Source organism: Puma concolor, chromosome B4 (genome assembly GCF_028749965.1).
Source record: "Puma concolor isolate L17-30 chromosome B4, mPumCon1.1.hap2, whole genome shotgun sequence".
Lineage (NCBI taxonomy): Eukaryota > Metazoa > Chordata > Mammalia > Carnivora > Felidae > Puma > Puma concolor.
In genome coordinates, this window is record NC_141673.1 from 23,733,339 (window position 1) to 23,877,517 (window position 144,179).

At 38.5% G+C, this 144,179-nt stretch overlaps 1 protein-coding gene across 9 annotated transcripts; it reads right to left on the reverse strand.

The window, feature by feature from the left end:
- Window positions 1-12,445: 12,445 nt before the first annotated feature.
- Window positions 12,446-110,699, reverse strand: LOC147578968 (uncharacterized). Of its 9 annotated transcripts, XR_015253408.1 has the most exons (13): window positions 109,579-110,655; window positions 109,120-109,266; window positions 95,811-106,685; window positions 80,582-80,718; window positions 79,882-80,024; window positions 79,232-79,344; window positions 78,510-78,698; window positions 77,327-77,453; window positions 41,864-42,068; window positions 22,971-23,178; window positions 19,161-19,251; window positions 14,231-14,393; window positions 12,449-14,130 (listed from the first exon to the last, which is right to left on the reverse strand). XR_015253408.1 is itself a non-coding variant. In XM_086712583.1 (11 exons), exons 8-11 carry the CDS (start codon window positions 23,029-23,031, stop codon window positions 14,095-14,097), a joined length of 351 nt encoding a protein of 116 aa, XP_086568709.1. In that variant the 5' UTR covers window positions 23,032-23,178; window positions 41,864-42,068; window positions 77,327-77,453; window positions 78,510-78,698; window positions 79,232-79,428; window positions 79,882-79,990; window positions 80,582-80,718; window positions 95,811-99,132; the 3' UTR covers window positions 12,446-14,094. The 9 variants fall into 9 exon arrangements, 2 of the variants coding, with proteins under 2 accessions (XP_086568709.1, XP_086568708.1); XR_015253414.1 differs by having other exon boundaries at window positions 12,446-14,130; window positions 79,882-79,986; window positions 95,811-109,266; window positions 109,579-110,699; XR_015253413.1 differs by having other exon boundaries at window positions 12,446-14,130; window positions 79,232-79,428; window positions 79,882-79,986; window positions 95,811-109,266; window positions 109,579-110,699.
- Between the last annotated feature and the right edge of the window lie 33,480 nt (window positions 110,700-144,179).

A 144,179-nucleotide genomic window follows, 5' to 3' on the forward strand; every position in this document is an offset into this window, starting at 1 on the left:
ATTTGCATTAGGCTCAGAGAGAGCAAATAATGAGGAATGAAAGGAGTCTTTGTTATTCAGCAATTTCTATGATCTGCCAAAATGTCAAATAATCCATTTAATCAATCAGAAAATTAAAGAATGTGGCAAACCTCAAGGTGGTTTGAGATTACAGCTGTGCAAAGTATTTCAACTATAGCATGAATCTATGTCACAATAGCAATTACTTAATGACTCATTTTTCTATAACTTTGTTGATGTAAAAATGCAATTTAGGTTTCCAATTCATTGCAGCTGCGATCCTATTTGAATCTTGTATACTTGATTTGAGGATGTTTACACAAATTCTTTCAACTTCTGCTTTAATGAACCTCACTTTTATAGGAAAATCACATCTATTAAAAAGGAACTCTCACTACGTTTTAGCCAAAAATTGAATTATAATCTTCAAGTCTTTCTTGGAATGTGGTAAGATCAAGCTTTGGAGAGGATCTGAGAGTTTTGAAAAGAAACATGAAATGGTTTGATAGGCCAGGATGTGGAAATCATTCATTCAATTGTTCAACAAATGCTAAGTTCCTTCTATGTGATAGGCCCTCTGGTAAGTACTGGGGAAAACAGGGGCAAGACCAGAAACAGTCCTTTCTATCATGGAACCTAAATTATCTTTGGGAATAAGAGCATTTAATTAATGCACCTAATACATAATTACAAGCTGAATCAAATCGTGTTAAAAAAAAGACACACACTTTGTTGGGAACATGTAACAGATGAAACTGATCTAGACTGGGAAGCCAGGGGGTGTGGGTGGCACACAGGAGGAGGAGAATCTGAAGGTGGCATAGAAGTCCCTCCCTAGAAACAGGGAGGTGAAGTAGCAAGCTTGAAGAAACTTCCAGATGGAAACAGGCATGAGTGTAAAGAGGTGGGAAAGTACTAACACGTTTGAAAGACCAATGGATACTAAAATGAACACTGTGCACAGGGCAATGGGGAGAGAGAGGTGGGAGAGGAAGACAGGGTCCAGATCCCACAGTACCTTAGAAGGTATGGTGATGACTTTGGCCTTTATTCTAACAGCAAGTAGGAAACCCTTAAAAGGTTTTCAGAAGGAGACGAAGCTGACATGTCAGACTTGAATTTGAAGGACTATGGTTGGCTGCCCTGAGGCTGGAGACCCAGAGAGAGTGCAGACCAGATTGGAAATGCCAAGCTGCAGGCTGCTGTAGTCATTCTGCATACTGACCTTGAGTAATGGCAGTGGGACAAAAACAAGTGGATGGATTCAAGAAATACATATGAGAGATAACTTGAAATTAGATAAAAAATGGGAAAAGAACTGAATCAAGGATTATTCCTTGATTTCTACTTTGTGCAATGGATACAATTTGCTGAGATAGGAATTTAGAGGAGTCCCAGGTTTGCAGCAGAAGATAATTAATTGTTTTGAACGTATTGCCAGTGGTGTACCTTTGTAACGTCCTAGTGGGGATATCTAGAAGGTAGTTACATATATGAATTGATACTCAGAAAAGAGATCGGGGAAGAAGTTATTGAAGCCACAAGCTTGAAAAGACTTACCTAAGGCAAGGAGGAGGAAAGACCCAAGCCCAAATCTTGAGTAATTTCATATTAAGTGTCTAGGCAGAGATGGAAAAGTCAGCAAAGCAAATTAAACCATAACCAGAGACATCTAAGGAAAAACAGGAAATTGTTGTGTCATCACATCAATAGAAGAGAATATACATTTTCAAAAGGCACTGATCAACAGGGTAGATTGCTATGGAGAAGTTAGTAAAATGAGAACTGAAATAGTTCCTCAGATCCAGCTACATAGAAGCTATTGGTGGCCTTAACAAGAGCTGTTTATGGCTATGAGTCATGGGGTATAAGCAAATTGGAGTAAACCGGGAGTAAGTAGGAGGTAACACAAAGGAAACAGTGATTGTAATCATAGTAACATTAGCATCCACTTGTATAACATTTACTATGTATGTTTCAGGCTCTATTTTAAGTCATAACTCATTCAGCCCTTACAACAACCCTCCAAGAAACACCCTGTGGTTTTACTCTTCCTCTATAGAGAGGTTCAATACCTTGTCTGAGGTCATGCACAATAACACCTCTCTGAAAAAGTTTTGTGCATAGAGAGGAGAGATTTATTTAGGAAAGTAGCTGGATGGGAAGCCCTTGATTTGCTTATGCAGTGATAGGAAAATGTATTTTTATCCTCCAGAGAAGTGGAGACATGGCCCCTGTTTATACCCACCATGAGAAATGGAGTTGCATCTCGTATCATGGTTCCAGAGGTGCTGAATCCCTGTTCAGCTGGCCAAAGAGGGTCCGAAAGGGATATGCATTGTGTAAACAGCTATCTTTAGCCTAAGAATTCCTTTTAATTTGTATGTGTATGTGAGAGTAAAAGGAATGACTTTGACTCTTTAGGTAAGATGTGGCAATCGAAGGATAGGAGAGTATCAGCTTTGTGCACTCTAGTTTATGATATTCAGGAACTTGTGGCCTCCCACCTCTGAAACCAGGATTAAATATCACTTCTCTAGGAGGCCTTCTCTGATTCCCCCAAGGAAACTGCCATGTATCCATTGAGTCATGGTCACCCCCTTTCATGACGCTCATCCTACTGTGACCACCTGTTCAGTCCGTGTCTTCCCCCCATGCCATTAGGCCCCACTGAGGACTGTGACTGCCTTGTTCTTGGCACTATCCCCAGCCCCTGACACAGGGCTCAGCGTGTGAACCAGTGAATGAATTTAAAATCTCCACATTAAGTTTCAAGTGAAATTATATTTTTGCCATTTTGTGTCAGTTTCCAACCTAACAACCTTGGAGATGCTACGTTTCCAAAGTGGTAGTTTACCAAAATATTTCTGCTTATGCAGAGCTTGAGCTGGGCTTCAAAACAACCTGAAATGGGAAGGATGAATTCCTCAGGTGAGGAATTTCAGCTTCAGGAGAGGAAGTGAACGTCTTGTGGTCATGCATCTAGCCAGGGGCAGCATTGGGCACTTGACTGTAATTCTACCGTCACGTTCACCAGCCATCATTGGACAATGTGCTCTGTATTCTAGTATCGAAAGCTTGTGTGGATTGCAAAAGGATGGCTCAGTCACTTTGAAATACATACTCCTTCATTCTCCTTTATTCTAGATGCCATCTGCCCTAGGATACAGACCTCCCACAACTGCAGTATTTACACAAGGAAGTGGGTATGGTCTAGAAAGTGTCCCCACAGGGGCTCAGTAATCCTTGATACTTTGTTTCCCTCATGGGAAGCAGGAAGCTTGCCACTCAGGTACTCAGAGGATATTTTGTCTTGATAGGACCATCCCTGCTTTTTTCTAGCATCATTCTGAACTTTAGCAAGAATTATGGGGAAATGCTGGCAACAATGAACAGAAAGAACCAGCTGTGGGGGCAGTGATTGAGAGTCCCAAGTCCTCCCTTTCCTGGGCAGGTTAGCCATTACAGGAAACAAGGAAAGGTGTGTGTGTGTGTACGCGCGCGTGTGTAGGGGTGGTGTGGTGGTGGTGTTGGGCACTCCCTCTGATCTCAAACCTCTGAAGAGAAGTAGGAAAGACTCATATTGTATCACTGTATACAAAGCACTGAAGGTAGATTTGGAGCTGAGAGACAATATCTTAATAACCGGCACACCTACTATGAGTCATGCCCTGGGTCTGAGGACGGACATTGGGGGTATAATGAGAATCTTGTGAAAAGCAGCCTAGTGACTCACAATTTCTCACTCAGTTCTCAAACCTGGAAAAAAAAATAAGGATAAAATCCTCCTGGTAAGGTTGTTGAGAGGATGAACCAAGATGAAGTATGTAAAAGATATGGTCTGAGACAGGTTGTGAGTGGATTATTGTTTTCTTAGCTCCTCTGCACCTTGTCGGGGGAGAGAGTATGGAAATGAAGTGAGAAGGGAAGAGGCCATGAATGTCTTAAGAGAAGGTTATTTCTAGATGTGAGAGGGTATAGCTTCTGACAGATGTTGGGGGTCCAGCTGGCTTTAAGGATCTGGATTTGATAAAAATGAGAAAAGTATTTAGTGAAATTATTTTCTATAATCTAGGAATATGGATCAAGAAATACATATTTAAAATGAAAAAATTGCAAAACCATATATATTATTTGTGTATAGTCTGGTTTCTTTCAGCTGAGCCTACTCTCTGCCCTTTAATCTAAAATAAATTTGTTCTTGGGGCGCCTGGGTGGCGCAGTCGGTTAAGCGTCCGACTTCAGCCAGGTCACGATCTCACGGTCCGTGAGTTCGAGCCCCGCGTCGGGCTCTGGGCTGATGGCTCAGAGCCTGGAGCCTGTTTCCGATTCTGTGTCTCCCTCTCTCTCTGCCCCTCCCCCATTCATGCTCTGTCTCTCTCTGTCCCAAAAAATGAATAAACGTTGAAAAAAAAAATTTAAAAAAAAAATAAAATAAATAAAATAAAATAAATTTGTTCTCCTGAACAATGGGAGTGGGATTCACCCACATGTACACATCTACACCATGCAACTATGGTGAACAACTATTAAATTCATTCATTCTGGTTCCCTTGAGAGGTCTCCTGTCAATTGAGTTATTTATTTCACCTGGGCTCTTACATTTTCTATAGAGCCATTAATGCCTATCAGTAAATAATAGTGTATTCTCCATAAACAGTTTGGAATTTCCGACTTCTTGAATTTAGAGTAGGCACCAGGATAAGACATATATTTGTATACTAATGCTTTTTATGAGGACACAGTGTCCTATTTAAGTTGTCAATTGATTCATCCCTCGAGATGTGTCTGGAATTAAAGAGGGCTCTGTTAATTGTTCTTGTTTACCATGGATGTTAGCCACGGTTTGATCTTTAGCTATGGCATTCTCATAACAATTCAATTCATGAATAAAGTATGAACACCTTATCTGAAAGGAGATCTTATGAAGGGATATACACATGAGAAAAAAAATGTATAGGGCCAGTTTTGAGGATCTCAAAGGAAAGGCAACGTATACTTCCAAATTTTCATTAGTGTACATTTTTCTACAAAGAAATGGGAGATTATGTGTGTTTGTCTGTGTAGATAGATGTCTCCAGAGCTTTTTAGAAATGTATATGCTGATTTGAATAGTCATTCCCACGAAGTCTCTCAGTGACAGTTTTGTGTCAGTTCCAGAGAAGCACAAGATCTTATTTTTTGGTAAACAGACCAACAATCTAATTGTTTTACCTGTATTTAAAGAAATGCAATGAATGCTGCTGGTTTCTTGGTTGCCTTGTAATTTTATGAAATTCAGAAAGAAGATAAATGTGAAGGAGCCAGATTGTGCAAGAGAGACTAAAATAAAAGATTCTAGAACAAGTTAACACAGCCAAGTAGAACAGGTAGTTCAACTTAAAAGTTACATCCTACACACCGTAAATATAGCTAATCTCTCAACATCAAGAGATACTCTTGTGGACATTCTGACATTCATTTTAATAAGGAACAGGTAGCTCTGATGGTTAAGAGTTAGCATGGGGTACTCTGATGCCTATTAGTTGACTCATGGTTTTTAAATATTTTCAGGTGCTGACTCGAGAGCAATCCTGGGTCCCTCACTTGTAGCCTTGCTTACAACCACTGGAATGATCTTGGGACTTCACTTCCTCATATGTAGAATAAGGGAATTGAAAAGGATGATTTTTTACTTCTCTTTCTAAAATAATTTATTTCAGGGGCACCTGGGTGGCTCGGTCAGTTAAGTGTCCAATTCCTGATTTCTGCTCAGGTCATGATTTTAGGGGCATGAGATCAAGCCCCATGTCAGGGTCCATGCTGACAGTGCAAAGACTGCTTAGGAGTCTCTCCCTTTTTCTCTGCCCCTCCCTCTCTCTCTTTCAAAATAAATAAATACAATTTAAAATAATTTATTTCATCCTAGAAATCCAGAACCAAAATTGAAAAAGTAAACATAGTACAATTTGAGACTCTCGGAAGAATAAGGCAAAAGAACCAAGGGAGCAAGGGAATATGTCTAACCTGATAGAAATGGCATAATAGTGATTTTTAAGAAGTCCAACAAAAATTTTCTGACATCTATGTTCTGCCAGGAGTGTGGACTGACACAGCGTGCCTGGAAAGGAATTTGGTAATGTATGTGATGAACAATAAAAATGTCCATAAACTTCTGATACTGTCATTCCATGATTAAGAATTTATCCTAGGGCACCTGGGTGGCTCAGTCGGTTGAAAATTGACTCGATTTTGGCTCAGGTCCTAGGGTCGTGGGATTGAGCCCCATGTCGGGCTCCATGCTGAATGTGGAGCCTGCTTAAGATTCTCTCTTTCTCTCTCTCCACCTCTCTCTCCTACTTGTGCTCTCTCTCTCTCAAAACAAAGAAAAATTATTCTAACCAAGAACTGGCATAAAAGTCAAGGGCAGAGACGCACATAACATTATTATAAGGGAGGAAACTGGAAAAACAAAGCTACACATCTTATGAGAATACAATGCTTAAAGCATGGTTAATTCAGATGGTGAGAAATAGAAGCGATTCTTTGTTATTATGATACATAATGCCTGTCTCTTAACACATAGATGCCTGGGGGTGCCAGATAAGTCTTACCTCACTCAACAAATATTTGAGTGTCTACTATGCGCAGATACAATTCTAGGCTTTGGGGATAAGGCTGTCAACAAGAGACACAAATCAATCCCCTGGCCTCCTGGAGCTTCTGTTCTAGTGAGGAAAGATGATCAATCACTATTTTAAAAGCAGGGAAATATGTTGTATATCAGATGATGAAAAGTATCTTCTGTGAAGAAAGATGGATAAGAGTAAAATGGTCAGTGTCTGGAGGAGGAGGGGACTTATTTTATAGAGGACGGTCCTTGCAGGTCTCACTGATAAGGAGACTTTAAAGCACAGACCTGAGGCGGTGAGAAGTGAGATATGTAAATATCCAAGAAGAGTGTTCTGAATAGAGGGAACAGCAATTCCAAAGGCTCTGAAGTAGGAGCACATTTGGTACATTCATGAAATGCCACAAGTCAGTGGGGCTGGACTGGATGAATGACGGACAGGTGATGAGGTTGGAGAGGGGGAGGGAATACAGGCATGTGGGGCCCTGTGGTTGATTGCAGACCTTGAATTTAATTAAGCAAGCCATTAAGTCATCAGCGTATTTTGAGCCTTTATTTTGTAACCTAATTTGGGGTGATGAGTAAGTTGCTTATATATTCTCTACTCCAACATACTCCCAGAATATTTGTGTATCTCTTTCATGTGTTTAATGTTTCTTGGTTAGAAACGTGGCTAATGTTATTAACTTAAACCAAGTAATTTATTTTATATTCTTGACAAGGACTGATGGTGGAAAGAAAGGTAAGGAGGCCTGGCATCAGTGGCCTGAATCTCTGGATCATATGTCTTGGTGCCTGCTTTATGAAAGGCTGTGTGGGGAGAGCCATTCAGTAAAATCATGAGAGATCCGCTTAGACCCCATTCCACTCCACCCTTTTACCATCCTCGTTTCAAACTCAAGGACAGTCTAATCTAGAAGAACAGGGTCTGGGGCATCCCTTTCTGGAGATCTGATTCCAAGAATGGGTTTGGAGATGGGACACCTGAAGGCCATGACCGAGAGGGTCATGTTATGTGGTGCTCACTGAGTTCTGGGCTCTGCTCTCCTGTACAGACACCACTGTGATCAAGAGCTGCTGGGTAGACCTCCCCCTTCGTCACGCCTTGCACATAGATGGGGGTGACTCTGGTGACAAAGGCAGGTGAGCGAGTGTGTGGGCCAGGGCCAGCCCGAGCCCATCCCCACTCTGGCAAAAACACCTCAGAAGACATGCCTACTTGGTGAGGTTCGAATTGTGACTAGAAAGATTGGGCTTTGCTATTTGAACCACGGTTTCAGAGTACCAGGGACCATTGGAAAAATGAAAGCATCATTCTGAGCTCTCTATCTCGCCTTGTAAGGAGGCCTCACAATTCCAACAATTGCAACATTTTGTGATTTGAATGTGTAAGACCATCTGGTTTTTCTTAAAGTGCCCAAACCCAGATCCCACGAATGGTATCTTCCGTTGATTAGGGTGATGTTGTTGGTGAAGGCTCTGACCAAGTGGAACTTCAGATGAGAACATGGAGGAAGAGGAAAGGAGAAGGACTGTTTGTCCCCTAATCACAATCTCACTCTTTGCTGGTGCTCCTATCTCCTGCTTATCCATGACCACTGGCAAGACAGAGATGGGCTCGTTCACTTGCTGAGTGAGTGCAGCATCCTGTTCCACTGGTCAACATATTTATATGCACTTTACACAGGCATCACTGTGAGATTTATTGCCAACCAATAACCCTGAAAAGGCCCATGTCTAGTGGCAGACTCAATATCCAGAGCTGTTGGGGGAGGCTGAGTCCTTCTCGAAGGCTACTACTACTGCACAAGTGGCCTCGAAGTTCCATCAAGTGCCAGAGTTTAAATACAACCATACAAGGAAAGGAGGGGAGAAACTGAGCCAATACATGTCCACCCTTGAAATCATGGGCATGCTGGCAACTTAGACTTATGGCAACTTAGACTACCCCACATGGATAATAGCTGATTGCAGCCCACGGAGACTCTGCAGTAATTAACTAATCTAAGCAAGTGGGTCCATTAAAATCCACTATCTGCTTTTAATGGTACTTGTGAAGATATTTAGAAGTAAATATATTCTCCAGGATAGAATACTTTGTACGTTGGAAAATTTTCCAAGAACCACTCACTTGAGCTTTTCATAAATTCCTTGATAAATTAATGTTTAAATCCTTGACTCTTGCCTATGGAAATCTGGCTGATGTTTTAAATCCTAACATGGATCTTACCCTGAATCTAGGGAACTTTCCTGCTCTGGATCCCTATGGTAATTCTGTTCATTACATTTTGTTCATTACATTCACCGTTCATTACATTTTATCTTGAATGACTTAGGAATATTTACTCTGCTACAGAATTAAACTCTCCTTCTTGCAGTTCACCCTTAACTATGTATGTGTGTTTACTCTATTTCCCCAACCATTCAATATATTTATTAGGGTGATATGACTATCTATTTCTTTATTTCCTTCCATCTTTCTCCTTCCCTCTTTCCCCATTCATTTATTCACAAATATTTGAATACCTACCTAATGTCCTTAAGCATCAGAGACATTACTAAGTTCTGGATAGATATATAGAGGTAAGCATGGGGTTTAAAGAACAAAGTTTGGGGCACCTGAGTGGCTCAGCCAGTTAAGCATCTAACTCTTGGTTTAGGCTCAGGTCATGATCTTATGGTTCATGGGTTTGAGCACTGTGTCAGGCTCTGTGTTGACAGTGGGGAACCTGCTTGGGATTCTCTCTTTCCCTCTCTCTCTGCCCTTCCCCTCCCCTGCTTGCATCCTCAATCTCTCTCTTTCTCTCTCAAAAATAAACTTAAGAGAATAAAGAAATATTCAGTTATAATAAAATAATTCTAGATACACACATGGTGTCACTGATTTGCACTATATTCTATTTTTTACAGCATGTAATACACTTACATCATTCTACAATTTTTTTTTTAAAGTTTTGGCATTTGTGTACTTGTGAAGTCCTTTTCTTTATTCACAAGTATTCTATAGACTTTCATGATAAAGTCAAATGATAACTTCTATATGTTTAAAAGTTAAACCAGCACCAAAGTTACAACTAAACTGACAAATTTCCCCAAGTCCATTGATATGCAAATGCAGGGAGAATAAGGTTCTCTCTGCCTTGCCCTGGGCAGTTTCCAAGGAAAAGGCAGCATTTATCTTACTGGGGCAGCCCAGACATTTTCAGAGCACAAGCTAAAATCCCATTGTGTGGAGGAAATGGAGAGGCAAAAGATAACACAAATAATCTTTATTAGAATTCTCATTGAAAAAAAATACAGAAAACCAGTAAAAAAGAGTATAGGTCAATAGTCAATATTAAAACAGGTCAAGGAAAAATGTATGTACAGAAAAAAAGAAAAGTGAAATAGGTCAATCATCAACATTAAAATAGTTCATTTAGAAAAAAAATGAAACTATGAACCCAACCAAGGCATTTAAGCCACATATGGAAAGGAGGTGCAACTAGACATTCTAGAAGAACTCTTTGCTCTCTCAAAGGTTCTGTTTTTGGACCAATGTCTAAAGGGGGGGGTGGGGGGTGGGGAGGAGAGGGCAGGGAAAGGGGAGGGGGAGGAGAGTGGGAAGAAAGGGAAGAAAATAGAAAAACAAATCTCACGGGCTTTTTTTTTTGTTCCGACATGCTCAATAATTTGCTAGGTCCTGTATACATTTCTTCATTTAATCCTTACAACAACCTTGCCAGCCGTGTTACTTCTCCCAATCTTAAAGATATAGAGTGAAAAGACTTGCCCCGGGCTCCAAGTGGCAGAGAGGAGAACCTGACTCCACCCTGAAGCCCTCCCTCCTCCTTCTCCGACAGTGGATGTTTCCCTACCGGAACTACACCTGTACATGGAACTGGCCTGGTGGATTTACGGATCTGAGGAGGCGTTGATCTAGCCCATGCAATGTACACCTTTTTGGAGCTTGGGAGTAGAGCAATCTGGACCACATTTCCAAGAGGTCAAGTCTGACTTGACAATTCCTTCTTTGTGTCAGAATAAAGACTGCCACAGGAGAAAGAAGCCATGGGAGGACTGATCGCTGCCTACCAGACTGGTGGGCTATTAACAGTTCTCCTAGAGCGCATTGGATAATAGGACACGGAGAAAAATGTATGATAAACAGAAATGTGCAAACCCGAATGTGCATGTAAATCGATGATTACGAAGATGAATCAACTCTTGTAACCTAGATTCCTTAGCTGTCAAAAACCTAAGGATAAAGAAACTCAAAGAGACACCAAACATGTAGCAGAGCTATGCACTAAGTCATTTCTCCATCATGTTCACAGCTGCACAGGCTACCGTTTTCTATACTGATGGCCCCTTCTTAGTTGATGATTTTTCACAATGTATTTCATGGCTTCCATCCCTACATGAGACTTTATTACTATCACATAGGAATAAAAAGCCATAAAGCACTAGAGTGAATTTATCTTGGTCGGATGCAAAACTTATTTTCTTCACATGACTTCACAACCATTTCAAAGCTAACCAATCATTTCATGCTACATTAAGGAACATTTTAAACTACACATAAGTGACAGGAAGCACACTTAAATTGTGACATCACAAATTAACAAGAGTTTATCCTTCAACGACATTCTTAGCTACAAGGACCAGGAAACAAGACCAGAGACACTCAGCGACACTCAACCATTGAATTCACCAAAAACAAAGGACACTGGGAAGAATTCCTGCAGAAAAGCTCATCACTTTGACATCAGACTCGGAAACACATGAGGAAAGACAGAAGACAGACAAATCAATGATACGAACTGAAACCAGGGGATTTATTTTAAGCCGCTTGCTTCACCTTCTTCCCCAGGAAGCTCTCTTCCATGCCCACTGCCAGCTTTCAGACTTTTCATTCTGGGGCAGGTGGAGAGGGGGAAACTTAGCACCTGCTCACTCTAAGTCAGCATTAAGCCTTCTACACCTAAATAACAAAACAGAAAGAAAAAAAAAAAAAAACCCTACAACATACTAAGAGACCACAAGTGCTAACTGCCCATCTACAGACCTTCATGGAGGCTGACACCATCCCCCCACCCACATCTATAGAAGCCAGGGTCTATGCCAGAAACAATCCGGTGCACTAAATCTCCCAGGGATCTAAATACCTCAGGCCCAGAGCCTAAGAACGTTCTTTATGCTGCATTAAAGTGACATTGCTCTCAGAGTTATTAATATATTGATAAGTGACCACACTGAAACCCAGTTCTCTGTGACCACTGATAAGCCAATGCCATAAGTTCACATGGATTTTCCGGCCTTCCAAAAATAAACTCAGAATGCCTATTTACCACCTCCTAAAAGAGTGTCCCAGACTAATAAGAACTTCCCCCTGCTTTTTAAAAAAATATCGTATGATTCAAATTCAAATAAAAGAAACAAGAACTTGAGTTCCTCATTAGGAGTAAGGTGTAGGCAAGTTATTTCCACTTGGAGGTTACTGTAATGAAATCTTGGTTTGTGTGAATCACAGGGAGGAGACTGGAAATAGTTAAATGATAGGAAGTGCATACATAAATTCAATTATCATGCATGAAACATGCAAATGATTTAAGCACTGCATCTGAAACTCTACTTTATATTCATTAATCTCAGGTTGCACTTTTGAAGGAGAAAGACATGCTAATTGGGTCCAGATTAATGCACTCCCAAACCTCTCCAATTTGTTTTTAGGTGAGGGTTAAATGATATGTATTAAAATAAACACAGCTGCTCATCTGCCTCCACCTTCCACCTCCCCCACTCCACCTCTACCTCTGCCCCCAGCTGCCTCCCCTCCCCTACCTCACCCACCCAGCTGCTTCCCCTCCCCCACCACACCTCTCTTCCTGTAGGAAAGGGATTACAAATACCTAGCATCTTCTTTTTGAAAAGACATGGAAGAACGAGCCTGTCTCTTGGCCTTTTCTATACTTGTCCTTTCTCTACAAGCCACCAAATTCCAGAAAGAGCATCAATGGAACATCAAATCCTGATGACGCCTAACTGTGGCATCCAGAATGTGCACAGATGGGCAAGCGGCCCAGCGTTTCCATGGACAGTGGGTTCTTTCTACAAGCTTGGGCCTGAGTCTCTGGTAGGTACTGAAGGGTAGTTTCAGACTGTCCCGGCATATGCTTGCTTGAAGCCAGAGCTGCTGCAGGTTGACATGGCGATCCTGTGACTCGGTTACGTGGGGAACTAGAGAACTGAGGGAAAGCTTGGGGTTTGGGGTTGCTGTTCTCCAATGTGGCTCACTCGGCTAGCAGAAACTGGCATAAAGCAGAGGGCACTCAAAGGTCTTTGGAAAGGATCCCTCGCTTTCCCTTTTCCTCCTCCCTGGCAAAATTATCCTCAAAAGAAGAACATTATTTACATATTTACTTATTTGTTTATTTATTTTTCTCTTTTGGAAACATAAGTGGGACACAAAGAAATAACATGTTTTGGGGAAAATCTTATCTTGTGAATAATGATGCTTTTATAGTAAAATATTCTTTTTTTTTTTTTTTTTTTTTTTTTTGGTTTCTTGGACCTGGTCTTTAGAAAAATAAAACAAAAGAAGAGGAACTATGGCCTACTGGGAACAGATTCGGGCACAGAGGCTGGATGGAAGGGTCCTCTCCGCAGGAGCAGCCACCATGGAGTTAAACCAGGCACAGGGGGAGAAAAAAAAAGAAGCCTTCAAACTAATTTCACACTGAAAGTGATGTTTAATTTGAATCATGCTCTTCCCAAAGGGAAAAGGTTAGTCTCATCACTGGGCTCATATCCTCCTCCCCCTTCTCCTTTCATATGAATTGAAAATTCAGATTGACCATTAATCATGATGTGACACATTCTTTTTTTCCTGGTCCAAAAATCAAATGAAAGCCTCAGACCACATCTGAGAAGGCATTGGCCGGCCAAACCTCCCGACCTATGGCACAACGGAGAGAAGACAAGAACAAGGGCACGTACACACACAGAGACAGAAATTACTGGACATCCACTCGCAAGCGAGACACACACACATACAGCGATTAACAGTCGTTGGCTCCGGAGCGCCTCCCCGCCTAAATTGATTTTTGCATATTTGCACATGTAAAATTAGTCATAGTAAATAACAACAAGGACGAGACTGATATTAAATCTGTCAACATCCTGACGAATGCTCTGAGCACTCTTTAGTGAGGAAAGACACTGAGGATAGTCAACGCTCCTAAAAGAGAAAATGATTATACGCTAACCAAACCCTAAGTACAAGCTAAAGATATTCACTTCATGAAGCCATTCCTCAACTAGCCCCTTGGCACTTGCTGGAATTATTCGCAGCACGAGCTCTACTTTCTCATTTTCTGCTGACTCCATGTGGGTAATTTCTTTCTCATGATTAAAAGTGAGCTTGGCAGATCCTTCAAAGCGTGGCTCTAGGTGTGGTGGGGCTCCCGTGCGTCCTTTGTCTAAGGCACGTTGCTAATAATTCATCAGTGGATGGGCAGGCCAGGGGAACAGTCACGCACCTAAAATGATTTTTTTTTAAAGGCAAACTTTATAGATATCTTTACATAAACATATTTTTACATCGAAACATGCAGCCTACAGATGAAATGAACTGTTTACCTTGGAAAAGAATAGGCAGGCTTTTCTCTCCCAAATAATCACTCCGGCCTTTCTGAATGTCATCCAAAAGCGATTCTGCTTCCTTCGACTTATCCAGCATCTGAGGCAGTGAGATAACCCTCCTAGCACTGGCCTCCTTCCCCGGCCCTTCATTATTAGCCTCCTGGTGGGTGAGATAGAATACAGTGAATGTAATAACCGTACTTCACACAACAGGCTCGCTCTCTCTTTTAAATTGAAAATCCCCTTATTACAAAACAAGGGGTGTTCTTTTTCTTCTACCTTTAAGTAGGACTGCCACATTCATTGCTTTTTACAAAAACGCAGCTGCTTTTTAAGCTACAGATAAATAGAATCTGCTAGGCGGTAATTCGACTCAGTCTGAATGCATTATTTTCTAAGACACTTTGGCGAGGGGCTTTTTATTATAAACTGGAATGAACAAGGAAAGTCCTTTTCTCTTCTAATTATGAATGTGTTTTGTTCCCTACTATTAACCTACAATGTCAGATTGATCTTCTTCATCTTCGTCTTCCTCTTCTTTTTCGGCAGTCAGTTCAATAAATCAACATTTTTTTTTTTTTTCTGGAAAATTAGAGGGCTGATGATTAAGACTTCATGAACTCCAATGACAAAAATAAAAATAGCACAAGGGATAAGCAAATGCAAATGCAGGAAGCACAAATAAAGACAATGAAGGGGCCCTCTGATGTCCCAGGTGATGAATCCTGTTTTGACACTAAGTTAACATAAAGGGGATTTACTTGTTAATTTCATCGTAATTAATGTAATTTTAAGAAAATTGAGCTTTCAAAGCATTTGTGTAAAGCTGATCTTAACATATTCATTCACTTAAAAAGGAAGAAGATATAATAAAAGGGTAACATTTTCACATAGTGTGCCCAAACCTCTTGTGTTTCTTGTTTACTTGTCCGTTACGTGGGGTACTTGGTAATTTTATCAGTCATCCCTCACCTCTGGAAGCAACCCGATGAAGAATTAAACAGAAGAGGAAACATTGTGATAAAGCATATTCAATTTGAATTTCTGCTGACATTGCTTTAACTCCAAAGATAAACACTGAGAAAAATGGTGTCTTCTTAATAATATCAAAAGCCAGTCTAGAAACTCCATTAGCCCAGGTGTTGGTTTAATTTTGATCCCCATGTTGATATTTCTGACTATAATATTACAATAGGCCACGGTGGCTATGCTCTATGTCTATATGGATATACTGTCTAGCCAAAGGGAGGAAATCCCATGGGGTATCCGCGGGGTTCCAATTAAGGAAACATAAATACTGCTGCAACCCCAACAATAAGTGGAGATCGCCAGTATATCACAGAGGCACAGGCAGGTGCCCGCTACTAAATCTATAGATTTAAAGCTGATGCCATCATTTCCCTTCCTTCAGCAGTAATGGAATGCAAAGTGTGGGAGATGAACTGTGTGTGGCAGATAGTTTCGGAACAATTTATCCTTGTTTAGATTATTTTGATTTATTTAGATTTATTTCCAATAAGGATGATAGTGGGAATCGAAGGAGACCTGTGCAAACATAAAGATTTTCCTGGAAGAACTCTGGGCTGGGATCACATGCATATTCAAGAGACCTCAGAGAAAGAGAGAGAGAGAGAGCTTGAAATCATCTTTCCATCTAAAGCCATGCTGCTTTTCCTGCGGGGTTCTGTTTGAAATTTCTAAAGGGGGCTATTTATTGCAAGTGAGATGCAGTCTGAATTTCCAGAACACCCACTCTAGGAAGAGATATATTTGCAGTGAACGGTGGTGACTGAGCTTTTGAGATTCTACCACTCTGCTGAAGATTTGAGTCCTTTCTGTCTTCTGATATGCCTGGGAACAAAGGAGGCCCCATCAGGTGGCCAGCCTCAGTTTCAGGGACTACTCGATGCTGTGGCAACAGAAGCAGCCCGGTTTACCTGGAATAAATAACCAAGCTCCTTCCCTGAGAAACAAATTGGAGCGTATTAGTTATCACTGTAAGAGCGAAATTGAATCCTCGGGCATCGACATCTCCATCGAGCCAAGGCCACAATAACAAGCCTGCTTCGGCAATCATACATGTTTACTTTTGTAATATTGATATGTAAGGCAAATAGAAGAAGAAAAGAGACCTTAATTGAAGGAGTTCAATCCTGATTTAGAAACATAATATTTGGAGAAACAGGTTTTGCTGGGCTACTCACAAAAATACCTTTGCGTCTCTGCCTCCCTCAATCCATTCTTTCACCCTGATAAATCATTAACTCGGACGAAGGAAGGGCAGATTAGGCGGGGCAGAATGTGAACTTGTGAGGACAGCCTGTAATCGCCATCTTCTGCCGTCTGTAGTACTATTTTAAGGTAATAAAAATTACCTTATGTGAAAATGATAGAAGCCACTAGAGGCAGAACTCGGCGCCCTTTATCAAACTTTCAAAACAAGTAAGTAGCTGAACAGCAAGCACGAAAAGAAGAATGCGCTGTCGCAGGAGGCACAGTGGGATGGCGTTTCAGCAGCTGGGTCTCCTTTGATTCTCTCTTTGAGAAAAGAAAAAGGAGGAGAAGCCCTGCGAGAGGAGGAAGGAGGTGACAGAGGAGGGGGAAAGAGGAAGAGGAAAGGTCAAAGCCCACTGGGTACGAGTTATTTCCTTCCTTTCCGTGTAAAAATAACTCTCTTCACACAAAGGCCCTGCTGCTCAGAAACAAACTCCGTTTCAACGGTCTCACGCCTCACTTTGCGCTCCCCCCCACCCCGGTAAACCGAGTAGTTAACCCGTCTTCCTGGGGGGCCTCGGAAGAGCGAGGGTGGTTTTGAGCGATGCAGGCCACACCCAGGAAATAGCAGTTACCCAATAAGGAAGGACTAGTAATTAGTCTCCACCGCACTGCTAATCAGGCCTCTCATCCCCCTTACCCTCTCCACCTGGCAATTCCCCCTTCGTTCCCCAATCGCGCTCCAAATCTAAGACTACCCAGCAAAACAAAACAAGCCATGGCAAATGGAGCCCCGCGCTGCCTCATGCCTTTGTCCCACCACATTCAAGTCACTTTACACTTGCAGTGGAAGGGCTGGACACCGATTTTGTTCTACCTCCAGGTCCCGATGGTAGTAAAGATCTTAATTTTTTTTTTTCTTCAACGTTTTTATTTTTTGGGGGGGACAGAGAGAGACAGAGCATGAACGGGGGAGGGGCAGAGAGAGAGGGAGACACAGAATCGGAAACAGGCTCCAGGCTCTGAGCCATCAGCCCAGAGCCCGACGCGGGGCTCGAACTCACGGACCGCGAGATCGTGACCTGGCTGAAGTCGGACGCTCAACCGACTGAGCCACCCAGGCGCCCCAGTAGGAAAGATCTTAGAAACGGGAAACAGGAGGTGCCAACTGTACAATAATCTGAGCCCGCAGGCCGAGCCCCCTCTGTTCTGGGAGGGTTCCTGGGCAGAGCAAAGTCTGCAATCCACTGAGACCCTGAGGTCCCCAGGCAGAGCTGAGAGGCCACTTGGTTTTGGAGCTGCTTGGTGTCTTCCGATGCCACACTCAAGTTCGTGTGCACACCTTGCGCACCTCACACGCGCTTGCACGCGTGCACACAGGCGTATGCGCACCTACATGAACCACCGTCAGGAGCACCACACAGTTCCATTCAAGCGACTGTCACCCGGGAAGCCCTCACTCTGCCCCGGCTGGTGGTAAAAACGCTGCCCTGCACGGCAAACAGTGGGTAAGTCTGACTTTGCAAAACTGCCCGAATACCTCGTCTTAACTGAACAAAATACCAGCTACCCACACCCAGGCTGTAAAGGGATAACATGAGGACTGTTGTCCCTTTCCAGGTCAACATCTAGTAGCAAGATGGATTGAATTTCATATGACAAAATAGCAACTTCAAAAAACACCCATTCTTAAACATACTTTGTATCTTTTCTTTTAACTGTCACCAACTCCATTATTTTTGTTTTGTCAAATGAAAAAAAAAATAGGCTATATTATGAAGATGAGCTTTTGCATAAGTCTACTCACTTTCTTTTAAGAAAAAAAAAAATACATTGCTGCACGTGAGTGAAAAAAACCAGCCTGTTCTTCATCCTCTACCCTCTAAACTTATTTTTTTTTAAACTTTTTTTCTGAATAGAGATGTTTGAAATGATCTCATTTCTATAAAGCCAATTATCTTATGATGATCAAACTTGACAATTAGTGTACAAGCAAACACAGACTCTTAGAAGGGCAACTTCAAAAAGATTTCTTCCTCCTGGTGGCTATTTGCCCATGAACAGAGAGAGGCTCCAGAAAGAGGCTCCAAGCCCCACTGACTACAGGACCTTCCGGCCAAGATTCTAATCACCGCTGCAGAAGGCAGGGCGCAGGCGATGGGTGGGAACAACAGTGTGTGTTGAATCTGGAGGAACGAGGAAACTCTGGTAGCTCCCCAGAATCACAGCACGGAGATGCTCTAACTATGAAAAGTAAGACAAGATTTCTGAACTCCTTGTCAAGGCTTCCTGACATCCAACACTTTTGTGAGGTCAAGAAATGTGTCCCCAGCTTCTGTTTTCTGTTCTCCGTCAGGGAACATGGTGACGAATGGGGCGGCCCAGCTGCCTTTTAGCGCGTCACACTTGGATGACTCCTGTCCTTACTGGGGGCGGGTGCAGGTTGCTGGTGAAGAGTATGCCCATTGCGTTTGGACTCGCAGAAAAAAAAAAAAAATCAAAATCAATTTAACACAAAAGAAATGCGCATAGATTTGCCCCTTTAATATTCTACAGAGTGCCTGTGATATAGTTAAGTTGGAAAAGTTTCACACAATGAAGATTACTGAGGCATAAATCACGTAGGTAAAAACTGTGGTGTAGGACAGGGATGAAATCTACAAGCTAATTACATTCAACAAGGGCTTCCGAAAAAGACAACATGCCCACTAACCTTCCCATGCCAATATTTTGTTTTTCAAGGGGCAGTAAGTGCAGAAGTTTGTCACGGTTGTAGATTCCACAGTGTGATCCTTTAGCAAAACCTGAGAAGAGGGAGAAAAGATTAGATGCATGGATTTCTGTGCTGAATGGATGCCAGAGCCAAGATGCAAAGAATAGATAAGTTAGAGATGTGGAGGAACTAAATTTGAAGCCAGCCAGTAAAACGGATTGAACCTTATTACCTCTAGTCACTGAGAAATTCCCGAGACAGTTGGATGCAATTTGAAAAGGTCAGAAAAATATTTCCTGCACAGCATTACTGCTTCATGGTTTAAGGGTGTACATTTGTGAGATGCCAGCTCTAATCATTTTTATTGACTTTGCTTTCCAGAGACAGACAGACAGTCTGGGAGGCAAGACCAATAGATAAGAGAAAGGCAATCTTACAAATGAAAATCTCTTATTTTGTTCTCTCACTTGTGACTGTGAACAATCCCAAATCTTGCCCATTTGAGGACAAATTACACGAACTTCACAGAAGAATGACAGAATGATAAGAAAATCTAGGGAAATATTGCTGTAACTTTAGAGAGCCTGTCTCTTTTAATTGCTATTTATTTAGCCTCTACTATATGCTGAGCAAAGGTAAAGGATGCTGCACTTGAATCCAAGTGTGAATACTTAAAATGAAACACCATAAAATATACCAAGGTATGGACATTAATTTATTGTCAGCATTTCCTTTGAGGGATGGCTTCATGAAGAAGGAAATCCACAGGAAATGGTAAAAAGTAAATGGAACATACAAATATAGACTCAATGAAGGCTCTGTTGGGCTTCGAACCATTCCAAATACAAAGAAAAAAAGATTTGTCTTTTTACTTTAAATGCGACTTGTGTGCAATAAGAACCTTTGTTAGCAAATACGTTTGCAGGTTGGTTGGTTGGTTGGTTTGTTTTGGCATGCAATTAGAAGTCAAAACTGACTTTTTGATATGGAATGGCATGATCCACTCTAACCCTTCAAAGGCTTAATTAACATCTGACTTTTCTGTTTGTGAGGGGCGTGTGTTTTTGAGGCAAACGCAAGACTCTTTTGTTTAGTAGTGAGGCTGAAACTTTTTAATGGCCTACAGACCCAACCGCAGGCTTTCTTACGATGTTCCGGCTCCACAAAGATGGCCTGGCAGCTCACTAGGGCTTTTCAACCAGCAAGATGGCTTTTCTTACAGGAAGCCTTCGTCCTGATCCATGCCATGCCTCACAACCTTCAGGAGTTTCAAATTGTATCCTGTAATCAACGACCACCGCTACCAGCAACGGAAAAAGCCACTCACAAAATGGCTTTTCATACTCCCAGGTACCCCAAAGACAAGTGAAAAGGCCAGTTTTATTAGCTGGACATTTGAATTCTTGGCAGGGAGGATAAAAATATCTATCTTCCAAGTGACTTGTTTTCCTATATTACCTGAATGTCTGGCATTGGTTAGATACAAGCAGTACCGTTTGTTTGGATTTAAAATTATTTTTACCTTGTGCAACATGGTAGATTTAACCACAAAAAGTGTTTACGGACACTTTGTGATGGTACAGAGGCTTCCGGTGAATCACCCTTAAAACTCGAGGTTTCCACCTCTTCATTTCATAGCAAAAACACTATCTCACGTGTGTATCTCCTGATCCCCACTACCTAAGTTCTCTATGAGGAAAAATTCTGGACATTTCACCCAAACATTAATGTCATTAATAATAAGAAGAACAATCCTAAAAGTAGTATTACTAGTAAAAATGATAATGATAATAGAAGTAGTGACCATTAGCTGAGCATTTACTAATCTGCACAGCTTAACTTAATCTGCACAGCTAACTTAAAATTTTTTCCCCTTCCATATTACCCATGAGGAGCACGAGGCTCAAGGAGATCAAGAAACTCATCTGGGTCAGAAAACTAGAAGGTATTGATGTGGAACCCAACTCCAGGCTTATGTGATGCTAGTCCCTATTATTCGAAGCCTTGTGCTTTGAAGCATGCCCCATGAGCATTACAGGACCCAGGGATGCGACTCCTCGCAGGTCACACAGCATTTCTGGGGCGTTGTTGAACCAAGTTTCATTGCTAATACAGACTGAGTCATGCCCACCAAGTATTTGCTGACAGTCCACAAAATGCAGCCACCTTCCAGAGCTACAGGCTAACAGTTGTTGATAGATCTCTTTCCTGTCCTTATGGAATTTAGTACATGAAGGGAATAATATACTCACAGCAGCCTCCTTAATCGCATTGCATGGTTCACCTACACCTAATAAATTTTGGAGCCTAATTGCACACAAATTGCTTTTCTATTTGAGTTGTCTTTGAATTATGCTCAGAGAAGAGCGAGAAGAGAAAGTTTCTTCTTAGCTGGGGCTGCACTGAGGTCGAATCCTTCTTTGCACACAATCTTAGAAGGGGAGATGCGTGGCTATTTTGTTATAGTCACGGGCAAATAAGTGGCACGAGAAGAAAAGAATGAGGGGTCGCATAGGCTTATTAGCACATCAACTACGGCAGGTCTTTTATCTCATCAGAATGTACCGAACATAGCCAGGTTTCAACAAACTGTTGTTGTACCTTTAACTGACGATCATTTTTTCTAACCAGTTCACCAAATGTATCCCCAGCCCTGGTTCTCCCTGTTCACGGAGACGTGATGACTGTACATGGTGAAATGCTGGCTGCAGTCCTAGCACACGCTGCCCAGGTACCTGTCTACATCTGTCTTTAGTCGGGGTGCTCTGAGCACACCCCTGTCTGGAGGAGAGCCACGTTTGCTTGTCCGGCACCCTTGCAGAAGGAGACCTTTCTTCCCACCCTCAAAGGAAACTCTCTTCCTGACACAGCTGTCTTGGAGCTCAAGAGGTATTCGCATGAGCCGAGAGGCGAAAGAGCAGCAGCTGAGGTGCCAGAATGAAGTCATTGTGGAGGCCTCCAAGTGAAAGCATTTAGAAAATAGAAATGAAATTAGGCGCAGCAACCGAGAGGTGGAGAGAGGAGCAGGTGAAGAGGGGGCTGGGGCACAAAATGAACTTAAGTCTGGAGTATGAAGCCCCCCCCCCCCCCCCCCGGGGCTTGATTCTTTGGTTTTCTTAAGTGCTGAGCAGGACAGAGCACAATTCAGAGGTTGGGGAAACGGGGGGGGGGGGGGGGGGGGGGGGGGGGGGGGGGGGGCTTTTCCTTGTGCCTCTGACAGTGCTTGTGGACAAGAGGGGCCTAATTCTTAACCAAGGGAGACATGTAAACTACCCTCCAAAGTGATCTAAGTTTTAGTATCTCATGTTGAGAAATCATTTCTTTAGGCCTTGCTTATCTTCCAAAGAAGATGCCTGAAAAAATATTTTTAAGACAGGTTAATTGGCTAATTTCCTTTTTTTTTTTTTTTTAACAAAATTGCAACCTATTTTCAAAACAAAGTACAACAAAATACAAAAACAAAATGCTGTAAAGAAAAAGCTGGAAGAAAACATCAAACTGGCTAATTATATGAAATTCCTTTTTTACCGGATTCTTTCTTTCAGCAGAAACTCAGCTTCAGGCATTAATATTATTAGAATGAACTTTCCAGCAATGATGCTAAGAAGTGATGACACACAATCAAAATATGGTATTTATAGCAGTAAAGCAGTTACACCTCAGATGCCAAGAGAATGAAAACAGCTTTTCCCTTTCTCGTCCCTGGATCAAACATAGTCGTTTAGCAATTTCTAAAAAGACCATTATTAGATTTTTATTTTAATTATTCTTCCAACACTTCAATGTCACAATGTTAAATGCTTTGTGTACCTGGATGTCCTTCTCGAGAGGATTTTGGTGGCATGCAAACCCAAATGCTATCCCAGTCCATTTTCTTTGAATTATAGGAACCTCCAGAGTATATTCTTTCCTACAGTGGGAGATAGCGTGGCTTAAATTTTTCTGAATAATTTTCAAAATCAAATTTGGAAGTTTTCATGAGAGATGATCCTCCCCGGTGGGTGATATGAAGCATAACCTAAGGGGAAAACATGAAAATAATTAGCATAAGATATATTAGCATATAGATGCCTTTGAAATAATAAACAGCAGAAAACCAAAACGCTTATCCTCAAAAGAAAGTTATGAGAAAATGTGAAATTAATATACACTTCTTGCATGACAACCTCAGCCTGAAAGCCAAACAGAATATTCTCTCATTCAGTGAAGGATGTGATGATCAGGGAGATGGAGAAATTACGCCCAAGCCAATTCTCCTGTGCTGTTTGGTTCATTGTCACGACATCACTATTCTCTATTTACCTTTACCCCATGCTACCCTTTCCCTTTTAGACAGGAAAAAAAAAAAAAAAAAAAGAAAGAAAAAAGAAAAGAGAAGAAAAGAAAAGTGTCTTCCTTTTACTTCCTCTAAGAGAAACCACCAAGCAGACAGATCCAATATTCTTTCTCTTGTTTTTTTCCCCTCCTTTGGCTACCTTTCTATCTTTCCCTAGATGGCATAAGAAATGCCAGGCCTGGTAATTCAATTATCAAGAGGACCCAAGGAGCTTTGTGAAAAGGGGGTCAGGACTTTGCGTTTGTTAACCATGGACCAAAACCACCACTGATTATTTTTATTTATTTATTTTTTGAGAGAGTGGGGGAGGGGCGGGCAGGGGAGAATCTTAAGTAGGCTCCACACCCAGCTCAATTTCACAACCGTGAGATCATGACCTGAGCTGAAATCAAGAGTTCGATGCTTAACAGACTGAGCCACCAGGTGACCTGATTAAATTTCAAGTTGGGACAGCCTCTCAAGGTGGTAAGCTTGCACGTTTGGTGTCAGTGGAAGAATACGGTCTTTGAAAGCAACTCTCACTTAAAAATCTGATCTGAGTAACCTTGGAAAAGTTCCTTAAACACAACAAGCTTCATATTTCTCTTTCTACAAAATAGTGATAGTGTTATCTATATTTCTAGATAGTTGTGACAAGTAGAGGTTAATAATAAATACCTGGAATACAGCAGAGACTCAGTAAAGGTAGCCCTATTCCCTCCTCGATGACTTTAGTGAAAACTCCATAAATTTTAAATTCTGGGATTTGGTAAGCCTACTTCCCCACCCCCACTTTGCACATATGCAGATGAATGTATGGTCTAAAGAGATTTATTAAGGAGAGATGCCACAAAATATGATGTTTTGTTCTGGATCTACGGGATCCAACCACACCTTAAAGTATCTGATCCGGGTGAATTCCCTGAAGAAGCCCCTTTCTGGACTGTCATAACACAGTCAATGTCCCTACATCTGCACCCCCATCTACATTATTTCAGTTCTTATAATATTTAGTTATTTTTGAAGGCTTCAGTAAAGCATTTAGGACACTAAGAAAGGGTCCTTTGCCAATCATACCATTCGATTTTCTCGATTTGTTTTCAACTTTGAACTTTTGATTGAAGCTAATTACTTAAACATTGTGTGGGTTGGTCTCTTGGCATTTAAAAGGGGAAGGACTCATTCTTTACAAAATATGGAATTCTGTAGAGATTTGAAACTCCAAACTTGGTTTAAGTCACTTCATTCTCTTTCTGTAGAACACAGATCTTGAACTTACCCTTCATTTTCTAATACCTGCTTCTATGTCAACAGCTACATGTCCAGCAAAAAAATACCACTCGATTTCTTGAATGTTTATATTTCCTCATCAATACCTAATGCACTGCTGACACATAGTAATGAGATTGGGATGGAGAAAAACCCTCATGTAAGTTTTTTTTGACAAATATGCTACCTGGTTGAGTTTGTGATAAGCATGTTGCCGAGACCATTTAGCTGCTTTGTGAGAGCACAGATTGTCCTAGACTGTTCTTCTGTTTAGACTTATCTCACTGACCATACATCTTGAGGCAGACATCATTTGCAGGACATTCCTGCTGAATGTCCTTTAATCTTTATCTTTTTTTTTCTCCTCTCAGGCCTACTAGGGACTCAGTTTATTGCCCTTTTAGGGCCAGTTTAAAAAAGAAAATGTTTAGAAAGACAAAGCCCGGTAAATAAACCAAAAGCTAGTTTCCTTTGGCTTTTGGGATTTGAAAATGTTTTGACTGCCTGCACGCTTTCTGGGAATGGCTCCTCTGGCTATGAAGGAAAAGGGCCTGTTTTACAAATCAAATAAATACATATGTATACACAAGGTATTCTCAAGGCTCTACCAGTCACAGGATGGGAAGGTAAAACATGTTCTCTTCTGCAATTTGAAAAGGATTTGAGACTCTACCAATTTGTTCCCAAAGGATATTCTGACTTCTTACAGGACCTTATTTTAATGCTAATGATGTGCAGATGTGTTTGTTCTATGTTGTTTTCAGAGTTTAAAACCTTTCCAGGTGAGTAGCAGGGAATGGGCAGGCCTGTCTTCCAGCAAACTCTGTACCCTTTTTCTGTTTTGTCGACCCACCCAAATCATTCTCCCCAAAGTTTCTGCTTTCAGAACTTAGAGTTCTGTTAGGGCTTGATAAAATAAAAATAAACCTTCCAAATCAGCCCTTCGATGGTTATTTTTAAAATTCAGTTGGTAAGCTTTTCTTCATTTGTTTCATATGTGGTCAAAATATTTTCTCTTCATTTCCACCACAGCAAAATAGTCAAAATCTCCAAAATTTACTTTGACGCTAACATTTCCTCAATTAAAAACATAGATGTGAAACATTAAATCTCCCACCAACCCTCAAGTATGTTCTTCAAATATTCTCAATGACTAGGAAAACAAGTCAAAAATAGCACCGCTCGTGTACCCCAGATATAAGCCCTTCGAGGATGAAGACGGCACCCACATGTGGGGTATATCGTGGAAACACAGCAATAATTAGTGGATAATAATAATAATGGCTGAGGCATTATCTCCTTTAGCTCTATTTAATCATCTGCTTCCATTTCCTGTCTTACCTGGCAGTGACTAAGCACTCACACTGCACCCACAGACAGTCCTTCCTGTTATCTGGAATGTTTTGTCAACTGCTGAACTGTTGTTTCAATAGGAAACTGGCATATTCCCATTTCTCATCCCATCCAACGACACAAATAATTTGTAAACATCCATGCCTCATTTATCTCTCGCTGTAAAGCTGTTAGACATATTTATGTGGAGTCCTGGTAACATTGCAGTATTAGACATGTTAATGAACAGACTTGCTCATCCCTAGAATTTTTTCTTCATCGAAATCCATGACCCAAGCTACTGAGATGGCCTTAAGCAGGTAAGTGGAAAAATAAACTGTGGCACATCCAGATAATGGAATATTATTCAGTGCTAAAAAGAAATGAGCTACCAAGCCACGAAAAGACATGGAGGGACCTCAAATGCATATTATTAAATGAAAAAAGCCAATCTGAAAGGCTACATACTGTTTGATTCCAACTATATGATGCTTTGGAAAAGGCGAAACTATGGACATGGAAAGAAAATCAGTGTTTGCCAAAGGTAGGGTGAGGAAAGAGGTGAAGAGGCAGAGCACAGAGGATTTATAGGGTGACAAAACACTCTGCATGATATTACAATGATGGATAGATGTCATTATGCTGTTTGTACAAACCCACAGAATGTACACCACCAAGAGTGAACCCTAAGGTAAACTATGGATTTGGGTGATTATGATGTGTCAATGTAGGTTCATCCTTGGTTAAAAAAAGAAAACAAGTACCTTTCTAGCAAGTGATGATAACGGGGGAGGCTGTGCATGTGTGGAGCAGGGGGTATATGGGAAGTCTCTGTACCCTCCTTTCAATATTGTTGTAAACCTAAAGCTGCTCTAAAACTGTTAAGTCTTTAAAAAAATGCCATAACCCGTCATATTTCTGGCCTTGTCACATTACAGTCCTGATAAGAAAGCAGATGTTCTTAACTCTATACCCTGATTACCTGCTTGCTTTTCTGTCTGCTGCAAGAGCTTTGGGGGCAGCTGGAAACCAAGGTCTCAGAACCCTTTCCACAGTCACCACCTGGAGACATACAAGAGAGAATGTCTACATTCCTTAAGGTCAGGCTCAATCACTGATTAGTTCAAAAATATTATTTCCAAAATTTGTTCTCTGAAGGTGAGATATGCCTGCAGGTGTTATTAAAAATTGTCTGCAGTACAATTTTTGCACAGATCTCCCATTCATCATTGTGATATGCAATCTGAGAATCAGACTCTGAATCTTAGATCTGTCCTACACTAGCAACGTGATTTGTTTCCTCTGTACTTGCAGTGTCAACCACAGAGAGTTGTGGGAAGAAGAAAACACAAAGGGAAGTACCTTATAAAGTGTAAAGTACTCTGTAAATATTGTTAAGTGTTTTTTGGAGAAATGGTTATCATGGTGATGATGATAACGATGATGATGATTGTTACATGAGGACCGGTTGATTTCATAATGTATGAAACGGAAGGTATAAGGAAGCATTCTAGAGAGAGTATGGAGATAAAGTCCTGGAGTGTAATTTAAGAGAAACCTATGATTTTGTTTATCTGACCCTGAACGGAAAAAATCATGAGTTCATCCCAAAGTCCTTGTTTAAAATGGATTTCTCCAAGTTTCTTCCAATGTATTTGAGTATGTTTACAGGTAATGGTTGCCATTATTGGGGTTTGTTACCATGTACTTAATTTGCTAAACATTTTGCATGAATTATCTCATTCAGTCAGTAGGGGCAAGGAATTGATATTCTACCAAATTAGGTAATATCACGAATGTATAACATATAAATGCATATTATATAAAAGGAATCAATAGAATTATGTAAGCCCCAAATAAGGCTATTTCATTTTTGAGTGGGATTTCATGGAACTGATAAATTTAAGAGAAGGAATGTAGGAAGACTGACTTGGGTATCTGGACTGACTGAAAGAAGTATCAGAAAAATGAATTGGTAAAATAATGTGGCCGTGTGGATGGACAATAGGAAAGGTTTCAGGGACATGCACAGGTCATGAACAAAATTCCCAATTCTTACGAGGATATGGTCCCTCTTCCTATGGAACACTGTTCCCCCACTACACAAATTATCCCTAAAAACTGCCATTCTTCTGAAGATTTATTAGTCATTGAATGCTATACACTGTCCACTTCCTGATGACCTATGTGTCTGGAGGTGATTTCACCAATTTGTAGGGGATTTACAATTCTATTTTGTCTTCTCCGTTTCTTCTGGCACTCACCGGGGACAACGCATACAACACCATGGGAGGTCTGTGCTGAGGTACAGAAACCAATCTTTAATCTTAATTTAACCACCCCCAATTGGGCAGACACATTTGTTGCTGAAAGTTCTTTAATATATTTGGAATTCAGATCTAAATTTGAATATTCGATCCCCATTTGTGTCAGTAAGAATGAAACTTGAGTAACCATGAGTAAGCCAAGGTAGAATCCCCAGTACCAATTTTTCCGTTTAGCTTGACAATATGCTTTGGGATTGTTAACACAATATCCTAACTGGCATAGAAACCCAGAGTATTTATTTACAGCATTTATCATCATTTTTTTTCCCCTTCCACAGAAGAGCCAAGTAGGTGGGCAAATCAATGGAGAGAGTAATATAAAATAAGAGAAGTGACTGCCTTTACACATTTCTACTTCTTAGAGTACAAGGGGAATACTTGCACGAAATAGCATATTTAAGAACAGCACGGAACTAATAGATCATAGTTGCAGGATGATTTTTGCTAAATGAAAGGATGCATAAATTCCTGAGATAACTTATTTTCCAACCCTAAAAGTAGCCTTTGACAACACACGGGGTGTAGAAGAGCAGGCCCAAGGGTTTGAATCTTGGCTCTGGCATGTCAGAGTATTTGTGCTTCAGATTCCCCATCCATAAGCTAGGGAGACAAACAGGCTCCACACAAAAGGTCTGTGAGCACTTGGACCAGTACCTAGCACGTAGCAAGTGACAGGCATGATCATGCCCATCATCACCATTGCTCACGATTACATGTTCATCATTTCAGAGACAAAAGAAAACCTCCACGTTCTGCTGGCTTTTAGCACAAGGGGAGATTAAATACCATTTCATTATCTCAGCAATAGCCAATTTATTCATTATCATATGTAGAGTGCTTACTATGTGGCAAGCACTACAAGTATTAGACAAAGCAGAAGAATTTCCTCTCCTTGAATCTGGGGGGAGGGTAGGCAGTAAAGAAATTAAGAATATAATGTCTGGACTGATGAGTACTCTGGAGAAAACTAAAGGAAGGTAGAGAAATGCAGCGGGACCTTTAACTCTGTCCCCACGTTCACTGTGTTTGACAAAACAGCTCACTGCGGACCCTGCTTTTCCTCTGAAAGGAATTCTCAAGCTGACATTCTAGGTAACTGCCTCACTGAAATCTCAACCATTTGGCTGCAACAAAAATAATCCAGCATATGAACGCATCCAGATAGACATATGTACGCTGGTTTTCTAAAATGTAATGTGTATGTAATTTCCCGAATGGCTGGTTGTCACATCCATCTGGTCTTATTTCCATAGCACTTGAATGCACCACGAGGATATAAACCCTAAAAGCTAGAAAACAGAATTTAAATACCCAAACACATACGAGGTGTGTTTTCAAAAGCAGCAGACAAGCGAGCACTGTGGTGACTTCATTAACTTCTCAGCCACAGTTGAGAGTAGCTGAGACTAAGCATAAAGGCCACAGAACATAAAAGACATTCCACCGGCAGACCTCATTAAGTGGGCTTAAGACAAGCTTGACGAGCTAATGACAAAAATCTAATTTGGAATTTCTGGACATAAGAACCCAGAAAGAGTCCACATACACCAAAACTCTACCATGCCTGCAGTCTGAAAAGGCAACAACCCAGCATCAATTAGGTCCATGTAGTTCATTGATCAAAGCCCAGGGATGGACGCTGTCCTATTCAGCCACACTGAATAGGAAATCGTGTTCTATGTGGCTGTAGGTTTGGGCTCTGGTCCTATTTAAACCACACAGATGTTGTAGGTTCTCAAATTAACAGTGGTCTCTAGGGAGATGCTCATCAGGCTGTATGTACTGAACAACGGCATGGCTGGAATCTAGACACGACACGGTTCAGAAAACAGTTTTGCTATTGTTTTCCTTTTCTCTAAAAAACCTTTCCTATTTCTAAATTCTGTCAGCACCTATGGAGTCTGACCATGTTAGACTGTACTTACTTAAATGCCATGTAGAAATCTCCAGTTGCCCTAGGTGTGTGGATTTCCACTCCAACTACTTTTACATCCCTTGAGCGGAGAAGCACTCACTTTCATGAAATGATAGCACCTGCGTGTGCCCCACACGGTGGGAAGCGCCTTATAATGATTGTTAACCCCATATTGATCTTATTATGATCAACTCAATTGTATAGATAAGCAAGCTGGAGATTCAAATAATTTGCCCCACCTCTAATTAGTGGAGAACCAATGATCTACACCCAGGTCATCTAATTTCACAGACCATATTTGCATTCCACTACCAATGCAAGGAGGAACTAATATTTGTTGAATGAATAAATGTAACACTTAATAGCCTTAAAATTAAAGGAGGCAGAATCTGCCACTTAAACTATATCCTGTTGTAATAGTAGGTATATAATAATGCGGTAGTTATTCAAGGTGAAGTTGTGTCTTATACTTTCTATATTCCTACAGTACCTTTTGCAATACCTCACAAATACAAAGTGTTTATAAGATATTTGTGGAATCAGTGAAATAATGTAACCCAACATAACACATAATAAATGATGATGACTGAAATGATTTTCCTTGGGTCATCTTCTGTTTCCTATTACCGGCTCCTTATATGAAGGAAGAATAGGTTTTTCGAACATCTGGCTCCCAGTGCTAATTTCTTAAGAAATCCTTAGACACACACCCATGTTTCGACCTCTGGGCTTTTGGCCAGGCCTAAGGGAGACCCAAATTCCTGGTCCCAGCTTTTCAAAATATGGCTCGCCTCATTTCCATATAAACCCTAGCAGTAACAATGAAAATAATAATCTTTAACTGTCGTGAACAATGCGATGAGTCAGAATTTCTTAATACATCTTTATCGAGGAGAAACAAATTCCACACCACCTGTCAAAACCTGGATAATGTCCTGGATTTCACAATATACTCATCCCTGGGCCCTATACTTAAATGTAGTAATATTTCATAGGACGTTGCTCTGTTAATATTGCATGGAGAAAACAGCATTACTAGCTTCTTTTTTCCAAACAGTCCACAAAAAGTCTCTGAACGTATTCTCCTATCTTCATTTCTTCCCTGACCCTCACTGTAATAAGAGACACTGGGTAGGTCCCTTCACATCTCCGCATATCTCATTCATAAAGAAGAATGAAATGTCACTTGTCCTATCTCAGTACTGTGAAGATTACATATGATAATGTGTACAGAATAATTTTGGAGCATGAAATGCTACACAGCTGTAAGAAATTATTAGAAAAGAAGGAAGGTATATTCATGTACAACATACCTTGAAAAGCCAGATGTTTAATTTCATTCTTTCTACATAAATGATATGTGCATGTGTATGAACACATACGCACACGTATACACCTGGGACAAAATGGGCTTTTATATATACTGGTGGGAAATTTGAACCACTATACTGCCTAAGACTTTAAGAGTTAATGAATGCCACATTAAGAAAATTTCTCTAATTATCTCTGTTGGTTTTTGATGCAGAGCTGTATTTTATAAAATAATTGTATCTATTATTTACAGAGTCAACTTGATGATTGGCATTGAGTTAAGGTGTTTATATACATCATGTGGTTTATTCATCGTAATACCACTTTAAGTAGGTATTATTATCTCTCTGTTGCATATGGGTAAACTAAGGCCCAAAAGAATTAAGAAGTGCCCCAAAGTCACACTGCTAAAGTGACAGAGGCCAAATCTACATTCAGGTCTCCCTGGTTACCAAGTCAAATCGTATTCATCTGAAATTTGCATTAATTCAAGTGTAGCATATGTTACACTTCTCAAAGAGCAAATTCAAATAAATTCTGTCCTTGTAAAGTGTTAGGGCTCCTTTGACCAAATATAAACTGATAAAAAATATGCAACTTTTTCAAAATATATCTTTAAAAGTTTTTCATGTATCTTCAGAGGGTTTATTACCTCTGGGTCAGGTAATATATAGTATCTTACAATGCAGGTTATGGAGAGTTATAAAAGGGGTTAATGGCCATGACTTTGACTCATTGGCACCCACAGTTCACTCAAGGTGTACCCTGAGTGTTCCTACTGTGTGCATACCATTTTTCATGTGATAGAAATATGTGAAGGTACAGGGGAAGGCTTAACAAAAAAGCCAAAGATATCCCTCAGGGAGTCTACAGTCTACCCTTTTGAAAAGAAACCAGCATACATGAAGCCGTCAAAGAGTCAAATTAGTCTTTGAATACATTAGCAATACTTAGAAGTAATAAAACTAAATCAAAATTTCTTCAAAGGATTAAGTCTCTCAGCCTTTAACTCAGTCTGACCTGCTTCCCCCACATGCCAATTAGAGTTCAAAGAAAAGATTCATACACTTCATTTACAGATCTATTCAACCTTGGGCACAAGTGATAAATCCTTAATAAGTCAGAAAGATAGCTGTATTTATTCTTAAAATTAACTAATTTGCACACCAAGGTTAAGTGATTTGCCTAAAGACAATTCATTGGAATGTCTGATAAAACTCTGTAACTCTATTTTACCTTTCACATCACTGACCTGTTTTCCTATTTTAAGGTTACTGTGTAGAAGGGCTAACATTTGCCAACAAAGATGATAGAAAAGATTCTGACACAAGACAAGTTCACATCTACACATGGAGACAAAAAACCCACAACTTTTGGGTTGTGGATATCTAGGAAGTCTCTAGGAAATCTCATGGCGAGCAAAGAGTGCCCCAAACATCACTTGGAATAGAAGAGATGGCTGAACTTGGCAGGGAGGATTTTTCTTCTTTTATCTATGCTCTGAAAGAAGACTTATATTTATTTAGCAGTTGCTTTAGTGAACACAGCAGCACAAAAGTAAACGCACCCGACAATCAAACGGGTGGGTGGACTATAATGTCTACATTCATCTCTTCATTTAGGCGATTTTATGAATGAATGTACACACACGTGCATACACACACGTTTTGGTTCTTTAACAGTGAACTCCCAAGACTATCCACAGAACATGGGGATACCTTTAACTACTACCTTTAACTACTGGGAAATACAATACTCCCAAGTTCTCAAGAAATAGAGACATTTAAAAAAATAAAGGAATTTTGCACTAAGCATTTTTGAAAAGACGAACGCTAGAATGACAAAGGCAAGACAATGCTGAAGGTGATTTCTCAAAGCACACTATTAAATTACCATAATGATTATACACATTTTATTTTAAAAATACTGGGATTAGCTTCATTGATTACACAGCAAATAGCAATCATGCTACCATAGGTATTGATACAGAAAATGGAAGACTACCGGCCCAAGCAGGACTAGTCCCCTTTTCCACCGTGATTTAAGCTATTTCAAGCACTTCATGGTTTCCTGGGCCTTTTAATAGTACTTTAACATTTCTGGGGCCAAAAAGTAATGGGAGCAGAGTCATTTCCACAAATTCCTTATTTTTAGTATAGATTCCATTGTAATTTTGCTGGATCTAAACCTATCTTAGAGAACCCAAGTGACACAAAACTTTGGGAGTAGAAATTAGCATAATTGAAATAATTCAATTTTTGGTAATTATAACTCTCACTTACACCTAAATTAAATATGCCAAACTATAATTATGTTCAAATTTGCATCATGAAAATTATCCCCATTTTGCTCATGGCATCTTAAAATATCTAATAAGGGATCTTAAACTCTTAAGTCTGAGTCAAGAGGCCTTACTTTCACAGCCTTTGGGAAGAGGAGACTTATTATGTATTAAGCACAGTTATTCAGCCTCTTGGGAAAGGGAGGATGGGTCCATTATTCTTCACAATATGATGTGTAGGATTTGTACTCTAATCTTTGGGTACCTCTAAGTTACGTTGCCATTAAGGAGCGCTGAGTGCCACAGCAGACAGTGAAAGATTAATGCTTTCTTTGGAGAGAAACCTTAAGCAAAGCAGGTCATGCTTTAGGACACAGGTAATGGGAATCAAAGACACAGTAAAAGCTATAATACTTTAAAACTGGGCACCTGAAAAGAAGTGCCACTTTGCTATCCATTTTTAAATGATTGAAGATGAGACAACAGGAAGGCAAGGAGAACTTACCTTTTAGCACTGCAACCCGCTCATTGCTTCTTAAGAATCGTATGATCAAGTTATTATTAGCAGTAGTTATTTGGGATGCAAAAAGAAAACACCTCCTAAAATGCTACTCACTGTAAGCTGTCTGTTTAACTAACATTCCTACTATTGGATTTCATTAAATTAATCAGTTGATGTGATCAAATTTGCAAGGTGGTTTATTTATCTTCATCTTTGGGACAGTAGGTGGATGTAATCTGGAAATACATTGGTCAAGAAATAGATGAGTCTGGATGAGCAGGGCTGGCACACTACCAAAGCACATGATGAGTTTCTTAACAAAAAAACCTTTGAATATATCTCCAGTTGAGTCAAATATTCACATTAATACTGGAATAAGGCGGAAGAACCCTGGCTGACATCCCATCTGTTCTTATGAATTAAATTTAGAAATCATATGTAATATAGACATTTCTGTCTGAATATCATAAAACCCTGACACATCCAGGCTTTCATTAGAAAGCTCCACGATGTGACTTGAATAACAATCTGTCTTAGCTAATTAGTATTTTCAGTTTAGCATATTCACTTCCAGACATATTGCTGTTTGCACATGGTAATTTAGGTAAACAGATACCATCCACAGCTGCATCAATTAACACTGCTAATCAAAACTGAATTCAGGTAATTAGGCACATTTATGCAAAAAAATGTGTAATTTTGGAGAAAAGCTAGATTCTTCAGTAATACGTCAATAAGTAAAAAATCTCCTTTTGCTTATGAAGATGAAGAATGAGGGGAGAGAAATCATCACTAACATATACATCATGCAGACAGAGTAAAAATTCCTAAATTAAATCTCAAACTTTAATTGGCCTGTATTTTCAGAAATTGGATCATATTTTTCATAACTGTTTCTCTCCATGTTTCCACATAGTAAAGCTGATTCACATCCACCTAAGGGTTTAATCATCATCAAGCAGGACTCAAATGGTTAATGAATTGTCAAGTATTTATGTACTTAGAAGAGATGTTGGTCAAACTTGCTCTTCCATGTTGCTTAGCATCTCTTAGGGAGGATGCTCGCAGTAGGTCTTGTTTTCTTACACACTTTCATGTTCTCTGCTGCGAAGGACTTGGGCTGCAGTGAGAATCACAATAGCAATTTCTCATTTTCTTGTGAATGCTCTTATGCCACGGAGTCTACACGATCCCCTCTAGCTGCCTTTCATTCATTCCCCAAATGAATATTGCGAATCATTTTTCTGTCTTCCTATAAACATAAACCAATCTGATAACTTTGATTAGATTTTCTAGTCTGTTCAGAAAAACTAGTTCAGCGGTTAGGAAGTTATCAGTAACCAATTCAGGGTGGGAGGGAATTGGCAGGCTTAGAGTTAGAGCTAAAAGTAAAGGGAAAATTGGGTCATTTTCAACAGGATTCTATAGTAGATATGGAATCTATCTATCATCTCTCTGTCTGTCTACTATCTATCTACCTACCTACCTACCTATCTTTCTATCTACCTATCTCAATTTCGCCTTTCTCTTTTCTAACTTTGAACCTTAGACTTCTTTCTTAATGCAGACACCAGGACCTTATAATAAAGTACCGAGTTCAGTGTTCCTAGCTCTATTTTAATGGTAATAGTCGCAGTCTAGTTTAACAAACATTTCCTCAGTACCGACTGTGCTTCAGGCAGGCTTCGAGGCCCTGTGGGCGGATACAGACATGGCTTTAGACCTATCACACTCCTCTGAGCCAAACTCTGAGAGTTCACAGACCAAAAGAATCATCTTTTAAAAAGGGGACCAAATCTCCAACTGAAAATATATCTCTCCATTCCAAACTTTTAGAACCTCCTATGCTAATTTTGCAAAGGTTTACTTTTTGTTCAACCCGTGATAATTTTTTGTTCTCATAATAAATCAGGAAACGAGAACTAAGATGGGTTTTGCAAGTAGTGTGATGTCTTTCTCTCATATTTCAGTAACCTCACACAACTTGTATTTTATATATATATATATATATATATAATATACATACATATTTATATTTATATAATTATGTGTATATATTTACATACATACATATATATTTACATACATACATATACGTATATATTTATCAAAAAGATTTTTTCCACATACTTCCTTAAGCTCATTTGGCATAAACAACTGGACAATTCCTTATGGAATAGAAATCTGACAGACTCTGTGCTCATATCTGGTTTCAAGAGCAGGGATTATAAAACATGGAGGCACATTTATCATTGGTTGTCTTCCACCAATGAAAGTGTATGAGGTGAGAAGGGGTACCTCTGACTTCGACTCTGTTAACAGAATTATTTACAAACTTCAAGTGAAAGATATGTAAATACAAACATTTTAAAGCCAATTTTTTTTAAAGCCTAACGGCTGACTTTAAATGAACTAAATGCTTAATATTTGGGGAGGATAATTTTTAGTCTCCACAAAATGAGCTAAATGAAGTTTATTGCATGGATGTGCCTGTGAATAATCTATGTCATTCTAAAGCACCTCTTCTCTTACTTCCTTAGGAGTGAAGCAGGGGAGAATAAATTCTTTCCCCGTAGTCCCTGCAACTTAGCAAATCCTTTTGTCTGAGGAAAGAGTTTAAATTCATCTAAAACTCCCACGATCACAGTCCCCAAGTCTGTAGCAAAGTGGAATGCGATGGATATGGCAACACCTGCTCTGGCAAAGAAGGCCTTGAAGTATGGTGCCAACTTTCAACCTAGGCACATCCTTCTCCACCCCCAGCCTTGGTTACTGGTCCATAAAACATGGCTCACGGACCCACCTCACTGGGTTGGAGGGAATGCCTGGCACGTAGGAGGGGGTGCTCAAATAATGCTTGCTGAAACCCAATACAGAGTGGTGATGGCCCCAGAAATACTAATGCTAGAGGCATTCTAGTCAGAGTTATTTTATCAAGCAGCTCTCCATGTTCCAGAGTCATATGGAGAGGTGGTGTCAATACAAATAGCATGGAATGCATCACCAGGCCATGTGCCGCCACACTACATTTGGTAGTCTTCCAATTCGCCTGAACACGAATGCTACAAAACTTTCACAATTAGCCAGAAAGTCAGCATCGGAGCGCTTACTGTTTCTAGAGCATCTCTATTATTTTGTCACACAAATCACCAGAAAAAAAATCATCTGACCAACATTAGCCGAATTATTTTATGCTAGAAGTACTCTCTGTTAGGGAGAATAACATTTTGAAAACTTCATACGTGACTCCTTCGTGGTGGACTGTTAGTGATTTTAAAACCCTTGAAAATCCTCGCATTTGCCACTTGTCATGTCTCTTGAGCCCGGCACCATAAAAATGCTCCCAGTAGGTCTACTGTAAATTTTTGTGGAATTGAATGAAATTGTTGACTCGTCAACAGTACAATATACAATGAGTAAAATGACACCACTGGTCACTCTCTGAACGGTCCCTTTTTTAAACAGAAGGACTCCCCCCCAAGAAAATAGCAAACGGATTAATTTTGCTTGTTAATGGTAAAGAATGATATTTTACAGCCACAAGAGAAAACGTCAGGTCTGGGATTAGGTGGATTGGAGGGGAACAGACTGCTAGACACAAAGGCAACAAAGAAATAAAAATGCCTTCTAAATACACTGAAGCAAAACAAATGACTGGATTTGGGATTTAACAAAATATAATCTTATTTGCCTCTGCTCTTTCTGCACGTCTTTTCCTTGCACTACGACAATATGTATCTCGCCTTCTCGAGCCATGATTTTCTTTTATGGGAAAGATTGCTGGTAATGGATGGCAATGCGGGGATGTTATCAGTAGTTTGGCATATTCGGTTTTTATGTTTAGAGAACGTCGTTCTTACTACACATTTTAATGCCCCCAATTATTTTCATTCAGTTCTGGTAAGAGGTAAAACAAGAAGAATCAAATTAGAGGAGATTATTGAATTATAGCTGAAGAATTAATAGTGCTTATTTTAGAGATTTCGTTTAGCAGTTTATTTTTTTTAGTGAAAATTGTCTCTAATAAGAAAGCGAGTATTATCACGGAACAATTAGATTTTTTTTTTTAAAGTTTGACAATTGAATGTACCAAAGCCAAAGCTGATAATCTACACTTTATCAGGCAAGGTACAGAACAACATATTTGTTTACAATTTATGGTTGAATACTAGCCCCAAGATTAAGAATTAGGAAATTATCTTTATGACAAACAGATCTTAGCTAAACATATTATTAATCTATGCTGCAAGGTATTAGCCAGCTCTTTGGAGGATGCCAGAGTCACTTTGCTAGCTGAATTATCTGTCACTCTATCACAGGTTTTTCATCTTTGACTTTCTTCATAGGCCTGGAATAGAAGCCTATCTTTCAGGAAAAAATGTTAAAAGAGTACATGAAAAGCTTGTGCAAAAATAAACCATAGCACCTCAGGCTTCTTAATTTTTACACTATAATACTTGGGACTTTTCTACCTTGACACATTCAGAGTGAATGCTTTGATGAAAAGAGAGTAGTAAATTACATATAGAATGAAGAGAACCTGTATTATCATTTTAATAGTCCACAGACACATAAAAGGAAGATGTGTTCACTGTGTGGCGGGACTTAAAACTTAAAATATTCACCGACTGAGTAATAAAAAAATTTAACATGATATGAAAAATGGAAACAGGTTTTTTTTTTTGAAGTGATTATGCATATGCAACTTTTCACAAACGTGTCTGAAAAACTTAACAAAGAAAAATAAAACCAAACCGTTTACGGGACTTTGTAAATAACTAGAGTTTGCCCCTCCTATAACATTTTTTAACAATAAAGACGCTGAAAGTATTTATAGACTCTCAGAGATCACAGGCAATAAAATTCTAGACACTGGGAACAATCAACTTTTACAAACAGCTTCATAAGCCACTGTACCGACAAAGCCCCCATTTTCAGGAGACATCATACAGATTCAACACGGATATAATACGCAGTTTAGGTGATTGCCAGCAGATTAGAATAAAGATGTCACTGTTATTTACTCCTAACCTTTGCAGGATATTCCTAGATTGGTTTTCTATTGAGAGCACGCATTTTCAGTGTGTGGTGATTGCCTTCAGGCTCCCTGCTTTTTCTGAGTGGTGGTTTTCGTGTTTGGATGGGGGAGTGATGCCTGGGACTCTGCCCACGTGCTCCCAATTATCTATACATTATTCCATACTCTCTGCCACTGGGATGCTCTCACCAGAGATCCTTCCAAAGCGGCATCCCATCCAGACGTGCACAAATGAACATTAGAATAGGACGGTTTATTATTATTATTATTATTATTATTATTTGAATGACATGCGACCTGCTCAATGTTTGCATTTAAATTGGCCAGAATAATTCAGCTCTGGCTTTTAATTTCAGAAGGGTTAATCACCCTAACAAAGGTCAATCAAACTTTAATCTTCAATAAAATTGCCACGGCCCCAATCACCTGCAGGACATTTATTATATTCCTATTTCCATGAGAAAGAACGCACTGCTTTCATTATGCATCGCTAATCTTCTAACTCTTTACATTAGCACATTTTACCAAAAATATTAATTCCTTTGAAACTCTGTCAAGAGTTCATTTCTACACATCTCAGGAGATAATCCTGTTTAAAAGAACGGGTGCATCAGCTGTGAACTACTTTCCTGGCCTCTTCTAATCCTCATAGACCTTTGCTACTCCAACTGAGTTCTTACAATAGTAAATCTCAATTACACAAAATATTATGGGGGTTTAGGTTAAAACAACATTATATTATTTTAGGAACTTAATCCTCCCTGTTGTCTGTGATTATGCCATTCATCTACTTGCTCCTATCCATACTGTTTACTGCATTCAAAAGTTATTGATTTGGAAGAAGCCAATGTTAACTATATTTGAATAGCAACAGAAGGACTTAAATTCATTAATTCACTCCCTCGATAAATATATATTGAGTGCCTATTGCGTACCAGATTCCAGGAGGGGAGAGATGAAAAACCGAGGAAAGAAAGAAGAGTCTCTCTCATAAGAATAACATTCTCTTTTGAAAATGATGTCCAAAATACAATAAAACAGTATCTTAAACCTCCACTTTCAGCTTTTCTTGTCATCATTAAATTTTAGTGAAGATTGGAAATGTGTTAAGTCAAATTTTAACCAAAATTTCAACAAACAGGTTTTTCTATTATTTGGACACTGAACAGCTTTAGAATTCGCAGTCCCATAAATGGCTTATTTTTTAAATTTGAGAATATGAAACTTGATTGCCACATTTTAAAATAAATACGTTCAGAGTAGCTAGTCTCCCATGACTAGGAATAAAGCCATGAGAAAGTTTAATTGGGTTTATTAAAAATATGCATGCTGTGCACTAATTTGTTTTGAAAATGTTATTTCATTATGTTTAAAAACTTCTATCAACACACACAACAAATGGCGTTGGTAAAACACAGACACACACACACACACACACACACACACACACACACACAAATTCTTGCTTTATTTTTGCCATGATATAGTGGTCTGGATGAACACAGAGGGAAAGTAAAGGACCTCAGCGTAAGTCCCAATTATACTGGAAATTGATCACCTTGGTATTATAGTGGTGGTGTGACAGCATAAATAACCCAAACTTCACCTTCTGCGTATTTTTTGAGATACCTTCCTCTCTCTTTGTACTCAGAGGAAGCACACAGGCATGTACACAGAGGCACATGTGCTCCTCCCCATCAATATTCAAGTTCATTAATTAGGAATATGTGCTGGCTATAATTTGGGAAACTCCCCAGAGCCTGAATATTCAATCAGGCAAAGCAAACGACAGTGAAAAGAAAATACAGGTATAACAGTCAATGGCCAGACTGGCATTGAGGAACAGCACATCATTTTAAGAAATACTGGTCTTTCTAAATGTAAAAAGCCCCAATTACTTTGACAAAAGTCAAGACCTCAGCCTTCCTTCCCCTTGCTTTGAGCATTTCTTGCAACTGAAATAGAACCTCTTCATATTCTATAACTATGCTTGCTTTTTTTTCACTCCTATAACTAGGTTGACACAATAGAATAAAGCAGAGCAATGGCTTTTATTGTTCAGCAAAATAAATCCAATACTACACGATATACATGTTCAATTGATATTTGTTAACAAATGGTTATTCTGAAAACTGATAAAGATTAGACACAACAACAGGCAAAACATTGCTTTATACTCCATTCTCTGTATCAAAAGCCATTTCATTATATTTCTGAATTTCCAGATCTGGGAAAAAAAATAACCCCAAAGCTTTCAGAGAACATGCCGTCAATGCTCAAGATGCATATGGATTTTTTTTATGAATCATTTTGGTCACAAAACAAAGAAGAGCCCACAAGCCATCAAATGAAAATCTCAGTAAGAAAGCCCAGGTGTAGAATTATGGAAAACGAAACCAAAAACAAAACATACCTTTGGCTGAACAAGTGCACGATTTCTCATCTTGCCCATACAGCTTTGCCATTCCACCTTGAGCAAAAGTCAACTCCGTGTCCCTTGTGATCTTTGTGACAATGCCATCATATCACTGGCAAATTTTTCGATTAAACTTTGCAGATGTAGTAGCAACTTTGTTAATTATGATATTAGCCAGCTGGCGGGTACAATCAGTCAACCGCTGTAAGAAAGCCAGACAAAGAGACATCTAATCATTGCAACCAGAGCAGATAAATTTTGTTCCCTTCTCATACGTGTCACAGATTCTATCCTTTCTGACCCTCTCCTCAGCCATCGACTGTCAAATTTAGATTCTGCGAGCTCCCGGCTTCCCTTTATCCCTGCCTTAGATCTGAAACTCTTGGTTATCAGGAAGACACGCGTCACCAGCTGTCTTGGAGCAGGAAAGCAATCAGGTGAATACTACTTATTATCTTGCATTGCTTTCTGAGGAGTGACAAGATTGATTTGGGACCCAGAATACATTCAGATCTCAGACATGTAGTTCTTAGGGTTTTGGGTTCAAACAGTAGGGTATGTGCAAAGTTGCAACAGAGAGTACTTTAATCCCAATGTTAAGGATATGGGATATTAGAAATTTAAGGAGAATTAAAAAAATCTATCAGAGTTCCTTTTTCAGATGCCTTTGTATTTCCTTTTCCACCTCTGTGCTACCTTGGTAATGTCTACGGACAGACTGTTACCCCGCGGAGACAGCTTCACAGCGAAGTGGCCTTAAGTCAACCCATTGGAAACGGTATTCTGACATTATGAAATTGTCTCCATCTATCCCCTTTTCGTCAAGAAGAGTACTCTATAAATTCCCATTCCTGGAACTTATCCTCACATAAAAGTTGAAATCAAATTTATACACAAAAAGGTGAGAAACTAATTTGGGCATCACAGTTAAGAATAACTTATGCAACTTGAGACTGAGAGACAGACATTTTAACATTCTATTCAAAAATTTTCCTTCAAAAATATCAGTCTACTGAAATCATATAGAAGTGTGTATCTATGGATCCATCAGTTGATAGGTAGATATACACACACATGCATTAAGGAATTTACTGAAATTTAAATGTATATTGGTAGCACACATAATAACATTCCTACAAAATGACGTTACAATATTCTTTAAAGTGCAACATCCAGTTGACCAGTAAAAAGTTTGATCTGCATGGTGAGCCATTAAATCAATGTAATATTTATTAAATGATTATTTTTCCCCATTGAAATGTTTAAACATCAGTGAAGTAAAAACAGTTTGCACTGCAGACTTTAAAAAACAGTTATGGGGCACCTGGGCTGCTCGGTCACTTAGGTGTCCGACTTCAGCTCAGGTCATGGTCTCACGGGTTCATGAGTTTGAGCCCTGCTTCAGAGAATCTCAGACTCTCTCTCTGACCCTCCCCACTTCTCAAAAATAAACAATAAAAAAAAGAGTACTATACAATACAACAATAAAATTATATTCATCAACAAACTAGTAGGTCTTTCTGGGATGGAAGAATTTGGTGAAAAATTAAAATGCAATTTTGAGTTGCATTTTAAATAGGAATTTTATACATTTGGTCCCCTAAAGGGACCAAAATGGTTCTCCACCTGTGAAAACTGCAGTTTAGTGTGCGGTATTAAAAATAATGTATGGATGTATCCTAAATTTACATTTTACTTTCACATGCGGATGTTCCAGTAACAGAAAGTCCAAAGTGCCTGCACTTGGTTTATTTAGCACAAAGTGCTGAAAATACAAATGTATCTGGGTGCAATCTAAGATATGTGCCACAGGGCTAAGGTGACGTAGGGATCCCCCAAACTATGAGAAAGATCGGTTGATTCTAGGAAGATAAATCCTACCAGGACAGAGATGAGAGAGGAAAATTGGGCTTCAGGAATTCTCAGAAATTATATCTACGTAAATATCTTTCTGAAAGGAAAATATTTTTTGTCCTTCATGTCTGGGGCTGCAGTTAAGAAATATGGCAGAGTCCATGGAAGCAAAAGAACAAAGGAGTCGGAAATATTAGAGGATGAGCGTGTGTTGCAGCACAATCTTGAGAACAACGACAACAACACAATCTTAGACATGACTTTCGTAATGCTCCATTAGGAAACGAGCTGGGCTTTCACCTTCCCCATCACAGACTCAGTGACCACCATGGGGCCTGACACATGGTAGTTTCTCAAGAAATACATGTCGATAAAGAATGAATACTTTTGTGGCACACACCATCCTCCTCAAAGCCCAATTGACACATTTTAACAAGTGATGCAAAAAAATCATTCTTTAGGCCTTATGTTACTATATATCAATCATCATATATACATTCAAAATCGTATCTTTAAAATACCAAAAAAAACAGTCCATACCTACAGAGTTCAAGATACAATTTTTCTTAAGATTCCAAAATAAGTGTTTCAATAGTGCTCACTATCTGCTCCCGTGAAAATAATCCTAACTCAAAGTTAAAATGAGTCAAAAGCTTTTTTGCTCTTTGACTGAAAATAAGACCTTTTCTTTGGAAATCCAAAGAGGATAAAATATACTACTTACACAGAGTTTTTCATCTATAAAAGAAAATGAAAACAATCTAACATTCCCAAAGAGGGAGATTATTAAATCAATTAGGGCAATTACTTGTATGCAGTTATTATGTGAAAATGAAGATGACCAAGAAAACCATCTTCTTACCACTATAGTGAATGAAAAGAGCAAAATAGAGAATTGCACATATACTGATGACTGAGTACATTTGGACAAAGATTGGAAGGAGAAATACCCAAAAAGAAAATATGCGCTCCGCGGGGTTAAAGCGTGTTTTCTTCTTACACAGAAGCTTGCTTTAACACCACTAGAATTGTTAATCTCAAAAAGTATGAACAAAAGACCCCATCTGTAAAATGGGAACAACAAGAATAATACCCTCCTGAAAGAGCTTTGGTATTAAATCAGATAACGGGAATAAAACCTTCTGCATCTTTCGTCACCTGCAGTAAACACTTGTTAACATATCTTAGTTATTATCTTTACTATAACCACCATATAAATAATCCTCACACATCTATCTATACCGCATCTTTTATTTTTTTCTATGAAATATCACCAAAAAGTCACTGAATTAAATGATGCAATCTGGGGCGCCTGGGTGGCTCAGTCAGTGAAGTGTTCAACTTCGACTCATGTCATGACTCACAGTTCATGGGTTCAAGCCCCACACTGGGCTCTGTGCTGACAGCTCAGAGCCTGGAGCCAGCTTCGGATTCTGTGTCTCCCTCCCTCTCTCTCTCTCTGCCCCTCCCCATGTGCTCATGCTTGCTCTCTCTCTCTCTCTCTCTCTCTCAAAAATAAATGAACATTAGGGGCATCAGTTGGTTAAGTATCTGACTTCAGCTCAGGTCATGATCTCACAGTTTGTGAGTTAGAGCCCCATGTTGGGCTTCGTGCTGACAGCTCAGAGACTGGAGTCTGCTTCAAATTCTGTGTCTCCCTCTGTCTTTGCCCTTCCCCTGCTTGCACTCTGTCTCTCTCTCCCTCCAAATAAATAAACATTAAAAAAAATTTTAATATAAAAAATGAACATTAAAAAAATAAATAAATGATGCAATCTGAAACAAGGAAAACTCACCAGGCATAGAAATATAGCCTAGATGATAAAACTGGTTTATAAAATAATTTACAAAATAATGACAACATGTTGATTCAATAATTCTATACGTTACTCAATTCTCACCATGAGTGTAGTCACCACCTGTCACCATACAAATGAACATAACATTGTATGTCAAATATACATCAATAAAAAACTAATGGCAATAATAATAATGAACAAAGAAATGTGATCAGTTGCAAATTATATTTTGCATAAGACCTCTAAGACCGTTATTATTTTTAGAAGACCAAGAGGTCTTATAAAGATGGCTCCGGTTTCAACTTCTGACATGCCAGTAAAGAAGCAGGACTGCTGGAAAAACTGAAGTGGGAATAGGAGAAACTGACCTGGAGGAATTGACACACCTCCTAGAATCTCAGTGCTCTTCCTTTCATTTTTCCAACGTGGTACCTGCTGATTTCTGTTCCCCAAGGGCACAAATTCCAGCTTAGAGCAGAATCAGAATCACGAGAGCTGCTCTCTCCCTGGGGCACGCCAGTGCCATACCTCCCAATGGGTTATTATACAAATGCATTGCATAGGTATGGACTTCTGCACAGATGGAAACAGTCAGTGAGAACAAGGCAATCTAGCCTTGGAAACACTGTCCATGGAGAAGCATGTAGAAGTGGCCACTGTGGATCCACACAGACCACTAAATCCTATTCTGCTACAGGACGCTTTTATTCGTGTCCCATAAACTATCTTCCACTGGCCCTTGAAACTGCCCATCTTAATCCCTCTGATCACCTGAATATGTTTAAATTAAATCTCATATATATATTTATTTCATTTCTGCCTTCTGACCCACTGGATGTAGAATCAAATGTCTAATGTCCCTTCTCTGTTGTGCCATGGTCTCAGGCATCAGACAGCCTGCTTCCATTCCATTCCTGGCTCCCCACTTACTGGCTCTGGGACTTTGGGCAAGTTATGAAATCTCATCAACACTCTTAAAAAAATAACACCACCTTGTAGTGCTATTGTGAAGATTAAATTATACATATCGGTTGCTTAGCACACAGTAGGTATTCAAAAATGCTCTGTCATTACTGAAGTCACGGTGAAATCATTGGGAAACAACACAGCTCGGTAAGGGGAGCAAGAGATCCACAATCAACCTCCTTGGGTGAATTTACATCCTGGTTTTCTTCCTTCGGTGATTACTAACAACAATGAAAACAGTAAGAATATTAATAACTTCCTCATGGAGTTATCAGAGTTAAATGACTACTATAAAGTACTTACCACATAGTAAATAATGTATGTAAGTATTATTATTATCCTGCCTATCATGCCAATTGGTTATTTCTTCCCCTTTGCTTAACTGTTGTAAAAATAAATCATAACTTAGAATGTTTAGACCTGAGGACACATACATTCATATGTGCTTGAAAATATGTACACAAGGGTCCTCAATGCAGCACTATTTCCAGTAGCAAAAGGCTGAGAAAGATCTAAAAAATCACCAAAGATAACTGGTTAAATAAGGTTATATCCATGCTGTGGAGGGCAAAGCAGCCATCAAAATGAACGAGGAAGTTCTGGTATGAAATTATTTCCATGACACATCTTAAGGGAAGGAAGAATTGCACAGAACAGTGTATTGCACGTTATCATTTTGTTTAATAAAGATTTGCACATAATGTTTGTATATTTAGAGAATCTCTGAAAAAATACACAAGAAATCGCGAACAGTGATTTCAGTAAGGAATGTGGGGCTTGAGGGACAGGAATGGAAAAGTTCTCTTCACAGTACGGATCTTCCTCGATCTACAATGGAGTTACGTCTTGACAAACCCATCGCCAATTGAAAATACCGTAAGTCAAAAATGCCTTTAATACACTTCATCTACCAAACATCATAGCTTAGCCTCGCCTACCTTAACTGTGCTCAGAACACTCACACAAGCCTACTGTTGGGTAAAATCACCCAACGCAAAGCTTATTTTATAATAAAGTGTTGAATATCTCATGTAATTTCCTGAATGCTGTACAGAAAGTGAAAAACGGAATGGCTGAATCGATAGAGAAGAGTTAAGGGTTGTAAGTGTGTCGGCTGTGCACCCTCAGTGGCTGCCTGGGAGCTGCTGGCCGGCATCATGAGAGGGGATTTTACCTTATTTCATTAGCCCAGGAGAAGATAAAAATTCAGAATTCAAAATACTGTTTTTTAACATCAAAGAATTGTAAGCTGAACCACTGTAAGTCAGGGACTGTCTATATATTCTTTGCTACTGTATGAGTTTGTGTTATACATATGTAGCTCTCTTTTAAAAACACTAACAAATTTAACAACTTAAAAAAGTCATTATCCCTACTTGAATGTGCAGTCTATTTTAGTTTCTTTATAAACAAGAGACACCCTTCATTTCCCACGCTAGTAGGCACAATTCACCAGCTTATGTCTGCCCAGTTGATCTGCAGGACACAGAGTGCTGGTTTTTGGGGTGTGTGTGTGTGTGTGTGTGTGTAAGATTTTACTTTTAAGTAATCTCTATACTCAATGTGGGGCTCAAACTTAGAACCCTGAGATCAAGAGCTGCACAACCCAGTGACTGACAGCCAGGTTCCCCCATAGTGTTGTTTGCACCATAGCACGACCTTTCCCTTCCAACTCTCCTTTCCATGCTATTTTCAATAGCGTTTGTTGTAGGAGTGGATTTTCCCCACCCAATAACTGCCAAAATGTTAATATTCTTGCAGCCTCTCCTTTCTCAAAGGATGTCTTCTTTATCAAGGATTTAATTCAGCACATGAGACACTAACTGCATTCCTACATTCTGGATGATTCTAGAATCATTTCAAGTCAGGAGTAGTCTTCATGTTACAAATGGACAAATGTTTGTCATCAGACAGGCAGTTCACTCTCAAGGCTAGGTTCCCTAGGTTGCCAGCAGAATGCTCAGAGCTAAGGGTCACAAGATGCAACATTACATATTCCTGGTATATAATAAATTCTACACTGATAACTTGAAAGTTTGGTATGGGCTTCAAATTTAAGACTGTTCTTGTCTTTTCAAATATGCAGATTTGAGGATTCATTGATAATTATAAATGTTATCTAAACAAACAGCAATTGATACCTTCATAGGAATCTTTCACGTGTCACGTTTTCTCCTTATATGGAACAAATAGTCTTTCCTACTTTTGAAAGGTGCAACTACCAATCACAGATGTTAGCCATCAGAATGCTTGGCTTTGCAATGGGGTGATAGGCAACCTGTGGCCTCTCCTGCCTGTCTGTAAAGCAGCATTGAACTCACAGTGGAAAGATGATGGCTAAACAGGTTAGTTGATACAGTAGACTCAATGGCCAGCACTTGGGAACCCTAATAATGGGTGTTTTCATCAGCAGCAACCTCATTGTCATCATCACTAATTTTAAACACCATTAGATGGCCAATTGCTGCACTAGGATATGAAAAACTGCTGGCTCTTTCCACTTGTGAATTTTTCTTTTCCAGAGTAAATCTTATCCATGAAATGAATACAGGTCCATACAGCGACTGGTAATACTCCTATGTCAGCACTTTTCAGACTTTCATGATCATGAAAATCGCTTAGGGATCTTGTTAAAATGTAGATTTTGATTCAGTAGATCTGGGCGGAGCCTGTCATGCCACATTTCTGACAGGATCTGGAGGGACCCTGCTGCTGCTGGCTGCTAGGTACCAGGGTTATGCACACCCTGAACTTTACACAGGGTAAGAACGACATGCTTGGTAATAAATGCAATGAATATTAAACTATATACTTATGTGTGCAACCAAGTAATGTTTCTTTCTTCTTTCTCTCAAGCTTATCTCTCTGCATTTGCATTTCTCATTCTTCAAACAAAATGCAGGTACACAATAAAAGTACAACTAGTTTCCTCTCTATGCTGACCACAGGTGGATACAAGGCAAGAGGAAAAAATCAATGCTATCATTCATAAAGGAAGGGGTGCATTTACCAAAAAAAAAAAAAAAATCTTTTAAGTGAAAAGGCAAAGATTTTCACCTTGAGATATTTAAAAGAGTGAGTGATAACTGTTATTTCCTTTCTTACCATAACCCAAGTCAATGTTTACATTCATTCTATTTGACCCAACAACAAAATAAGGTATTAACAAAATCTTTTTTTCTGTGATCTGTGTTGCTTCTCTTGTGTAACTAAATATTTACATCTGTTTCTTGAAACAACTACTTAAGGTAAACAGTTTAATCAGTAAGAATACTGTACCCTCATAAGCTGATATGGCCTAACTCTTAACAATTCTGGAAATATTTGCTAAGCTTTCATTATCATTTCTATTGCCATGACCTAGTTCCCTTGATATGCTTGAGGATAATGGGTGAAAAAAAAATAATAGAATTTGAATATGGTAAAGTAATACTCTAAATTCTAAAACCCAGCATCCAGGCAAAAGCTAACTATGGGTTATATGATCCAACTCAATTTTGTTTTTGTTTTTTCAGGCTTTTGTTGTTGTTGTTGTCGTTTTCCAAAGTGAGATCCGTGGTAAGAAAATATTTACAACAGACCTAAGTACCACACACACTCAAGAATATTTTTGGCGAAAAAAAATGTGTTCATGAAACAATATTTATAACATACAGTGTACTCTGATAATTCTATTCTTTCTCTTACTTTATTTTATTATTATTCATTTTCAATGCTGGCTATGACCTACTAAGGTGATTTCATAGACCACTCATGGGTCATTCAAACTTCCACGTTTGAAAATGCAGAAACCTTGAGAAACGTCTGAGAGCTGAAGCAGCTTCTCTAGTGGTTTATGGATGCAAGAGATGTCCAGGAACTGTGGCCATGCTGCGACATTCATAGACCAACGGCCTGGTCAGAGAGACCGTACAGGGGCATTTTAGTGGCAGTTAACCATATCTCCACCAATACATTCAGTATAAATGCTTTCTTCCCTCCCTTCTTTGGAGGATAATGTAAGAAAATCGCCTCTGACAATTAGGTAGAATAATGGAGTTTCAGTGACTTATCCAATTACTATTAGGAAGTAATGAGGAAGCAAGTGAAGAATGACTATGGACCAGAACCGATGAATACAAGGAAACGTGCAGGTAGCAATTTAGCATCTTTTAAATAAACTTGAATATAGCTAGCTGCATTGACCTGGGAGTCACATCGGTGAACCAAGGAGACAGTATTCTAAAATAAATTGGAACTTTTAAGTACCAGTCAATCACAAAAAGTGCAGAGAAAATGAGATTTTGGTTTGTGTTTGTCCATTTCATGAGGGAAGAGCCAACCTGTCCCTTTCAGAATTTCCAACAGCACAGAATCATTACAAACTGAGAGGGCAGGCATTCTAGTTTCCATTTTATAGAAGGAACACAGGAATCAGGTGTGTGAGATAAGAAACTCAAGTAAATGAAGTCATGGATCCTAAATGAAGTATGTTGAAGCCACACGTCCATGCCTGGCTACTTGCTCGATCTTTTCTTTCCCATTGAAACACGAGCAAGCAAACAAAGACAAAGCACACCCCAGTTGGTAGCAAGAGAGACAAACAGGCTAGAGGGGAGTACTGCTATCTTTAGTGGGTTTCAAGAGTTGTTCTGCATGAAGAAAGATGGGGTAACCTTTTATATTTCCTCCTGCACAGTTATTCTCAGATTCCATATGGGGAGTACAAAAATAGTGAAGAAAATCTCCCTAGTTCAGAGTTGGGTACCATGCAGAGGCTTAAGTGATACTTTTGAGTGGAAAAGAATTAGCTGAATATTTTTAAAACAGCAATATTTTAGTGATGATCAGAGATCATATTCCTTATATATTTTATCTGTCAATGTTTCTAAGGCAGATGTGTATTCTGACAATTCACTGATAGTTATTGGTCTATTTAAGGTATATATGTTGGGATAAAGATATGTTGAACAGACTAGCAGGGCATATCGCAATATTACTCCTCTCAGAGAAAGACCTTTTCATAACTCTCTCAAGGGCCTCTGGCTCTTAGTAAACATCAGTTTTTTTGCTCTCAGCTGAAATTATTCTGACAGCTTTGACATTACATTATCATTACGAGATCGGGGTATACTTAAAGATAAATGAGGATTCATGGAGAATTAAAAACAGAAAGAATTAATATCTGTTTCCATAATTTGAGATTAGAATATCAAAGGTTACTCAGATAAAAATTTGATACTTCTTGTTCACTTAATCACCTTTATACAGGTAAGCAAATGATTCATGTTGTTCCATCAACAGCCCTCCACTTCCTCCTCACACAAAAACACATACGTCTCATTTCAAAGATGTGTTTAAAAGAAATGATGACATTTTAACATCCTGGAAAGATTTCTTAATGTGGGTTAGTTCTAATTCCAACTGATTTTCTCTGTAACTCAGCCTCAGTCACTCTCATTAAAAAAAAAAAAAAAAAAAAAAGGAAAAGAAAAAGAGAAAGAAAAAGAAATATTCCCAGCAAGATCTTTCAGTTACATGGTAGATTTTTCTAAGTAGATTGCATGCCTCTCGCTCTTATATGATATATTAATAAGATATTATGTTACTGTACAATTTACTAAATTGCAAAGATCAGTCATTCTTACTTTCTACGCAAATCTAATCCTACAAAGCACATGCACGTTCATACACACGTGGTTAAACACTCTCAAGTGTGGTGGTCCTTTACAGAGTCACATAATTAAATCATTTGGCATTTGGGGGACTTTTTCAAGAAAGTTTATTATGGCCAAAAAAAAAAAAAAAAAAAGATTCAAAATGAAAAGTGAAATTTGTACCTGAGTTTTAAATGACAATTTTTATTTGTTTATTTGTATAATTATCTATTTATTTTAAGAGCACCAGTGAAGATGGGAGTTTGGAAGAGGATGCATTAAGAGGAGATGAAACAGATGGAAAACACAGTTAAGATCAAAGAGCCCCATCAATTCATTCGGAGAGTCAGAATCCAGCTGAGCCTTGGAGCCCTGTCTGCATAATAAGAAAGGTTGCCTAAAACATAAGGATTAAACAGATGAGCTGTCTCCTGCAGAGGCGTGGGAGGGAAGCCCCACTGAGACACTTGTAAAGACACTTTGGAAGAGCACACCTGCTCCTCCAGTCAAACATACAGCAGACCAGCCTGACCAAAGATGTTCCACTAATGTACTAGTTTTAAGAAAAAGGAATGTATGTCCTAAGAATGTCTTTTTTTTTTTTTTAATTTGTCAAGGTATTTTCAGTCCAGGAACAATGACAAATTAATAAGTCGCCTCCATTTTTCCAAGGTGACTTACCAAGTGCTTACTTTTCGAAATTGAGAAAAAACAGAATGCATGTTTTCCTATGTCATGAAACTGTGTTAGGGAGAAGCCTACCTTGTGATCAATTTTTTTTTCCAATAAATGGTGCTTTTCTTGAGACAATCTTGAGTAACACTGGTAAATATATGCTAATTCTGTTTTCCATTCTCAGGAAATTATCATTTTTAGTAGTATATCCCAATTTTTATGAACACCGTGCCAGGTTATACTCAGAGCTATGCTAAATTACACAATTCAGTTCCATATAGCAAGAATACAGCACAGAAATCAAATGCACTTAAGGCTCTGGGCCCGTGACAAATGGTACATTTATTCTAATGACTTCTTCACAATGTTATGTTGTAGCTACTGATAAGAAATTATTCTGAACATAAATACAATTTTCTTTTAAGAAAGCTAAGCTAAGCACGCTGGGCCTTTAGACCCTACTGGGAAAAGATCGTATGGAGTTATAACATTAGACTTCAAATAAAATTTAAAAACTTTACCTTTGGTATGGATTAACTTTCTCAAGCACAGCATGTAGGGTGATTTAAACACGCAATTAATAGACACAAATATATGGTAAGCAATGGCTTTTGTTTAATTCACCAAAACAAGCAATCCAATTTGCAGTGAGAGCAACAGAGTCTCTCAGGAGTAGAACAAGCTGCAAAATGTCAAGAAGTGGCTTTGTGGGGTTGAAGTGCAGTCTTTGACCTGCTCCCTGGTAGTCTAATTACATTGTCACTCACTCAACCAACCAACCAACCAACCAACCTTTTTACAGTGTTGATTACGTGTAAGGCACTGTGAGGGATACAGAGAATTACACACGAACAGTACGTAACAATACCAAACGGAAAGTGTCAAATGCGTGATGTGGGTAAATGCTGTAGAAGCGAAAAACACTGTGGGATGAAGAGCTCAAAGTCTTCATTTAAGAGATGGGATCTCACTTAGGACATGAGGTATGAGGTGAAGAGGAGGGAACTGGTTCTCCGGGGGAAAGTACAGAGATAGAAGGGCCTACGCTCCACTTGGAGAGAGAAGACTCACCGTTGCACTTAACTAGCAGATATAGAACCTTATGTGCAAGCTTGAAAAGGAAAGAAAGGTAATTTTGAGGAGTCTTTACTAGCACACAAACTGCTTTCCCCTCAGTCTTTCTCTAGATGTCATCTGCACAATCACTTGGCTTTCCTATTAAAAACTCACAATCCAGACATTGTGAATCAGAATCTTTGGTGATGAGAACGGAGAAACTGGACTTTTGAACAAATTCACAAGTGTGGATGTTATTTTTCATCTCTTAGAGGTAACGGGAAACCTTTAAAGTATTCAGGAAGAAGTGAACTGAAGGATAGGTTAGAAGGACTTTGGGAAGGGTGGATTGGGAGACAAAAAAAAACTCTGGGCAGGAAGTCCAAATCAGAAGTTCTCATTTTAATCTAGGTATGTGGTAAGAATAAACATCCAAATAAACACCCATATTTCCATTTCTCTCAAAAGCAGAAGCCCTTAATCCCAAATCTCATCAAAATTTCCTACATATTAATATTCCAATATGTTTATTTTTAGTTTTTATTTTGAGAGAGAGAGAGAAAAAGACAGAGAATGAGCAAGGGGAGGAGGGGCAGAGAGAGAGAGAGGAAGAGAGAATCCCAAACAGGCTCGATTCTGCCAGCACGGAGCCTGATGCAGGGCTCCACCTCAGAAAACCTGAGATCATGACCTGAGCCGAAATCAAGAGTTAGACACTCAACCGAAAGAGTCACCCTGGCACCACAATATTCCAATATGTTTTTAAGAATGACGTTGAAGTCCAACTCATTTCAGTAAGACATTACTGTCACCTTAAAAAAACTTTTTAGGAGCTCCTGAGTGGGTCAGTCGGTTGAGCTTCTGACTCTTGATTTTGGCTCAGGTCATGATCCCAGGGTTGTGGGATCAAGCCCCATGTGGGGTCCTGTGCTGGACGTGAAGCCTGCTTAAGATTCTCTCTCTCTCTCACTTTCTCTCTGACTCTCAAATTAAAAATTATATATATATTAAAAGTACACTAGTCTACTTCTAATAACTACTTTAGTGCCCATTTTCAGAAGTTCTCATTCAAATCTGACTCTTCAGATAAATAAATATTTGTTTCATTAATCCTTAGAGTAGTTATCAAAATCATCCATAAATACTATCATATGGACCAAAAATTAAGACAATAAATAATATTCAGTGCTAGTAAAGGTACTGAGAGGATTATTAATAACTATTTTTGAGAGTTTAAATTTATACACCTATTCAAGGAGCAATTGGTAATGTCTACCAAAAATTTAAATGTCCAACAAAAAAAGTACTTCTGAAAGTCTAGCTTAGAAAAGTATCTCCAGAAGTGTACCAGGATAGATAGTACATGCACACACACACACACACATGCTTATATAATCATTATTTTACAGAAAAAAGATGGAAATAATTTACAAGAACATCAGGAAGGGAATAGGTATATGAAGGTACATATACATTACAGAAAATGGTGTAGTTACAGCCACAAATTCTGAAAATCTTTGTGTTGTTGAATGATGTTCAAGATAAATAATTTAAAAACCAAATTATAGAAAAATATGTATTGGGGAGCCTGGGTGGCTCAGTCGGTTAAGCGTCCGACTTCGGCTCAGGTCATGATCTCGCGGTCCGTGAGTTCGAGCCCCGCGTCGGGCTCTGTGCTGACAGCTCAGAGCCTGGAGCCTGCTTCAGATTCTGTGTCTCCCTCTCATTCTGACCCTCCCCCATTCATGCTCTGTCCCTCTCTGTCTCAAAAATAAATAAACATTAAAAAAAAAAAAAAGAAAAATATATTGAATAATCAAATTTTTTATTAATTTTTTTAATGTTTATTATTTTTGAGAGGGAGAGAGAGACAGAGACAGAGAGACAGCAAGCAGGGAAGGGGCAGAAAGAGGGAGACACAGAATCCAAAGCAGGCTCCAGATCTGAGCTCTCAGCACAGAGCCCGATGCAGGGCTCGAACTCAGAGATTGTGAGATCATGACCTGAGCCGAAGTCGGACGCTCAACCGACTGGGCCACCTTGAATAATCAAATTTTTAATGAAAAACGCAAAGTGTGTTAATAAGTGCATTTATGCATGTTTGTTTATAGAAAAAGCTCATTAACAATAGTAGGATTGAAAAATAGTAAAAGAAGGGTTTTCACTCTTTAATTTACACATCTGTATCATTTTTCTCTAACAACAAGCAAAAGTTCTTCTGTAACTTAAAAAAATTAATATTTATCTTTGAAGTAGCTACAAAAATTTACGCAGTATTTGCAAAATCTATTAAGTACTTGCTAAGGATTGTAAATAACTTCTGAAAATAAGTGTCACTTTTGAAGATGGTGTAGAGAGGAAACTGGCTTCCTTTCATTGTGATTAATTAACTCTCAAAATTTAATGGACTTACAGCCTTTAAAAACCATTCAGAAACGTTAACGATTTAAGTATTGACTTCTACTTTACAAAAGCCTTTCTATTTTAATTAATCTATCAATCTTTCCATCTGATGGGGGAAAACTTTATATTCACATCTTTAAAGACCAGAGTCTGATATAAGTAGATCCGCATAATATCAGAGCTTAGAGGCTAAATTGGGTAATTACGCTACTTGATTATTCATTAGATACATTTCATAAACCCACCTTCACTGACTTAGCACTATTAGATACTTGGTTTCCACAAAATATCATAACTTATAGTATATGGAGATGCTGAACATGAACAATTATTTTATATTTAAGTTTAATAGCAATCTGTTTTCAAAACACTTCCAAAAGATGCTGTTTAAATCACTAACTTCATACTGTGTACAAGGTGGGTTTTCCCTACACCAACATGGTGATTTTTAAAAATTAACATAAAGCTAATTTGTGTATTTTTAAAAGTCAAAAAATGTCTTTTAATTCTTAAACATTACAGAAAAATTTTAAACATCATGGAAAAAAACCCCATAACTTCATTATAAAATTCTCCATAGTTGAATAGAGTTATGTATTTCCCAGATCTCATTTGGCTTTAGTGGAATTCTAGCTCCATTCCAATTCTAAGAAATATGAAAGGAAAAATAAAATATGAAACAGTTGTGGAGTAAATTAAATCTCATTTTTATATATTTCATAGCACTGACACACGGCACGTATCCTTTGCTGACTGTATACAGTCAGCCATATACTTTGTCACAGTGAAAGGAACAACTTTACCAAGCCTATTCAGAGAGGAAATAAGGAGAAAACTACTGACTGCAGAGTTTCCTAGAGTTTGATGGCAATTAGCAAGTCCTACAGCTATTATTTTATTTAAAGTACCTTTTTTTAGGTCCTGTTTTACAAACTGTGAGAATACATAAGTAAACATTAAGTTCTTGAACAAAGTATTCTTTCCATAAAATTAGAAAGTTCAGTAAGATAAACAATATAAATGTTCTCTCTAGATGTATGATCAAAGTTATGCCCAGGTTGATACAGAACATCTAGGAAAGACCAAAAATGATTTACCAACAAGGAGCTTATGGAAGAGACAAAACATCTACCTGTGAAACAATTAGAAAATATTTTACAAATGTTTGAGTATCACTACGTGTGGTACAATCATAGAATAAAAAAGTGAGCTACAAAAACATCCATAATTCCTCTGGTATTTCTCAAATCCTCAGGTATGGTCATTTTTCCTCTTAAGTAGGACAAACATAAAAGCACATATTTTAGAATTTGCATTTATTTTCAGCTACACCAGTGCTAGCTGTCCCCCCTCCCAAACTCACCCCAGGTGAGTTTGATCACCTTGTAGCCATGTAAGAATTCCACAAATTAGAGGTAAAAATAGTAAAGTTCCATGGCACGTATTAGTAGCTTAACAACATTGTTTACTATGACGATTTTTATTTCTTTCTGCTATCAGAAAATCTTGCTATCAGAAAATCATTTAACAAATGAACTCCACTATGTGCTGCATACTATGTTTGATATAATGCTGGATGATGGGGATAGAAGATGAACAAACGGATAAAGGTCTCTAAACAGATATGAATTGGTTTTCCTGGTTTAAAGGTTTTCTTTTTCTTTCTTTTCAGAGAAAGTAATTCCATAATCTTCTGTAGCAATGTTTTCCAGGTCCATCATAGCTTTTTTCAACACCTTAAAATACTTAGCCTTTGTTTCTCATTTCTATTTGCTCTAAAAAACACAGTAGGTACCCTTTACATGTGCAAGGCTTATGATATGTGTATGTGGTTTTTTGTTTGTTTCTAAAATACTTTTTAGGTCACAAGGCAAAAGCTACTGACAAGCAAGGCAGAACAATACAAACGTGTTAACATTCGTTCTAGTTTAGGCCTAACTGTAAAAAGCTTTGAACGCAAAGGAAATTGGTTCAATGTTAAATTTAGGCTACACAAATCTTATCAGAAACAGAAACTTCTCCCCACAGACTTCTTAACATTTCCAGTTTAGCCGACATTGATCGAGATTTACTTTTGTCCTGATTTAATTGAAAATGGTCTTCGATATGAATACTATCCCGCAACATATCCATGTGTGCCTGGGGTTAATGTCATAGCTTTCTTTAAACTGGAAAATAATTACTATGAACTTTTCTAAAGGTTTCACAAACCAGCACCTCCAAAGTACTGAAATTATCTTAATTCACAGTGATTGTGCAGCTAAAGAACTTTTGGCTTTTTTCTCAAAACACTTCTACTTCATCAGCAACAGATGAATTTATGAACATTATTAATTCAAATGATTTTTTCATTTGTGTAAGCTCCAAGGTTGTCTCACTAAGATCAGCTCTCTCTCTGCGTTCTATAAAATGTAATCAATCTCTATTATGGTCATGAAAATGGTATTTGTCACTTTGCTGAGAAAAAAAAAAATCAATATATCTTCCAAGGCTGAACAGGCATTTAATGCAATGAATTGAAGACTATTAGAGAAATTTGGCTTGCCAGGAGTTTAGGATGAGATAATAGAAATCCAGAAAATTCACAGAAAGTTGGCCAATGAAATATATACATAGGCCATAGAAATTAATATTTGGGCAGTAGAATAACCTGCCATCTCCAATCTTGATAAGAAAATGGATTTAGATGGGAAATCTCCAAGGGGACACCATTTTAAAAAACAAAAGTGAAATCCATATACCAAGAAAACATTTCTTGAATGTGGCTGATAAGTTCATTCTCATTTCCTTATAAAATGTGCCAGATAGAGGAATGCTTTTAGAGTTGCATAAATGTAAAAAACCTTCAAGGTCAGAAAACTCTAAGGATATTGCCACTGGAAATATTTTGGCTCTGAGCTTTTCGGGGCTGTAATCTGTTGCCGTGGTTAACTACAGGGCACAATGGTGTTGTAGAGTTGGAGAATCCAAAGCGCATCTTGCCAGTCTCCCTCTCAGAGAGGACCTCTCATCCTGTTCTTCCAGCTTCCTGTTACCTTCAGCAGAAAGGAAGCTTGACCCTTGACAACGTCCTGTCTGTAGAATAACTCTCTTCTAAATAGAGAGTTCTCTGTCTTGAGCTGAAATCTACTTTTTTTTTTTTTAAATTTTTTTTTTTTTTTAACGTTTATTTATTTTTTTGGGACAGAGAGAGACAGAGCATGAACGGGGGAGGGGCAGAGAGAGAGGGAGACACAGAATCAGAAACAGGCTCCAGGCTCTGAGCCATCAGCCCAGAGCCCGACGCGGGGCTCAAACTCACGGACCGTGAGATCGTGACCTGGCTGAAGTCGGACGCTTAACCGACTGCGCCACCCAGGCGCCCCGAGCTGAAATCTACTTTTTAAAAAACTGCCACTCTTTGGTTCTAGTCCTATATTTGGAACAACATAAAGTCAGTCTGTTGCCCTTCCTTTGCATCAGCCTTTTAGATGCTTGAGGTCAACTATCATTTCCTCTGGCCCTTTTCTTTTCTAGTTCCTTCACCCATTTCTCCTACTACGCTATTCACTGTGCACATGGTTTCAGAAAATTCACAGTGAATTCAGAAAATTCTTCCCAAGATAGTCCAATTTCTCAATACGCCTTTTAATTGGTACCACCAAAAATAAACATAAGAAAACAAGTATGTTCAAGAAGCATTAAATCCATCAGAGACCTGATTTACTGTAGTTGGAAACTACAACATAAAAGCAGATTCCTTCTTTCTTTCTCACAGCACCTTCACTGGATTTGTTTTCGGTTGAGTTTATGATCGATTAGAGCAGAAGCACTATGGAGGCAGGAATTCTTGACTCTCTTGTTCACTGCTCCATCTTCAGCACTGAGCAGACATATGCACTCAATAAATACTTGGTGAATAAATGTAGGAATAAAACGGTCATTTAAAGCGGCTAGATCTTTGCTTATCTGCACTGTTAACAAGCCACGTCACTTCTATACTCATGGAACTGATTTTAAAAATCCAAACATAGGGTTTTGTGTCTGCTAAATATTGTCTTGGATTAGATCAAGCCTTTGCAAGAGCTAAAACTATATCCAAATGCATATGCATGAACAAAATGTTACTGTAAACAATGGGCTTTATTATAGCCTATGAGCTTAGTCATTATCATACCCTATAGTTTTCAAGTGCAAAGTAAACACCTCTCTATATGTTAACTAACTTCATTTTTATTCCTGTTGTAAATAGTTACTTCATTACTTTTCAAATGATAGTTATCATTTCCTACCTGAGACACCTTGGCTCATACCATAAGTAAATTCCAGGATCAAGATTCAAATTCAGGTATCTCAAAACCAAGTCCTATATGTTCTTCACCATTCCATGCTCCCTGTTTTATAAAATTGGAAGATGACGTGAAAGGGAAAACAATGGCAAGGAATTTCTAAAGAGAGACACTTTGGGGCGCCTGGGTGGCGCAGTCGGTTAAGCGTCCGACTTCAGCCAGGTCACGATCTCGCGGTCTGTGAGTTCGAGCCCCGCATCAGGCTCTGGGCTGATGGCTCAGAGCCTGGAGCCTGTTTCCGATTCTGTGTCTCACTCTCTCTCTGCTCCTCCCCCGTTCATGCTCTGTCTCTCTCTGTCCCAAAAATAAATAAACGTTGAAAAAAAAAATTTTAATAAAAAAAAATAAATAAATAAAGAGAGACACTTTACCTTCCTGATAAAGAGAAGTATCATGTTTCCAAAGAGTTTATTATAAATTTCTAGTAGAAAATCATTTTTCCTTAAGATATTTCCCTTCTTTGCTCTACAGTCTATAAGATTAGAGATTAAAATACTAAAATAAATTTTTAACTTTGAAATTTACATCAAAGTTTGAATTTTCACTCCTATTACTGAAAAAACTGGTAGAGGTAGAAAACAGTAGAACACTTCAGGAGAGGAGAAACAAGATCCCAGTCACAGACTCGTGTGAAGAAACTATGTTTCCACAATGGCAAGTGAACTACTAAATGCAATTTCAAAAAATTGTGCATGAAAAAAAATTCAGCGCTTCTCCTTCTTTGATGAAAATAAGCCAAAGGAGACTAGTGGTAAACTGAATTTTTTTAAAAAAAATGTTGGCCATTTGGTGGGTGTCACATAGAGTGAACATGCATGACAAATGTTTGTATCACCAGTTTTTCAGGAGTAACTCCCTATGTGATAAAAGATCAAGGCAATTTTGACCAAGGAATTCAAGCAACTGCCAATTTTACAGAAATATTCCCCTCAAACAGGCTAACTAACATTCTACTGAGGCAAACTGGATAATCACTTGTTTGAATAATGGCATTATGACCATACAATGTACCAACCTTTTTAACTATCTTGAAAATTCAATTTCTTATTAAATAAAAGCACAGGATGCTTCATCTTTATTTGCAACAAATCTGTGGATGCTCAATTCATTTCATGACTTGCTCAATTACAAAGTAAATAAGCGACTCGCAGAAATTACTTATTAGATGACAACAATGAAAACCAAAGATCTTATTTTCTTTATGGGCTTAAACTGCCCCTCTCTGGTTTTCATGAATAGGATTTTTCACTGCCATCTATTGTTGGCACTTTTCAGTAAATGTTCCTCATAGAAGTTTAACTGTAACTTTCACCAAAATAACAAAGTTGTTTCATTTCTGAGGTCACCAAACAAAGCAAGTTAATTAAAATTATTATTTTTTTGTATTTAACATGGAAGATCTTGACATCTTGAGAGATAGTTATACTAAGTCTTCTTTAGTATAAACTAAATATGTTTCCTCAATTGTAAGTCTCAGAGTACAAATGTGCTCAGGTTAACTGATCTAACTATGCTAAGTAACTTCCTCAACAAATCTTTGACCCTCTATGTGTCAAACACTATGCTACATCATGGGAAATTGAAGACTTAAGGCACAATCCTTTTCTTCAGGTAGGTACAGTCTAGTGGATAAGACAGAAACATGAGCATAAAATTTCAACACAGTGGGATAAAAATAGCATCACAGAGAATTAAGTTCACAGATGTCACCCAGAAATGTGAGTATCACACAGTAGGCACTCAACAGTTATTTGTTGACTAGATGAACAATTGAATGAATCCCGATTGCACTAGAAACAAACACGGGAGGCACCTACATCAAGCTAGGACACTTGTGCTGCAGACTAGAGTGACAGATGAGGAGATGTTTGACTTTACTTGTATTTGTTTCCAGAATATTCTGACCTCATTCACTATGGGGGCAGGAAGGAGAAAGGGAAAGGGAGCCAGAGAAGATAGAGCCATCTTAACTGTCGATCTAAGACAATTTTATTATAAGATGATTTCTCCTGAATGGCAGGCTCTCAACCTGAACCTTGCAGGAAAGCACAGTCATTTTCATACCGATTACACCGAAGCCCTAAGTTACAAAGTGATGTATTTGGATTTAAGTGATTGAGAGCAGAACGGGGCCAGCAAGTTCAGCATATAGTTCACTATGTCACATCCCAGAGAACATATTAATGAAAAAGCTTTTTATACTTGAAGGCTGACTTCAACAAATTTTTGTGACAGTAAATTAAAGATTTGACTTTAAGACACCAACAGAATAGAGTAGGTCTAGTATCGGTTGTATACCTGCAACAGTCTTTACAAATAAATTTATAATTACGCCTTCTCAAAGGTCTATCTTTATTCTCTCCTACTAACTAGAATGTGAGTGAGAATTCAAGCAATTACAAAGAAAGCTGCTGAGACAAAGTAATAATGGTCTCCTGGATAAGATCCTATTCAAACGATGAACTTTCTAAGAACTCATTTTTCTACAAAAACTTAAAAAAAAATTAAGCCAATGAGTCGAGGTGTCCTCCACTAAAGCCATCTTCCACAATGATAAATCTAGTGAAGAAGACAAGCTGATTCCTGTCTAAATATGTGTCTTCTTTTAAAGCTGACTTAGAATACATGAAGTCTTTCCACCTAAACCTCCAAGATAGCAGTAAAAAATAAAAGCAATGTTGTAAGTCTTGATTATTTAGTCTCTGCCAGCCTACATCCCTGCACCATCAATTTCAGACTTTTATATTTTGCCCCGCTGTCCTTCTGTCATATCCCTGGATTGATTTCTAACTCTGGGTAGTTTAATTAATAGATGTTCTCTATTCCTGCTCCAAAGCCATTCGCTGGTGCTGTAAAAGCTTACACTAACGGGCAGATTGATGCCATTACAAAGGGATGCCTTCGGAAACTCCTACGCTTGCACCAACACATCTCCCTGCCCTAGTTCTCAAGAGAGATGTTACAAACCTTTACTACTCTTCTCTTGTCCACCCTCAGTTGACTACCTTGCTTCCTACATCCTAAAGGATAAAAGAGCCCGTGAGGTGGCAAGATCTTCATTGTACCAGCTGACAAGTGTCCTTAGCTTCTTTTGTCCCCTCTTGGAGGAGAAAGGTATACCTTTTTCTTTACATTTTTTTACTGTTTATTTATTTTTGAGATAGAGAGAGACAGAGCATGAACGGGGGAGGGTCAGAGAGAGGGAGACACAGAATCTGAAACAGGCTCCAGGCTCTGAGCTGTCAGCACAGAGCCCGACACGGGGCTCGAACTCACAGACCGCGAGATCATGACCTGAGCTGAAGTCGGCCACTTAACCGACTGAGCCACCCAGGCACCCCAGGTATGCCTTTTTCTTTCTAAGGTTTCTCCTCCAGGTGGATTAACTTCTTCCACTTCCCCCAGGAGGTGCTCCATTAGGTAATCTGCTTGGCTTCTGTTTCTCTCTTTAATTATCAGTATCTTTCCCTTCAAATGTGCTCAATTCTCTTGCTTTTTCAGAAACCTCCTTTGAGCCTACCACTCCTTGTCGGTAGCATTCTATTCCCCTCTTTTCTTTCAACACCAAATGTGTAGAAAATGTAGACTGCCTACTATTACTCTTAACTTCCTCAGTCATATTTATTTTTCCACCTAGTATAATATGGCTTACATTCCCACTAATTCAATCTTTCTGAGATGACCATAAACTTTCTTATTTCCAACCAAAGGTTGGATGCTTCATCTTTATACTGCTCGGCAGCTTAGTGAAATTTGGCACCAGTAAGACTCCCTTCTGTTCAAAATCCGTGTTTTTCTTTTATGCCTTGGTTCCCACGGCATCACTCTTCCCTAAAGTTCCCTTTCTTTTTTCTGTCTCCTTCGGTAGACTCTGTCATCCTATTCATCCCTTAAATGTGCAGTGGTTTGCCAAGTTTCCATGGGGGCACTCTTCAATGCTTTCACCTCATTCTCCTAGATTAGAGGTGGAAGAGAAAGGTGTTCTACTGTTACATAAATTCTACCTCCTCTGTTCAACCAACATTCACCTGCCTCAAAAGGTATAAATAATAATGAAATAATCACAATTCTTTTTGAGTTCCATGACCTCTGGAGATCGCTACTAGCATTTCTTTTAAGTATTTCAAGCTTAATATTTCTCTCTCTCCATGTCTCTGGTAAATTACCCCCCTTTTAATACTAATCATAATGGCATTATCATCCATTTCAGTCATCTGAACCAGAACATTTGGTACCGTCCCTAACTCTTCCCTCTCTCTGTTCCATCACATTTGTTGGTCACTAACATTTATCAAACTCAGAAATGTTTATTGAATCTAGCTTCTTTTCTTCATTCTCATCACCATGCATAAAATCAGCTCCTTATTATTTGGAGGGATAGAAAATTATAACATCTTTCTTATCTTTCCCTTCTTGTTTCTCCTTACAGGCAATATGTATATTTTTTCCATGATTGGCATATTTAGCTATCTCAAAAAAAAGTAATAAAAACAGGGTATTTCAAATCATTAGCCCATTTGGAAAACAAAAATGCAATCATGTAGCTTGGTTGGCCATTTTCTGCAAGATTAAAAATTCAGATTCCTTTCCTTTGCATTCAAAGCTCATCACCATCTGGCCTCATCACATCTTTCTAAGTCACTGTTTACCTCTCTTCCTTCATAGGTACATATACCCAAAGCCTCACCGTATTGATTTTCTCACTGTAATTGTGGGCAAACTTTGTGGGTATTATTTTCTCTGCCTAGAATGATTTCCCCCATGTCTTCATTCTGCATCCTTTAATAATCAGCGTCAATGTCATCCTTTTAGGTAAAACCTGTCCCAGTTACCCCAGTGGGTAACTGAAACTAAACCTTCACTAATTTTTTGTGTGGCAATTTATCCATTTTCCTGTCACTCTGACTTGACAGTGAAGTCTTTTAGGACAGAGAATTTATTTCACTCCTCTCTGTATCTCCGGAACATAGCACAGTGCCTGGGATATAGGAAGCAGTGAGTACCTATAAAATTGAAATCAGGGAAAGTAACTCACTGCTGTTTTCATTTCAATATGTCTATTGTGTTAAATACATAGGCTACTTTCACAAATTAGGTAAAGAGGTCATAAAGGAAGTAGATTTTTAAGTCATTTTATAAAGCTATATTAATGAGATAAATTTGGACAGTTGACAAGAGAGCTCGATGGGTGGTCGTGCATGTTTATATTTTTCAGTCTATCTATCTGACATATATTAAGAATAGAATGTATCATAGGGGTGCCTGGGTAGCTCAGTTGGTTAAGCATCCGACTTTTGATTTCGGCTCGGGTCATGGTCTCACGGTTCATGAATTTAAGCCCAGCACCAGGCTCCGTGCTGACAGCGCAAAGCCTGCTTGGGATCCTCTCTCTCCCTCTCTCTCTGCCCCTCCCTAGCTTGTGTGCACTTTCTCTCTCTCTCAAAATAAATAAATAAAAAGAGAATATAATGTACCATTACATTAACTTACAATAGCTTAATGGCTACTTTTACTAAGATAAATGGTTTTCAATAAGAAAATGACTTCATACATATAGAAGTCACTAAACATTTTACATGATCCATAGCTTCCTATTTTAAATGTATTGTGTATTTATCCTCTTGGCGATGTATCGGAAAATAAACTTAGATACAGATACTTAGATTCAGATACTTAGATCTGAATACAGAAACTTAGATTCAGATACTTAGATCTGACCATATTTTCTTTCCATCCTATTGGACAGTTATCAAACTTTGATTTTTTTTTTTTTTTGCAATAAGAATTATTTAAGTAGAAGTTTTCCTAAAGTTGAAGTTTTCCTAAAGTTGTTTTAAACACTCCGTTGTGGCAGTGGTATTAAAACTTACATCCACCTCTGAAATTTCTCTTTGGATTATATTGAGAGCTCTAGAAGAATAAAAATAAAAGTGATTTTAGTAAAACAGAAGCCACCTGTGAATTATCCACTCCCTTGTGAATGTGCAACCACAACTACATATGCCTTGTCGGTTAATGGAAAAGAATGAGAGAGTTAGTAATGCATGGTGTTGGCACCACATGTATTTATGGTTTTCATGAAAGAGACCATTTGCAATTCACAGTAAAAAGCCTGATGTATTTATTACTGCCAAAGACAAGTGTTGCTCTCAGTTAGTTTTCACTGTAAACCTTTTCAGTCTTTGTTGTCATATCCAAGCATCTGCTGCACCACAGTAGAAGAAATCTGAACAGTCCTATGCAGCTGTCAAGTTCTGTGTAAATTTTTGTCAAAACCCAAGTTCTTTGCAAGCAGTCATTCATTTGAGATTTGTGTTCCTCACCGATTACCTAGGTATTCTTAACTCCAAACTGTTTCTATGCTCACTTGTGATCCCAGAGCATAATAATAGGAGTTAAGTATTACTATTTTTCTAATTGACTACCTGAAGGAAAACCATCACGTTGATTTTGCCTCTGACACCTCTGAATAATTTGCACATACATGACAACCAAATTTCACCCATTTCGAGTATAAATCCTAGAAAGAAATGAGAACCTCGCATTTTCTAAGTAAAATCTTTCATAGGCCATCAACAGCAAAGTGAAATAATACTGAACACACCATGAAAATAAAAATGAGAGGCTTTCAAACAGGGGTGACAAGGTTTCCAGGAAGGTAATCCTTCTTCTATCATTTCCTTTACCACTTCCTTCTCCAATCATACAGAACAAGTCTAAGAGTCATTTTCCATGTTTCCAAAGGGTAGAACTCAGTACAGCAATAAGTGAAAGGAAATCACTCATTTTTCTCATCCTCATATCCTGGATATAAAACAAATTGAAGTCTGAAACCATATGTATTAGGATGAAAATAAATAGAAAAATAAATATAAGTGACCCATTTTAGCACATGTAATTTTTTTCTAAGAACATTTTTCTTCATGTTTCTAAGAAAGGCATACAATACTCAGAGTCCTCCTTTATTGGTAACGCAAAAGCCAAAGACAAAAGCTGAGGTTTTCTGATATCACACCCATTACACATGTAGGCTATAATACTTTTAGGCTGATATTTTAATATTATGATGGAAATGCTAAGATAAAATAGGAAGTGTATTTTAGGAAACGTACTCATTAAAGTTTGGATTAAACCTAGCCATTAAAGTGTGTGTGTCTTTGCATTCTTAATCAGGTGTTTACATCTTCTTTCAGCTGGCTTGAGATTTAATAAAGTTTAATAAGACAGAGCCATAATAATAAACGATTAACAAGATCCACATTTCTTGCTCAGCTTAAGAAAATTCCTGTAAGCCCTTGAAAAACAACTATAAGCTCTGCAATTGTCTATTTGTGGTTTTAAAGAACTCTGAGAGTGGACAGCCAATGAAATGGGTTCAGAAGGCTCAATTTGCATGGAAAAAGGCATGTAGCTGGCTTTCAGTAAGTGGTAGACAAGAAAGAATAGAACAGAAAGAAGAGATTAGGTGGGATGAGTGAAGAAAACAAAGCAAGAGAAAGTAGGCTGAGGTCAAATCTGTGTTGGATGTGTGTGATGGGAGCTACCACTTGAAACTCTCGAGCAAGGGAGTGACATATTTAATACAGAAGTCAGCAGGTAGGACTCCGAGGACTGCAATGGCTTTTATAGAAGGGAAAAAAGGTGAAGGAGTAAGCAAAGCATCTTAGCAGCCCAGTGACAAGAAACACAAAGACTATCATGCACCTCCTGAAATAGTCTACCCTCGTATAACTGTCTTTATGCACCAAAGAATGTGGCTCACTTATATGACATTGATATTAATTTCAAATGATTAGGGATATATTTACTCTCCATTATTCATCTGAACCTGACATCACAGTCCACAGGTCAGACTTCACAGCTCTTTGGGGTGTGTGTGGAGAGGGACATCGTTTCACATTGACCCAAGGTATCAGCGTTGAATACTTGAACTAGTCACCAACTAGGTTCACATAAACATTTGAATTTCTAGGTTTAAAATTAGAAGGTCTTTAAAAATTTAGAGGTTAAAATTAGAAGATGTGGCATCGCTAGATCTATATTCTTAGATAACAACACATTACTTTGATTTTTGGACAGGGCATGCCTTCTCCACTTTGCCACCGTCCCCACTATTCTATATCATTACTCTGCTTGAGCCCCCTTCAATATTAATGTGACCTGCCTGGCTCATTTGAGTTCACAATCTTGGATCTAGATCTTCCAAATGGATTTATATTTTGAGAGAATTTTCCCCAATGGTTTCCCCAGCCATGTAAATTACTAATAAAGAAAACCTATCTTCATATACGGACTATCACTTACAAGAACTTTCATAATACAATCCACACAGTCTCCCAAGAACTAGGCAAGGTATATATTTCCACCATTTTACAGATGAAAGAAAGGCAACTGTAACAGATCAAGAGAGACATCTAAGCTGACCCCTGGTAAGTGTCTGACTTGGCACCAGTTCTCAGGGCTTTCGTCCCCTGGTAATTGGACTTCCCACTCCTGTGATGTCCCAGTGCTAGACCCCAATTCTTATATCCTGGGCTTTAGCCAACAGGTCTACTGTATTATGACATCCAGGCCCATCACTCACATCTGCCCAACATTTTCCCCCACTCTATCTTATTCCTGGACTCCAAACTCTGCCCAATATTAGCGTCTATTCACTCCTGGCTAGCTTCAATAGATCCTGCAGTTCCCAACTGAAACCTCACTTGGCTATATCTCTCCTTGTTAGTTACGCCCATTGTGCCTCTACTTACCCTGTTGTCACATGCTTAACACCACATGAATATCTGTTTCCCTGTCTGAGCCATAAGTGCTACAGAATGGGGAATAAGTGTTTCTCATTTACTGCAGTGTCTCCATCCCTAGAATAACAGTACTGGCATCTGAAGGCATGATGTCAAGGTTTTGGTTTTGGTTTTAAAAACAGTGTTTTAATTGTGTCAGTCTACCTTAAATGAATAGCGACTGACATTTATTGAGTACTTACTATCAACTTTTTCGGATGTTCAGATGTCTTAATTCATATCAGAGTTGTAGGATTCTGGATGGGGACAGAGTGTATGTTTGTTCACAAATAAGATACTGGGATTTATTCTTGCCACTTTCTTGTACACGGGGATATGCTACCTTCATCCTTTAGCTGACATTGACCATAGTCGTGGCACTCCTTGTCAATGACCCTTAAATTCTATGTGGCCCCATCCAATGTCTAGTTCATAGCCAAGCTTTGTCAGGCAGCCAATGTAACTCACTTGGGCAATTTTTCCTGCTCTTCAACATTATCTTTTTTATTTGTTGGCCATGTCTAGTTTGCCAATTAGCAGTGCATGGTTATAGTTTTTATTCTTTAAAGTGTTTATTTATTGGGGCACCTGGGTGGCTCAGCCAGTTGAGTGTCTAATTCTTAATTTCAGCTCTGGTCATGATCTTGTCAGATCAAGGACCACACTGGGCTCTGCACTGAGCGTGGAGCTTGTTTGGGTTTCTCTCTCTCTCTTTCTCTCTCTCTCTCTGCCCCTCCTCAGCTCATGCTTGCTCTCTCTCAAAATAAATAGACATTTTTTAAAAAGTGTTTATTTATTGTACCATTCTTTTTCTCTGGAATTATTTTTTTTTAAGTATTTTAAAACATTTTCTAATCTCCTTAAAGATTGCTTACTCACTTTCATTTTCTAAAACAAAAGCCCTTATTTTGTCAAGGCTCCCATAGCTAATATTGAGTAAGCATAAGCTTACTTTTTCTTTTTCTTAATCAAAAGCTATCTTAGGTATGCCTTGTCTCCTAGATCCTTGAGGCAAGGCTGAAGTCCTATTTTATATGTAGGAGCCCATTAACTACTGATGAATTTTATCATGGGGGAAGAAGGAAATAAAAATCATCACAGATGCTGAGTTTTTGAAACTAGAAGGAAACTCCTGACAGTCAGTATGGCAAAGACAGTAGGGAGATGTTGGAAGCATAAATAAAATTTTGCTTTTAACCACTCTGACTTTTAGCTACGGTCCACACACAAGAAATGTGATGTGGAGAAGCAGAGAAACAATATGAAATAATCCATTAAGACACTAATTCCACTGGGAGACCAAATACGAGTCCCAATCAATGAAAAGAGTTCAAAGAAATCACACTGTATAAAAATACTGTTGTAAATATTTACCATTACTAAACTTTTTAAAGTAGGCTCCACGCCCAAAGTGGGGCTTGAACTCATGACCCTGAGATCAAGAGTCACATGCTCCACCAAGTGAGCCATCAGGCACCCCACCATTAGTAACTTTTAAACTCTTATTTACTTTTCCAGCTCTAGGCTGTATGTCACCTATTCTGTGGAGCATTTTCTGACTCCACTGCCTGAGTTTGTCACTTCTTCTACATTCACAGGCCAATCAGTCCCTTCATTCATTATGGCCAGTGCTGCAATATCCCAAATCTACCTCTGTATCCTGTGCCTCCCCACCAGGCTGGAAACTGTTTGAAGGTGGAACCAAGTTGCCACAATTGTTTCTTTACCATCTAGCTATCTCTCACAAGACCTGGCACTTAGTGGGTAGTCTATAAATGAATGATTAGTATATAAATGATTATATTATATTTCAATAATGGATTAGATACCAAAGCAGGGCATTGCTTAAGAACAAGAATGGAGCTCCATCTGAATTTCAGGGGACTAAGGTCACCAATGTAATGGTCAGCAAAGGGCCCGCTATAAGTGCAAATAAGAATCCCTGTATTCTGTCATTGTTTTTACCTCCATGGAATGCAGAGAAAGTTCTACATTAACATAACACTGGTGACACAGGGATTGCTGTAAACAGATCCTCTAACCTAGCATCTCTTCCTTGAAGTTAAAACCCAATTAAGATTAACCATACCAACACTTCTGCCTGTAGATGCCGCATTCCTAACAGCAGGGATTCGCCTGGAGGGCTGGGCCAGGAATCAGGCGAAAACAGTTTTGTCTTGAAATCTGAGATATGATGTTGCTAAATAAAAATCAAAAATAGAGACTCTGACATTTTCTGTTTATTAAGCCTTTTTTCTCTCATCTTTACTGCAGACACTTCTACAGATGGATATGGAGATAGGCACCTGCTACAGATCCTGTTCTCCCTTGGGAAATATGCATTTGCTATTTTTCATGGCCATTCTATTTGAAAATCTGCTTTCAGGAATGCTGAAAAGTGGAATTCACTAAGCTAACTTGCTCTGCGCAGCAGAGCACTAGTCACTGTGGGGACTAACCAGTTTGCTTTGCTGCTTTGTGTTATCATGCTCCTTTTAATTTCTTTAACCTACTTGGATGCAGCGTGAGAGAATATTATTAATCAACACCACCATGAGCCCGCCCTCTGGAGAGAGAATGATATACCAGTAACACAGTGGTATCTCCATTATATCTAGTAAGCTAATTTACAGTGCTCTACGTTTTCTTGGTTCTGTAGGTTCTGAGATGATAGGCCTTCCAACAATAGACATATCTCATACAAAATTAATTTAGTTTGTGAAGGTCTATTGTTGAGACATGCTTTTGAACTTTGGTGAGATAAAAAACACAAAAAATAGGGGCCATGGCTTTTAATTTTATTTTCAACCTGGGTAATTTCATGTTTGTTGAATCTAATAATAAATAATTGAGTTTGTGTTTTGTATGTCTTTTTTAATTTTATTTTTCCAGTAATGCATTTTTATTATATTTTACAAAAGTATCAATCCACAACAGATTACAAATTAAGAGGGGGGTAAAAAAAAGGGGGGTCCTTTTTGAAAATTAAAGCACACAGAATGGCAGTGTGGCATAGTGTGCAGGGTGAGGCTGACCTGGATGGGATTCTACCTACAATGGTGGGGACGTTACTGAAGCCCTATGTGACCCAACTGCCTCATGTACAAAATGCACCTAATCCTGCCTCTATCTCAGGATCCTTGGGAAAATCCAGAAAACAATGGTTTGGTGTCAGAGAGATTTCAGTCTCCTCATCTGTAAAATGGACCTAATAGCACTGTCCCTAAATTGTTGTAAGGATTAGATAATTGGGTAAGATTTGTACCTCGGTGCCTATTTGGTGTCTACAAAAATCCAGAGTTAATAGTTATTATTGAACGTATCTGCACATAGTAGCTACTCAATAAATATTAGCTTTTATTTATTATTTTCTCACTTGTGTAGAGGATCCTGAAAATGTTAAGCTTCATGGCTTTAGTTCAAACTTCTGAGTGACGTGGGGCATCATAGCCTGACCATGCCACATATTCTATAGAACGATCTGGATCCTTTGAGAAGCTGTTTGTGGACCTAGCCCATCCGTGTGGGCCCTTCTTTACCAGTGGACATGTCTCTTCTAAGATTTTCACTGAGAACATTCTCCCCTGGACCATCCTGATTCAGTGATAAAACAAATACACAAAAAACCACAGAGGGCAAATGACAGTGATAAAAGAATGCACAGAAGAGCGATTTCAGGTAATGAGGGAAAATGTCAAAGAAAGGTAATTCGACCTCTTCTTTCACAAATTACTAAACATAATGTGTTTCTTCATGTCCTCTATTAAAAAAATTGCTTGAGGAGGTAGTTCTGATGGATAAAGGGAAGACCCAAAAAGTTCTACACTGCTTTTGAGTTTAGTGAACACTTTGATTTGATTCTTACAACCCGATGGCAAATCCTTTTATTACCACTTCACTGACAAGCTGAGGCTGAGAATTAAATGGTTTTCCAAGCATATTTTGGGGGTGAAGGCACACCTTAACTTGAACCCAGCCCTTCAAACTCTCAAATATAGGCATAAAAAAATACAGGTGAAGTACTGTTATATATAGAGAGAGAATATTTTAGGAGAATGTCTCAGCATAATAGTTTGACATGCAAACAACTTTAGATCACGAACACGGGCGTTTGTGAGATAAATACAACGGGAAACCAAGAATAAATATATGGATGGGGTGTGTACAGAAAAAAAATGGATACATACCCAAAAATAAAGACGAGTATTAGGAAAAAAAAATGTTCAAAGGGCTATAGCTTGTGGTCTAAAGCATAACTAGATTCAAAACCCAGAGTTACAATTGGAAAAAAAAAAATGGAAAAGCTGACAGACATTCCTAAATGGCCCCAGGCTTGGAGAGGCAGCCTTTGAGGATGTCAGACAACCCCCAGGAGAGCCCCAGCAGGCACCTTCCACAGCAGAACTAACCTCACCTCTTGGCCTAGTTAACCATTCCTACTCTGGGGAGATCTCCAGAAGGACCAGGAGAAATCACACTTGGCGAATACATTTCTCCAGCTGCTACTGGATGACTGCGATCTCATCAGCTTAGTATTCGATCTTTGAAAAGAGGTCAGTGACCTTTACAAGGGCAACACCTCAAATGTTCTCCGTCATCTAGACCTTTGTGTGGATAAATCTCAGGTCCTTGCTTGCAAGGAGGTTTTACCAGTAATGCCAAGAAGAGAGGCAGAGTACTGGGCCTTCAGAGGGGGTAAAGACAGAATGCACCTTCACAACAAAAAGCTGACAGTTCTGAAGGCCTTTTCACAATGTTGGCTAAGACCATCATTCTTTGACGAATGCAGCATATAGGTAAGTTGTGTATTTGGGGGTATGTGTGTGTCTGCATAGACATGAAATAAGTAATGGCAACACTAAAGATCATTGCTAACGTTTATTGACCTCCCACCATATGCCAAGCACCGTGCTTTACACTCATTATTTCCTGTAATCTTTACAGCAACCCAATGGAGGTGAGTACGATTACTTTCCTCATTTTATAGCTGAAAAGCAGGGTTAGAAACCGCTTATACAGCTAGTAAGCAGTACAGCAGGAATTCAAATCAGTCAATCCAGTTCCTGTGTAACCATTGCATTTATGCACTAAACGTAAGCTGCAATATTTTCATGATATGACACAGACACGTGCACACACACACACACACCAATCAACATTCTAGACCCTGCAGCAGAGAGGTCAGACCCCCCCATCCACTGATTTTTTTTAATCTCTTCACTTTACACATGTCAAATAGACAAAAATTAGACAAAGAAGTAAAAAAAAATGCAGGAGTTTATCTTCAGAAAAGATGGGAAACAAAGAGGGAAAGAGGGAAAATGGAAGGGTGTCAGTCTTTAGGTGTGGAGCATGTGTCAAAGTAGAAATTGGAAACGAAGACCTTTCTGTGTCCCCGAAAAACCGAAAGTAAGAAGGGAACCTTCTAGAACTTGAAGGAATTGCTTTAAGTTCAACAAAAATGTACAGATTTGATGGGGCTTTCTGTGAAATTCTGACAATGATCGTCTAAAATCCCTGGGTAGAAAAATGTGGCCAGTATCAAGGAGTTACAGTAATTTACAATTCACAGATCTGTTACCAGTCCACCTATTTCACATCTCTGTGTGTCTCTATTCTGTGCTTTTCAGCCTCAAATAGGAGTGTCTGGGATATGTGATGGTGTTGGAGAAGGGGGGTAAAATAGTACGTGGCATACAGCAGAAGCTCAATAAGTGTTCTTTGAGTGACTCATGAAAGGGAAAACGCAGCACACTCGTCTCAAATATCAGATTCACTCAACAGTAAGCAAATTAAAACTTTCTTTTAAGTAAAACAATCTTGACATATAATGAGACAGAATGTAAAATGTCAGTGAATTTCTAAGCTAAAGCCCAAAGCTTCAAATTAAAAAACGGACCTGCCTCTGTACCTGTTTAGGGTAACACCCATCCCCCAGACCCTTAGAGGAGTCCTCGTGGTCACCTTTCCACCAGTTTTATTACTTGGCTAAAAAATGTGTACAAGAAGTACATGCATGTGACTACGTGTGTGCACGTATTCAACCTGGATCACGGCCATTGCCTTTCAGATTTAAAAATGAATCCATTTAAAGGAACTGTTCCATTTAAAGGAACTTTATGTCATGTTAGAGAGAAATGGTACATCATTCCTTTCAGCTTATTAAGATAGTATAGTGGGCCCCTGAGAACCATAGTAGCTGAAGGGTAACTGCCTCCTCCCCTCACTCACCATGACCATTATGCTTTGATTCGCATTTCATGCAATTATTTGAACGATAAACAAAAGGAGGACATTTTATTCTCCAGCATTTTTCACTTAACAAATTGGAAAAGAAATATACACACAAAAGTTATCCCCTACCCTTGTACCCCTTGCCCCCAACCATGACTATCCTGGGAAAGAGTTGTGAAACCAGAAAGTGAATAATATGAGACGCCATGCTGTTGGGCCTCCAGAAGGCCATGTAGTGCAGTGGAGTTTAGCCGGGTCAAGCGCCTGAAAGGATATGGCCATATCCACAGCATTGCTGCTTCATTCAAGCAAAGTACATGGTAACTTTAAAATATTTTGAACTTATGGATTCTGAACTCTCTTCTAGAAAATAAGTGGGTATCTGAAATTCCTCATGGACCCCCAAGGGACATTTATAAACAGAAAATCTTTGCCAAGTTGAAGTCAAATTGGCTGAAGAATTTGTCTAACTGCTAAAGTAGAAGGGACTTCACATTCTTGAAAAGATTCCATGGATAGTCATGGTACGGGCATCCATGGCCTGTCACCTTTCTTTCTTTCTTTCTTTCTTTCTTTCTTTCTTTCTTTCTTTCTTTTTCTTCTTTCTTTCTTTCACTAAAAGTTCAAAGACAAAGTTATTGCATTTTTCCACTGCACCTTCTATTAACTTTTGATCCCGTTTGGTGAGAAATGGCCATACGATGGTCATAGAACATAAAACAAACTAGGGATCTACTCCGTGGTAAGATGGTGTGTGTAAAGGCTCTGACTCCAGTGAAAGAGGCTCTGTTAAATTTATTTCAATATGTGGCATGTGGGCACCAGGTGGGGAATATGTTGATTCATTCATAAAATGAGCCATAGCATTATTGCAGTAATCTAACACATCTCAGAACTTTAATCTTCCCGCCTTAAATGTATGTTACGTTCATCCCTCCTAGACAATTCAGTATAGTGCTCATAAGCTTCCTTAAAATGCAAACTGATATTATTCATCCCAATTTTGTCACTCGCAAGGAAATCCCCTCCAGTGACACAACTCTACAGTCTGCTGCTGCTCAGACAGAAGGCTGACGCCTCTCCTCACTCTGTCGGCTCCCTAAGCTCTCATTTGGGAGAACTCGAGAAAAAGGCAGCCAGCATGGCAGAGAGACGGGTCAAAAGGTCAAGGATCAATACAGTGATGTGCTTTAGCATATTTGCTTGATTAAGTGAGCTTCATAAAACATTTAAGGAGGTGTATACTTACCACTTACGAAACAGTAATCAAATTAACAAAACATAGTGAAATAAATGCTCACATTCTTCTTCTAATAGAAGAAAACAACAACATGTAAAATGTACTGTTTGAGGAACTTCCCGTATACCTATGTTTTATGGGAATTTTCACCCTGCATATGTAGCTTCCTCTAACCCAGGAGTTACTATTAAAACTATTTGGAATTCTTCCATTGCTTTGTATTTAGACAATGGTAGGGAGCAGCCCAATAACATGCTGGGTGAAGGTGGACACCCATTTGGGTTGACAAAATCCACCATAGTTATCCTGGAAAGTGAAATTTCTGCCTCCTATAATCAGGAGTTGCTGGGCATTTGATTAAATACCCCAGACATTTGGTCCCCAACCCACTTTTCGTCTCTCTCCCCCCAACTGGCAAACAAGACAATTTAGATCAGAAGAACCCACAGAAACAAAGTGTGTACTTTAATACAGAAATGCTTTTACCTGCCTTGCCTGCTGTGAACGAAATGGGCTGGGCTTTCAAAACGTTAGTCAGCTTAACGCCCAGTCGGTGGCACTGGGAAAATGTGCCTGCGCAGTCTTATTGCTGTTTCGGTTCTTTAACTGCCAACTGGAATACAATAGAGGAGTCGAAGGGAAACAAAAGAGAGATGGATCCAGAAAGAACCCGAAGAATGACAACAAAATAAGCAAAGAAAATGATAATGAGTTAGAGACATTGTGCTCGCCAAAGTTAGCATCCCAGACTATTTTCACATTGAAGATAATTATGTTTCCATTAATTGCCACTTTTCCCCTGAAAAATTCATGATATTTTACCAACTACAAATTATCTAGTGGAAATTCATCTTTGCAACATTTTAAGAGAAGTCATACAATGTGCTTAACCTAAAGAGAGAAGGGCTACAATCATGTTGCTCAGATATGGGTAAGATATATTTTACACATAGAAGGGGATTTTGGTATAGCCATAATGGGCACTGATGTTGAAAACACTAATATTTTTGAACTACAAAGAGAGCACCTGGCCACTCTGATGGATTACAGGATAGGTATCAAAAAAAGAGGACTAGATATTTGAGTATCCTCATATTGTATCCACAGGCACCTGGAACTTTCCATATGCCCAGCTCCTCCATCATCTCTCCATTGTCTTTTGTACTTTTTTTTCTTCTCAGGCAGATGCCGAAGTATGGCAATAGCAAACACGAGGCTGGCACTTACCACAAAATCTTCATTTCCCATTTTAGCTTTAGATTACTTCCAAGTATGCCACTGTTTTTGGTTTGTTCACATTTAAAAATTCACACATCAAAAGTGAAACCTCACCAAAGGTCAGTAAAATAGTATGCCTTTGCCCCCCATAAGAACTATAATATACATAATTTATTTTTATTGAAGTATGTTGTGCGATATACTGAGTTACAATTTTCCAAGCTGAAAAGGATAGAAAAACAGTAACGATAATGTAATTTACACATAAATAAAATACATTAAATAGCCTGGCTTTTAATGCCTGAAATTGGTCGCAGTTTAGATAGTGCATATTAAGCTTTATATTACAGATTTCTGTGTCAAATTGACAAATGCAAACTTTCTTGGGGCTGGCATAATGATAAATACAATCAAATGTAATCTCATTTTATGGGACATGATAAAACCTTACCTCATCAGATGGGACATCCAGATCATCGCATTTTCCCTGTTATTTTATTAATAATGCAGCAGCAGGCCTTTTAACAGATAGTTCTTATAGAACATTGTCTTTCTGGGTAGTCAGAGTCAGAGTATTAACCAGGTGATCCAAAGTTAGAATACGAATTACACACCAATTTCTGTTGTTGTTTCAGCCAGCCTGCAAGTTCAGGAAAAGGATAAAGAATTAAGAATTTTCCACTGGACAGCAGAAAGGAAAGCTTAATATTAATATAACTCTATGCTTACTATGAACTCCCCAGCATTTTATATTTTAACTTTCTTATGATCAGTTCTTGATCCCACAAAGTATTAAAACTTAAATTGTATCTATGCCCAGACACAGCAAAGTGGTAATTTGGCCATTTTCTACTTTAGGACATGAATTATCTTTCTTGATCATCTACTCTGCTCAAATTCATTATAAAAATGACCAATTGGCCACCCCACCTCACATGTGGAAGACAATACTACAGAATGTGGGTCCCAGGATAGGGCAACCACATGCTACCTGGGGACAGATGTGCATGATAGAGCGTGTATGAGTAACTTAAATTTTCCAATTATTCTTCAGCGTATAAAACAATTGCTATACTCTCAATTATGAGTTCCACAAACACACACTGGGAAGCACGAGCCATTAGCATATGTCATTTTCCACTGGCAGAAGCCAACTCACAATAAATCTCTTACCTTGTAGAGAGATGGAACAGCACAGGGCTCATAATAGGATGAGTGATGCATGAAATGTTCTTCAGCTCACTTCCCCTGGGATTTATCCTTCCAAACCTAGGAACACCGTCTGCCTGCAAGGATGGAATGCTAAGCAATGCAGGAAAACAACCAATGCGTTATGTTGAGCTTTTCAACTTTTCAAAATCTAGGAGAAACTGTAAAACAAATAAACAAGTAAGCAAGTACGTGTCTAAAAATCATGGCACATATTTTTAAGTGTGATTGTATAAATAATATGCTTTTTTCTTAGAAGGTGAAGGACTATTGCAGTCTTGGTTATAGGTTTAAGAGCGAGACTGTTTTATGTTGTACAGGAAATCACTGGATCTTAATTATAGACAAAATGTTGGTCAAATAGTCGTTTTTTTTTTTTTTTTCAAAAGCACGCAAAGGAATAAAGAAAAAAAGTAAATCTAAGAAAAATATATGAGAAAAATTTTATATGCTCACATTCAATTTCCTCATTTAATTAAAAAAAAAAAAAACTGTCACAAAGTTTTTTAAAGGCACATAGTTTCAAATGAGACTTGTTTCCAGTCTAAATTTAGCCTCCGTTCCTGTGTCATATTTCTTCAGGCATGAGAAGGAAAATCAATGCCCCTCCTCACCTTTGGAAGAATTTCACTGCCAAGTCTCCATGGTTCTATGGGATCCAATAATCCGTGGCTCAATATTGATTTTTCTATGACACCTGTAGAAACAGCCTCTCCTTCCTTTCTAACAAAATATAGCAACAAAAATCGTGTAGTCTCTGAATGAATTAAACAGAGCTATTAAGCACAACTTCATCCTGCAAGGAAACGTGGTTTATATTTTCTAAACAATGTTACATCTTCTTGACATTTCTGAGACATTTAACAACTTTTTAAAGATAATGAGAACACGTATTTCTAAAGATAATGTGAACATAATTTTTCTTAGGTCTCTTGTGGTTAACTCCTATATTACAAATAGCATTTATTTTTCCCAGCAAATAGACAAGTAGTAAAAAAACAAACTGAAAAACTTCAGTTCTCAGTTTTAAAATATCTCCAAAATCAAAACCCTTTTTGAAGATGAAAAACTACCTCTTTAAAATCTAAAGTTTTGATAAAATAGAGGACAACCCTTTTGAGCAGCAAGTAGAGTATATCACATCCTAGGAGAGAGAGTAGGTTAAACTTGGGGTGTATTTCGTGGCATTAAAAGAGTCTGAGGAACAGCCAAGAGCCACCATCCATCCTGTTTTCCTTGAAAAACATAAATGCAAAAACCAAACCAAAACAAAACAAAATCGTAGAAGTCACGGTTCTAGCATTCTTCACACACCTGATTTAAACCTCAAAGGTATGTGTTTCCCCCTGGGCAGACCTCCTTGGGCATGTCTGAATATATTCCCCGCAGCCATTGTGCACGCTGACTATAGCTGGCAACCCACTCGTCACTCTCTCCATCAGCCTGAGAATCTGCAAAATAAAAATGCAGTGTTAAAAAAAAAAAATCCCTTTTACATTTGCTTTTCCCAGTAAAATCCCAGAGAAGAAAACACAAAGCAGGTTGTTTCTCACAATATATGTGACATCTTGGTTAAAAGTGACACGGCCATGTTGCACCCTGACAGGTTTAGTGTTAAGATCTGACAGATATAAGCCTGCAAGAACAACCCTCCTGCCACATATATTTAAGCTCATGTTAAACCCTTGATTTGATAGTCCCTTGATTAGCTTGAGCAACAGTGAGTGCTCCTGCCTTTCAAGTTCATTATAAATTATGCGATTCCTCACATTACTGTCAATTTAAGTTCCTGTTTTACTAAAATGCAGGCATTTAAACACTCATCAAACCTGTGCACACGTTTGAGTTAAAGAATTAGATCAATCCAAACTCCAGCTCAAGGGAGAAGTTCCATTGTTTATCAGGCCATGTCTACACTGGCTGAGCAAAGCGCTCTGTTCAGAAGGAGAAGCGCCTTTGGCAGCTAGAGTCTACATAGCTGACCCATGGATGCTCCGGTGGAGCTTCTTCACCTGATTACACAAGTGCAATGAAATCACTAAGCATCCGATGAAAATGACCCATGATGACAAAAAAGCATGGCGTGATTGTTGTGCTAATTTATTTACATGGTACTCATTTAGAATATGATTCAAAGAGCCTATTAAAAAAATAAGAATGCTTATATTTCTCAGGCATGATGAATATGGGCATTGAAATAGTTGATGACTCAACATTTGATTGGACCCAACTTGTATTCTTCCCAAACAAGACAGTGGTGGCATGATTTTAAAATGCAACCTTTTTTCCTAAAAGGTCTAGGTTAAGCTTTCACTTCTGATTTTATATTTATGGGGAAAAACCTTCAGACTTCAAGTAATTAAAAAGTTGATTTAAATCTCCCAGAAAAATGGGCCAAAACAGTAATTCATATTTTGCAGGAAATATTTTAGAGACTTCCAACCTGCACCACACCAAGATTTAGCAACCACCGTGGGTACATTCTATCCTGGGGATAGTTCAATGCCCTCGTATCATCTTGAATGTTGAGATCTTTTCACCAATTTTTAAAACAAAAAGAAGTTTAGCAGAAATGTTCAACCAGCAGCTCTGAAATTATAGGTTTCCCCCTCCATCTACCCAAACACACTCCACCCTGTGAAATAATAGATACAACACTAGTCACCTTTGGAATTTTGCCAGGCTTCCCCCATAGATGAACTAGCAGAGTTGGACCAAATTGCCTTGAAGGAATAAAGCCTCTCTTACCTCCATGGAAGGCTTTGTCACGGACCATCCATTCCAACTCTTTGAAGAAAGCAAGAGGGAAGATTTAAATGTGCGGAAGTCTATCCAAACTATAATCTATGAGCTACACTTTATTTCTATCAATATCACCTCAAAATACATTTGCTACGTCAAACTCTAAACCCTGGTTGGTTTCCCTAATCCCTTGGATTTGGCAGGCAGGATTATCACCCATTTTTTGCCACTCCCATTTTCAAGATAGTGGCCAGTCTGTCTGTCTTTGTTTGATAATCGTTCAATTTATATGCTAAATCCCCTTTTGCCGGGAGCAAAATTCCACCTTCGGACTGAGTCACGGCAACAGGTTAGTTGATTGACCTTACAAATTAACACTCAAATTCTAAAACTAAAATAAATCTAGGTGATCTAAAAATTACTTTATTTAGCAAAGTGCATCTAAGATGAATCAAATCTACTGTGTCCTTTTCCTATATGAAAGCCCTAAGAATGTCTAAATATAAAACCACTGTCTGTATCTTGGTCGCACACTGAGTACCTCATAAGGACATATAAAGCAAACATCCTTCTGGTACTTAGCATAGGCTGGGCACTTTTCTACATGCCTTATATACATGATCTCACTGAATCCCCATGACTACCCCATAAGGCCAGTACTGTTATTCTTTTACAGATAAGAACACAGAGTCAAAGAGGCAAGGAGGCAAGGAGGGACTTGCCCTGGATCACATGGTTAGAAAGTGGTGGGGCTAGGATTTGAATCCAGATAGTCTGGCTCCAGAGTCTATGCCTTTACTTGGCTGCTCTTGTCCTTGCCCAGCCATGCTAGCCAAACTGATGTCATTGTGGACAGGGATTTATATCAAACGGTGATGCCTTTAAATTGGTACTTTCTTTCCTATATGCGTGGAATTAATTTGCCTGGAACTAAAAGCTTCGCTCTATGAACTGTTCTGGCCCCTTGGCTCATTTTCTGCTTCTTCTTCACAGGAATTTTGTTCCATGTTGAGCCATTATCTCCTTCTTTCAGAATAAGTTAGATGTAGTCAGAAGCAAAATCAGTTTTCACTGATCATCATTTCAGGATACCCTTTACTCCTTAATTTGTTTTTTAACGTTTATTTGTTTTGAGAGAGAGAGAGAGAGAGCATAAGCAGGAGAGAGACAGAGAGAGGGAGAGAGAGGATCCCAAGCAGGGTCCACACTGACAGCACAGAGACCGACCAGGGGCTCGATCTCACAAATTGTGACATCAGGACCTGAGCAGAAATCAAGAGTCAGAAGCTCAACCAACTGAGCCACGCAGGCCCGCCACCATTTACTCCTTTGAAACTTAAATTCTGGAAGATGCTTACTGAATGTGGAAAATATCAAATAAGGAATAAAATGCTAGTATAAAAATTGTTAATTAAATAGGGGCTTTGAATAGAGCATGTACCTAATTGTTGCCTCATGGAATCAGGCCTCCTCAGGTCAAATCCTGATGCTACAAGTTGGGCAGGTAGTCTTTTCCATGACTTAGATTCCTCATCTGTAAAATGGGAATAAAAATAGTACTACTGCTTAGAGTTATGAGGATTAAATAAACTAATCCACGTAAAATGATTCAACCAAGCACTCAATAAATACATGTCATTGCTTTTATTACATCTAGTTTGTGGCGGCAACTAAGCCTATAGCCTTCAGCGGCCACCAAGCACTAACAATCAAAAGTTTTGTCATTTGGGTTTGCAAGTATTAACATGGATTTTAGGAAAATCAGTTGTAGTCACAGGAAACCCTTTCAGCCTGGGGACAATTTGGCTTTAAAAATTCACTGTGACAGATCCCACAAATAATTTTATTCCCCTTTATGTTGCAAGAGCTCAGGCAAATCACAGAATATGACAGAACTACTCAAAAAGTCATCAGAGCTAACAATGTTGTCAGACACCTCAAAAGCCAGGAATAGATTTTTCTATATAGTAAAGTTTTAAGTAACATAAAAGGATTGCTTGCTTAATTATTTGTTTTTTATAACACAATCCAGATTTCTGCCCAGAGCTGCTGAAGTGAAATTGATCTGGACAGACCTGGACAGCAGGGATGCAATTTTAACAATTGTGCACTTCAACAGTAGTAAAACTATCCACATATTCAGCTTGTCTGTTTCTTTCTTCGCTCCTTTACCTTCTCTATATTCTAAAAGCTTAGGCTTATGGTTCAGTCCCAACTCTTTGAGGGCACATGGGTGATTTACAAATGGCTGCTTAGGAACCTGAAATAGACATTTCCATTGCAAAGAGAGGGTAACACAAGTATTAGAGGAAAATGACTCACTGAGTACCCACCTGCACTGAGCTATTTGGTAAGTGTTATACAAAGCAGAAAGAACAGATTGAAACTTTTCTTCTTTTTGGTTCTAAAATGGACACTGTCACCAGAGAGAGAGAGAGAAGGCTGGAGGCCCAGCAGAAGAACCAGAGAGAAGCTATTCTGGGTAAAGCTCAAACTTCTGCCTGTAGACTTCCAGGATGCACAGAACTACCTTTTTGTGGTTCAGGTGCCGTGGGACTTGGGAACCACTTGAGAAGAATCTTTGACTCATGTCCCAGTACCTCAGAGATGACATATTCCATGGCGATCCAGAGGGGAAGGAAGTACTAATGTGTAGTGTAGCATCCCAGTCAAGATTTAAATTTTTGAATAGAGAGGTCAATGTGCAGCCTCATCTGGCATAAAGAAAGTAGACAGAAAATGGAATGGTGAAAGAAAGCCCACAAGATCTCCATTTTTAATCCTACATCTGTGCCCATGAAAGCTTACTGCCATCAACATTCAGAAGGCATGGACTCCTAAACTCCCCAGGCCAGCTGACTTTCATTCTGAAATGAGATTTTAGCAATAATTAGCCTCTGGTTCTGTAGATGAGCGAGGAGGTGTGTTCCAGAAATACTCATCTGCCTATAGTATTATCAAGTGAGGGATGGTTCTAGGATTAGAACTCACGGAGGTAGAAGAAGGTGGTTAAAGTGTTAGAGAAGAAGTACATTTCCTGATAGTAATTCAATTAGAAGGGAAATGGAGGGCCAGGAAATGCACGGCGACTTTTACTGGCAAGAGATGCCGGCATCCTCCACTAGGAATTATCTACGAGGACAACAAGGGAATGAAGAGGAAATGCTCTGCTCAGCCCTTTGCCACCAAGAGGATGTGGAGAATAGGGGACGATTTGGAGCCTAACAGCCACGATTTGGTCTCTCACTTGAGATGATGAGCCATCCACAGCAAAGGAAACAGACCATTTCAGCAACTTTGTGGGAAGGGTATCCATTCCATGCTCAGGCTTTCTGTCTGCGGGTATCATTAAGTCACCTGAGCACAGTACCAGGCACAAAATTATTATTTTCTTCCAGCAGTCTTATTTTCTCTTATTGCCACATGTTTGGGTCTTATTTAAGGCTGTTAAAATCCTTCAACCTGAGTGATTTATAAAGGATTCTACTTATTTAAAAAAAAAAAAAAAAGATTCTACTTATTTCATAACAAACACAAATGCCAATAAATGACTTTGATTCCCCAACACCAGTCTCTAAACACCAAATGGAAAGTTAACAAAAGAAAAAGAAAAAAATCAGATTTATGAGTGGTCCTCACTGGCCACTCCGCAGACCTGCTGTCACTTCTCATTATCTGTTTTTAAGATTCCCCACACAAATTCAACCCAGGTGATTTGGTTCTTAACAAAATGAATGTGAATTAATTCTGATCATAAATTTTAATGAGACAACACTTCAGATGCTCTCAGACATTCCAAATGCAAAACTTATCTTTTTCTGTGGTAAAACTGGAAATTCTTTTCTTAGGAAACCTTTATTGTTTCAACTCGGCCGATTTGACATAATGAGCCAATTTGCATATCAGTAAGGTCAGAGGGGACAGAACTGGAATTTCATGCTTCCTGATTCTTTACCTCCATTCCATAGTCACATATTTCTCATTCCCTTTTGTTCACAAGTTTTATAATTTCACAGAATTACAAGTCATACAGCCTGACACGAGGCTTGATCTTGCCATTATGCTTGATTGTTCAAAATTACACTAGTCTCAGAATGTTGACAGAATTCCTTCCAATATTTTCTCTGCTGGTTTATTACGTGGCAGTGTCATACTTAAAGAAATGATCATTTCTGGGGCCACTTGTTCAATTCTTTGAAGACTGACATCATATTAAAAAAATGTTACCCCCAATCTTCGACTATTCTCTGTATCCTCAGTATTTTTGACATGTCAGAAATAATTATAAGTGGCTTAATAACATGGGAGACATTTCTCTTTAATATTCCAGAATGGATGAGTGCAAGATGGCTTTGTTATCAGCTTTGTTCTCGTTGGAAATATGCATTCAGCATCAGCAATATCTCATGAAAAAGCAGAGGTCTCCCTAATGTTTTAGATTTCTATTTCTCTGAATCCAGCCCCACTTCCCAGGCACTATTTGTTCCTTATAGATAATTATTAATGGCAAAGGCCCTTCTTCCTTAGAGGTGTCCCTCACCTTCTCGTGCCACTTTTCATAAAAGCAGTGACTTTGCTCTGTCACTTAATATCAGGGCAGCTTGTTTAAAAACATTCTGATTAGAATGGGGGGTAAGCCCGAGCTTTTTTTCAGAGTTCTCTCTCTGATTTCACACTCTTTCCTTGGAATGGGGCACTGCCTGTTCTTTTCATCAAAGGCTGAAAATCTATTTTGTATCCAAGGTAAATGGAGAATGCCCACACCTATATTTCCTTTTAAGGCTTACTATTCTCATATATGTTAAAAAAAGAAAAAGAAAGAAAGAAAGAAAGAAAGAAAGAAAGAAAGAAAGAAAAGAAAAAAGGAAAGCTAACAAAGGTGCCTGTTCTTGGTTGTATTGTAGGATGAATAAAGTCATCTGCCTCCAAAATGGTGTATCCTATGCACTTCTTCAAGTGGATGGAAAGCAATCTAATACTGGGAACATTATCCCTTTTCACTGTAATCAGGATCACAACAAATTTCCTGAATCTCTGATTTGTTGGTTGATATTAGCTACATTGACAAGCTCTTGAAAGAAACTCAGCCAGATGGGCTTACAAGTGGAGAGGCCCACGGCCAGCTGACACCTCCTGATGTAAATTCTGGGATACTGGTTTCCAAGATGGCTGTAGATTGATGGACAAAGTTCTTGACTTGGACAGATGGAACTGGATTTCTTCTCTACCACATATTATTAGCCACGTGTCTTTGAACAAACCACCAATGCTCCCTGAGGCTTATTTTATATAATAAATTGGACAATGTATGTGACAGTGAAAGCAATATATAGCATAATAAAATGGGATACAAATGCTGGGCATTATTTTTTTCTCAAATAACGACCTGCAGCTAATGAGGAAATATGTCAAGATGGACATCAAACAGAAATCTAGGGGAAAAATCCATATAAAACAATGGCATGTTTATTCAGCACTGATAACGGGGCTTTTTTCTAAAGAAATATTACCATTACTTAAAATTTAATCTTATGTATATATCATCTATACAGGTGACCAATTTTCAAGAAATGACAATGCAGTAAACTATTTGAAACTACATACAGAGTAGACATAAATTAACACTTCTTAATAATTCAGGAGGCATTTCATTGTCTTACTACACCTAGGGGTCATAATTATGATTATCAGTGGCTAATTTCCTAGAGAAATGGATGGAATCCAAATGACTCTACGATACAACTGAGAATAAATCCTAGGCATTAATCCCTGCTACCTATTTGGGATACTACTACAGGTCTCTATTTAAAAAAAAAAAAAAAGTAGCATTACCTCAATAATTCTAAATTATCTGACCTCAGCTTATTAGTGATTTGTATTCTCTCTAGGGCGATGTGAACCACGACAGAAAGGTACACAGTGTAACCTATCACCAAGCATATTGCCCAACATGATGACTTTTGAGTGGCACTGAAGGCCGGGAGTTCTACTTCTCTGAATCGGATGTACCAGGTTTGGAAAGAACAGCAGGAAGTAACTGCAGGGCTGGGAGAGAAGGTGGAAATAATAAGCTCGGTCCTGACTAATTGATGGGACTGTCAGAAAGATGAAATGAGTTAAAATTTGAAGAAGACGTTGCAAGTTATATGGCACTAGACAAGTGTAAGATAGTATTGTAATTATTACTCTCAATAGTCTTGCTCAGTTTATGATGGATGTTATATATAGATTGAAAGAGAAGAGTTCTTTTTCAAACGATGGCATGTTTATTCCTCCATCATCCAGTTCTTGCTTTCTCAGCTCAACTCTCAGCCAACATGAGTGACATGTATAGTCTATTCTTGTTTTCTCCTGTTTTTGTCATAGTTTGACACAGTTGGAATAGATGGGAAGATCTTGCAGTGAACAGAGCCGCAAGTGAATTTGGAAATTTTAAAAATAGCTGTCTCTGAATGGTAAGGTATAAAGGTTTCTGTACGTAGAAGGGGAAAGAAACTTCTTGTTAATAAGGCCAAAAGCATGTAGCAATTATTGCAGGATAGTAGAATGTTCTGAAAGTTCAGTGTTTGCACACTGTATCTGTTAGGGTGCCATTGTCACAAAAGGCAGATTCATGTCATGATGATTTCCACTCTGAGCTTAGCCATCTGAATTGCCTCTTTGAAATAAACAAATCTGCACATGTGCATGGGCATGCGTGTGCAGGCATGGGTCCTTATGGTTGAATAATTATAAACACACAGTTATACAAAAATATGCCACAGGAAGAACCCAGGACACATTTGGCAGGGTGCTATAAAACTCTACAAAGCGATCAACAATCATCCAAAAATCAACTGAAAGTACAACTAGATTAATTAAAGTTGGCGCTCATTTCTCCACACAGAAAGGGCTGTTTTCACCTCCTTAATTTCTAATGCAAGTATATTTGGAATGGCTATAAGCACAGCACACAGCTTAAAGGGGGCAGTGGAGAAAAGCATAAAGTGGTTGTGTAATGGGCACTCCTTTCCTAAATAGAATGAGGGAGCTTTAAATCAGCTAGCATGGAATGGTTACTAGATAGATAGATAGACAGACAGACAAAGAGATAAAAAGCAACTAGTGGAAACATAGCCCAGGTAGGTTTCAAACACACAAACAAAGTGTATGTATGATAAAGTGTAAAAAGAAGATGAGGCTCAATCTGTTAATAGATGTCCTGTCTGGGAAGGGAAGTAGAATTAGGGAGGGGGGAGCAGGAGGAGGAGAGGGAGCTCCTTTTCCCTCTTAAAATTTCACTGTGATTATTATTATTTTTTGTAATTAACTTTTAAAGAAACATAAGTTTAAAGAAATACAAATTATGGCACCTATACTCAAGGAATGTTGAATGTAATTACAGGTCTTTTGTAATTGAGCCTACCACTATCTTTATTGCTCACTGAGATCTGTAGAGTAGATATTCTTAACCTATGTAAATAGCATCTTTTTTGGCGTATGGCCACTTATCTGTTACAAGTACTTCCAAAGCTCTACCCAAGACGCTATGCCCATGATAACCTCAAATGTAAGGAGTCAAAAATACTAGTAAATCCATCATGCTCCTCAGCCCACATTCACAGGCAAAAGGGTTTTCCTTCTTGTTTTTAATGTGACAGATTACAGCGCTAAAGAAAAAACCACACCATACTTGTTAAAATCTTATCCATACATGCTTACCATAAAACACTCCCACGATCAGCTGTTGCAGAACATGGGCTCGGGTGGAAGCACACACCACTTTCGCCACTGACCATGGCCTTGTTCTTTATACCATTATCAGTGCATTTAAGCCAGCATCTTTGGAAATAGGAGAGCACAGGGAACTAAGTCTTAAAGATTGGGTCTGATACTTTGTCTGCAACAGGATCAGCTTGACTTACCAGTTGTCATACAGAGCCTTAATCATTCATTCATTTGTTTGAAAATATGCTTGGGGGTGCCTGCGAGGCTCAGTCCTTTGAGCTTCAGACTTGAGCTCAGGGCGTGATCTCATGGTTTCTGGTTCAAGCCCCACATCAGGCTCTCCATTGTCAGCATGCGGAGCCTGCTTTGGATCCTCTGTTCTCTCTCTCTGCACCTCCCTGCTCATGCTCTCTCTCTCAAAAATAAATAAACACTTGAAAGAAAGAAAGAAAGAAAGAAAGAAAGAAAGAAAGAAAGAAAAGCAAAAAGAAAAGAAAAGAGAAAAGAAGAGAAGAGAAAAGAAAAGAAAAGAAAAGAAAAGAAAAGAAAAGAAAAGAAAAGAAAAGAAAAGAAAAGAAAAGAAAAAAAAGATGCCTGTATCATGAAGCAGTCATTTGGTCATGGTGAAAGTGTGTGATAAATTATCATCCCTGTACTTCCCTCAAGAAACTTGCAACTGTACAAGCAATAACTTCAGATATAGAAAAGATCTTAAAAAGTATTAATCTTTTGTAATCGTTGAAGAATTCACGTATTTGTCTCTGATTATAAAATTTTACTCACTAAGGAAGGAAGCATTAATTTTCATGTCCATGACTTTAAAAATCAAAATAAAAGAGTTCCGAGTTAAATGAGGAGTTGGCAAAGTATGACAGTGGGCCAAATCCAGCCTGCCACCTGTTTGTGTAAATAATTTCTTTGGGACATAGTCACGCTCATCTGTTTATGTATTATCTGTGCCTGCTTTTGAGCTACAAGAGAAGAGGTGAGCAGACACAAGAGAGAATGTATTAAGTGAAATCAGAAGGTGTACTTAAAAAAAAACAAAGTATCTATTTGTCTTCCATTTTGGCATGTTTTCTTTGGAAATCTATTTCTGTAGGATATTCTAAGAGTGATTTCTTAAGGAATCTGTGTGTTCCCTCTCTGATTCTAGGAAGAACAAAAAGAGATAGTGAATAAACAGTACTGTAAAGCACAGGAAGAAGGAATATAAACTAGAAATGGAGGGACTTTACAAACAACGTTTTTAAATCTGAACTTGGCCACCACTTTATTCGCACCTATATAGGTCAAGTGCTGAAATTTGAATGTGTGTAGGTGGGCATAGAAGAAAAGACTTGAATTAAGTGATTAGGAAAATAATGGAGCTTATTTAACCAATCTTTGAAAATGTTTATAATATCGGGAGAACTGCCCCCAATTCCTGAATGTCTCTTCCTGAAGAGAATCTGTCCAAAAAAAAAAAAAAAAATTGCTTAAGCTAAATTTTTGCAAAACATTTGCATGGAGGGAGCTACATAGTGTGCTGCCAAAGATGCTCCAATTTAATTATGCCCAGCAAGTTGGCTAGCTTGTTTGGCACTTCATTAACAAAAAATAAACCTCACTCTTTTTCCTGAGAAAATAGCATTTATAGTATTTTTGGGGACAGCAAAGTTCAGTGTGCTACTTCTTGGTATGAAAAAAAGTGTATGTGGATAAATAAAGCTTTAAAATTTTTCCTCTGGCATGGTAACTGACTATCCTGTAAAATCAATGTTTTAGACATGTGAGTGAATGAAGGTCATATAAAATTTATCTTTAAATGTTTTAAAAATCACAGAGAAGCAATGTCACAAAGCAGTAAGAGCCTAGATCTGGAAACTGAGAAAATAGATTCCTGTGACCCTTCTAAACGAACAGGGGTGTTCCATGCAAGCCAATAACTTAGTCTTTTTCTTTCTTTCTTTTGTTTTTTCTTTTTTTGGAGGGGGGAGCGGTGGGTGGCGGGGAAGAGGGAGAGGGAGAAAGAGAATCTTAAGGGAGCATGGAGCCCCACATGGGGCTGAGCCGATTGAGCCACCCAGGTGCCCCAACTTCATCTTTTTCAATTTCAGCTTGTTTTGGCAGTAAAATGTAGGTAAAGTGTGGATGTTGGGAGAGAAGGTAAAATAAAGATACTTGTATATTTGTGACTTAGGTTACTGCTCGCTAAAGAATGAAAGGTAAAATTAAGTTAAAGGTAAATTATATACATATAACTCCTTACATGAAGAGCTCCCTGACTCGAAATCAGCAGAGGAACAGAGATCTTTCCAATACTTACCAAGTTCTCATCCAAAGAAGTCAGTCTGAATTTAGTTGAAAGAAATCAGTTGCTAACAAGTTGTTCACAACAGTCAATCGACTGTAGAGCTCACACAAACACAAACTAGAATATGATGTAGCTCATGCCATGACTGGAATATGCTCAGGGCATGGGTAAGGATAGTTGAGGTGGAGGATGAGAAAACACACAAAAGAAGGATTCTTAGAAGAGGTGACACATTTGTGTTTAGTAAAAGAGACCTAGGAGTGGGCCAGGACAGAGGACAGAGAAGTGACTTAAAGGCAAATGAGACAGAAAAAGCCAAGAAATGATAGGGTTCATAGGCAGAATTCCCAGCTGTTGTCTGTGCCTGGAAAGCAAAGTTTAAAACAGGAAATTGTTAGAGATAAGATGAGCAGGGCAGGATGTAGTGTTTTTTAGGCTAGAATTTAAGTTGGGACTATTTTGGATTTTATCCAGCAGGGCAGGAAAACACACCCGTGTTTTAAGCTTGCAAGAGGCAGGTCTGCCTTGGGATGAATATGTCAGGGGGACTTGATGGTGATAAGGCTGATGGAAGAAAGGCCATTTAAATAATGCAGATGCCCAAGAAAAGGAGAAATCATAGCCAAATAGCAGCCGTTCTGAACTACACCAGTGGTAGTAATGATGGGCATTGCAGACGAATGCAAGAAGTATTTACGATGGAAGACGAGCCAGTCCTGGCAATGGGTTGGACACGGAAGGTAACAACAGTGGTGAAAAGGAAACCAAAAATGAGTCTCAGGCGTCTAGTCCAGGTGAACGCGTGGACGTGGTTCCACAATATGATGTAGAATGAGCACAGAATGAGAGACCAGGTTAAGGGGGGCCATGATAAGATCAGTTTACACATTAAACTGGAGAGTGCCTGATGGATACAGCAGACAGTTGTATAAAAAAAAAAAAAAAAAGGTATTTGAACTACAAATAAAATTATGAGTAACTGCAAATCTTGAAAGTCGATGAGAATACGGGAGGGGAGCAATGGGCTGAGGAAGAACCCTGGGGAAGAAGGAGGAAGAAGACACAGTCACAAAAGAGACGGGGAAGGAACAACCAGAGAAACTTTAATAAGGAGAGAGTGATCCATCAGTCCAAATGTGCAGAGAGATCCAGGAAAGGCTCAAAACACCCACTTGGTTGAGCAATTTAGGAACCATGAGTTCAGTTGTGAACTGAGAGCAGGTGCCAGATGCTGGGGACTGCAAAGTGGAGACAAGGAAATGCACAAAATACATATACATCAAATTTTCAAGTGGTTAGAATGAGATGGGGAGAGAGATATTGGAATGAAGATGGACAGGAACCAGGACAAGGGGAGGAAACTTAAAACAGGAGAAACACAGGGATACACTTGAACTAATGACCTGTGCTGTGCTAAAGAATGAAACTGCTAACCCAGCCCTGAACTGCTGTTCTGAACTGCTAACCCAGCCCACAGCAAACTCAGCCGTGGCTCCATCAGTGGCTGTTCCACCCTCCTATCCTCTTCTACTTACGCTTTCTGTTATACCACATTCCCAGCTGGGAAACCTCTTGGGCAATTTGCCCTGGTCCCAGGATTTAAAAAAACCAAACCTCTTTAACTCCTATTTAAGCCCTGTCATCACCAGAGCGCTTATATGGTACTTTGTTGTAATGCTGTTGAGACAGATGTGCAGGTACCTTATGAGATATCACACGTGAAATCTGATTTGTTGGTGGATGGCAATTATATGTGCAGTTAGCCTTCTACAGCACAGAAATTCCTACACTGGAAAGGGACAGCACAGCATAGTTAAAAGAGGGTCATCTAGATATGAATAGATGTGAGCTTTTCCTGGCTCTGTCACTACGTAGGCCTGTGACCTTCTAAACAAGCTCCTTCTCCAAGTTCAGCCTCTCTTGTAACTTTGAACTGAGGTGCTTCCACTCAATGGTTTCCTCTTCTAGAATTTCCAGCCAAAAGACAACGAGGACCGACACTTCCGTTATATTTTGTAAGATTTAGGAAATTAAATCAAAATATGGTTTGTAGATACTGAAGCAAATATTGAGCAGTACTGAGGTCATAAAATTATGGCATACTTCTTGGGAGAGAAACACCTACTGATCATCATTAGAACAGAGAGCTACACACATAGCCTTTTCTTTTTCCAAATGAAAAGCTCATTTGAATCTCACAATATTTTTCTTCCCTTTCAAAGTCCAGTAACAAGTGTTTGATGACAAATCAAAGCAGGATTGTTCCAGTCACAGTACACATGCCAGTGTCTCCAAAAGCAAAGTCAGAATGACAGTTTCTGGAGACAAATGATTCATTTCTGTTTCTGCTCTATTCACTAGAAGAACATAACTACAGTCAAGATTCAATCTGAGGTTCAGTAATACAAAGACAGCAGTTTCTCTGTAGTGTCTCCCTAGACAATGGGGAATAAAATGATCTCAAAGAACTCTAGTGGGTGGGGACTAGGAAATTAAAAAAATGCTTTTAGTTTAATATAAATTTAACTAATACATATTTTGTGATCCTGGAGATAAAATGGAGTAAGTCATAGTGCAAAGAAATAATCTTATTCTCTTTCTTCTTCTTTCCAGAGACAGAAGAAAAAAAAAAAAAAAAAACACAAAAACATAACAATAGGTATGCCTGGTCCTTTTTCTAGGATTTGCTGGGATCCTGTCTATCTTTGGACTTGCTCTATCCATCATTTCTCCATCAGAGAAGCAAGACCTGCAAACTATTAGTCCCTTTCCATCCTTTACTGTTTCGGAGCCCTCCTTCTTTGATGTTGGGTTTTGTGGATGTAATTGTTATTCTGTTTGATTATATCCTCCGTCACTACCACGTTACCCTCGTTTTTACATGGTGTCCTCGGTGTTAGTCCAGGGCTTGGTGATCCCTCACCTGGATGACTGTGGCCTCTTTCAGCGGGTCCTCTGATTTCTCAACTTAAGACTCTTCATCTGCCTTTGTGCCGCTTCCAGATGTCCTGAATAAGCCTACTGTCGATACACAGCAGAACCACCAGGGCTGTTTCCCATGCTTTTCCATGGACCTCATGTCTTCCAATTCCTCCTTAGGTTTCCACATTGACGTTTCATCTGGGAGGTTTCCCCAGCCTCACAGCCCACATGGGCACCTCACCCTGCCCTATCTGCTTTGCCTCCGCACCCTTTCCAGCCTGCCATATTCTTCTCCACCCTTTCCAGTCTGCCATATTCTTCTCCAGCATGTCATCTTGATGCCTACGTCGTCCAGCCATGTCTCTTCCATTTCTCAGCCTTCTCCCAAAGTGTGCCCTCATTTGTGATGATGCCTTCTCCATACTTCCCTCAGCAACGCCTGGCTCTAGCTTTCTGTCAGGACTCTGCTTTTGCTGGCAAAATCTGGAGAGCAAACTTGCCTTAGTAGCAATTTCTCAAACACACACTATTCTCTAGGCCATCCCTTTTTAACCCTAAAATCACCCTATTTGCATATTCCATGTCTTCGTGACTTTAGTAGTACTTTCTCACTCCGAATCGTTGTTATATTCATGTTTTCTTTATTAGACTTTAAACTCCCCAAGTATAGGCATTATATAGCTCTAAAGCAACCTTTTGAGGATTGTCCAGTCACCACTTAAAAATGATTTTAATCGTGACAACAAGATAGAAAGTATTATGCGAATTTTCCTGTTTTTCCACGAGGACATAAATGAACAAATCGTCTTGGTAACCACATAGCTTGGCTCTATCAGCTCCCCAGTGGGCCTTGAAAGCACTAAGCCTGTTTCTTACCTTGCTTTCTGTCCTGTGGAGCTAATCCAACCACAGACTTGCCTTTGAAGTCAACTGGAACATCATGCATGGGTGAGCTCCAGAGAGCACACAAAAGCAAAAAAAGAAAACTGACATGTTATTCTTAACCAAAGGGACTGTGCTATTTCCGTGTTTCCGTACACACTTAGGCGTCCCACAGATTTCAAGAGCCTGCAGATGAAGTAGGAGAAGAAGCTGAAGTTAGCAGGGTCTTGTGAATGGGGAATGGGCAGGAGATGAAGCACAACAGAATCAAAGTTTTAAATTCCTAGGAAATAACTCTCCTTTTTTCTTTATCAAGAGCCATACAAATCACAAATATAAAATTCTTCAAGGCTATAAAACTCCTCCTTGAGAATGTCAAACTCTTCTGGAAATGGCATCCACTCTTCATCTAAGGCATAACAATTGCCTCGTAGGCTAGTATTCAATTCCATGCAACAGCCATTTATCCAGAATCGTTACTGAAAAGGAACTGTGCTCATCAAGATGAGAGCATCATCACTATCTTCAAGAAGAAAAATATAAAGCAGTTCTCATAGCATATAGCTCTCCACGGCCACTTACAAAGAACACTCTCAAACAGCAACAGTCTGCAATGCAGCAACATGGTGAAATATAAAATACAGCTTTAATACTGCTTCTCATAGTCAAGGGCTTAAAACTATAAGATGTTTAGAAATGAACTAAATTTATTATGTATGTACCTTTTGACCCTGCAAGTCCTTTCTTAAAAAGAAATTCTACGGAAATAAAAGAACCAACAAGAGGCCCCACTACTTAGCACCAATGTGTATTTTGGAGTGGATTTGCTTTACCTCTCTAAGCCTCAGTGTGGTAATTTGTAAACCATGAATAATAACAGTGTTTGCCTTATAGCCCATGCGGGTCTGATGCCTGGCATGTGGGAAATGTTCGAGAAGTGTTAGTAAGGTGAGTGTTAGAATCCTCATTTTGCAGAGGAAAAAAACTGTTTCAAAGATGCTAAACAATTGGTCCAAAGTAATAGCAAAGTTTGGATTTGAATCTAATTTGGTTTGATTCCAAAGACTATCTCCTCCCTGCCTCAAAGGTTGCTGCTTAATTTAGGGCCCTAGAGTGAACAAGAACAGGAGACATCAACTGAGAAAATGCTCCAACTGCCATCTGGATGATCCTTTAAGGAGGTCTGAGTTCTTATCACCCTGTCTTCAAAGTGTGTGCTCAGATATTAGAATATCAGACTTTCGAAAAACATCCGAGACCCTCAAATCACAGGACATTAAGCTCAAACATAACAATGACATGACCAGTTGATGTAGCCTTAAAAATGAACACGAACCTGAAAAGCTAACGGTCAATTATTGACAAGATATGGATTCACCATAGGTGTGAGAAAAATGCTCTGTGCTCCTGGCCATTGACACAGCACTGTAATATTGATTTCATATTTAAATATTTCAAGATGAAGCACAGGAATTTGTATTTGCCATCAGAAGCATTATTAATCAAAATACTCTGGGGTAAAGACTTGGATGACAAAAAGCAAATTATACCAACGTTAAGTTGTCATGTATGAACACCCTCGAGAGGTGCCAGAAAGGTGTGTCATCCCCAGAAAGAGCAAACAAGGAAAGGATGTCTACGCTGAACCATACTTAGAGGTAAATCAAATTTTAAGAAGACAGTGGACATTATGATCTAGGAAGCGAAACTGAGAATAGATGAATCCATAATTCAATAAAAACTTGATCTCTTTGTTTCTAAACGCTGTCTTTCATCCCTTCTGATTCACAGATTTAACCATATATTGTGTTCCCCAATACAGAATGCTTTTGCCTTCTCAAGTTTTTTTGTTGGTTTCATTTTTTCTTCAAATGGTGTGAGTCTAAATGTGTAGTTTTTTTTAATGTTCATTTTATTTTTGAGACAGAGAGAGACAGCGCATGAGCGGGGGAGGGGCAGAGAGAGAGAGAGAAAGAGAGAGAGAGAGAGAGAGAGAGAGAGAGAGAGACAGAATCCAACTCAGGCTCCAAGCCGTCAGCACGGAGCCTGACGAGGGGCTCGAACTCCTCAACTGCGAGATCATGACCTGAGTCGAAGTTGAACGCTCAACCGACTGAGCTGCCCAGGCATCCCTAAATGTATAGTTTTAAAGGTAGAGATTGATAGGAGGTATCTAAGTTTATAAACTTCATGCTCCAAATCATCTGCTGGGGGAGGTAGGAAAAATATAACTGAAGAATTTCTCAGACATACTTTCTTTACATATCATGGAGTCTGAAAATGTCTTCTGCAAATGGCTATCAAAAATGAAATACAGCTTAGAGTAGACAGCAGTGAAAGGACTTCCTTATCTGGGGACACCAAAGGCATTCACAAGTCACAGAGAGAAGGTGCATAGTGTCTTTGCTCTCTTTATCTGTTTAGACGGATGGTGGATCCTGCTTCTCAAAGACACTGAGAACCCAGAGCTGCCACTTTTTAGACAGGAAGCTGCTCTCTATTTTCTGAGCGGGGATCATTAAGTATCCTTCTGTCTGAGTCTCCCTATGATGCATCTAGTACAAGTCCATTCATAATAGGAGACTCGGGAGAATGAGTCCTTTGCTGCACCCTCCCCCTGGTCCCTTAATATGAGGGCATCTGTCCTCCTGGTTTATCAAATGCTATATACACTGTCCACAGGCGATGTCTCCTAGGACTGGGGTGCTCATTTGTCTCCAATTCTTCCCTTCCCTCAGAAGAGAGGGCAGAAACGCTCAAGGCTCTTTTCTCTATGTCTATAAACTCCACAAGATCAAAAGTAAGAATAATTGGATTATTACTGGGCTTTTCAATATGGAGGTCTTAACATAACTAAGGGCAACAACTTCAAGGTTTGTAAATTAAAGTTTAACAATTTTTTGGCTAGCTGATCTTTGGCTGCCCTGGTAAATGGCAAGTACCTACATCCGAAGTTGCTTTTCCTGAAAATCCTCAAATTTTATAATTGTGGTAAGGACGAATAAGGAACAAATCTGAAAGCTCTTTGCTTAATGTTAGGTGTTGCTTGGCCCAGTGTTTTCAGCCATGTGGGTGAGTGGTGTAATATTTCTGCCAGGGAACAAAGTCCGGGCAGGGCTTTACACACCTAAGGATACTGTTAAATACAGCTTTGAAAAATTTTCCATTGCCTAGAATAGGTTAGTCTGTCTTCTCAAGACAGCAAGGAAGTTGAAGTATTTCAAAAAACGTTTCAATTTTCATTTGGGTCCAAATTTTAAAAGACTATCATGATGTACAATTGAGGCAATGGTAAATAAACTCCACCCCCACCCACCCACACACACATGGTTTATTATAAACCTTCAATAAAGTATTTGTAAGTTTTGGACCGTTCATAACTAACCCTGTGACATGGTTAATTTTTTTTAAGTCTTCTTGAAATGAAAATCTTTTCGCTGATGAAATAAATTGAAAACTGTAAAATCCATTTTCAAGAACTAGCCTTTATTCTGAACGTACTCATTACTGTTCTCACAACAAATAATCTGAAACAATGTTGTGAGCCAAAAAGCTACATTTGATTGTTAGTACTGCTTTCTACCTGTGAGGGAATAGCTTCTCTCTTCACAGAACTGAAGTATGATTGCTAAAAGTAATTTTATGATATTATCCAATTAATTCTTGAAAGTTCTTTTTCTCTCTCCAATTATATGATAGTTGATGAGGGAAACATCATATTTTTGCCTGTTGTAAAATCCTCAGTGCCTTTAGCAACACTGGTCAGACAAGATAATTAAGGGGGAAAAAAGCCAACTGAATAATTGAGTAAATAAATGATTTGAAGTCTCTTCCAATTTATGACAATAATCATGATTACTAAGTAAAAACAATACCATTTTAGTTAGAAAGGTCTCACACTGTACCAACTTCAATTCAGCTTAGAATGAAAACAATAAAGCCCCCAAACTACACAGAAATTCTGAACTCTTTAAAATATTATATTCTGTGGTAAAGATGAGAAATTCTTTGTCCTATGTACTAACATCTCTTATTATCCTTACCCAGCCAAAAAAATAAATACTATCGAAGAGATAATTGATGGAAGGAAATTTAAAATATTCATAAATATCAGAAATCCAATGAGTAACAGTGAATTGAAGTAGGTTAGTCTGGATCACACTGCACTACACTGAATTAGCAGAATTAAAGTACAATGAGGACTAAGTTCTGGATTCAAATCTTTCCAGCACTTTGAAAGCACCAGGATTAAAAAAATAGACCTTAGTCTTTAAGATGATATGCTGCCTGTTTAGACAGACAATCCTATTCTTATACCATTTTCCCATTAGTCAAAGCTATTTCTCTGGACTGATTATAAGCACAGCATCTGATGGGAAGCAATGGGTATTTCCTGTTTCCATTAAGTAAGTACCCACTTCCTAGGTGACTTCCTCGTCACTGGGAAGTTATACCATTTTTGTCATTTATTAAAAAATTAAAATTAAAAGCTGCTAAAGTGAAACTATTTTTGTAAATGTCACCAAAGGGAACTTATTTTAAAGATCAACAGCCTCATCATGCCTAAAAATGGAAGAGTATCATTCATGCGTCACAGCCTTTCACATGTTACGTCCACAGTGAGCCAACAAACCAGAGGACTCAAGGAACTTAAAAAAAGATCTTTTGACCAAAATGAGTTTTTGCTTTTGCATTGTTAAAATACCTTCTTTTCGTTTGGACATTCAAATTGATAGACCACGTCCCCCAATTTGCATGACAAGAATTTGGGAGGGAGCCAAAGGTTTTATTTTTGCAGTGACAAAACAAACAGTCAATTCAGAGAAAACAGAGTCTTCAACCAACTCAACGGATTATGACTGCATGGAGAAAATTGGCTGATTAAATATTTCCCTCTCCAACTGCATGTGGTGTGTTCTTATGGCAAATCACAGGGGCTAAATATTGTTCGCCATTGTGCACCCAGGTGGCAGCGAGATACCAACAATTACACACTATAGCTAAGTGCCAAGGTTCATGCCTGAAATTAGTGTCAAAATGAAAGGACCATGGAAAGTCAGGGTTAAGGGGGAGACGAGCTCATCCTCAGCATTTTACTGACATCAATACGGCATGTGATAAGCACTTGGAGCACATTTTCGTTTTTGGAACTCTCATGGGCTGTTCAACTGCTACTACTACAAATACAGACTGTGGAAATATTCCTTGTTTCCTAAAAGCAGGATGTAGCTCAAAGCCTCATGGAGAAAGCTTTATCCTCACTTACCTCAACTAGCAAGTAGGGATTTCCAAAGAATGGGGCTGCTTCAACAGAGTACTCCCATAAAAGTAGAGGAAACACACAGGCTATCATGTTCCCTGGTTCAAGGTGCAGCCTTTCTACCTTACTTTACCCAGGGAGATTAATACACGGTACAAATACATTATGTATTAGTGATCCATCCTTGAAGTAAGCCCTACAAGTCATAACTACGTATACAAGCCATGGCTCTTATAGTGAGTCCGTAAAATAACTCCATAGCAAAGGTCACGTATAGTAGTTGCTTTAAGAAATATCTACCTGGATTTTCCTATGAAATAAAATTTCTACCTTAAGCACTTGATTTGAGAACCCACACAAAATACAGACATATATATTTTTCTAGAGATTTCAAGGCTATGCTTTTGAATACAATGGAGGAAAAACATAAATAAGATTAATCACAAGAGTTGCTTGTTGGTAGAGGGGACATTGCATTAGGATTTTGAATACCGAACTTAGCTTTTATTGAAAAAAAAATCTGACATAAAGTATTAACCAATAAAACTTTATGATGGTTAAGAGGAAGTCTCTCGGGGGGGGGGGGGGGGGAAGGTGGCCAGCAATTTCTGTGATACTAAATAATGTCCCAAGGGATAGAGAAATAATCATACACAGCATAAAACAACACAACCAACTTAGAGTCCCCTGTACCGTGGGCCTGAATAGTGATGATACGCATACACAAACATAACACAATTGCCCTTGCTCTTAGAAACACCAGAAAGTTCATTCCATATCTAAAGTATTAATGTTGATAAGAGGGACAGTTTATTCCTGGAAAAGGCAAAAACTTACATGCAAGTGTGTATCTTTCATGATTTTGCATATCTATGCATTCCTTAATGGGCTCTCTGACACCAATTGAGTATTTAAAGATCTTTCAAGGCCTGGGGCTATCAATTTAGGAATATTATTTTCTCTTCCCCTGCTAACTTTCCTCCTATTGTCAGTCTCTCCTTCCTTTGTGCTGCTCTTCTCCCCTTCCCAGCCTCAAATGTACATTAACTGCATATTCTATGCCAGGCACTGTGCTAGACTGGGGGGCTCTTGTTTCCAAGCTTTCCAGTCCTTTTCCTCTTCTATTTTCTTCTCTTATTTTACTGCTGGTTCCCTGAACTCTTTGCTAACACGTCAGCTGGGCACATGTACAAATACTAAAGCAGCCAGGACATAGGAAACACGTGAAATGTTACCTAGCCTCCTATCTCTTTCGTTGTTGCGAATGCCATGTGTCAAATGATCAATGCAGATGAAACAACTTGAGGATTTCGTTTCTAAGACACACTTCGTTGGCACCGTGGGCTTTGACCCAGACGCAGAAGGATGGGAAGTGTTGGGAAAGCAGTGGCAAAAGTGTTTCGGGGCAGCAATGGTGGGAGGAAACACAAGGCAAACTTCGCGGGGGCAATGAGCAGACCGGTCTTCCGGGTTAGCAAATTCCTCTTTTGAAATCTGTACATAATGCAGTTGGAAAGAAAGACTGAAGCCAAATAGTGAGAGGTCTAAAGAAGGTTTGAAATTCAAATGTTTTATGCTATTGGTTCTGGGGAATCCATAGATGCAAAGGGAAATAACATAATGAATGTATCAAGTGACTACGTGCTCCTATTCTAAGGGCAGAGGCTTGCCTGTTCTAGCCACTGCTTTATTCTAAACATGTTGAGCAGGCCTAGGACATCATCAAAGCTCGATAACATCGGCTGAATGACTGGAAGGATGAATAGAATCTGAAACGGTTGGATTTTAAGTCATCTCAGCTGCTTGCAAGCTCTGTGACCTCGAGGGAGTTAACTTCGCAAAACCTCAGTTTCCTCTTCTACAAGCAAGGATAGTGACACCACCTTTCTCATAATGTAATTGAAGGATTAAACAAGAGTACAAAGGAAAGGATTTAGTACCTTGACTGGCATATAGAAAATAAATGTTAACCATTAATAATTAGAATTAGAGGTCCCTGAACATAGTATGAGCAGCATTAGAAGGAAGCAAATGTAACAAACCCATTTAGTATTTGCTGCATCATGGGCCTAGCTACTGAGGGGGGAAGGATGCATTTGGACACTTCTAAATACGCATCGACAAGATAACTTCTTAAAACATATTCTGACTGCTTTGCCAATATATTCTTCTAAATTGGTATATATGCAGAGAATATATTTTAAGCCATTTAAAGAACAGATCATTGAAGAACAAGTTCCAAAATGATATGGATTGTGATGTGATTAGCTGATAGGGTATGACTAACTGGCGAGACTCCTATAATCTGCAAAACCAGGCAAATAATGACTGTTGAATTAATGGTGAATATTAAATTAAGAGCCACAAGAATAGTGTCTGGCACAAGGCAGGCACTGAATAAATGTTTATGGAATGAATGAATGAATATTTTCTAAATCCTTATGGGAGAACATTTTAAAAATAATTTATTTGGTTTCCCGGTTTCAAATTTCTAGCAAATCAAATTCGTCTTCAAACATATTCTGAAAATCCAGTATTGTTGAAGATGCCTGCAGTAAACTATGTTAAAACCCTTGAGATTTTGATAATTAACTGTACACCATATGTTCCTGACCATGGTGTGCTTGCTACCTTGTCTTTCTTTCTCTAAGGAAATTCTTAGCCTTATGGTATATTTCAGTCTGCAGTTGAACTGTGAATTCAATCGTCAGAAAAATACAGGAATTTCAAAGATTTATAGATCACAAGTACGTTGTGCTTAAATAATGCCAGGCAACATTAAGAACATAAATTATGGCTCAGAGATGTTATTAAAAATGTAAAACAGTTCTGTTCACTATAGGGTGTAGGATCATAAAGTCTACCAACTTTAGAGAGTCTCAGGGATTATGATTCTATACGAGCCATCTCCTGATGAAAAAAAAATTATAAATACCAGTAAGCAAGCTACAATTTTCACATTTTAAAATCTGAACAAATTTTTTAATGCTTCGATTAATTATTAGTGAGTGAGAGAGTGTGTAATTAAGATTTTTAGCATAGCTTGCATTTTCTTAAATCATTGTGGTACTCTTTAAACAAAAGAATCTGACTGATGGTAATGCAAATTAAAATCTGCTGTTGGATCACAGAGGTGATTAAACACAACATACCAGTAGATAAAACTTTACAATGTATCCTTGCCAACATCTCAGAAGAGTAACCTAGAGTGACACCTTCACTAGCTTATCCAAGAGGGTCCCACCCCTGCCAGTTTTTCTCATACTAAGTTTCCTAGATGATGCTCAGTGAAAATCTGAGGCTTGCCACTTGGTGGAAAATAAGGTAAGGTAGCTTGAAGGAAAGATTTTATTGAATTATGCAAGTAACTTGCTACCACTGGGAAACTCTAGATCCCAATATGAGGCCCTTGCACAACATCCCAAAGGCAACTCAAATCTTTCAGCACTCGATACACAATTTCTAATGAAATAAGCTTCTCCCGCCCAAACACAGACGAATAGGTCACACAAATAGCTTCAAAGTCAATACAACTGTCTAGATGACAGATAAGAATAATGGCATGCCAAAAAAGACAAAACCCAGAATTATAGTAGGCAGAAAGAAACTAAGAGTAACTAATTTCTCTGCAACACTGGTATCTGGAAGGCAGTATGAAGTGCAAAAAGAAAGCAAACTTGGGGAAATCTGGTAAACACATTAAGAAAGGAGAATAAGCAGATAGTAGAGCTTAATTTTGCTTCTATAAAAAATTGCATGGATGGCGTGTTAACTCGGCAATAATGTAATATTCTGACTGTAAATATTCACTACAATCAAGTTAAATTGCATACAAATTTTTCTAATTAGTGTTTAGAACAACGCAGTTTGGAGGCTAATGGCTTTGTGTAACTTGCACAGAAAAACCGATTTAAGATTTTTATTCTGACTTACGTGAAAATTGATCTAACATGTCACAACTCCAGTTCCCAAAAGATTTGATTCTTTAAAAGCTACGTGATTAACTTTACTCGTGTCTACATCTCCTGAAAGAATTGAGGTGCTAAGGTGTTCCTGGTAACATTAGCTGGAATTACAGTAAGTTTACATACATGCATTTACCTGTTCAATATAGACAGATATAATGACTGCATATTTACATACATATATTTGATATTAGTCCGTTTTTAAATTTTAAAAGTACCTGACATCTGGAAGATGCCAAGTCAATTTTGTGATAGCGCATAATATTTATTCTGTCTTCTCAGCCTTCTCCTGACTTGTCTCATTGTTTTCCCTCTTTATACCACAAACTATCATTTGTCATATTCCTCCCTTTAAGATACACCTAATTCTTGTAAGGAAGTACCAAATTAAAATAGGAGGAATCTGGAAATACTCACTGTTTTATCTCAAGAGTTCAATGCGGTTGCTTCAGCTGAGATAAATGCATGAAGACTTTTCTGAAATAACTTTTACATAAGGATAGAATGATTTCTACATAAGAAACAATTACCAGCCAACATTATTATCACCAGAAAATTGTAAGCTAGAATGAGCAATAAAAACATTGTATTTGGAATGAGATATTAGAGAATAGCTATTAAAATATTTTACTCAATTTCTATTATTCCTTAAAATGAAAGTCATCAAAATGTCATTATAGGCCTTTTCCCCAGATTCTTCAGAGATGGAATTTAATCATTTCAGGAAATTGAGCGCTATCCAACATTCACTTAAATCCTTTGAAATAACAGCAAAGCAAAGCACGATGTAAAATTTATAAGACATTTTATATTAAAATATGTTCGCATACACACAGAGATACATACCACACACTGGGAAACATTTGCCTTCGGATACCTAGAATTAAACATTTCTCGTGAAATTAGCCACTCATATAAAGTATTACCTTCAAGAAGACCTGAAGTGAGAAGCCCAAGTTAAGGAGCCCCAATTGGGCTCTGCAAAACCCAAGTCTTCATAAAGCACTAAAAAAAAAATACCTCCAAAAATCCAGTTTTTGAAAATGACTTCCAGCCACAATGGTTACCTGTCCCACAGAGCACAGAACTTTTAACTGCTGCTCAACGAAAAAGAGCTGAACAGTTGAAGAAGCTCAATTAACACTAATAAAGGCGTCCTTATGCCTTCTTTCTGAAAACTAGTGCTCTTTGAGGAATTTTCAGGCTGACAGAAGACCTTCGACATCACCCAATCCCTGTGCTTATTTACCAGTCCTAGGAATAAAATCTACATAAAATAAAGATCGTTTTTATTGATCCCCCCAAGGATAATGTCCTCTAAAAAACAAAAACCTGCTGGTTTTCAAGGCTGACAGGAAACGTACGAAGTACCTGATTGCATTTTGCTAACAAAAGCTAGACAATCCTTAGAAAATGACTGACGATAAAATTCCCTAATACTCTCTTCTTTAAACCTCTTATGGCTAGAAAGAATGGCGCAAATCTTAGTTTTATTTAGAAAGCGGCTTTCTAATGCTACTGGCAAGAAGTACATGAAATGGCTTGAAAATTGCACTTTAAAAAATGTTTAATTTTTTACCTTCCCATTGGAGGAGGATGCCACTTCTTATGGAACTCATTTTTCCTGAAGATACTCAGCGCTGGCTGATTTAGGATAAAAACCATTAGCATGTTACTATTAAAAGAAAAAACCACCCTACAAAGCTGCAATCTCTCAGAGGGAAGCGGACGGCGCTTATAAGCAATAAGTGCCTGGTTCTGGTAGCTGTTTTGTCAGCATCATCTTATTAGCGGACTGTATGCTCCCTGCAGCATCAATTAAGCACTTTTTAAGGGAGCGGGAAATGCAGGAGTGCTCATCTGCTAAGCACGGCTGTATACTCCACAAGCCCTTAATCAGCGCGGCTCCTTTCTTAACAAGGTTCTAGAATGCAAGCACATCCAGGGACCATTAAGGAGCACACAAGCAGAACATCCCTGGGAGTCGCCAGTATTGGATACAACTTTCCCTCAAAGAACCAGCCCGAGACTGAAGGCAGCAGAGCCGCACCACATCTGCCCATTTATGCCTCAGCGCAGGGCGCTTGCAGAGCGGAGGCCCACCCCATCCCCATCAGGAACTCCGCCTGACTTCCGAGGGCCCCCGGCCGAATCCAGGCGTCCGGAGAGGGCCTGTGTCTCAGGCGGCCCCAGCTAGGGAGAAAGTGAGGACACGGAAGGTTTGCCCTCTCATCCTCAATCCGCCTAAAGTGGTATCACCGAGTCACAAGTGAAATACTAATGCACAAGAAAATACGTGCCAATTTCCTCCACTTTGCTCCAAGTTTCAGAGGCCCCTCCGCAATAAAAGATAGCTGTTTGTGGAGGCTGCCTTGTTCCATACCATTAACTCAGAACAAAACATATTTTTAGTGGGACAGCGGTGTTTACTTGTAAGAACTGATGAATTGTTCGGCACCATTTATCACTTACAGACAAAGACATTCAGCCACAATTTTGGACATAAATCAAGGTGCATGCTCCTCAATAAAAAAAAAGAAAAAGAAAAAGGAAGGAAGGAAGGAAAGAAAGAAAGAAAGAAAGAAAGAAAGAAAGAAAGAAAGAAAGAAAGAGAAAAGACTCCCTAAGTCCCCAAAACCACAGAGATTGAGGTCAGACTGGCCATAGCAACCAAGAACAGGACTTGGGTCTCCAGAAGGACCTAGCAACCGATAAATGAGTTCAGATCTCTTTTCATCTCCACTGGTGTGAAAGCCAAAATTAAAAAGATTAGATCACCCTGCACCCATTACAAAAGGCGCCACAATGAAAAAGTCATTTCCAGCCTTTGAATCACATCAAATAAATAACATTCATCCTTGCTATAATGAACAACTTTCAAAGTAAATTGAATCTCCATAGTACTGCTTTCCCCGGCTGCACAGTATTTACATAACAATATATCACAGGAAGCTCAGAATGGGTCTTGTAAATGGGGAACTCAGATAAAAAGCATCTTTAGCCCCGATTACTGTATACTCAGACTGCTTTTCAGTCCCCTTCATTTAAACAATGTGTTGTATCAAGAACATAAACAATGTTTTTAAATTGTGGGAAATGAAAGTTTTCAGTACATTTTTAAATGTCTGGACTCACCCCTTCTGTGGGGCACTGAGAATGTAGAAATCACTTAACCTCCTAAATCCATGCCCGGGATTCATTTTTGTGACAAAGAATTCTCATCTATGGGTACACTTGCTTCTTTGTTCGTGCCAGCAGTTTTTCATCCTAAAAATCTCCTGAATTTTTATATATTACTTAAGATGAAAGCACACTCTTGCATATTTTTTAGCATGTGGTTCATTCATTATTTGTCATTTCCTCGAAAGTGTAAGGTATTCTCCACTGCCAGAACAATTATGTCTATCAAGTTTTAGCAATGCCTCCACACAATCTATTCCTCTTCTATAGCTAGTTTTGACAAAATGTCTCCAGGTCATTAAAAAAAATTTAAGGACTAATATCCCCCAATACTTAGGTTTCCATAAACTATTGTACAATTGATACATTTCAAATGGAGTATGTTCCATTAAGACAGTTAAATCCACCTTAAACATATACCAGCTATATCTTATCTTTTTTGTGTCAGCTCACGTAGACATTACTATTTGAACTCCACAGGGAATCTCATTAATTTTTAAAACTCTGTGACCTCAGTACAGTTGAGTATAAAAATAATTTCAAATTAAGAATGAAAGAGCATCACTTGAATTCTACACGGCCATATGCTCTACGTTGCACAAAACATTGCTAACTATCATCAAACAGAATTTTTTCCAGATACAAATTTAAACAGCATGATAAATGTCAGCAGACAGACATAAAAAGCAGCTCACCAGTCCGCCCAGCCCTGCTCACGCCTCACCTCCAACGATTCTCGTAACACAAAGCCCTGAGAACACAGGTTTGCAGGCAAGTGACAGCACAGATGATACCCTCGCGAAAATATTTTCCTACTGAGACTCGCTTTCTATCTCAACGTCTCTCTCAGCCACAAGCGTGCAAAAATGCAAGAATCGGGGCGTACACGTTTTCTTACCTAAAACTTGTCCAAAGGGCGGTCCTTGGGTCCTTGTCATTGTTGTCACCTCCGGTGCCCCCTCTCGCCATCCTGGAAATTGGCTTCACTGTGTTTATCATTCTGTGCCTCAGTTACAGCTGTGGCACTCATCTGCCTGCATAGAACCTATGAGGGGAAATAAGGGAGGGAGAGAGAGAGGAAGAGTAAGAGAGAGGGAGGGAGTGGATGTGTGTGTGTGCTTGTGTGTGTATGTGTGTGTGTGTGTGTGTGTGTGAGAGAGAGAGAGAGAGAGAGAGAGAGAGAGAGAGAGAGACGGAGAGGGAGAGAGAGACTGCTGACTTGAGACTAAGAACCTAAAACCTCCGGCCACGACAAGCCTGAATAAAAATGATCAAAGCTCTGTCCTTCATCAAGAGAGTAGACAGATATTTTTTTTCTCCTCCACTGGAAAGTGGAACTGTCATTGGGGATTCTCACCAGGAAAGCGCAGACAGAGGCAGACCTTCTCCAGAGTGTCAGTGCTGCCCAGCAGTCCGTGCAGAATACAGGTACCTATTGTTCCAGAGACAGATATGTAGCCAGCCAGTCAGACTCTGACAGATCTCAGCAAACCAGTGAGCCTGCCTTCATTTTAACTCCTTATTTACTAGCGCTTTTTGGTCAAATGCAAAAGGTCTTCTCATCACCCAGGAGAAATAAATGGGGATGATGCAGATGAACTCATGGCAGGAAGTAATGCTGTATCTTTTTACAAAGAGGGACTTTTCACTACTGTTATTGAAATGCTGAATTTGATGCAAATATCTTATTTTGTTGGGAGGAAATGAAACATTAGATTAAACCAGGACGACCTAGCCAGTAGAAGAAAATCTTGACATCCAAGATGAGTAATAGCACAGCCAATTTTCAAAGGAAGGCAAAAACTGGGGTTATTCACAGCACCCTGAATATAAATATATATACTTCAGAACATGAGTGGTGTTACCTTAGCCAAAAGGTTCCAACCTTTTGCACAGGGGTGTGGCACATTGAATACATCCCGCTCAAAAAGCTAACCTGGTAGACCTCTGTTTTCCTAGGGGCTGGAGGGTTTTGAACTCTCTCTTTCTAGACTTTACTGCTTTCTCAAACACCCCCCCCCCAAAAAAAACCCATCTGCCTTCCCCAAACCTCACCAGTATTTAAATTATTAGTATTTAAATTATGTCTAAGGCAGTAACACAAAATTAAGGGAGCTCAGAGAAAAATAACTTGTTCTAAATTTTCCCTGATGAATTCTGAGATCCAGAGGGTATATTTGATTGTTTAAATTCTTGGACCTTCCTGGATTACAGTGGATTTCTAATTTTCACCTTTGTGTATTAATGAACTAATTTTCTCCTAAGGAGTGGTAGAAGGCAAAATGCTTTGCATCTGATTGTTCGGAACTATTAGAAGGCAGAGCATGGAAAAACAAAAGAAAAAGAAAAAGAAAAAAAAAAGTAGTTTCTCATTGAAATAAAATAAGAGATGGACTTATTCTCCAACCCCCCCACCCCGCAAAAGACTCAATATACAAGCACTTTAGACTTTTTTTCTAGAATGAATGCCAATTTCATTAATTGTTACCATATAACCAAGAAACGTGGTGCATATTCTGATTTTGTAGGTGTGCTGCAGAGTCTATAAAATGGTTATGAAATTCCTTTGTAAAACCCACACTCAAGCATCACTTTACAAAGCCAGAGGGTAAATGCTCTGCGCAATAGGGGGAGGTTTAACTATGCATGGCTGTTAATAGTAATGAGATATGCAGTTTATGTCTATGCATTGCCCAATTGTTTCTTCTAAATATGTAGGGTTTGTTTTATTTATTAAAAAATAAAATCCTAATCAGAGATTGCATCATGATGTTTAAAAACTCCATTTAAAAAAAGAAAGAAAAAAGACTTAGAAAAAACAGTTCCCTCCTTTTTCTTGCCCTAAATCCCAGAATTCTGAAATCAGTTCAAGTCATGTCAATTTAAAAAGAACTCTGTGCAATTAATATAGGCTTTAGAAACTCTTTTAGAAGTTAAAATTGCCTGATTCAGTGACTTCTGAAAGTCTACTTTGTGTTTTGTACTCAGGGCGAGCTGCTATTATGTTCAGAAGGGAAAGGATGTCAAATGACTACCCAAACAGGGAAAAAAGTATCCAAGGTTTCTTATGAAGCTCACCTTTACCTATGACCAGCAACAAGGCAAGAAATCTTGTAGCTTGTTTTTTTCTAAGTGGATAAACGGATTTTTTTTCAAATCTATTTTAAAGAACATGCATATCTTTGTAAGCTTAAGGGATAACCTAATTTATCATGACTATCTGAATAGCAAAAAAGCGGAAGCCCATTCAGTGAAAGAAAGGAGGATGGATTATGGGTCCACATATAGAACGAGCTGGATCACAGCAGAGGTGACAGCTCCCAGGCAAGGCCCCCATGACTGCCTCTAAGGCTGCAGTTTAAAAGGAGCATCTAAGCTCTCACTCCTGAGCATGTGATAAGACTTAGGTGTAAGTACATTTAATTAGAGCATTACCCAGGCCCCATCCAGATGTCATTATCTCTTACAGTGGTTTTTTTTTTTCCTTTGATCTTTCTGTCCAACTTCTGTTGTCTTCAGAAAACCAAGCTTAGTGTGCCAAACAGATTTTAAATATTCAGCTCTTAACATGTCTGAATACAGACAGTTCTCACAGTCGGGGTCCATTATTTTCTGGAGGCATATGAAGAGGGTTATCAACATTAATGAGACTCATGTGCACATGTAAATAAAAAACAGAGGATACACTCCAGCAAAGTGTGTGTGTGTGTGTGCATGTGTGCGTGTGTGTGTGTGTGTGTGTGTGTGTGTGTGTGTGTGTGTGTGTATGGATACTGGTATCTGTATAACGTATACATTTTTTTTGTTGTTGTCTCATGAATTAGAGGAAAAGATCATTTTTTTTCTCAACAAAGTTTGTTTTTGTGATATCCCTACCAGGATGTCTTTGTCCCTAGAATACCCCTGAAGCCTATTACACAGTCCCAAGTTTATAGTTCACACTTCAGTCCCCAATTTGCCAAATAATTCATGTCAAGCAGAAGTCCAAGATAAAGTGCCGACTATTTCTTGAAAGAAAAAAAAAACTGTTTCATGTGCTAGGTTTTTAAGGAATAAACACATGAGGTTAGGGGCACCACTCATTAATAGTAACAAGGGGGAGGCTAATCCCCCTGGTACTCCGCTGGGCATTTATCTCTTTTCATCTACAACGCTTGAACTGAGGGATGTGAAGCTAGATTTTCCAGGAGAAATGTGAAAGGAAAACAGAACAGCTTCTTTATATTAAAGAATATTCCAATTTTTATAATTTCCCCCCCCCCCCCCCCCAGGCCTTGCTAGAGACACCTACAGTTACTCATTCACACAATAAACCTCACACTGTTAAAACTTCTAAGAGACACTCCGGGAACATTGCAGGTAACCCGATTCCAGTAAAGTTAAAAATAGTCTCTGCACAAAATTAAACATTATCTAAGTTCTCCACACAGTTATTAAATACATAGAAGATCACCTGTGTGTATGATCTATAAATGCCTTCGGTTACATATTAAAATTCTAATTAAAACTTTTTGTCTTATCTCAGTTGGCCGATTTGAGATCAGAAAGTAAATTTCAGAGTGAAAGCTCATATGCAATTGAGATTTCTGATGGTTGCAAAGTTGGAAGTGAATGGCAGCGTTACAAAGTATTTCTAACGGAAAGAAAATAATACCAAACTACGAACAACTTCCAAGACCCCCTTTAGACCACGGGTATTCAGTGTCATGAAGGCATTCCCTGGTGACTTATCCCACAGAACCTGACTTTCTTGAGAGTTGGAGAGAGACAGACATGAGAGGTGAAATTTCTGTGGGGTGTGAGTAAAATATTAACCATGATTACATTCCAACCTGAAACCTTAAAAATGTGATTGTGAAAACTGGGTAATTAGAAAATATATCATAAAATATAAGAGCTAAAGGTTTCAATATTTAAGATCCAGGATGGGGTAAAGGCTAGTTGGGTTTAATCCACTAAATTAAACACTACTTCTGAGAGCACTGCTCTGAAAAGGCAACGAAAATGTAACGGAAAGGATCAGGGACTACTTTACGTCACCCAAACACCTGCAATATTTAATGTTTAGCCATTGGATAATTAACGGAGGGAAAGACGCACACTGATCCCTAACAAGCCCCTCACTGCAGTACAATAATGTATATACTTCACAGAGTCCACCTGACCAACTTACTGACATACAGTTTAAACTAATTAAATATTTGATTTCAGAAAAACTCAGTGAAATATTTTACTCTTCAGTTAGTATAAGCCGTCAGATATTTTGAGGTAATAGTGAAGTATTTTGCCTTCCTTAGTTTACAATAGCTGCTGGAAGTCAACTCTGAGAGCCCACAGAGAACAGAATGTTACTATTTTGCATAGTAACAAAGGATAAGAATTTGCATTGTTGCACGTGTAAGTGAAACAATGTTTCTCCATGTTTCCATAAATGTCCTCCTAAGTGGTCTCAGACTTAAGCACAATGAAAAAAAAAAAAAAAGTAATATGGAGCTGATTGATGAGAGTTGATACTCAACACAAAAGCATTTCATAGAAGTTGGGAAACTCCCAGAAGGGAATTACGGAGAAAAGTTGGTAAAGATTTCCCTGTACAGCATTTTAAAAAAAAATCACAGAATATTCCAGGATATGACCATTTCCTTCAAGAATTACAATTTGAAAGTTTTTGTTAACAGACATACGTTGTCCTGTATCCCATCCTTTGAGTGAGTTAGGATGTACCTGCCTTCTCCTACAGTGGTTTCCAGGCTTCACAGGGACTGGGAGAGTGGCCTGATCCATGATAAAAGTCAGGATAAAACATGATTTATTAATATAGCAAAGTCATTATAATCCTGAGCTAAAATGTTAGTGGACCTTTCCCTAGCTACTGCTGTTTAAGAAAGTCTTTAAAAACCAATTTAATTTCCTTCCACCCAGTCAAGTTTTCTCCACAGATAATTGGTTTTCATTATATGCACAAAAAGCATCAGTGTAGTCAATATGTATGAGGCATTTAAATATTTTCAAATGAAAGTATGCATGTACTTATGTTTGGGTACCCAAACACATACTTCCATTTGATTCTGTATCATTGACCATTAACATTCTCCTAATATGAGACTGTAAAGGTTACACAAACAGCTGAGTTAGTCATTAGTGGTAGCAGAAGTTCAATAAAGTTAGTCATATTCTTTCATTTTAAACAAGTATATCACTATAAAGTAATGTCTTCTCCCTGCTAATTGTGCTGAATTTTTGCATGCTCACAACCAAAATACTTGTGTTTTCATTTTCAAAGCCTTAATCATTTCACTGGGGGGGGGGGGGGGGGGGGGAGAAAAAAAACACTAATTTTGTCCTAATCATCATTTACACAACAGCCCTTTTAGGATTTATAGAACTTGTCTCAGTATATTATTATCATCAAAAGTGTGTTTGAGATGCTAGTGCAGAATCACTAATTGTTCATAAGTACCTTGAAACATTAGATTAGCAATGTTTATAATTGTCTAAATACGGCATGACGACAGGAAATCAATTACCATGCACATCAATCTTTGACATTTCAATGCATTGTAACTGTGGTAAAGTTGCCATAAACTAACTAACTAACTAACTAACTAAATAAATAAATAAATAAATTTAAAAAAGCCATAGTTTCTATTGCCTGAAAACCTAACTAATGAAGCAGTATTCACTCGTAAACACTGGAGAAATAAGCATAGTAGCATATGCAATGCTGAAACTGGTCTACTTACTTGAATATTCATCTTCCTCTCAGTCAAGACTATTACTGAATTTGCAGACTTTTGTGTTTGAGAATTTTTCAGCGTCCTCTTGACCTCATCGTCCCTCCTCCACAGGTGACCTATTATCAAATAAAAAGCTTCCTATTTAAACAACCATACAACTATCTTTTGAGAGTCACTTAACTTCTGAGAACTGTCGAGACACCCTGAAACTTCCTCCATGACACAGGTGTCTGTTGCTGTCCGCCCGTCAGATCAGATTCATCAGTTGTCTCCGTAGCTGCGGTTTCCTGCATTTTCTTCCTCCTGGGGGTCCAGGGTGCTGAAGTGAGAATGGCTTCCCCCTCATATTTATTGGCTTTTTGATTGGAAGGAGAAGGCTAGCTATTTTGTTTTTTCAATTCAAAATCACAGACAGACATAGTTTCCTAAGTTGAATTTGGGTTTGAGATTTGCTCCATTTCTGAACGAAAAACAAATCAAAATCAAACGCAGAGCAGAACAATTCGGTGTGCCTGATTCCATCAAATCACTGTGATTTAAAAGAAAAAGACAATCAAATGAGAAAAGAAAGGAAACATTCTAAGCAAATTAGTTTCTTCGCTCAGTCCCACACTATCCCCTTAAACCCCTGACCTCTCTGCAGACCACGTCTTCCTCCTGTTGAATAGTAACTATTTCTGAATAGACGGCACTTAATGAAGCTAAGGTCAGGCTACTTTGAGTTGGCATTTGCAGTGATAACAAATCAGAAACGATAGCATCATACAGATTTATGAATTTTTTACCCCTGCAGTCACAAACATCAGACGTTTACTTTATAAAGAGAGCTTTTAGATCCTTCCTGCAGTTTCCATAGTGATTTCATTTTTTTCCTTTTATCACAGATTGGCTGAAGAGCTGCTACCCTTTGTGCGTTAAAAGGCTTGTGCTACCAACTGTCGATATAAAAGGTAGCTGAGGCAGAGACGCAATATATACTGCCAAAAATAATTGAAACAGAGACATGTTGGTGAAAGGTTCCAGAAGCATTTTTTTTCCTTCTGTATCAACGTGAAAGTGCAGGAGAAAATAATTTTCACTGAATTCTCGTAATTACTTTGAGTTAAATGTAGTAGTATTTTACGCTGTGTACCGTACTTATATTAAAACACTCATCATACAAAACATAATCCTTTCATAAAAGGGTTTAATATAGCTTACACTGTTCCAAGTGTCTGGGCTTGTTCAACATAAAAGTTCATTATGAAAACATTCTTACTTCACTTACTTTAGTTTGAGCTGCAATGTTTATTTCAGTGTTTATTCTCTTCTTATCTCTCAGCTGATTCTATTTTTTTTTCTGTTAGAGAAAAAAAAAAGGGCACTGCATTTTTAAATTAATCCAGACTGTCCACAGCAAAACAGTAAAAACTTGTGGAAGAAACACACGCATGTCTCCCTAGCACTTCATGAAGTGAGGGTTCAGTCCTTAATTTACTTCTGTGTTGTTTTAGGTACTTCTCCCTATGAACACCGAGCATTTAAATGAATGTTAACTGTTATACTGATTTTTCTTCCAACTCTCATGTTATTTAATAATCTTGGCACCTGAATAATCCTAGTCATAGGTTGCTATAATCCTAAGAGAAATGTCTGTACTCTAACAACTTATTAAGTATATTGAATTTTTGTCACGATGCTGTAGATGTTTTACAAGTAAACTTTTAGCTCTGAATGTGTTTTTTAAGATTGTGACAAAAATAACACCGTTGCCAGTTACCGCTAAAGTTCATGTTCTATTTATATATAATAAGCTATTAAAATGGTAATAAGTATAAAAATAATTGTCATTTTAGAAAAAGGACACTTCTATGAAAGTACTTAAGATATAATATATTCTTATATATTTCATAATGAAATCTTTGAGTTTCTAGAAGATATATAGATCTATGGACTTTACCCTACGGTTATTATGACACATATTTTATCCCAGCCTCATGCTATTTTTTTTTAATTTCCAAAGAACATATAGCCTAAATAGGCTAGCTATTTCTGAATTTTTATTCAGTGTGAACAAAATTATGTGCCATAATAAGATTTCTTCTTCTCCTTTTCATCTCACTTTCATCAGAGAAAATAAGCTGTAAAGTGGATTTTGAAAGAAAAATATAAATTGATGTATATGGTAAAAATTCCAAGAGATGGTGGGGTGGGTAGACATGGTAAATGGACGGCTATTTTAGTTAAGCTCTTTGAGGGTCAAGAAATAGCGACTCTCTTGACTTAACGTATCTTGGCCAAGGTCACGGTTAAGCGTGAGAAGACACAAAGTAATAGTTAATATGTAACTCTCAAACCAATCTTCGGATTCATTCTTCCGAACTTCACAGAGACTAAAACAGGAGTCAAGGCAGCACTAGAGATCTTGTCAGCTAGAATTTACAGATTCAGTTACGGAACAAAACCTTTTCCTTTTCTTTCTTTCTTTCTTTCTTTCTTTCTTTCTTTCTTTCTTTTTTTTTTTTGGTGCTTTTATTTCTTTTCTTTTTCTTTTTCTTTCTTTCCTTCTTTCTTTCCTTCTTGAAGTATAGCTGACACAAGGTTACATGAGTTTCAGGTGTACAACATGGTGATCCAACGACTCTATACATTCTGTTGTGCTCACTACAAGTGTAGGTACCATCTGTCACCATACGACACTACAATATCATTGACTGTATTCCCTATGCTGTGCTTCTAATCTCCGTGACTTACTCATTTCATAACTGGAAGCCTGCACCTCCTACTTCCCTTTAACCATTTCAGCCACCCCCACTCCCTTCTCTCTGGCAACCATCGGTTGGTTCTCTGTATGTATGGGTCTGTTTCTGCTTTTTGTTTGTCTGTTAAACAAATTCTTTTAAAACACCTCACATACCAGACACTTTGGTAGATGTATCTTCACTTGTGGACAAGAGACATTATCCTTGCCTTCGTGGAGCTTCTAGTCTGGGGAGGAGGTAGGTGAAAAAAAAAGGAGAGAGCAAATATAATATGTAATTGTGTTAAAGAAAATTATAGTGCCTCAGAGAAGGATCTTTGTAATCTGAAACCTAAAGAACGAAGCTACCACACACAGGCTGTGTGGAAGGAGTTCCAGATACAGAGAGATCATGCCATGATCACTGCATGTTTGAAGAAGTCAAAGAAGCCCGCTATGAATGCAGCAGGGTGAGCAAGGGTGATGGTGGCTTATGAGTTGTTTAGACAGGGAACGACTGTGGCTGGAAGTCAATTTAGATCTAAACATAAAGGAGTATCATTGAAGGGTTTTAAGCAAACAAGCGATAGTATCAAATTCTATTTTTTTTTTTATTTTTTATTTTTTATTTTTTTTTTCCAACGTTTTTTTTTTATTTATTTTTGGGACAGAGAGAGACAGAGCATGAACGGGGGAGGGGCAGAGAGAGAGGGAGACACAGAATCGGAAACAGGCTCCAGGCTCTGAGCCCTCAGCCCAGAGCCTGACGCGGGGCTTAAACTCACAGACCGCGAGATCGTGACCTGGCTGAAGTCGGACGCTTAACCGACTGCGCCACCCAGGCGCCCCTCAAATTCTATTTTTTAAGATCATTCTGGATGCCTTGTGTAAAATAGACTAGAGCAAGATAAATGTAGAAACAAGGAAACAAATTAAGAGATTACTACAGAGACCCAGAAAAGAGATGCTGATGGCCTGGACTAGGGAGAAACGTCAGCATGAGAAGATGAAGACAGATTTGAGTAGATAGCGGAGGGACAACTGTCGGCATGTGATGATGGATAGGCTGTGGCTGGTGAGTCAGAGGAGAAGCCAACAATTCCTAGTCGTTGCAAATGGGGAATACAAAGGAAGGGAAATCTTTGATGGGGTGGGAAGAACAAAAGTTCAGTTCTGGACATGTTAGATTTTAGACACCTACACGTACATTGAAGACATGGTCCTGGTTGGGAACATAAATTTGTGAGTCAGATTATAGATAGTATTTAAAGACTATTTTATTCTCTTCCAGGAAAAAAGAATCACTTGGGAAAAGTCTGCACAGAAAGAACCCAAGTCCTGAGCTAGAGATCTGAGACATGTCAGTATATAAAGGTATGGCAAAAGGAGGAATTGGAAAACAACCAAAGAGGTAGGGAAAAAAAAAACCCAAAGAGACTGTGGTGCCTCAGAAGCTAAGAAAAGAGGCTATTTCAGAAAGGAGGATTGGTCAACTGTGCGGACTATTGCTAAGAGGTCAAGTAAGGCAAGGATATAAAAAGTATTTTGGATCAAGTGTTCATTGGTGACATTACAGATTGTTGGAGGCAGAAGCTACACTGGAATGAATTAAGGGATGACTAGGAGGTAAGGAAGTGGAGATCTCACATTTAGGCAAATCTCTAAGAAGCTGGGTCATAAAAGAAAGTATACAGTACAGTAGTGGTTGGGGAGGAGATGAAGTCAAGGGAGCTTTCCTTCGTTTTTTCAATACATAAGATTCTGGAGCATGTTAATAGTGATGAGATTAATCCATTCAATAAAGAAGTGTTTACTGATTGAGGAGAAAGAGAATGAGGGAAGAACTCAAGTCTTTGACAAAGCAAGAAGGGATGAGATTTAGAGCATCAGTTGAAGGATTGCCCTTTTTTAGGAAAAGAGAAATTTCCACCATTATAACAGGAGAGAAGAAAGAAGATGGATGAAGAAGTAGATAGGTGTGTAGAGTTGGTGGTAAGGAGGGCAAGGCAAGTTCTTGACCGACCAAGAACTTCTATGTTCTAACTGAAGTGTGAGTCCAGGTGATCAGCTAAGAGCAAAGAGAGAAGAGATGATGTTGAAGTTTAAAAATAAAGTAAAAATATGTCCTCTTATGTTAAAAAATTATTCATAACAATTGTTAAAGACAGTAGGGAAGACTTTCTTTGAGAGGGACCACCACAATGAGGTTTTGCATAGGGGAGAAAGATCAGCTTGCCTCAGAATACAACAAGGACAAGTGGGAATTTATAGCCAATGAACAGAGGGGTGGTCAGTGGATGGAAAATTACTAAGAGACAACATCAAGGGATTCTGGCTAAACCAACTTGACAGGATTTTTGTTGAAGGCAGGTCAACATGATACGATATCAAGAGTGGGGCAGGTGGGGGGGGGAGATGAGGGATTTGATCAGATATTGAGGATGATCAGATACCAAGGGTGATAGATTTTCACTGAATGACTCAGTAGGATTCTTGCTAAAATTAGAATAAATGAATCGAGGACAGAGCCCAAGGTGGGCCTACTAGCAAAAGGGCCTGGAGGAGCTTGGTCATGGAGACAGTCTATCAGTGATGGGTTAAAAAGATGAGTTTAGGGGCGCCTGGGTGGCGCAGTCGGTTGAGCGTCCGACTTCAGCCAGGTCACGATCTCGCAGTCCATGAGTTTGAGCCCCGCGTCGGGCTCTGGGCTGATGGCTCAGAGCCTGGAGCCTGTTTCCGATTCTGTGTCTCCCTCCCTCTCTGCCCCTCCCCCGTTCATGCTCTGTCTCTCTCTGTCCCAAAAATAAATAAACATTGAAAAAAAAATTAAAAAAAAAAAAAAAAAGATGAGTTTACTAGATAAATATAGAAGGGTTGTCAGGCAAGTTTGAGATTCATGATCTTGAATTTCAAATGAAGCAAAATTCTGAATGCATATTTGATTGTTTTTTTTCCCCAGTGAGCTTGATACACTTGATTTGAAAAGGTACCAGCCTAGGTCTTTGCCAAGAAAAAAAAGGCCAAAGAGAATTAGATACAATGAACTGGGAGCATTTGCTAGGTTATGTTAATGGACTACGGAATCCTATTTTGGGAAGGAGGGAGAAGGAGCCTTCTCTCTCTTCTCAGGAATGAGAATGGTTAGGGTACATGAATTTAGGACCGGATAAGGTTGAAACTGAATGAAGAACTGAGATGAATGGATGAGAATGGAAGTGTGAAAATGAGATAGTTGGGGCGCCTGGGTGGCTCAGTCGGTTAAGCATCCTACTTCGGCTCAGGTCATGATCTCGTGGTCCGTGAGTTCAAGCCCTGCGTCAGGCTCTGTGCTGACAGCTCAGAGCCTGGAGCCTGTTTCAGATTCTGTGTCTCCCTCTCTCTCTGACCCTCCCCCGTTCATGCTGTCTCTCCCTGTCTCAAAAATAAATAAACGTTAAAAAAAATTAAAAAAAAAAAAAAAAGAAAATGAGATAGTTGAAGCTGAGATATCAGAGGTAGTGTAGTCTCCAACAACGCCAAGGGTAATGGCCATAAGAGTACATAACTGAGACTGAGCGTAGAAATAGGTCACTGGCAACAAGGAAGTTTAAGGACCTGAGAGGTATGCATACGGGGTCAAGGACTGGGTTGCTTTTCTGGAACATGGTAAACATTTCCTGCATAAAGGACTCTTGGTAAAGAATAATGTGTTCTAGAAAGAACGTTCTTAGCAGAGGCTTTTCAACCAGATGGGAAGGGTGATAAAACATCACTTAGGAGGAAAGTAAAAGGCCCAAAAATGTAGAGAAGAATCTATGTATGCTTACTAGTGAATGGTAGGAATGAGGTACCTGAGTTCTCAAGTAATAGGAAATGTGTCACAAATAATAAATGTACCTTCCAACACAGAGATATCAATGAGCAACATTTAGACCATCAATTGAAATAGAAAATTCAACAAAAAAGGCAAGTATAATTCTGACGTATTCCTGATGATTGACATGATAGCACTCATGATTATGAAAAGGTATACTTTGCCTAAAATAAGTAAGTTTAATGGAAGAAGTGGAAGTAAAATACAATACGTCAAGAAAGAGGATGCCAGTAGAGAACTGTATGAACCTGCAGGTAGAAAGGACTTGGGTAAAAATGGAAGAGGAAAGGAACAGGGGGAATCATGCCACTGGGGTACCTTGTATATTTCCCTACTGGAAAAGACAATTTATGAAATAAATAACTACAGAAGAAAGACATGATGATGATAAGTAACTCCAATGATGAGTAATCCCAACATCCAATGATGATGATGAGTACCTCCTCGTTCATTTTATCTAATTATCTCTGGTGGTTTTTTTCTTGGCAAAGACCCATGCTGGTACCTTCTCAGATCAAGTGGATCAGGTTTATTGGGGGGAAAAAATCAAATATACATTCAGAATTTTGCTTCATTTTAACTCCAATAAGTAACTTGTTTAGAAAAGTCTCCTTCTATTCCAAGCAGAACAATCTGATAGCTCCTAGTCAACCTTCAGGACAATTTCACTTCTCACGTGATGCAGTAAGCAATGATCAGGGCAGATTCCCTAAGCTTCACTCTGATTTAAGGAAGCATTAAATTCTTAATGCATTAAAAGTATTAAATTCTTTCAAAACAAAATGTATTGAGATGCTATTAAACATTTTACTGGAAACCGAAAGTGAAACCTAAGTACCAAAGATAATGTTTTGAGGGTTAAAATGATGGGATCCTAGCAAGACCATTCCCACTTCTTTTGGTTTGTAATAGCCACAGAGGAGAAATGTGCACTCTATGTATGCGGGTTCCAGAAAGCTCGCAGGAAATACAGAGGCTGGGGGTGGGTGGTGGTGGTGTCTGTGCCCCAGGAGGACCACAAAAGGGAAGATGTCTCCAGGACGATGAGAAATTCTTAGGACCTTAGTTTTGAAGAAGGAAGAAGAAAAGGAGAGGAAGTGGAGAGGAGGAAGAAGAAGAAAAAGAGGAAGAGGAGGAGAAGGAAGAAAAAGGAGAAGGGGCGAGGGAAAACAAAGAAAAGTTGAAGAAAGTAGCACTGCTTGACACTATGTGCTTTCAAAGTGCATGATTGAATAAAGGCATATATAAATGACAGGAGGACAAAGAGCTATGAGATACAGTCAGGAGGAAAAAGGCCTGATTGAGTTAAGGTGTGTGAAAAGTGTAAAAAACCAAACAGGCTTCTTAACCTGGTTAACCTGTTTTTCTGAGGAACAACAAGGAAGGGATCAATTCACTACTTGACGCAAAATGGAGTCATTCGCTCATGCAGTTATCCAACGAGCTCTTCTGGAGTCCCCACTGTGCACTAGGGACAAAGATAAAGTTGGAAAGCACACACCTCGCCCTCAAATAAAAACAACAAAAGTTTAAAATAATAGTTACTAATAAATGAGTGCTTACCATGAGACAGCGCACTGTTGTAAGCAACTTCCATGCCTTATAGAATGAATCCTATTAGCTATTCTGTGAGTAGGTACTGATATTATTTCCACTTTACACATGAGGATTCTGATGTGTAGAGAGGGTAACTAAATGTTCAATATCACACAATTTATATAGAAAGGGTAAGGTTTAAATTCAAGGTATCAGCCTGAGAATTCATAAATCTATCAGAAAATCTTGGGGCCAGGTATGTTTTGGAATTCAGGGTTTTTTTGTACTTCAGGAATATCAGACAATGTACACACCTTTATTTTTTAATTATTTTTAAATGTTTATGTTTGAGAGAGAGAGAGAGAGCAGGGGAGGGGCAGAGAGATAGAGACATACACAGTATCTGAAGCAGGCTTAAGGCTGTCAGCACAGAGCCTGATGTGGGGCTCAAACTCACGAACCATGAGATCATGGCCTGACCCAAAGTTGGACACTGAAGCAACTGAGCCACCCAGGTGCCCCCACTTTTATTTCATTATATCCATGTATAGTCTGAGATAGTGCTTATGATAAATTTATTAACAGTTTTGTACCAAAACATATTAACATAATACTAAATGGGATAACAAAGATTGCAAACTCCATATATCAGTGCAGGTTAAGATTTATGGTCAAATGAGTTTTAGTATCAGTTTATTGAAAGAGGGGCGCCTGGGTGGCGCAGTCGGTTAAGCGTCCGACTTCAGCCAGGTCACGATCTCGCGGTCCGTGAGTTCGAGCCCCGCGTCAGGCTCTGGGCTGATGGCTCGGAGCCTGGAGCCTGTTTCCGATTCTGTGTCTCCCTCTCTCTCTGCCCCTCCCCCGTTCATGCTCTGTCTCTCTCTGTCCCAAAAATAAATAAAAAACGTTGAAAAAAAAATTTAAAAAAAAAATAAAAATAAAAAAAATAAAAAAAAAGAAAGAAAGGGAGGAAGGAAGGGAGGGAGCGAGAGAGGGAGAGAGAGAGAGGGAGAGAGGGAGGAAGGAAGGATGGATGGAAGGAAGGAAGGAAGGAAGGAAGGAAGGAAGGAAGGAGGAAAGAAAGAAGCTTGGCTTTTGTTTTTTTCTAATTTTGGAATCATGGATAAAGGGTTGTGGACCTATATACTATATAAATGGCAGAGGGATGAAATTCAAAGTATTTTACAGCTGTATAGATGGGGCACTGGCCAATCAGAATGAGAGACTGGAAACTGGCTTTGGGGTGGGATCCTTAAAAGCCTCCTGCTATGTCAAGAATTAACCTTTTAGTTGCTGTATTTAGAAAAGTCCAAAGAATACTAGAGGTGGGGATTGGGGCTGCCACAAAGACAGTGAATGAGAACACTCGGTGAAAAGGTGACCTTGAAACAACAGCTTTTTAAAACAAACAAGAGGAAAGATTTCAATTTATTATCAGCCAGTACCTTGGAGACCATAACATTATATCATCTCAGCGTTGGCTGTTACAAATATATATGCAGAGTAATATAGCAAAGAGAAAGAATATCTAATACATGGGAATTGTTATGGGGACAGAAAGAGGGTCAGAGAAGTTTTTCTTACTACACGTATACTTTAACAATAATAAAAAATGATGGCAAACACCGATTGAGATTTTATATGTGCCAGGTACTATTTTAAACACTTTATATGCATTAATTCATTGAGTCCTTACAATAACTCTATAAGGGGGACTACTATTATCCCCCATTCATAGATGAGGAAACTGAGGCACAGAGCAGTTAACAAACTTTTTGCAGGCTAAATGGTCACTAGGTATCAGGGCCAGGTTTAGAACCTAGGCAGTCTGACTCCTGAGTCTATATGCAAAACCACCATAGTATGCACCCTATTGTACATACAGATTTACATATCACTTCCTCATGCTGCACCAAGGGTTTGAACTTGGGACCAGGTCTCATTATTTCCCTATTCCCTGCACAGTGCCTAGGTTAGAGAAGGTGTGCAATAAATAGCTGTTGTTATGACTGCTATTATATGATATAATGCTGGAAAGATTCTGACCAGTTAGAAGAAGTGGAGAAGAGGATTCTAGACAGAGCGCAATGTGGACAAAGGCAGCCTTTGGCAACAACCCCGTTTGTGCTTTCTTTTTCACTACTAAGGAAAATAATCTTCAAGTTGAAAGAGGTATAACTCACAAGGGTTTCAAACTCAAAACACTTCATGGACCAGTGTATATGAAAATGCTAGGTTACCACAACAGAAAAAATCCTTGGTAAGGATTAAGTGGACTGGACAATGGATGCCCCACCCAAAGGCACTCTAATTCAGATTTTCCAAGCACTAGTTTTGCAGTTTCTGATTTAGAGAGATTGAGAGGTGAGATTATGAAAAATGAACATTTAGGGACTTTGAAAAAAAATTCAAGTCAAGAAAGTGATGAACTGATAGGACCATTTTAGGTCCTCTTAGTGTAAATAGACAAATGGGAAATAATCCAGGATATGGAATGTGGGTAAATGTATTCATACCCAAGAAAAAGGAGAAAAGTTAGATTCCTGAGCCAACAAATCAATGAATCTGACATCAATTTCTAAAGAAAATTCTAATAGAGATGATTGAATAGGTAGGTTATGAGCAATTCACAAAGGAAATGGAAATAATTGGAAATCCCCCTAGATTCTTTAAAAAAAAAATGAGTTGTCCTGAATGGAATTTTTTTTTCTTTGGTAAGGGCTTTCCAGGCTACCAGGTCATTGTCTTAAGACCCCTTGTGAACAAGATGGAGAAAACAGAGATAGATATTTTAGCTACAAAACTGTAGTCTGTCCTCTGCCCTGGGCAAGTTTTATAATGAGTATTATGTTGAAGTCAAGGAGTCTAGGCAATGAAGGGATGCTGAGCACTGGGAGCTCATTCAGAGGACACAACCAGGTCAGTAAGATAACTTGAAACCACATTAGTATGTAGAGTAATAAGGACATTTGGCCTAGAAAAGACAAGAGTGGGAAGGGATAAAAGACAAAATGCTGTCTTTAAAAGCTTTAAGGCATGTTATATGGAGGAAGAATGAGGTGTAAACAAACATATTATAGACTACCTTATGGGACAATGACATCCCAGGTGCTGGACCCTCATGGCTGTTGGAAAGATATCTTTCCAGTAAGTGAGGCAGACTCACAATTGTATTCCTTTAGTGAGAGTCTACCCAAGTCTATGACTTTACTAATAAGGAAACTGAGGACTGAAAGAGGTAAGTAGTTTTGTCCAATGCCACATAGTACTAGGAGAAAACCTAAGATTCCAAGTTTCTAGTTCTATGGCTTTTCAAAAACATTATGACACCTGGAAGCTAATTTAGCTCCTTCTTCATGGTTCTGGGAACTAGAGAAAGACAGTGGTAATTGTCCTACTACGTTCTACTATGGTACTTAAAGGCTACAGGGTTCTAAGCAGAAAAAGCCAGAATCTGTACATTTGAACCCATATTTCAGCCTGAAGTGGTATATTCATCGAACGTCATGTAGAAATTGCCTCCTTCCAAAGAATTTAATCTGCTTCATGAGGCAGACTGAATTTGACTTGCTGGTTTACACTAAAAATCTGTTATTTTCTGGTTGATAGTCAAATCTATTAAACTGACAGAACTTTAAACCTAGTATGCAAATACTGTCCAACAATACGTTAACAAAAGTTTGGTGTGCCGCTAAGTAGCAATTTTCAATCACAAAGGCGTGCACATTTTCCTGTCATTTACAGCAGCAACCACCATAGGGGTCACTTTATAAACCACTTAAATACTCAGTACAAAAAAAAAAAAAAATCTCCGTATGTGTTCCATGTCAGGTAACGCTGACATGAAATATTTCCAAGGGTGCCTTTCCTATGAAATCTCACATAGCCTGACTCTGCAGGATGAAAAGCAAAATTTCACCTAAGCTGACTTGAGCAGCTCCACTCATTTCAGAAAAGGAAGGAAATGAAGACTTGGCAGACAACTTTCACAGGACGGGCACTGGCATATCATCTACTCCTCGTAGCAATCTGTAAAACATTTTATTTCTTAAATACACATTTATCTGCATGCTGGGTTACCAAAGAATATTTTGGGTAGTCTATGAAACAGGTATTAATGTTTTAATTTTGCATATACGGACACCAAGGTTCTAAGTGTAAGCAGTTTTCCCAACATTTCAGCTAATAAGTGGAAGAGCCAGGAATGGAACATAGACCTGTTTATGCCAAAGCTCTGCGTGCTCTCTCTGCTGTACAGGTACCAAAGGGGTCAAAGTGGTACCTTCTATACGATATAAAAATTCAAATTTAAGGAAAATATATTTAAAAGTTAAAATACTTTTATGCTATTACGATGGTGTCTATATAAATTTCATGTATTTTCAAGGTGTGATTTTTTAAAAATCATTCTATCACTAAGTCAAATCAATAAGAAATAAGTTTTTCTTTTAAACTTTCTAACATTTATTTAATTTTGAGAGACAGAGCATGAGTAGTGGAGGGACAGAGAGAGAGGCAGACACAGAATCTGAAGCAGGTTCCAGGCTCCGCGCTGTCAGCACAGAGCCCGATGGGGGGCTTGAACCCAGGAACCGTGAGATCAAGACCTGAGCGGAAGTCAGATGCTTAACCTACCGAGTCACCCGGGTGTCGCAACAAGAAAGAGTTTGATATGCAAGGTTCAACAGGGGGTCTAACCCTTTCTTTCTCTATGACCAACTGTGGCTGGGAATGGACTTTAGGAAGGAGGTTTGAAGACCAGAATTCTTACCACTGTTCCAATACATATGCTCTCTGGGTAGCAGTTTCTTCATCTGCAAAATGAGAGGCTTTGAACAAATCATTTCTACAGCCCCTTCTGGCTCTAACCTTCTATAATTTTTAATTTCTGCACTTTCTTCTTTCAAAATTCAGAGTAGCTCTATGTGGGGCCATATCAAGCAGGCACTGCAAAGTGGAATAAATATGAGAAATTAAAAATCAAAACCCGAAGCAAACTTCTCATTAGGTTCCAGAAGACAAAGGCCTGATTACAATACATTTAAAAAAAACTTATTTCCCCCTTGCTACCTCAGGCTTTCTGATTTAGTATAGGATCAAGGGTAGAAATAAGAAATATGTGGGAAATTTTGATCTACTTGTAATTCTAATCCAATTATAAGCAGAAAATGCCAAATACATCTTCTAAAACCCATCGTTATATTCCCTGCTCATTTTTATAACTTTTAGAGTCGATATAGTTTTGATGCAAATTCTAGACTCCTGGGTACCTTTCATATTCAACCAACGTAAGAAGTAAATATGCAGAACTTTACAAGATCAAAAATTCTTCCTGAAGGACACTTAATTAGATTCACTTCTTTCCTTTTTTTCCTTTGCTTTACTTCCTATTTTCTAAAAGCAAAATCAGCTTTTCCTGTGGTAAGATAACACAGGTGCCTGATAAATTTAGTGCCCAAAAGATACTAAGTATCATTATTAATTCTTCCAACGGATATTTATAAAGTGCCTACTATGTAATAGGTTCTATGATAAGCACTGGGACTAGAATACTATACAAAAGGAGCCATGCTCATGGACCAGACATGAAAACTACCATTGGGCTAGTAGAGGAGACAAGAAAACTGCAAAGGAAAGGCATAGATTCTGTGAGAAAATGTAACAGGGCACCTAGTAAAGGACGCCAGGGAAAGGTTCCCTGAAGAGGAGACGCTTGAATTGAGATCTGACGGATGAGCATTAGTTAAACAAGCAAAAAAAAAAAAGGGGCAAATTTCTGCAGGCAGGGAACGCAGGTGCAAAGGCCCTAAGGTGAGAAAGCACACGCCAAGTTTAAGGGAAGTAAAAAAGATCTTCTGTTCCAAAAAACGTAGTGCAGAGGAATGATGTAAGATAGAACTGGAGAACCAGTAAATGTGGTTGGCTATGTTAAGAAGTTTTGATTTTTTTTATCCTAAGAGGAATGGGAAATGGTTTAAGGGTTTTCAGTAATAGAGAGGGCGGAAGAGGAAATGTGATAGATTGTCTTTTCTGAATTTATTATTATAATTTTGATAGTATTTCTGAAAATTCCATTGAAGATTTTTTCCTCTTATTTCCAAATCACATAGTTTAGGGTGAGTTTTCTATTAGAACCTCTCCAATTAGACATGACACTCCAAATAAAACTAATCATATGGTGGGCTTGGATTTAATTCTACACTGATGGTACTGATTGAACCATATGTTGATTTTATACAGCCATAAACACTTTTTGACTAATAGACTCAGAAACCGTTGGGTTATCAAACACTGACAGCTTAAGGTAATATTATTTCTAGTTGTGTTATGAATTTTACTAAGAAAAACACAAAAAATTAAAATTTTAACTTAAAATTAGATTAAAATTAAAATTTTTAAATTTTTAAATAAAATTTTAATTTAAAATTAGATGTTTAGGGGTGCCTGGGTGGCTCAGTCGGTTGGTGTCTGATTTCAGCTCAGGTCATGATCTCACATTCGTGGGTTCGAGCCCTGTGTTGGGCTCTGTGCTGACAGCTCAGAGCCTGGAGCCTGCTTTGGATGCTGTGTCTCCCTCTCTCTCTGCCCCTCCTTCACTCATGCTCTGTCTCTCTGTCTCTGTCTCTGTCTCTGTCTCTGTCTCTCTCTCAATAGTAAGTTAACATTAAAAAACTTAAAAAAATTAGATGTTTAATCATTTAGACCTTAGGGACCATTAGTTCCTATTTTTTTTTAAATAAAGGCTGAAATATAAATTTTATATGGTAAAAGCTGGCTGTATTTATTTAATCATTTTTGAAAAGAATCACTAGTAAGTAATGTATTGATCATTAAAATTGGTTGAAAGAAAAGAGATCAGAATAACTGATCATTTATCATATATATTATATACTAATATATTAATGTAACATGTAATATATAACAATAATTATCATAAATTTTTATTACTAATAAATACATAATTAATAATGCATAATACATTATAGTACATTACAATATTTCATGATAAATTATTCATTTTATTAAATGAAAACATTGTTGTCAATGTAGTTTATGTGAGATGTGGCTATTTCTGATCAAAACAAAAAGGCATGGTGGAAGTACTTAACCAAGTGTTTGGGTTAAAACTAATGAGACAAATAATTCTAGTAAGGTGGTATAAAGTTAGTATTTTCACTTCATCCTGTTGGAAATTCCCCTCCCTCAAAGAGTTTGGGTGAAAGTAAATAAGACATTTAAGCTCTATTTCTTATGAGATTAGAAGACAGCTGACCTTAAATCAGAAAATGGATCTATAAATCTACACGGCCAACAGCAGTGTAGATCATACGGAGTTACCTACAGGGGGACAAAGCTGCAGGAATCAGAAGGAACTATTATTCTTTCTCAAACAAAGGTTAAAACCTGACTACTTGCTCTGCTACCACCAAAGTGATGCATACCAGCTAGAGATGGGACTTGCCCTAGATCTGATTGGCTTCTGAAAAGCAAAGGAAGAAAAACATAGAAAAGCCAACTTTTTCAAGAAGCGGGTTATGAAAGAAGGGAGAGAAGAGAGTTTACATCATGAACCACCCCAGAGTTGGCTTTCGCTATTAGCTGGTGAGACTTGAAGGCTAAACAAGGTGCTACACCACCACCTGGGTCAAAAAGAAAATTCCTACTCAACACAAGCATGGTTTTGGGTCTTCCCTGCCCACACAGAGAAGCCTCCAACAAACCATGGATTCAAAAAAAATTTTTTTTCTGCTTTAAGATGAGCAATCAAAAAAAAAAAAAAACAAAACAGGTAATATTTCAATCAAGAAGATAAGATAAGGAATCACAACACAATGCTAGGTGAAGAACACTCACCAGAAACAATCTTGAAAATAGTTCAGTGGAGCAGATGAAAACTTTGACTAATATTCAACTCTGAGTTAAGTACTATTACTACTACGGCAATTGCTTCTATGAAGCAAGAATGCAACCCAGAGTACATGACCCCAGGGATGATAAAGTCAGGAAACAGGAGACAGAACATGAACTCCCAGAGATCTGGGAAAACAAAACAAAACAAAACAAAAACCAAAAACAAACAAACAAACAAAAAAGAAATGAAGGTGAAATTGGAAGGAGCATTAGAGACTACAGACACCGCAGAAACACAGTAAGAGCAACAAACAGCATAAATAAGAAAAGTCAGAAAATTAAATGGAAGAATGTGAAGGAAGAAAGGAAGGGTGAGAAGGGGGAGAGGGGAGAGAGGGAAGGGAAAAAGGAAAGGAGGAAAGAGAGAAAAGAAGGAACTCAAGAGGAGTTATGAACAGGCAAAGAATCCAACATACACATAAGTGGAGTCTCAGAAAAAGAAAACCAAAATAATGAAATAGAATAAATGTTAAAATATATAAAGACAAATTTCCAAAAATAACAAAAGAACTTAATCTTCCTATTGGGAAGGTACATTATTACCAGAAAAAAAATAACTCCATATGCTTAATACTAACAAGTTATTAGAATACAAACATGAACACTTTGGTTCTCCAGTCAAAATAGTAAAGTAACTTATAATAAAATTTAAAAATCTGGTTGCCTTACACTTCTCCAAAGCAACACACAACCTTCAAAGTCTTAAGAATAGGCAATGTCACCCTATAATCTAAAGCTAGACAAAATGCCAGTCAAGTATAAAGAAAACCAAAAGTTTAAAATGTTATTCAGAGAGTATTTCACATGAGAACGTTGTGAAGAATCTACTAGAAAATAAACTTAAGCAGACTCATACATAAATAGAAAAATCTTTGACAAAAGACCACTAGTGAAAACTGAATCTATTTAAGTGCAGGATTCAGATGAAAACATATATGAGGACTGTGTTTATAAAAGAGATCATCAGGGCACCTGGGTGGCCCAGTTGGTTGAGCATCTGACTCTTGATCTCGGCTCAGGTCATGATTTCAGGATTTGTAAGATTGAGTCCTGAGTTGGGTTCTGGGCTGACAGTGCTGAGCCTGCTTGGGATTCTCTCTCTCTCTGCCCCTCCCCCACTCATTCTCTCCCCCTCTCTCTGTCTCTCTCTCAAAATAAATAAATAAACTTAAAAAAAAAATCTTACCTGATCTCCATGGAACATAACAGAGCCAGAAAACAATATCGCCCACAATCCCAGAAAACTAGAAGCTCTCTGTCAACCACCTGTTGAGTCAAAGAACATGTTTATAAATAAAAATTGCAGAATGCTTAAAAACTGACAAAAAAAAAAATACCTCTACATATAAGAACGTGTATGATTAAGCCAAAACAGCAGTCATTAGTGAAATCAGACTTAAATATTTATATTATATAAATATATATTTATATATATTTATATATATTAATTATAAATTAATTAATTTATTTCTATTAATTATTATTAATAAATAATTTATTATTAATTTATAAATTAATTATAAATTAATTAATTGTAATTAATTTAAAATATTTACAATATTTAATTAAAATTTTAATTAAAAATTAAATAAAAATTAAAAATATTTAAAATAATTTAAAAATATATATAATTATATAATTATAATTATATAATTGATTATAAATTAATTATAAATTAATTAATTATAATTAAAATTAATTTATAAAATTTATTATTGATAAATTATTATTTATTAATTATTATTAATTAATATAATATATAAATTATAAAATATATAATTATATAAATATATTTATATTAATAAATAAAAATGAAATAAACGAATTGAGCATTCTTATGAAAATACAGATTAAGAAAAACATGAGGGGGCCACCTGGGTGGCTCAGTTGGTTAAGAATCCAACTTTGGCTCAGGTCATGATCTCACTGCTCGTGAGTTCAAGCCCTGTGTCCAGCTCTGGGCTGACAGCTCAGAGCCTGGAGCCTGCTTTGGATTCTGTGTCTCCCTCTCTCTCTTCCTCTCCCCTGCTCTCTCGCTCTTTTTCTCTCAAAAATACATAAACATTAAAAAATTTAAAAAAAGATAAACATGAGGAATCAGAAGATGACTATTAAAACAAAAGTTAGTAAATTAGAATACAGAGGATATGGAGATCTAACAAATAAATACAAAAGATGGTCTTTAAAATGCAACAAACACATCCACATACAATACTACAAATTACTAACTAATACAATCAAGAAAATGACATAAACACAGAGAATAAGAAATAATTACAGATAGAGAGGAAATTTAAGTAATCATATTGTATGACTCAGATCAACAACTTTGCAAATTAACTTGAAAATCTGATTGAGATGCATAACTTCCTAAGAAAGTGTGACTTGACAAAAGTAACTTCAGAAGAGAGAGAAAATCAGGGACACTTGGGAGGCTCAGTCGGTTAAGCGTCTAACCTCAGCTCAGGTCATGGTCTCAAGGTTTGTGAATTTGAGCCCTGCATTGGGTGGTCTGCTTTCAGCATAGAGCCGGCTTCAGATTCTCTGTCCCCCTCTCTCTCTGTCCCTCCCATGTTCACAATCTCTCTTTCTCTCTCAAAAATCAATGAACATTTAAAAAAAGAGAGAGAGAAAATCTAAACTGATCAATTAGTATAGAATATGTATAGAATATGTATTCAATATATATAGAATACATAAAAACAATTGTTAAATACTTTCATCTCCTCACCAAGAAAAGCCCAAGGCTCACTTGGTTCACAGGAGACGTTCTAACAAACCTTTAAAGAATAGCTAATTCTCATGCTATTTCAAACTGTTCAAGATCACAGAAGAGAGAATAAAGCATCCAATATTTTTAATGTAATATAAAAACACTGAGGCAGAACCCCAAAAAAGTTTGCACAGAAAGAAAACTACAAACCAATAAGATGAATATAAGTTAAGAAATCCCATATAAAATACTTTTATAGAGAATCAGTAAGCATATTCAAAACAGTATACTATGACCAAGTAGGGTTTATTTAGGAATGTAGGATTGATTCTTTCTTTGGAAATCCATTACTATAATTCACCCTGTTAGTAAGATCTAAAGATAAAAATCATAATTATAACCAAACATGCTAAAATAAGTGTATGAAATAATTCAACATCTGTTCTTGAGAGATAGTTAGTAAAACAGAAACACTTGGAAAAATGTATTAATATAGTCTCCTTGTTTCCACCTTTGGCCCTCCCTACTGGTGGTCTCTTCATAAATTGACCACAGTGATTTATTTTATTTTTGAGAGAGAGACAGAGACAGAGAGAGACAGAGAAAGAGAGCAAGCGGGGGTGGGGCAGAGAGAGAGGGAGATAGAGGATCCCAATCAGGCTCTGCACTGTCAGCCCAGAGCTGGACGCGGGGCTCAAACTCCCTATGAGATCATGACCTGAGCCGAAGTCGGGTGATTAACTGACTGAGCCACCCAGAAGCCCCCCCAGTGATGGGTTTTAAATGGAAGTAAAATCACATTCTTCCTCTGCTGAAGCCCCTCTATTGTTTCTTCAACTCACGCAGAGTAAAAGCCGGGTCATCACAATTGCCACAGGCCCTGCATGATCTGCCCACTGCCTCTCCAGCATCATTTCCTGCCACTCTCTTGCTCACTGTTCAGTCAATACTGGCCTCTGTTTCTTCTTGGACACACTAGGTACATCTCTGCTTCGGGCCCTTTGTACCTGCTACTTCCTTTGCCTCAGAAAGTCTTAGCGTACAAAACTGTATGATTCTTTCCCTGTCTTCAATTTCTTTTTCTCCCTTTTTTCTCAAATGTCAATTTAGTGAGGACTTTCCTGATCTAAACATTTGCCCTCTCGCAGTATATCCCTCTTGCTTGGTTTTTTTCCCCATAGCATTTATCATTTTCCATCAACATATATGACTGGCTTGTGTTCTTTCTTTTTTATTGTCTGATCCCGTTAGAATGTTCTAGAAATATCCATTAGATATTTTTGCCCATTCTGTTTTCCGTTTTATTCATTAAGGCCTGGTATATAATAAACACCTACTGTATGTCTGTCAAATGAATACATTGATAGTCTATAATGCAAAAGTACAAAAATGTTCTTTATATATAGTTATAGATAAATGTCTAAGGATATATTTTAAGTGAAAAATGTAAAATGAAGTAGGGTATGTAAAATATGCTACTATTTTGTGTAGAAGCAGAAGGAAGAGTGGGAGAGAAGAAGGAGGAGGCCACTGAGGAGGGGAGGGGGAGATAAAATAGGTCCCTATTTGTACAGACAAAAACTATTTCTAGCAGTTTACACAAGACACTGGTAAGACTTAATGCCTTTGGCGAGGACAACTAGGTTGGGTGAGGAACAGAGATCTGGAGGGGGACACTACTCATAATATCACCTTTTGTTTCTTTTGAATGGAATGTATGAGCTTATTTCAAAAATACCTTTTTCAAAACTAAATACATAATTTAAATGACCAAACACTATAGAGAGAAAGACTTTATGAAAGACTTTAATGCCCATTAAACACACACACACACACACACACACACACTACAAAAATATATTAAAATGAGTGAAATAACATCTTGCCTTTTCCCAATTCTGGAGTAGGAGAAAATAACCCCAGCAGATACTTGTATATATTTCAATATTTCTAGGTAGTTGTAGTAGACTTACAAGTTTTAGGTTATTTTGTCTATATTTATCTTGTCTTGTCTTTGTTTGATTTTGTCTTATTTCTCTGCTCCCCCTCTTATGGTATACCCTTGAATTTGACTTCGACTTCGAGAAACTGCTCTTCACCATGTGCTTCAGGCTGAGAGATGAGCATGTGATGCAGGCTAGGCCAATTAGTTATTCCAACCTTCTCACCACAGTTACTGGTTCACATCTGGACTCTTAACCAACTGGGGATAATCAATGACAAGACTCAAGCCCAGAACTTTTGGTTGATCTATTCAGGAAGCCGACCTTTTCTTATACTGGTCAGATGTTGCAAGTCTGAAATGGACAGGAGTTGCTAAATGGACCTGAGAATATACTCAACCAAAGAAATCACAGTGAGACCTAGATCAAACCCTGCCTAAAGGTAGATAGCTCTACTCATGGACTTTTTAGCTCATATTGGCTAACACATTTCCTTTTTCCTTATGCCAGTTTGAATAAGGTTGTATGTCACTCATAACTGAGGAATCTTGACCCATAGAATGGCCGTTACTCTCCTGACCCATAAACACTAGAATACTGAAATACTAAGAAGCTAGAACTCTTGCTCAATGTCACAATGCTGAAATTGTTAAAACCAAGAATTGAACTCAGGATTAACTGGCTCCAAAGCTTTCCTTCTTCTTACAACACTTTGATGGTGAATCTCAGGAGAGGGAGAGAAAGACAAAGAGTGAGAGACAGAGACAGAGGCAGAAGGAGAGACTGAGAGAGAAGAGACAATATTGTAGGGAAATAATATCACATATGAGAAAAAAAAATCATTAAACAATGGGGCAAAAATTCTCTGAACAAAGCTGATATAAGCATGAATTGGAATAGACACACAAGGTTAAAGACCTTAAAGACCCAGGGTTAGGGGCACCTGGGTGGCTTGGTCAGTTAAGCATCCATCTTCGGCTCAGGTCATGATCTTGAGGTTTGTGGGTTTGAGCCCCACATCAGGCTCTGTGCTGACAGCTCAGAGCCTAGAGCCTGCTTCGGATTCTGTATCTCCCTCTCTCTCTGCCCCTTCCCTGCTCATGTCTGTCTCTCTCTCTCAAAAATAAATAAACATTTAAAAAAAAAAGACCTAAAGATAATTTATTTCATGTGGCACTCAAACTGCTGAATGTATTTAAAGTACCTTCTAGGTTTTCTCTTATAGAATATGACCAAAGGCTTTTGATTATTGGGGAAAAGGGTGATTTCATTGACTGTTTTCTTCATGCTTCTCACTAAGCCCCTGAAGAATAAGAACATAACAGATAAACAAATGAAATAGAGTTAATAATTTAAGTTATATCTTGTTCTTTACAGCCGGTATTTCTTTTGACATTTTCTAAAAAGGAAAAAAAAGTGAACAAAAAACTTGCCCCAGGATTCCAAGCTGCAGGTGGCATCGAAGGAACTAAAACCAAGAGGTGAGTTCCATCCATCAGCCTCCTGCTGGCCAACAATTTCATCTGATAAGAAATTGTGGAGGAGCGCTGTAAGACACAGTCATCCCCTTCTTCATACTGTTTTCCCTGGTGGCAATAAAATTGACTTTCTGAAACATATTCTTAGGGCTTTCTATGCTATGAAATGCTAGACAAACAAAGATTTAATACTAATAATTGTTCTCATTATTAGAAAAAAAAAATGTGCTTTAGAGAGATGGTTCTCGAACAGGGTAAGTTTTGCCCTCCGGGACACATTTGGCAACGTCTGGAGACATTTTTGGCTGTTGCAACTGAGGCTGGTGACTGACATCTAGTAGATGGAGGCCAAAGATGTTGCTAAACATTTTATAAATGTACAGGACAGCCTCCCAGCACAGAGCATTTCCGGATCAAAATGTCAAGGGTGCTGAGGTTGCGAAACTGATTCAGAGGCAGTACAGCATTTTGTGCGTGTGTGTGTGTGTGTGTGTGTGTATGTGTGTGTGTGCGTGCGCGTGTAGCCACAGTGATACAATGCCATCCTATGTATATGTGTGTGTGTATGTGTGTGTGTGTGTATGCAAGTGTGTTGGGGGAGGGGGACTAGCAGAGTCAGAGTATTATCTTCCTCTTCCACCATCCGGGCACCCACTGGGCATCAGCTAGCTTATCCTCTCAGTGAGTCTGAGGTAAGCAGTTTGCCAATGACGTCATCACCGATGGCAATTTTGGGCTGCCCTTATGGAAAGAACAGCAGATGTTTATGGAGAAAAGATGGTTTCAATAGTACATATAAAATTAGTCTCCAATCTGAGTCATTAAAATATTTCCAGGTGGGCTTTTTGGTTGCTGCAATTTGGGGCAGCCTCTTGTCACCACTTTGGAAGTATCTCATCGCTTTTGTCACATCTCCCGGATATGTTTTTGTCCTACCCCCAATTTCAGCACCTGTTCATCTGACAAGGATGGAAATGACTCTCTCTTTAAGCTTACATTGCTATATACTAATTTCCTGAGCCTTTCTGTCTCCCCGTGCATTATGTCTCCACTCATCACCACTAATAGGTAAATAATCTTCCCAACCACCTGTGGCCATACTTCAACACACCTTGAGAGGCTCTTAGAAAATGCATTTTAAATAAACTCATTAGCAAAATACATATAATCAAATAACATGCTTAAAGGAAACGGAAATCCCACATAAAGAGTGAGTCTCCTATCAAGACTTTCACCTTCTCTCACGAAACTGAAAGGTCCTTCCTATGGATGTGGGCCATCGGGGGGAGGGGGGTGCTGGGAGGGAGGGGGTGATGGGGCAGAAACTACTCCTCACTGTTGCCGTCCGCAATAAAATTCCATGGAAGGAGATGGCCATGGAAAAGATAAGTTAGCAAATAGTAATTCTGTCCTTGTCAAATCTGAATGTTTTGGCATAGTTCTATATTCTAGTGATAAACATGACTCAGAGTTACTATTTTGAAAAATCAACTATCCAGAAGATGTAGTGAAAAATAAAAACTCCTTTTACCCAGTTCCTGTAGTTTCTCCCCTCTTTAGAGGAAACCACTGTTAACAGTTTATTGTGAATCCTTCCATATTGATTCTATATTCCATTAGTAAATTTTTATTAAGTACCTACTATGTGTTTGGCTGTTAGGGTTATAATAGAAGAGACATCATTCTGGCCTTTTGGTGCCTGACATTTTAGTGAAGGAAGGAAACAGAGAAAAGCAACAACTTCAGATTAACATGTAAATTAAGATAATTATAAATTGTGATCAGCCCCAGGAAGGAAACAAGACACAGGACTGAAATAGGGGGCCTGCACTAGACAATGGGATCAGAAAATACTCTCAGAGAAACTAAAACCCAAAGGGTAAGAAAGGCAAGTAAAGAATGAGGGAGAAAGTTCTATCTATAACTTTATTTTATTTTCACTTAATATATAATAGATATTTGTCAGGTACCTGAGTGGCTGAGTTGGTTAAGCGTCTGACTTCAGCTCAGGTCATGATCTCACAGTTTGTGACTTTGAGCCCCGCATCGGGCTCTGTGCTGACAGCTCAGAACCTGGAGCCTGCTTCGGGTTCTGTGTCTCCTTCTTCCTCTGACTCTGCCCTGCTCCTGCTCTGTCTCTCTCTGTCTCTCAAAAATAAATAATCGTAGGGGCACCTGGGTGGCTCAGTCAGTTGAGCATCTGACTTCGGCTCAGATCATGATCTCACGGTTGGTGGGTTCGAGTCCTGTGTCGGGCCCTGTGCTGACAGCTCAGAGCCTGGAGCCTGCTTCGGATTCTGTGCCTCCCTCTCTCTCTGCCCCACCCCTGCTCACGCGCTCTCTCTCTCTCTCTCTCTCTCTCTCAAAAATAAATAAACAAAAAAATTAAAAAAAAAACAAAAAATAAATAAATGTAAAAAATAATAGCTATTTGTTAGTGTTAATTAATAAAGATTTATTCTTTGATTTAATTAATAATCACTGAGAACCTGTCCATGTGCCAATCTTGTTCCCTAAGGATAAAATAATGACCGATATCTTTCTCTTCATTACCTTACAATCTAATGGTAGAGTTTTGACCCATCTGATTAATTTTAATGGCTGCACACTATTCCATAGTATAGTACGCTAATATTTAGTTATGCTCCTATGGATGGACATGTTGGTTGTTTCTGGTTTTTCACTATTACAATCGGTACTCCTGGAAACATCTTTGCTCATATATGGCTGAGTAAATTTTTGTAGAATATTTTCTAAGATTGCATTTGCTATGTGACAGCACAATTATTAATGTGTCATTCATAGAATCCTCACAATCGTGCTTTAAAGTATGTGAGGTTCTTTTCCCCATTTTATAAACGTGGAAACCACAGATATGTTGAGAAACTTATCAAAGACTTCAAGATGGTAAGTGGCAGACTCTAGACATAAAACCAGGGTCTGACTCTAGGATCTGCTATAGCCCCTCCCAAGGGATAGTATCCATGATTTTGTTTTCTGGTTACAAAAAAAAAAAAAATTGACATGCGTTTATTATTTAGAATTTGAGAAATATACATAAAATTTTAAGATTTTTTTTAGGCTGTGCCACTAACTTATAATCAAAATATATTTTGTCACTGTATCAAGTCAGGAAGTTAAAATCAATGTGATTGTGAAAGATTCTGATTAGCAGACTCTACAAGAAGATCCTGTAAATATTCCTAAAGAGTTTATATATTCCAGTCCTCCGCCATCTTGACCATTTCCTGGGAAGAGACTGGTTTAACATGGAACCCCACAAGTTCCTAGCAATGAATGAGTAGCCAGGGTTTCTGCCGTCGCTACAACGGGTTTCCCAGCTGCTCCAGTCGGAGACTGAAGCTTGCTTAATACTCTGCAGGAAGCAAAGCAGGCCAAAAGATGGTCCAAAGAATGCTGCTAGAAGTCCGTACCCCAAATCCTCAGATTCCAGGCCATCCCCTGGATTAATCTGTCTCTGTGTTAGTTTCCTCATGTAAAATGGGATAAATATTAGAACTGACTCCATAAGTTGTTAGCAATAATTATGAAGAGTCTATTAATGTCTTTGAAGCACTTAAGATAATGTCATCAGGGTTAGCACTTAATAACTGTTATTGTATTATGGAGTCATCTCCAGGTCTCTCTATGATTTCTTCCTTCAAGAACTTACTATTGGGCCAGGTGCTACCAGTTTTCTATACCTAACAGAATAAAAGTGATATTTTTCTTCTTGCTTTTGCTTCCCTGTGCTCGCCAAGCTGTCTTTACTGAATATGTGTTACTTTCAAAAGTTAGAAAAGCCAATAATTTATTTTTTAATAAAATAAGTTTTCACCAATTCTACTGTTTGAGAGAAAATCAAACGATTAAGCCCAGTTTTTAAAAACAGATAACTGCAAATGTTATTCATGGTGACTTAATTCTTAACCTCTCTTGACTGTTAGGTATTACCTTCGTGATTGTCATCATTGTGATCATGATCTTTACCACCAAATGCTTTTACTAGGGGTGATGCCTTAAATAAGCAGAGTGATGCCAATGTTAGTCATATGATTTTGACACTCAGTTCCCCCATCTGTCATACGGGGTTAATAACATCTGCTTTATCAATCCCAACACTTCACAAGAGGATAAAATAATACAAAGTATTATAATGCAATAATGAGATTTACATTTAGATATATATATTAGGAAATCATTTAATTATAACTCTCATAGTTATACTTTTCATTAGTTTATTCTGACAAGGTAGATAAGAACCCTTAACCCACTTGCGGAATAAGGAAATGGAGGCACAGAGGATTTGCAATGATTTCTCAGTGCACACATTGGATAGTGGCAGAGACTAAACTAAAACCGAGTGTTCTGATGCCCAATCAGTTCTCAGTGGTCTCCTAGTTCAGCATTTAGCTGCCATAATCCAAAAAAGCCCTCTTCCAGCAACTGACAGCTTCTGTACCTCTACTGATTGCAATCCTACTCCACAGTAAGCCTTGGGACCTTGGGGAATTTTTAGAACCATTCAGAGATGAAGTAAAGTCTCAGTGACCTTTTCAGCCCAATAATGCAAAAAGACAAGCTGAAAAGGTTTAGAAAGCGTGATGAGAAATAAAGCATTGCCTATAACTGTTTACTATCTCCTCAATAATTCTAGTCTTCAACTATCTTTGAAAAGTCAAGGTTCTAAATGTTATGCGGAAAGGCTTCCAAGAGCGTCAGGCTGAAATGTAAAACAGGATATAAAACTGGAGATAGAGACATAAAATAGACAGACTGACAGACATAGATACAAGTGCCGTCTTCATACTGCCTCTTTGAAAAAGATTAGAAGAAAATACACCAAATGTTCATGGTTAGTCATTTCTAAAGTGAGATCGTGAGTGATTTTTTAAATGTTTTTATTACTCTTGAAGGCAGTTTTCAAATTTTCTACAATGAGCATAAATTGCTTGCATGCATGCTGAGAGTAGAAGATGCACAGACAGTAGTATGTGCTGTGGTTGTTTGCCCTGTAAATATGGGGCAGTGGTGAGGGTTCAGAGAGTGGGCACAGGTCTTCCTCCAACTCAAGACATATGCCCTGATGGTTTAATCCACAGTTTAGCCTACAGTTTTATCCATCTCCCTGGCTACTTGTCAGATAAACCCAGCCCTAGACAATTCAACCTGTAGTGTGATTCTGGCCAGAGGTATTGGTCCAACGTAAACATGAGGGGTAGTTTTCTGGGGGCTTTGGGGAGAGAAGGTTCAACTGCTACAGCCAGGAGTTTTTCTTTTCATCTGCTGGTCTGATATGGAGAAATAAAGCCTAAAACTGTCAAGGCATTCTGCCAGCACGGGAGAGGTGGGCCTCAGGAAAAGCAGACGATAAGGAAAGATGGGAAAGAAACAGGATCTCTAGGACATCGGTGAACAGCTGGACCAAACCAGCCTGAAACCCGGCATGTGTTTAGACCTTCCAGTTAGAGAAGCCAACAGATCTTCTTCAGGGTTAAATTCAGTTCACATTTTCTGTTACTTATATTATAGAGTCATATATACGGGTACTTGCCACATGTAGACATTTATATAGAGGGACTCTTTTTTATAATTTATTAATAACAATAATTTATGAATAAATAATTTATTAACAGTAACTTCCCAATTGACCTTTCTCATCAATATTTTTTCTTTGAAAAAAATACAGAGCGGTTGAATTAGATAATCTATTTACACCCCAGATCTAAAATCCCCATACTTCTTTGAAAATTCAAACTGTAATCACATACAATTTTTGAATTTTAGATGTTTCAAACTTAGGTTTCAGGTGTTTCAGGAAGCTATTTGCTTTATGACAAAGTCTTCCAATTTAGAGAAAATCCTGCCAGTTGTGGCTTTATGCATATTTATGATCTTCAAAAGTGGAGAGAATAAACCATAATTCTAGTAAGAGGGATGGAAAACGTAGACAAAACTCATTAGCCTTGTCAGACATTTGATAAATAATTATAAACCAACTGCGGTAAGAGGTATGAATAAAGCCAACCTTTGATCTCTTTGAAAACAACTGTTCCCTCAACAATTTAAAATTTTAATCACATGTAATGTATCTTCAAGTATAGAACACATAAACGTTCCTTCAATTCTGCCCGAATCTGGATCATTTTCCACATGATTGTTAGTTAAAAAGCAGATTCTACTCTGCACCACATTTAAATAATGGGCTAAATAGTTAGCATATAATTTGGGGACTAATCAGCAAAATGTTTATCATACACTAAATGTAATCTTTCCCACATTAACACTGTTGTTAGGCTGTGGAAAGATTAACTACACCAAAGAAATATACTCATTAGCTTTTAATGATCGTAACAGACAGATACCATAGCTTTAAATTGCTTTTCAAAGTCTGGTTTCTATTTTTATAATCAATGTTCTAACTAAACATTCATCATTACGAAGACAAATCCTGTAAGTCATACACATATTTCTGTCTCCCTATGACAGACATTGATTTAGAAAGGAGAGACTAGATCCAACCTCCAGGAAACAGCTGGTCTCCTCAGATAAGGAAATCATTGAACTGGCTTTTAATATTGTAAGAAAAAAGGAGAGAGAAAGAAAGAAGGGGAGACTGTAGGAGCAGACAACAAAAATCTGAACTACCTAGATGAGACAACACAATTTATAATTCACAGAACATAACTTAATTATATTTCTTGAAAGTCTACTTTAAACTATAGGTTATGTCTTCTCCTAAATCAAAACTAGCTTTGCCACTGATAATAGAATGAAACGTTCTGAGAAACTCAGGTGGTATGAAAAGGGTTAAAAGAGGACGCCTGACATCCTGAGGAAATAAAGCTACAATACCCGACAGGCCACTCTGGAATCTGCAAATAGCAGTGGAAGCTTGAAGAAAGTTCGATGCCCAGGAAAATGTTTTATTGTCCTCTCACACTAACAGATCCCTGTGGCACAATGATTTAATAAATGCAGATACAGGATGTTATCAGAATATCTGCAAATCTCCCCAGGTAACTGATGATGGAACACTATTTGTCCAAATTTCAAAAGTTTTAGAAA

What these genes read in the sequence shown, in the direction of transcription:
- LOC147578968 (XM_086712582.1), bottom strand. Translation starts at nt 80,660, where the DNA reads ATGGCTGCGGGGAATATATTCAGACATGCCCAAGGAGGTCTGCCCAGG. An exon ending in ACCTTTGAGGTTTAAATCAG is followed by an intron (nt 80,025 to 80,581) that starts GTGTGTGAAGAA and finishes TAATTCATTCAG; the next exon opens with AGACTACACGATTTTTGTTG. An exon ending in CTGTTCCATCTCTCTACAAG is followed by an intron (nt 78,699 to 79,231) that starts GTAAGAGATTTA and finishes CTGAACTTGCAG; the next exon opens with GCTGGCTGAAACAACAACAG.